This window comes from Myodes glareolus, chromosome 14 (assembly GCF_982192425.1).
Source record: "Myodes glareolus chromosome 14, mMyoGla1.1, whole genome shotgun sequence".
In the NCBI taxonomy this organism is placed as follows: domain Eukaryota; kingdom Metazoa; phylum Chordata; class Mammalia; order Rodentia; family Cricetidae; genus Myodes; species Myodes glareolus.
In genome coordinates, this window is record NC_142039.1 from 67,216,350 (window position 1) to 67,360,528 (window position 144,179).

At 49.9% G+C, this 144,179-nt stretch overlaps 1 protein-coding gene and 1 long non-coding RNA gene across 9 annotated transcripts; one reads left to right on the forward strand and one right to left on the reverse strand.

Moving 5' to 3' along the window:
• Positions 1–327: 327 nt before the first annotated feature.
• Positions 328–104,101, reverse strand: Sema4d (semaphorin 4D). Of its 8 annotated transcripts, XM_085699519.2 has the most exons (21): positions 103,919–104,101; positions 78,254–78,322; positions 49,782–49,849; positions 40,437–40,756; positions 38,882–39,027; positions 37,413–37,475; positions 35,835–35,933; positions 31,176–31,269; positions 30,153–30,266; positions 29,138–29,289; positions 27,873–28,048; positions 27,634–27,790; positions 26,365–26,587; positions 25,094–25,209; positions 21,652–21,824; positions 21,532–21,575; positions 19,752–20,081; positions 17,405–17,611; positions 5,964–6,173; positions 1,834–1,931; positions 328–1,071 (listed from the first exon to the last, which is right to left on the reverse strand). In XM_085699519.2, exons 4-21 carry the CDS (start codon positions 40,561–40,563, stop codon positions 1,045–1,047), a joined length of 2,556 nt encoding a protein of 851 aa, XP_085555645.2. In that variant the 5' UTR covers positions 40,564–40,756; positions 49,782–49,849; positions 78,254–78,322; positions 103,919–104,101; the 3' UTR covers positions 328–1,044. The 8 variants fall into 8 exon arrangements, with proteins under 8 accessions (XP_085555645.2, XP_085555643.2, XP_085555644.1 ...); XM_085699517.2 differs by lacking the exon at positions 19,752–20,081 and having other exon boundaries at positions 103,919–104,100; XM_085699513.2 differs by lacking the exons at positions 328–1,071; positions 1,834–1,931; positions 5,964–6,173; positions 17,405–17,611 and having other exon boundaries at positions 17,806–20,081; positions 103,919–104,097.
• On the forward strand, positions 92,190–99,791 carry LOC148119906 (uncharacterized). The gene is made up of 3 exons (XR_015734947.1): positions 92,190–92,873; positions 93,099–93,271; positions 99,510–99,791. It is a non-coding gene; the product is annotated as an uncharacterized LOC148119906 (long non-coding RNA).
• Positions 104,102–144,179: the final 40,078 nt, after the last annotated feature.

A 144,179-nucleotide genomic window follows, 5' to 3' on the forward strand; every position in this document is an offset into this window, starting at 1 on the left:
CATCCAGAGTGTCTCTGCCTCAGGATCCCTTTTCACACTGGGCTGCAAAGGGACCAGCTAACCTCACACCTAGATGGTTACCTGACTCATTTGTCCCAGAAAGAAGGGACATTGAGCGGGCTGAGCAAGCCAGCGTCTCCAGGGATCATAGAGAGGCATGGCTTTGTTTGGAAGAGAGATTTAGGTTTTATGATTGACAAGAAGAGACATGTCTACCAAGATTAAAGACTGAGCATCTCTTGGGCCACGCCTACCCAGGTCCCACACACCCACAAGCTTCAAAGACTGTAATATAGAGACTTGGAAGCACCTACAAGACACGCTTACTCAGCACTGGCAAAACAGTTTAATACGGCACCAGAAGGTTTGCATAATTGACCTGTTTGGCTTTTCTACCTCAGAAGCGGAGCGCTGACAGGGTAAACATGGGTGGGAACCACTGTGCTTTGGAAAACAGCCTTGTGTTCTGAGATTAGCAAAGAGCAACTTCCTCATCCTCACTCAAGGTTTAAGGCAAAATATTCTCACATGAAATCTCACCTCTCCTATCCCAGAGTGGATCCTGGAACAAAATCAACAACCTGTTTACTAGGTGGCCACATCAACAGATTTGACTTAGATCCACAAAACCGGAGCAGAGTTTAGCTGTGCTGACCCTGGGGGAGGGGCATGAGTGTGCGGTGAAGTCCTAGGGATAATGCAGGGGTGGCCGCCATCAGGTTAGCTGTCACACGCTGCTCCATCAGCTGCTTGGATGTGGAGCCTCAGACAGGTCAGCTACCTGTTTCTCTCAGCAGCTGACCCTTCTGTTATGTAAACAGCTAATGTAAAAGAGTCCTGGTCTCTGTCTCATGCCCACTGGAGTTCTGACCTAGACATTCCCAGCCTCTAGGAGGGGCCACTCAGGCAGTGGGTATGTGTGGAGCCAACCAAGACCAAAACAGCTTGGTGCGGTAGGTGCTGGTGCCTTCATCAGGTATGTCTGCAGCTGGCAGCTGGCGTCAACAAGGTCAGTTGGGTTCTGTTGAGGGATGCCTCAGGTAGCTAGAAGTTGTCCTTGCTGCAGCTCTCCTATATATAAAAAAAAAAAATGTTGACTTTGTGGCCTAAATAGAATAGATCTTGCCTGGGGCAGAGCCCCCCACCCAGAGTTTAAGGATAAGTACTCAGGTGGTTTCCCCAAGGACTCAGAGGCCTGTGTGCTCAAGTTCCTGATCCTGCTCCAGACAGGTGAGCCAAGCATCCTGCCTTCAGAAAGGGACTGTTGTTCAGTTTAGCAGCATCTCTTAGTGTCACAGAGGACCTTGGAGGGGAGACCTGCATAGGCTCTGATGAGAGACAACACTGTTGACGACTGACAGTCATCTAACCCACATACTCAGGCCTCCTTGAGGACAGAGCTCTCCATTTGTGTATAGTAGCTCATCTCAAGGAAATCCTGGCCAGAGCACAGCACAGGGACTTGAGCCTATCTGAGGGCAGCCTGCCTGGGGATGCCTTCCCTTCTGCAGGCTCGTAGGTAGTAACAATCCCACCAGGGCTGCACCAGGGCACCTCTCTCCATGTCATGCAGCAGCAGCTATTCTGCTCTCGTGAAAGCAGTGTGCTCCAAGAGGCCTGTCCAGGGGCTGGGATAGCTACTGACCTGTGCATGACCTACAAATCATATTTTGGTCTTCTCTACCATCTTGCTTCTTTTAGCCTCAGTGACAGCCCAGAATTTCCCCAGAGCAACAGAGAAGCAGAACTTCTCTAAGGACTGAGAGGAAGCCACAGGAGCCACTGGCAAAATAGGGATCCCTTGCAAAGTCTCCCTGGTGACCAAGTACGTACCCATGCCTTCCTCCAGCCCTGCATCAGCCGATCATGCTCTCCAGCGACAGCACGCCATGCAGCAAGCTCCTGGCTCCACTTTTCTTGCTGGAATGCCTCTGCAAGACAAACAGAGTTGTAACATGAGGGCAGGCTTGTTGGAGTTTCTGTCCCACCCAATACGCCAGAGCCGGCAAGCCTCAAAGAAAATCACACAGAGATCTCCATAAGTTATAAAACTGATTGCCCCATTAGCTCAGGTTTCTTATTAACTCTTGTAGCTTATATTAATCCATTGTTCTTATCTATGTTAGCCACATGGCTCAGTACCATTCTCAGCTGGCAGGTTACATCTTGCTTCTTGGTGGTCTGGGCAGGAATGGCGGAGGGAGCTTCCTGCTTCCCATAATACTCCTGTTTTCTTTACTCCGCCTCTACTTCCTGTCTGGTTTACCCGCCTATACTTCCTGCCTGGCCAATCAGCGTTTATTCAAAATAAACAGACTGACAGAATACAGACAATTCTCCCGCACCACAGAGTCAAGGTCACAGCTTCAAAGACCTCTGGAGTGCTACAGGTGCGTACTGTCCATCAGGACCACACCTAGGCTGAAGTTCTGATCTGCTCTAGTGATCTGTACCAATGGGAGAATCCCCGAGCTGGCCCGAGCTGGTCACAGTAGGGATCTGGGGAGCCAGTGGGGTTTGCATTTCATTACTGGTTGGTTGGTTTTTCAGATAGTTTTGCTTTTTCAACCTAGTTGCCTTGAACTCTCCCTGTAGCCCAGGTTGGATCTAAACTTGAAATCCTCCTGCTTCAGTCTTTCTAGTTATGAGATTCCAAGTGTGTGCCACCTCACAGTTGGTGTCTCCACTTGCCCCCTCTTTCTAGCCACAAATGTTCTCCAAGGCTCCAGTGGACCTGGCCTCTACATCCCATTGTCATTTCCTGAGTGACAGAGGCCCCATATTGCAGGTGAGCCTGTAGACCCCTTTAGTAAGAACAGGTGCTACTGCTCAAAACTTAGCTTAGTTCTCCCCAAAGTTGGTAGAATCTTGGGAAGCCAGCTTAACTGTGGGTTCAGGGGTTAGGGGAGATTTCCCTTGCCTCTCCATGGTCCCCTAAGTGTGCTTTCTGGATTCTGAAAACAAACCCAACAGCATGTAAAAAGGCACACCATGTCCTTGAACTGTTGCTTACACCACCAATGTCAGAAGGAATTTCATGGACATGAGCCCATCCAACGTGAAGAACAACTACTAATGCCCAGCGATCCTTCAGAATGCCATGGGAGCCCTAACTTGAAGCTCAGACCTGCTGGCCACAGTGGGGGAGAGGGAGCTAGTTCTTCCCAGCTATCCTTGGGGCCCTGCAGACAGATTTGAGAGTGCAGTGAGCAGTGTGCCCCCCCCCAACTATTAGAATCACTAATAGTAGCTTGGGTATGGCATTGCCATCCTGCATCTTCATTTAGCTGCTCACCTTGGGCAAATCATTTGCCTTCGTGGGCTTCTGTCTCAGCATCAGTTATTTCTTCATCCTTGTAAATCGGCTTCCCACTGCCTGGCGCCTCTCTGGTGACTGTAGGCGCTTGCTAGTGCTGCCCTAACTCCCCTAACTCCTGGTGAGAATTTGAAAGTCACAGCCCCCCCCCGCCCCCGCTGATTCTGCTTCATCCTGATGACCAGGAATCGGGCCATTGCTCAGATGTGGACAGTGAGTTATTGGAGTTTTCTCTAGACCCCACTGAAGGACAGCAAAGAACTTTTTCTTTCAGAAGCTGCAGGAGACTGGAAAGTGGGTAGCTGCTGTCCCAGGACAGCTTCACAGAAGAGCTATGGGGCAATCAGTCTGGATAAGGGAGGGGTAGCATGCTATGGCTTAAAAGACTGCCCAACCAGGGGCCACCCTCCCTCTGCCCTAGCACACAAAAGGTCTCTGGGTTGGGTACATAACAAGCAGATTCAGGGGACATTCAACACTGAAGGAGGAAGCCCTGCCCTTTTCCCAATTAAGTCTCTAGATCTCCAACCCAGCTAAGCCTTGCTGTGCCCGTTATTTGTTCTAGGTCTGGGCTGCTGCTGGGTTTTAATGCTGAGCCCCACTTTGGCTGGAACAGAAGACTCATTCTGTAAGAGCCAGGGGAGGAGGAGATTGTATTGTGCTCAGTGGGAGGAGAGCCTGTTCCTCAGCACCGTGCACAGCATCACCTGCAGGGGGCTTCTGAACTCCTCACCCTGCAGTCCTGACCACTGGCTTCCCGGTGAGCCCCAGGCCATGCAGATGCTACTTGGTCCAGATCACATGCTTTGAAAAAGACAACATGGAAAGAAGAAAATTGGGGAGAATGAAGTCTGTCCATATTGTGGAAGGCAGAAGATCGCCAGCTGTGAACCAGCAGAATGCAATAAAGCCAAAGCCTTCATTTCCAAAAGACCCCTTAGGCTTTAGAAGGTGAAGCTGAGACAACGTATGAGGAAGTAGAAAAGTTAGGAGCTGGCAGGAAAGAGCAAAGTAGCTCCCTAGAGGAGCGGTCCAGCTCTCACATCTTGGAAAAATTCAGAACAGTAGATGGAAAATAGTAAACACAGTCAAGAAAAGGTCCCAGAACTGGGGGGCAAGGGCTCCCTAACTAATGGGCCCTAAAAAAGTGTGAAAAGATCAAGTTTAAATTAACTGTAATTTAAAAAGTTACAGTTTTAAATTGTAACTATTTGAGAAAATAAGCTTCCAGAGATTAAAGAGGTCTCAGGTGACAGATATACAGTGAGACTGTCTCCAAAAAGGGGAGAGAAAACAGGTGAAATGCCCAGCACCACCAAACAGTGACCTCAGATGCCAGGATGGTGTGTCTGGACTGCCTGGATACCCAGCTAAACTAGCACACAGGGATCAAGCTTTGAAGGTGTTTACCTCCACATCTGTTGTGAGGTGTGCCACAAGACAATGCATAAAACAGCTCAGTAGACGAACACATGGAATTCACGGAAATCAGACCCTTGATCCAATATGAAGACACTGGCTTCAAAGTGATGTGATCCCAAACCAGGTGTGGTGCAAGCCTGTAATTCCAGCACTCAGGAAGCTGAGGCAGGAAGATCACAGGAAAGCTTATTTGGGCTACAGAGTGAGGGATTGTCTCAAAAAGTGACACCTTGGCTCTTCTGGGAAGCATATGATGGAAGGTTGTAGGTTAGAAACAAGCCAGTGTGTTTAATGCTCAAATGAGCGCCTGGTTTTGAGTTTATGGTCACTAAGTAACCTGCAAATGGCAATCAGCAGACCACATGAGAAATGGAACAGGAAAGAGAGGCTCTGTGTGTATGAGAGACTGAGACAGAGTGTGGTGTGTGTGTGTGAGAGAGAGAGAGACAGAGAGAAATAGATCAACCCTAGGCTCCCCTGGTCTTGGGGCTTACTGACTTGGCTAGGCTGATAGGCCAATGAGCCCCAAGGATCTACCTGCCTGTGCCTCCCCAGCAATGGGGTAACAAGTGCGTACCATCACACCCAGACTTTCTGTTACATTCTTCTGTTGAGAGAAGGAGGGAGCACACACACATGTTCACCTGTGTGTGCAAGTCAGAGAACACCTTGGAGTCATTTCTCTGTTCGCACAACCCGGGTCCCAGGGATCAAACTAGGTCATCCACCAAGCACTTGTACTTTTAGCCTCACAAACCCCACACTCAGTTTTTTACTTGGGTCCTGGGGGTCAAACCCGGGTGGGTCCTGATGTTTGCATGCCAGGCACTTTATCAAGAGCCTCATCTCCCCAGCCTCTACCGTCTTAGTCACATGAACTCAACTTCCCTTATGGGAAAGTGAGCAACAGGAAGTGTATAGTGTGTGTGTTATGTAAGTGGCTCTGCACGTGTAGCTGTCTGTGTGGCATGTGCATTTGTATCTGGTATACATGCATGTATGTGCAGGCATACATGTATATGGCATATGTACACGTGTGTGGGTGTATTTGTAGTGCTTATATGTATCAGTTCACTATAAAGCAGTGAAAAGCTAAATCTTCCTCTTCCCCAGCAGAAGGCAAGAAGGTTAGCCTTCAGACTGAAGCTCCGCGAGTGTCTTTAGACGGACCACACAGTGACAGAGGCCCTAGAAGTGTTGCTGCCTGAGCAGGCCCGAAACTTACCATGTCTCATCACAGTAATTTGAACCTTTGAGGTCTGGTTCCCTGCTGAGGAGAGGACAGAGCAGCTGTATTCGGTGGTTTCTCGGACAGCGTCACGAAGCCAGCTGAGCGCATGGGCCCTGCCGTCAGGCAGCATGTGAGTCTGCACAGGTACACACGTCTCCAGGGCGTGTCTGTTCTTCTCCCAGATGAAGCGGACGTCTGCCGGACCTGTGGGCACATAGGTTCTCTCTGCATCTCCACCCAAGATTCAAGGGAGCTGCCCAAATGAAAGGCCATCATCTTAGTGGGGCAGCTTCCAGCTCTGTACCAGTCTGTCCTGGAGGAGCTGAGCCACAAAGCTCCACACCTACCCTTAGGTTTCTGTGGTTTTTCCGCAGGCTTCCTTTTCTGACTTCAGGTGTCTTTATTCAGGGCACACTTGCATGGCCTGCACCTTCCATAATACATGGCCCCAACCTCCCGCTTCTGGTTGCTCTGCACCCCACCCCACCCCAGTGAAGTACCCAGTGACAGTGTCTGGAGGTGTGGTACCTGTTCTGCAGGTGTTTGAACCCTAATTCCACATGACCTTGAACTCCTGATAGACCAGGCTCTGCCCTGCAGGTGTCAGGATTATATGTGTGCATCACCTCACATGCCTAGTCCTTTGGGTTTTTATACTAACTATTGAAAAGACGAGCCAAGGGGCTAGAAAGATGGCTCAGTGGTTAAGAACACTGGCTGCTCTTCCAGAGGTCCTGAGTTCAATTCCCAACAACCACATTGGTGGCTCACAACCATCTGTAATGAGACTTGGTGCTCTCTTTTGCCAGAACACTGTATACATAATAAATAAATAAATCTTAAAAAATAAAAAGAAAGAAAGAAAAAGGAAGGAAAGACTAGCGGCGAGCATGGTGGCGCACTCTGCACTCGCAGCACGGGAGCCGGCTGTAGCAGGAGGACCGGCATGAGCTTGAGGCCAGCCTGGTTTACACAGTGAGCTTCAAGCCACCTAGGGCTATATGGTGAGACCATCTCAAACACAAAAATGAAGTCTAAGGTTGGGTGTGGTGGCACTCATATTTAATCCCAGCACTCAAGAGGCAAAGAAAGGCAGGAGAATTTCTGTGAGTTCAAGGGCAGCCTGGTTACATAGTGAGACCCTGTCTCAAAAAGAAAAAAAAATCAAATCTAAGGAAGGTCACCTCTTTCCACCACACTCGCCCATTCAAGGGGGCCCTGTGGGTGGCTTCAACCCAGCATCCTGGAAAGTGGGCAAGACAGGGACATCCAGTAAAGCAGGAGCGGGGAGAGGCTCTGTGAACCCAAACAGAAGACCCCCCCAAGCAGGCAGAAGCTTGACTTCCCTCAAACCCTGAATTATGTTATAGGGTGACTGGGGGTTGTCATGGCTGAGGAATCATGAACAGGGGCTGAACTCTGGCCCCAGGGCCAAAACAGTTGTGATGGCAACAGGTACCCTTTCTGTTGGTCCTGACTTGCGGGTGTTTCTATCTGGGTCTCAGACTGTGTCCTAGAACACCAAAGCTCCAGCTGTGCTGGAACAGGTTCCATTCCATCCACCATGGAGGAGAAGGCACTCATACATGGTTCACTCGCTGGCCCTGCCCTGGACTGAAGATGGCCTGGCAGTTCAAACCAGCCTAGTGATATTGCACTTTGTCTGCTCCTGTTGCTGGGTATGTGCTGTGTCACATTGAGCTGGGCAGACCAGGACCCTTCAGCCAGGCCCTGCCACTTTTGTGTCATCTCCTGACACATGCACACACCCCACAGGCAGGCCTGCCTAGACTGGGCTATGGACCCCACCAGCACGAAAGAGGGCACCTTTTGCTGGGGACCCTGATTCTCGACAATGCCTACACTTCCTTCAGCCTCCCTGCTCCAGATGGGCTGATGTCCCCTGGACTGATGTGGCAATAGCACATTCCCGTCCCCAAGGGCAGCTCCTGCTTGGCCAGAATACCTTCTGAGGTTGGCTCTTCAGGTTCCTTAGAAGCTAGTCCAGCCAGGAATGGAAGACTGGCTTAGGGAGGAAGGGCATAGCAATCCCTCGCTGGGACTCAAAACACTAAGCCGGAAAAACAAAAACAAAACAAAACAAAAAACAAAAACAAACAAACAAACAAAAAAAACAAGGCAGAGCCATGGGATTCTTAAGAAACACCTGGCATCGTCCTTAGCTGTGAGGCAAAGGGGTGGGTATCCAAGGGTGGGAGAACTTACCCTGCCCTGGGAAGGAATAATGCTAGGCAGAGAGTTTAATACTTCTTGATCACAGGTTAAATATGTTTTTTTTTCTTCCTAAGACAGGATCTCAATATAGCCTAAGCTAGCCTTGAACTTTATGTAGCCAAGGATGCCCCTGAGCCTGTGATCCTCCTGCCTTTACTCCCCCCAAGAGCTATAGGCATGCACCCCTAAACACAGTTGATGAAGTGTTGAGGATCTAATCTCAGGCTTCATGCGTGCTAGGCAACCATTCTACCAACCGAGATCCAGTCGGGCTCCACAGATTGAAGAGATTTTTAGTTTATTACTTTGGGCGTGGATTCTCCTCACTTCATCAACCTTGGCATCTAGTCACCTATATCTGGTGCCTCCATCAGTTACTCCTGTGTTGATGTCAGAGGCTTTCCTCTCAAGTGTGTGTGTGTATTGTTTGTTTATATATGTTGTTTGTCTATATATATAGACACACATAGAGAGGGGGGGAGAGAGACAGATAGACAGAGTTTGGTTTTGAGACAGGGTTTCTCTGTGCAGTGCTGGCTGTCCTGGAACTCACTCTGTAGACCAGGCTGGCCTTGAACTCACAGAGCCACCTGCCTCTGCCTCCCAAGTGCTGGGATTGAAGGCATGGACCACCACTGCCTGGGTTGTCACTGTATATATTGAAGCAGGCAGGGTCTCAACTAAACCCCGAGCTCATTGAATCAGCTAGTCTAGCTTTCCGCTCACCTGGATCTCCTTTTCCTACCCCTGGAGTGCTGGGATTACAGGTGGGCTACTGGACATACCTGTCAGGCATTATGTAGGTGCTGGGATCAAAGCTCTGGTCTTCGTGCCTGCACAGCAGGGGCTTTGTCCACTGAGATGCCTCCCCTGCCCTGGGATTCACTTTATTTTATTTTTTATTTATTTTATGTGTATGACTATTTTGCTCGCATGTGTCTGTGTACCGCATGCATGCAGCACCTAAGGAGGCCAGAAGAGGGCCTTGGGTCCACTGGAACTAGAGTCGCAGGTAGTATGTGCCACCATGTGGGTGCTGGAAATCATACTCAGGTGATTTCCAAGAACAAGTACTTTTAATTGCTGATCCATCTCTCCAGCCCCTTGAATTTTTAAAATATATTTTCTAAGTGCAAATAAATAAATAAATAAATAAAATGTTGCTTTCATGTTTAAAAAGTCACTATCTGAAAAAGAATTGAGCTGAATGTGATGACCCATACCTGTAATCCCAGTACTTAGGAGGCAGAGGGTCAACCATAAATTCAAGGCCAAACTGAGCTATATAGCAAGTCCCAGAGGTTAGTATCCAGACACCTCTTGGGAACCTGGCACAGTTACCCCTCTGCTCATGGCAAGCAGGTCTCTGATTGTACAAAGGTGCAAAGGTCCTTTTAATAGACAAGCTCTATCCACCCCCAATCTGTCCCTCCCTGCTGAGGTAAGGTCTCTGCCTCTCTTTCTCTCCCTCCTCCCTCTCCCATCTCTCTCGTTCCAGTCCCCTCTCCCTTTGTCGCAATAAATTCCACACCCAAACTCTGTCTCCATGGAGTATTTTGTCACCCACCATGGTTTGGACCTCACCCGCCATGTTGGGACCTGCAACAAAGATCCCTCTTGTGCCAATGACTTGGATTTAAACCAAGGTCCTATATAGTCATTTCACTCTTTAAAAAATCAACTTCTCTTAGTACCTGCAGGACACCAGTTTCAGATCCCTGAGGACTTCAAAAGATGTTTGCAGACCTACACATACCTCATCCTGAAGACTGAGTTGTCTCTAGCTTTCTTACGGTGCCTGCTACTATGCAGACACCACTTAAATAGCTTTGGACCAGTCTGTTTAGGGGACGGTGGCATGATAGAGCCTGTGCATGTCCAGGACAGGCACAGCTCTGAGGATCTGGATCCATGTGCACCTGCAGATCTCAGGGTCAAGGTCTCCCTTCTATGTAGCTACTCAATGCCTTTTATGAAACCATGTTGTGTTAGCCATTCCTCTGTAGATGAGCATCAACCTGAAATCCAACTTGAACTAATTCTTGTTATAACCAAGGGATGACCATGAGACACTATGTTGTGTGTGTGTGTGTGTGTGTGTGTGTGTGTGTGTATGTTTAAAGCCCAGCCTCCCCTCATCCACCAGCTCTGCCCTAATGTGAGCACAGAAGACACAGGAGGATTCTCACACCAAACCCCCAGGCAAAGCCCGAGTTGGAACTAATCACCAAACCCCAAGAACAGGAACCTCCAACTGCAAGGCTCCTCAAAGGCCAAGTTCTTGTAGTGAGATGAGAGCATGCAGGATGTACTGGCCACAGACCCCATGAGGGCAGACTTAAGGAGCTATAAACTTAAATCTTGCATAACTGTCAGACATGGAAGATGACGAAGTGGTACTTACTCTCTGTTCGTTCTTTAACTATCCAATTCCTTTTGAGTGCAGAAATTAAAGAGAGGAAGAAGGAGCGTTAAAGGTGGGCAGTACATCCCCATCAGTGCTGTGCCATCTGGCACTGAGTGGTGCCAACCCCATCAGCACTGTGCCATCTGGCACTGGGCAGTGAACCCAGAACTGAGCCTATGTGTGACAGGTTGTCCAGGCACATCCCACATACAGGGCACGCAGAGTGTTTGGTTTCGGTTGGTTTTTCAAGGTAGGGTTTCTTTATGTAGCCTTGGCTGACCTGAAACTAGCTCTGTAGACCAGGCTGGCCTCGAACGCACAGAGATCCACCTGCCTCTGCCTCCCGAGTTCTGGGATGAAAGGTGTGCGTCACCACCGCCCAGCTCACACGTTCTTTTACTCATGTCCCAGCTAGGGGCTGGCAGAAGAGTTGTTTCTGCTCTGGGCTACCTGCCTCAAATCCCTTTATGTGGTGGTAGATATTATCAACTTGACAGGGTCTAAAATCACCTAGGAGAGAGGCCTCTAGGCATCCCTGTGAAGGTTTCATCTAGACTGGGAGCCTAGAAAAAATAAAAAAAAAAGAGAAAGACTGGGTATGATGGCACATGTATTTAATCCCAGCATTCAGGAGGCAGATGCAGGCGGATTTCTGTGAGTTCCAGGCCGGCCGCGGCTACACAGTGAGTTCCAGGTCAGCCATGGCTACACAGTGATACCCTGGAAGGTAGGTGAAGGTGGAGAGGAGAGGAAGAGAGGCAGGGAGAAGTGCGCGGGCGGGTGGGGGGGGAGCTTGAGAGTACAAACTGAACGCTGACATTCATCACTGCTTCCTGACTACAGATGCAGTGTGACCAGTGGCCCCGTGCTCCTGCGACCATGCCTTCTGCAGGGATTCATACTGTGAACCAAAATAAAACCCTCTCCCCTTCAGTTGCTATCGTCAGATAATTTGCCATAGCACCACCTTGGACATACATTCATGGTCTATTCCTGGCTTCAAGTCAGTGGATACTAGGCCTCCTGGGTGGGAGGAAATCTGGCAGAGAATCACTGACCCGCCTGTCCCCACGGACTGGTCACTCCCCCAAAGCCTGCGCTCCAGCTACAGAGGCTCTTTCAAAGCTCCCCTCAGCACGAGTCCCCACCTCACCCAGGACAGATTAGCAGCACAAGGCTTTAAGCGTAATTTTTTTCTAGAAATTTCTCTCACACTGTAGCCTTCATGAGTTCCCCAGCAGCCATATCCATTAGTACAGACTTCTCTGAACTGTGTGTACTGCTAGCTCAGACAGCACCTTGTTTGGTCCTTGCCAGCCTGGAATTTAGATCAAGTATGTCTGTTACCTGTAAGGGAAGCTTAGACTCGGAAGTGTGTCAGTCTCTCTCCCTGGCCCTGAGTCAAGTCCCCAGATACCTCCTCATGTAGGTGATCAGGGCTGCACCTGGTGGTCTTGAGAGGTGACGATTTAGCCACCAATGGCTTCTTAGGACTATGGAGCTGAAACACGCCCCTGGAATGAGCATGCAGGGTTTGGGACTCTGGGGGACCAAAGTCTACTGCTCAAAGACAGTTGATGCTCTCTGCTTTCATCGTCTGCCTTTAGGATGAACAAGCAAACTGAAGCAGCAGGCAGTCTGGACCCTGAGCGAACTCTGGGAAGTAGTAAAAGGCACCCAACCCTGAAGAACCAGAACCAGAAGAGGTCCAATGACTGAGTCATGGATACTGGATTAGGGGAGATCACTTTCTGGTGTGCCCATATCCTCCTTGAGAAAGGAAGACACCAAGGACCCGATTTCCTCCACCCACCTGGCTGCCCATAGTGTTCTTCAGGAAGAGACAGGGAGGGACCCAAAGAGTCTCTGTGAGCCCAGAACCTGAGCTGCCCAGACAGCAGGAGGCCCAGAGAGGAAGCTTTGGTAGTCCCTACCACCCAATTCCTTAGCTCTTTTAGAAGGCCCCACTCATTCCATAGCTTCCAGTGAAGCTAACGGGCTAGCTGAAAGGATCCCAGACATGCTGGTGCTCGGCCTGGAGCCTTGCTTGGTAAAAGGTTTTGTTTATGCCATTAGTAAAAGACCTAAAATTAATATCTTAGATTACCAGGGTGGGCAAAGGTATGTGCCCTGTGGTATGCTGTGAGTGCCTATAGTGGTTGCCATTTGTATGGTGGGTAAGCTGTTTATGTCTATTTTCGTGGCTGTGTAGGGGTGTACACATGGCATTGACTTGATGTGGGATTTCCCTCTGTATGCTGTGATTACCATTAATGAATAAAGAAACTGCTTTGGACTTATAGCAAGGCAGATCTTAGCTAGGCAGGAAAAACTAAACTGAATGCTGGGAGAAAGAAGGCGGAGTCAGGAGACGCCATGTAGCCCCACAGGAGACAGATGCTAGGAACTTTAGCCAGTAAGCCACAGCCATGTGGTGATACACAGATTACTAAAAATGGGTTAAATTAAGATATAAAGTTAGCCAGTAAGAAGAAGCTAGAGATAAGGGTCCAAGCAGTGATTTCTGTATTATTTTGGGTCTGAGCTGCCAGGCAGTCAGGAAACGAACAAGTAACCCTCCTTCAACATTGACTGGTACTTTCCAGTGTGGGTGATTTGTGGTGTTGGTGTTTTATGTTGCTGTATGCTATGTGGTGTGTCTGTGTGTATGTGGTATTTGTGTGATGGATGTGGTGTTTATTTGACTGAGTAAATACTATGTACATGTATGTGTAGCATGGTATGTAGTTTGGGGTATGTGTATTGTATGCATGGCGTGGTGTAAGTAGGATGTATGGCATATGTGATGTGGTATTTGTGGTGTGGTTTGGTACTTGTAGTGTGGTGTGGTTTATGTGGTATGTGTGGTGTGGTGTAGTAGATGGGATGTGGTCTACATGGTGTGGTATATGTGGTGTGTATTCTATATATGGTTTATATGAGTATATATGATGTGATGCAGTATTGGTGATGTGTATGGAGTGTGGTGTATGTGGGATGTGGAGTGTGTTGTGGCATGGCATATGTGGTGTGTGTGGTATGGTAAATGGTGTGCCTGTGCCAACCCACGGCAGCCGGCAGCAGGACAGAATAAACATGAACCTACCAGTTACATCAAGACACCTGGGAAGCAATAGAAGTGCAACGTGGGGCAATACAGTAGCTCCAGTCCCTCAGGAACCCGGCTGTGTCTACACAGGGTTGTGTCAGTGCTGTGCTGGCCCACACAGACTCAGACTATAAAGGCACCAGGAAGGCAGTGCCAGGTCCTACGAGCTCTAGGCTGTGGGCAGCCTGACCTTCCCAGCACCCATGCTTGGCAGCTCTGGTGTCTTCTGATGCAACCTGCCCTGGTCATCTCACTTATGGCAGCAGGGGGTGTCTCAAAGCATCTCAGACCCTGTGACATACTCACCCAATCCAGATGACCAGGAAGCCCTGGGAGGGAGCAGGGGCAGAAGACTAGCCCTGAGTGCAAGTCTAACTATCTGACCCCGATCAACCCTCTGGAGGGGAGAGACTCCCCAAGATAGCTCAGGGTAATCAGCAGAGTCAGTGTGAGCACCAGGACACAAGCCAAGGACCTGAAGATTCCCTATCCACCCTCTCTTTAAGTCTCGTGTTCTAAAAACAGCTTGCCAGGCCTTTAATCAGCCAGCCCCAAAGCCACTTAGAGCAACCATCAGACAAACAGCTGCTTTAGGAAGGAGAAAAACCCAGGTCACGGCTCCTGACCTGCCCTGCTCTGCCCTGGGCTGTAGGATGAGGCTGTGGTTGGGCTGGGAGAGGCAACCGCAGTCTCACCTGGCACAGCTGCCTTTGCCTCCTCAGCAGCCACCAGAAACAGAACCCAAACACACACTGCTTCTTGTAGAAAAGTTGCAGCAAGTTCAGTTCGAAGCCCCCATGAGCCTCTGCTTTAGACAGAGCTGTGTGCAGACCCAGGCCCAACCCTGCCCGCTGCTCAGGGACAGCAGAGGCCCGTGCGCGTTCACACCACCAAAGCCCACCTGGCCATAACCAGCCAAGCACAGCACCAAAGCTTGCAGTGCCTTCCCGTGAGCTGCCTTGCCTCGGTAGAGGACAGGGCAGGAAAGAAAGGCCCCAGAGGTGGTCAGTTTATGCAAAGAACAAGAGAAAGAGGGCAAGGGAGGGAATTTGGTCCTGTATCTGCTCAAGTCACATACACATACACACACACACACACATGTTGTATGGATATGTATGAGTGCATGTGTGTGTTATGTGCACCTGGAGGCCTGAGTTATCAGGAATCATCCTCACTTCTCCACCTGAATCACAGACAGGGTCTCTCAATCAAACCCAGAGCACAGCTGCTTGGCTAGTGTTGCCAGGCAGGAAGGATGCTCTGGGGATCCCGTCTCCACTTTCTGAGGTTGGAATCACAGATGGGTTCTGGGGATGAGAACCCTGGTCCTTATGATTTCACTACAAGTACTTTAACCACTGAGCCATCTCCCCAGCACATGCTCAGTCCATTCTGAGGAGATGGAAAAGGAGAGTGCTCCTTCCCAATTCAGTTCTCAGGTACACTCTGCACTCTTCTGGTCCCTGCGGTCCCCAGCTATGGTTGCCCAGTCCCTGGTCTCTAGTGTTCCCTGAAGTCTGGCCACAAGGAGCTGATGAAAGTGTATAAAGAACACATCTCCAGCCCCTCACGGTAGCTCTGAGGTGGTGAGGGCAGCTCTGAGGTGGTGGCTGGCAGGAGCAGATGTAGGTCATGCAGGCCCAGCCTCAGAGGTACTGTGTAATGATCCTTCTGGACACTGTAAAGATCTGCTGCTCTCAGAGCTGGAGAGATGGTTTGGAGGTCAAGGGCACTGGCTGCTCTTCCAAAGGTCCTGAGTTCAATTCCCAGCAACCACATGGTGGCTCACAACCATCTCTAATGAGATCTGGCCTGTTCTGGCCTGCAGGGATACATGCATATATTCTGTATTACATATATAGAATACTGTATATATAATAAATAAACCTTTAAAAAAAGATATACTGCTCTCATTGTTAATAAAAAGCTGATTGGCCGATGGCTAAGCAGAATTTTGGGGGCAGAGAGAATGTTGGGAAGAAGAGAAGCAGAGTCTTGGGGATTGAAAAGAGAGGCCATGATGTAAACGAGCCTCGGGCAGCACAAAGATGAAAAGAAATGGGTTAATTTAAGTCGTAAGAGCTAGCTAAAATCAGTTAAGTCTCTATGTGGTTACTAGGGAGCAGCTAGTAGGCTGGCAGGACGGAGCTGATCGGCAGTCTAATGAAAAACTCCGCCAACACAGAGTTGGCCACGTGGGTTAACACAGTTCCATTGCCCTACTGCCAACTTGGTGGCTTCCGACAGCTCTGTCTCTGGAGAAGTCAAACCTTCCTGTCTCACTCCTATCTTTCCCATGACCTGAGTAAGCAGCTCCCTGCTTAGATTCCTCGTGTTCAGATGCCTGGTATAGTTTCTGTACATTTAACAGTGAAGTCTATCTTCCTCAAGGCCCCAGCCATTCACTCTCTCCCAAGCCTGAGGACCAGTGGCACATCTCCACTGATGAAGTCACAGCACTCAGGTCCACAGCAAACTCTACCCTCTTTGTCAACTACAGCCTCGATGGGGCCACCAGCCAATGGCATGTTATATTCGCAGCACAGGACCCAGGCTACAGGATCCTAGAGCTAATTTAACAACACAAGTGGCACTTTCAAGTTTCTCATAGCTTTGATAACTAAAAAACAATTTTAAGACAAACCAGACTTGCTCTTCCTTGCAACTAACTCCATTCCTCACCTCTGTACAAAGGCCAAAGCCCACAGGTAGAGACAGGGGCACTGCGTGTTCCTGAGCTAAAGCATGGTTTGGGTAAACTACCATCTGCCGAGAGTACACATCCCTGGGCAGTATTACCCAGTATAGGGAGAAACGCTCACCTTATGGTTTTTATGCCGTATATATGTATTTACTTGTTTTGCCACTCCTGAGACCTTCTACATGCCAGTCACATTCTACCATTCTATCCCTATCCCTATTTCAAAATTCCCAAGACAGGGTCCCACTAAGCTGCCCAGGCTGACCTTGAATTCCCTCCATAACCCAGATTAGCAAAGTGCGGCCTGTAGGCTACATCTGGCTCTTGGTTGTCCCACAGGTCCAGTTTTCTGATATAAAACAGTGCCTACGCCATACCTACGGCCGTGACTACGTAATAGCAGCCTACAAGCCCAAAAGATCTAATCCTGTATCTTTATGGCAAAAAGCTGGATGACCCCCGCTGTAGCCTAGCAACAGCTTCATATTGTAGACAGTTCATCGGAGAATCAACTGCTGTGGGATAATGCTTTTGTACACAGTAAAGATTTGTCACTTGTATTGGTTTAATAAAATGCTGATTGGCCAGCAGCCAGGTAGGAAGTATAGATTGAAAGTACAGACTAGGAAAATTCTGGGAAGAGGAAAGACCAGACACAGTTGTCACCCAGATGCAGAGGAAGCAAGATGAGAATGCTGCACTGAGAAAAGGAACCAAGTCATGTGGCTAAACACAGATAAGAATTATGCGTTAATTTAAGTTGTTAAGAGATAGTTAATAAGAAGCCTAAGCTAATATGTCAAACAGTTTATAATTAATATAAGCCTCTGTGTGTTTCTCTGGGACTGAACAGGACCAGGCAGGACAGAAACTTCCATCTACAAATATCAACAGGGCTGAAAGTATAGACGCTGAACCAAGCCAAGGTAAGGCTAAGTGGTAAGCAGTAAGGGACAGTATGGACACTTGGGCCCTCAACTTACCTGTGGCCTGGCAGAAGAGGTAGAAGGTCCCCAGCGCCTGCACCTGCTGTGCCTGGTCACTCAGGAAGGGTGGCAGCAAGGTAACCCGCTTACGGCTGCTGGGCCCTGAGGCCAAGGCTGGCCAAGGACTTCTGGGAGAAGACGAGTCAGGGCCCAGACAGGATAGAGAGGAGGAGCCGGGAAGAGGAAAGGACTTAGGAGATGAGGCTGTGAGGACAGAAAAGAAGGCACTGAGGAATGAGGAAGAAGTCATCAGAACAAGTCCCATGCCGGAGAAGGTAAAGCAAGAAACAGACACTTAGGGATGAGAAAAGAAAAGCACCCGGGGCCGAACCCCACCCAGAGCCATCACCCGGGGACAGGAGGCCCGCACAGCCTCCACCAAGGAGAGGCTGGCCCAGTCAACGATAAAGCTTCTGGTTTATTTGGGTACTTTTCAAATGTATACAGTTCAAAGTAGAAAAATAAAAACAAAGTAAATCTTATAAACACAAATGTTTACACCGAACAATGAGACCACCGCATGCTGAAGATGAGCGTCTACCCGGCACAGGCAATCCAGGGTTCACCACTCTCCTCATGGAATGAGTGTTCCACACACACTGAGTGAGAAACAAATGCTAGGCTCATACCGCCCAGTAACATCCCGAAAGACACTGGCAGAAGTCACGCTGCAGCAGCGGCCGCCACACGGGATGCTGTGGTCACTGTCCCAGGGCTGGGGGCCCAACTACCAGATCCATTTCTGTCTTGTCTTGCGTGGACAGTCAAGGCGGAAGTCCAAGGGCAGGGATGTGAGATGTAATGGAGGAGAGACAGGAAGTGATCAAGAACCAAGGTTGTCCTCATGAAGGTGCCATCCACTAGGGCAGCAGCGGGGCCATCGGGGTACTAACCCTCCTCCCCTCACAGGACCAGCTCAATTGCCACTCAGAGCCACTGGGCCACCTGCCCTTACTCAAAACCCACCTTGTAGATGTATGGCAGGGAAAAAAAAAGCACAGAAAGACAATCTTGGAAAATGGTACTTCCTTCAAAATGTGTAAGATTAAAAGACAAAACAAAACAAAACAAAACAAAACAAAAACCCACCAAAATAAAAGGGTGAGTGAGTCCGAGAGACAGTTTCAGGCCTACATTCCTAACAGCAGGAAAGAATGCATTTAGCAAAAATAAGTCTATCCCTGAGAATCTTAAGCGACATAAGCCATATTTTATCTCCATATATAACAAAAATCTAGAAAATGCTCATCTTCTCACGAATATTAAAACATCTCCTTCAGTAATTAAAAAAAAATGACCTAAGACATCAACAAAATCAGAACAAAAATCCTAAAAAATAATTAAGTGAAAGAAAGAGTCCGTGCCAATCTGGACAGCAGGTAATACGTTACCAATCTGATAAACTAAAAGGTCATTTCCAATCTGGAATTAAATTATCTTTTAGAGGCTGCTACGAGTAGGGGAAGAGGAAGGTTTACTCTGCTCGGCCCACAGAGGTGGCCATCGCTCCCCCAGTACACAAAGGGCTCAGGTTCATCTTAAATAAGCGCTCCGACGACTGCAGGACTTGAGGCTGGAATAGATACTTGTTTCCCGAAAGGACAAAGAGGGACAAGTCACAGACTCAACCCAAGAGAAAAGAGACAAAGGACTGAGGCTGGCACACGATGACAAGACTCGGCTACTGAATGGGCTCAACACGACACTCTCCACGAAGACTGCGGGACGCGGCCAGGGGCACACCGGCGTCAGTCCCCATCAGCATCCGAGTCTGCAAACTTTAGTTCACATTTGACATCGAACGGTTTGTCCCTGGCGGAGAGGTCATCGATCCGCTGGGAGTCCTCACGGTCTGTGGGCACTTTGCTGGTGATGGTGTCCTGTTCGGTTTCATAGCCAGTGTCCAGGGCTGGCTTGGGCTGGTCGCCATTCTGCTGTGAGAAGCTCGCAGGCTCCACCAGCGTCTCCTTCACACTCTGCTCCAGGTCAGAGAAATCTGACTTGGGCTTCTTCTTCCCAAGAAGCATGGCTGAGCGGAATTTTAAGCACTGTCCGGGCAGGTAGCCCTTGTAACAGTTGTAGAAAAAGAGACAGAGGAAGAGGACAAAGATGAACAGCAGGAGAGACATGAGCAGGCGGTTGTCACTGGACTTAAGATACACTGTCTTCTCCGAGTGAAGCTGGGGGACCGTGTTGATGACCATTTTTGGTTCACAGGATGTGCCGGTGTTGGAGGACTTGGGAGGTAGGGTAGCGGCCCTGGGGGAGGTTGACCACAGAGCTGGGGTAGAGGGAGAGGACCCCTGGGTAGATGCCACCGGCATTTTGGAAGTGATCCTACTACCTTCTGTCTGAACAGCCTGGGAGGCAGGCGACGTGGGGGTCTGAGAAACCACCTTTACTTCCAGGACGTGCTTGGCAAGCAGCCGGGAGACTGTGTTATTCTTCACCCTTTCCTCCGACAGGCACTGGTACACGCCGCTGTCCCCCTCTGACAGGTTGAAGATGAGCAGGTGTTTCCTGCCCACAAAGCCATACTTGGGACTCACAGCCTGCAGCTCGCCGTTCTGGAACTTCCACACGACCCGAGCCAGGTTGGACTTTTGGAAGCATTTGAGTTCGGCTATGCCGCCGTGCTTGAAAAAATGCTGATGGGAACTTTCTTTACTCTTATCTGGAACATCAAAATAAACGTGCTCAGCATCAACAACTCCGTCTGACGACTCAACTGCTCTCAAAAACAGGTTAATACCCACAGGACGACAGAGAGATTCACCCACTGGAGCCAGATGGAATCTTCAGGACCAAGACAAAGATATCCGAGACCCGGCAGCAGCCCCCAGAAATGAAGTATTCGGTGACAGCTCTGAGAAGTCCCTATTCTCACTCTGTCCCTGGAGAAAGCACAGCAGGCTAGAGGGCTGTGCACTGGTCAGCTCCTCCACCTGCAATAGTACTTAGGGTCAGCTGCCAAATGGTCTTCTAATGGCTGAGGTAGGCCAGCCAGCAACCAGGGACCCTCTTCTTACATGTCTGTGACATGGCTGGTGAGGGAAAGGGGGCACAGGGCTTGGGACCATCTGACCTCATGTGCTAGGAAGGCAGATTAGAATCCCTGTGAGATACTGTGTCTACCTCTGGTCACGGCTATTCCCCAATGGCCAGCCATCAGTAGTGGAACCCCCAAGAGGACAGGAACTAATTATAGGTGTGTCTTTTGTTGGAAATACCAGAGACGGGAAAAAGTGTGGGGTTGGGAATATTTGCATATATAAAATGAGTCAGATATTTTTGGAAGGGAACCAAAATCTAAATATGAAATTTCATTTGTACTACAGTGACAACACCTTATACATATAGCCTGAAGGGAATTTTGTACAATTTTCTGTGTGCGAGTGTGTGTTCATATATAGAGGCCAGAAGTCTACCAAGTATCATTCATCCCTCAGGTAACAGTTATCTTCCTTTTTCTTTTCTTTTCTTTTTCTTTTTGAGTCTATCATTTGTCTGATACTTGCTAAGCCAGCTAGGCTGTCTGGGGCCAGCAAGTTTCAGGGATCCACCTGTCCTGCCCTCCTTAGGTTTGGGCTCACAGGCACAAACCACCATGGCCAGCTGTTTTACAATGGGTTCTGGGATCGAAGTCAGGTTCTACAAATAGCCATCTCCCTAGCCTTAAAATACTTTAAATGACATTTTACACATGAAACTACCATTCTAGTGTAAGATTTTCTCCTTGAAGTATGACCCTGCACCAAATGTTCTCGAATCACTGTTGTTCAATTCGGGCTGTTTGGCCATACCCAAGGGGTCCTTCTTCTCATTCTTAACAATCTCAGGTTTTGTTTAAAGAGCCCAGCTAAGCAGAAGAGCTGGGTGTGGGGCAGGACATGCTTTCCAGTGACCCGATACACCTCCTTGTGTGGCTTCAAACACTCTTGCTGGAATCACAGGGACAGAGACAGACCACAGGTGCACCACAAGGAGAGGTCACAGGCCTGCTGCAAGCCGCCTGACCTCTGTTCAGGGAGGAGAATGGAAAACAAAACGCACACGAGCGGCGTGGAATGGAAACACCAGGAACTTTGGCATCCTGAGCAGGAAGGCAAAGGAGGGCCACTCACCCAGGCACAAGGACGTGTCACCATTCATCTCCTGAATCCAGGCCCTGGAAGACAACAGGCACCCATTACTCTCCAGCCCGTCCTCGGGGCACATACACACAGTCCCGTCTGTACTCATACCTGCTGGAGCCCACGGCCTGGTGCAAGGTAACACAGGCCTTGGCATCCGAGTTCCAGGCACAGTAGGGGTCCCGCGCCAGCACACAATCCTCACAGCTACCGTGCTTTCCGCAGAAGGCCAGGGGAGCCTGGACCACTCCCGAGTTGGAGCCAGCATAGACAAACCTCTTCCCCTGTGTGTGGGAGACAAACAGCAGGTGTAAGGAGGACTAGACACTGGTGGGCTTGCCAGGTTCTCTACCAACCCCGGGGAAGGCACGGTGCACTCAAACACTGCAGGGAGGGAAGGGCTCCCTGGCTCAGAACAAGCCACAAGGCCTGACCACCAAGACCTAAAGGAGAGTTTCCTGATTAGTTTATTGTCAACTTGGCACACCTGGGAAGAGGGAACTGGAATTGAGAAACTGCTATATCAGATTGGCCTGTGGATACACCTACGGGCCATTTTCTTATTTGCTAATTAATATAGGCGGGTTCAGCCTGCTGTGGGTGATGCCACCCTTGGGCAGGTAGTGCTGGGCTTTATAAGACAGTAGCGAAGCAGAAGCCAGAGGGCAAGCCCATAAGCAGCTTCCTCCATGGTGTTTGCCTCAGTTCCTGTCCCGGCTTCCCTTCCTGATGGACCTGGAAGGGAAGCTGAAACAAGCCTTGTCCTCCCCAGGCTGTTTCTGGTCAGGGTCGATTATTACAGCAACAGAAAAGCAAACTGAGAGAGAAATCTTGTATAAAAACATATAGGCAGGTGCACTGTGTCCCGAGAGGACTCAAACAGCACCCGAGGATCCATAGGGCCTAGGATCTGACATTACCCTTCGACATCGGGGCTGGACCTCAGGCTGAGGGCACTGGATTTTTGCATCAGCCTCTCTTCCGAGAAAGGACAACTTCTATCCCTATTTCCCCCGACTGAAAACACTCCCTCCTAGAGGGCAGAGGGAGGTTCACAAGACTCAGAAACTAAGGGAAACTTCAGAAGCTGGAAAGCTGTAAGATTCACAAGTCCCTCTTCCCCAAGGTTACGTAAGCACTAAGCAAACGCTGGCCTGGCGAGGGGAGAGACCTGTGGAGCTGCCGGCTAGCTGTGTAGAGAGCTCGACAGGTGCAGCTTCTGGGAACGCCACTTGTGCTAGAGTAGGTTGTTTGTGGACGCAGCTGCTGCCTCTGAGTCACCCACGCTCTTGTAAATAATCCCTCATTCATACCCTGTAGGTAACTCCCCCAAACTCACTGGTTCACTAAGCTAGATTAGTCCATCCGTGGTGCCCTCCCTGGGGTAAACAGACTTCCGTGTCTTGAGAAGCTCACAAAGCCCTCTGCAGCTGCCTCCCACTCCCAATCTGATACCATCATTGTTCTCCTGGACTTATGGTAGAGGATGCTGCACTACAGCTAGAAGCCAAAGGGCCCAGCCTTCAGAGGCCAGTCCTGTCTCCTGGCAGAAAGTACGCACCTGCACCTGTGATAAGGATGTCCTTATCACTCATCTCTGAATCCAGAATGTCAGTGTGATCACACCCATCGACATCGTGCAAAGAACAAACAGAAAGCCAGCAAATTTCACCCAGCAAGAGACACTGTCATGTGCTCTCTGTTTGCCTGTATTTGTGAGGGAGGAGTCACCAAAATCAGTTATGGTGCTGTAGTGTAGCCACACAGAGCTCAGTCCCTGCCAGGCACTGACTTCCAGGACAGGGACATGTCACGGCACTGGCTGCAGGCCACCTGGTGCTGGCAGAAGTCCAGCACACAGGTAAGTGGCTGATGGCCTCTTGGTATCTGTGGTGCTATCTCTCTAAAGGGAACTAAATCACAAACATGGGGCCCACAAATATGCAGTCCATAGGGAAAGGCAATGCCAGGCCACAGGGTTCAGAGCCAGCCAGGCATCAAAGACGAGGGTACGGGCAAGAAGATAGCACTGGCACCTAAAGCAAAAAGGGTGACCCAGGACCTATCTCACAGTGGATCACATCAGAGTCCCGGCAAGGACAGGGAGTACCTTTGGCAGGTAGGCATGAAGCAAGGCAGGTGGCAACTGTCAGCAGGAAGGTGCTGGCCCTGCTCCTGGTTTTCCCTGGGTCTTGTGCTGCTCAAACCCAGTCGTCCGCACCTATGAGGCTCATGTCCTCTTAACAGTCACATTCATGGAAAGCTTACAAACACAGAGATCACCTTATGAGGACCATACAGTGAGGCCCAGGAACACGTGGCAACACACAGCACAGCCGAGATCTGGGAGAGCCCACATTCTGTACCTTATTGCCCTGTCCTAGCTGAAATATGTGGTGGCCACCTCCTCCCACGGCCAGTGGACAAGGAACAGCAAGTTCCCAGGCCATTTCTATACAATCCACCAGCTAAAGGACTTTATACCTTTTTTATTTTTACAGTGGGGTCTCACTTGGCTCAGGCCAGCCTTGACTCCTGATACTCCTGCCTCCACCTGCCAAGGCCTGGGACTACAGGTGAGAAGCACCATGTCCCATTCAGGGGCTCTAAATAAATAAATAACTTATATGTAATTTATTTCTATATTATTTATATATCTATTATTTATTTATGTCTCTTCACAGCCCCCTCCCCCCAGCTCTGGCTGTCTTGGAAAACACTACGCATGCCAGACTGGCCTTGAACTCATAGAAATCCACCTGCCTCTCTGCCTCCAGAGTGCTGGGATTAAAGGCATGCACTACCATAACTGGCAGAGGTTTACATTCTTTTTTTTTTAAATTATTTATTTTATTATTGTGTATACAACATTCTGTCTGTATGTATGTCTGCAGGCCAGAAGAGGGCACCAGACCTCATTACAGATGATTGTGAGCCACCATGTGGTTGCTGGGAATTGAACTCAGGACCTTTGGAAGAGCAGGCAATGCTCTTAACCACTGAGCCATCTCTCCAGCCCCAGAGGTTTACATTCTTAATTGCTTGAGAATACATTTTAAAAATTAGTATTTTATGATATATGAAAACTTTAGGCGACACATAGTGTGGCGTCCACAGGCTGATTTGGCCATTGATGTGTTTCCATGGCTCGTGGGAGCCAGAGTACAAAGCTGAGCACCTGGGACTGAAGCTCTGGCCTGCCAAGCCTGTCAGAGACGTGCTGGGAGCTCCACAGGGTGAGCTGTTACCAATCAGCACACGTACCATGTCCCACAGCACAGCCCACATTCTCTCGGGCTCGAGGCACAAGGACGTGTTTCCCCAGGTTAGAGACAACCCAAAAGTGCCAGCTACCGGCTCTCGTGGCTTAGTATATTCAACCTCCTTGGCTCTGCCATGCCTCTTTCCCCAGCTATAGATCCTGTGGAAGAATGCTGTAAGAGTCCAAAGGCCAGCTCATCTAGGCCAGAGGCTGCCAAACCTTGAGACACCATCCCAGCCAGTCCTCACCGTGGAGAAGACAAGCACCCGGGCCCGCCCCAGACCACATTACCTTCTTTGACGACAGCAGCAGAGTCTGGACCGGCTCATAGTCTTGGAAGAGCTGGGTCTCCTCGACAACGTGCACCTCTTTCCCAAGGATGACTGCTTTATGTAGAGCTCCCCGGTCTGCAAGGTCGAAACCCAGGTCAGCAAGGAGGGAAATGCTTGTTTTAAGGGTCAACTTACTGCAACCTAAAATCACCTGGAAAGAGCCTCGGCAGAGGAACTGTCTAGATCAGGTTGGCCTGTAGCAATGTTTGTGGAGGGCTGTCTTGATTGTTGACTGACATGGGGAGACCTCACCCACTCTGACGGCACTGCCCCCACAACAGGTAGTCCTGGGCTATGTAAGTGAGGGAAGCTAGCTAGGTAAGCATAGGCAACCCGGCAAGCAGGCCGCATGGGTGCATTCATTTCTCTGTGCTCTTGACTGTAAGTGCGCTGTGACGAGCTGCTGAAGTTACCAGCTGACTTCCCGAAATGACGGACTATCACGAAACACACACACTTCTTTTAAGTTGCTTTCGGCCAGAGCGACACGAGAGGAGACGCCAACCTTGACGGCGACCACTCACACTTCTGTATACTCAAGTCATTCCCTCACCAAGGCGCTCAGAAGAGGGTGCCTTGCTTTAGAAGGGGAGAGCGGCACTTGGTAAAATAATCAGGAGCTCAAGTTACAAGAACTCCAGTTTTCCCACAAAGCATCACCCCCACCCCAGGGTGGATGCCACTGACCTTCACCAGTAAGGTCACATCCTGACACGGGAGTCTGTTAGCTGCAAGGTGGCTGTTGCACTCCACCCACCGGCCCTTGGGGCGAGGTTAGGGGCCCAGACAGGCAGGTGGAAGCAAAATGCTCAAGTCATCTGGGAAGTGGGCCCTGGGGTGCTGCCAGCTGCTAAGCTCCAACTCTTCACCCCCATCACCAAAGACTTGTCTGGAGTTGTGCCGCCTCCTAAGGCTAATCAGGGCAGAATGGAGCCTGGCTCCTCCTAGACGGGGGCAGGGTCTCCCACTACCAATGAGGAAATACCAGGCCAATCCCACTGGTTCCATGACAACGGGGGACTACTTTGTCCCACTCCAGCCCAGGTTCAGGCCAGGACTTGCATACACAACAAGTGCCCCAGGTGCTTGCTGATAGTCACAGAAACTCAGAATCCCAGGTGCAGGGATGTCTTAGAAATCCCTTCATGCTGTCCCAAACCTCTCAGGCGCCTGGAGATACCAGATCTGCCCACAAATGACCAAGTGAATTTCCCAGTCCCAGGAACCCACCTGTGCTGATAAACATGACGTCGTAGAAGGTCCCATCCAAGGCCTGGGTCCTGTCTACCACTATCTGGGTGTAGTTTACATCTGTCTTTATTAGCTTGGGCCTGTTGTCTATCGGGGTCACCGAGTCGTCCATCAGAGGGTGGTCTTTTACAAATTGCAGCGTCTTGTCTGGAAGATTCAGAGAGCTGGTGTAGTTGGCGGCCCGAGCCTCACTGTCGATGCACTGTGGGCAAAAGCACCGTGAAGACATGCCCCCCTTAGCTCCAAGGAACACAGAAGAGAGGCCGCATCAGCAGTCCTGAGGGCCACAGTCACACCTCCAAAGAGGAAGAGGGGCTGAGGTGACCTCCCTGGGGACAGGAGCAGTGGTTTTAAGGCACGGTCACATGACATAATTGTCTTAGATCAGCAGAGGAATTAGGTGTCAATGAAAACACTCAGCAAACCTCCCCAATTAAAAACACTCGTCTCATAGTTTCCCTGTGAGAAGAGAGCATGCTAAATATTGTTTAACACGCACACATGCGCGCGTGTGCACACAAAAACACACACACGAGAGAGAGAGAGAGAGAGAGAGAGAGAGAGAGAGAGAGAGAGATAGGGAGGAGAGAGAGAACTAAATTCTAAGTAGCACAAAAGGAAAAAGGGCTAGAATTTTTTTTTTTTTTGGTCCCTGCTCCTTAGCCACGTTTCAGTGAACACTGTACGCACACCAGAATAACCGGAGTGGGAGGGGGGCACCCACAGAGAAGCTGGTCCTGGGGAGAGCTTCAAGAGCCAGATAGGGCACTATCTAAAAGCCACCCCCACACACCCATTCACCACATGGCGACAATGTGCAGGCAACCCTAGAATTTTCTTTGCTTTTAATTTACTATATTTAGGAGGCCAGAATGTGACGCCTGTTGTCTAACGGACAGGCTGCCTCAGGAGACAGCCTAGGCTCTGCTGACAAACGAGGTTTCTTTGTAGAAATCGGGTAATCGAGTGAGCCTGCCATTGCGCAATGTCAATTTCTCAAAAGAACCCAGGCCGGTGGTACTCTCTCATTTGGGCAGCATGTGGTGAGCCCTGCTCGCGTGGAAGAGATCAGAAAAGGAATACGCTTCACTCTTCACCCCCAGGCCCGGCAGCCACTTGGCCCCAGTGCAGAGACTCCTGTTGCCATGCAACCGGCTGCAAGGAAGCTCGGGAATCTGCGGTCTCATGCTTGGGGCCAGAGACCCAAAGGGAAGATAAGCCCTCCCTGGAGCCTGGGACCCTGCTTACCGCTCCAGGCCGGGGAGTGGGCACCGGGCCATTGTAGCGCACCCACTTGGTGTGAGATTGCTCCACCGTGGCACTCTGCATGTATTTTCCACGGGAGAAGACTGCCTCCACCGTGGCCAGCGAATAGGCACAAACTGCTGACAGACCCACATTGTTCCTGTGACGGGAAACCATGAGTGTCAGGAGGGTAGCAGGTCATCCGGGCGGGCAGGCCCCAGCTGCCAGGGGAACTAACTTACAACTGTGGGGTGAAGACCGCATAGAACACAGGCTCCTTGAGGCCTGGGGCCCGCAGCACAAAGACATCCTGCAGGACATTGAAGACCAGGCCACTGTCCGGCCTGGAGCAGATCAGCCTGGCCTTTAGGAAGGAGGTCCACTTCTTTTGCAAAGTCCGAAGGCCGCCCTGGTCCCCCTGGAAGGCCAGAGACAGTGCGTGGTAGGGGCAGCACAGATGGCCAGCCACGCAAACGGCCAGTTCATATGTCCCCACCCACCAGGCTAGCCCAAGTCTGCTGCAGTCGTGAGCGCAGTACTACTGCCACGTGGGCTGGGATCACAGAACACAAAAAGAGACACGTTCAATGACAACCAAAACAGCCACATCTGTCACCCCACGTGTCACACAAGTGCTACTGGACTTGGCTCCTGCAGCTTTCTGAGCTGTGACCCACAAAGGAGCACATAAGAGCTGGGGCAAGTGATGGGTGGCCTCCTTCCCATCACAGACCCCGACCCTGCAGACCAGCTCGGGGGAACATGTGAGCGCACCACTGAGAGACCCTTTCACGTCCCCTCCGCCTGCCTGATTCTAGATAAAGTTCTAGATGTTTTTCATTTTCAGTGAGCCAATGGCTGAGAGGCAGTTATGAACTACAGACAACTCAGGGCTGGAGAGAACTACAGCTTGCTCCCTTTCTGGCCTTGTCTCCTGGATTTCAATCACCCGTGATTAGTCACACACATGGAAAGGATTAATGCTTTCTTCTCCCCCTTCAGTTTTTTTTTCCTTCCATGTATATGCACATGTGGTGCGCCTCCATATGGATTCATGTGTGGGTGCATTTGGAGGCCTGAAATTGATAACAGAAATCTTCCACCTTATTCGTTGAGACAAGGCCTCTCAATCAAACTCAGAGCTTGCTGATGAGGGTAGTCCCTCTAGCAGACTTGCTCCAGGCTGGCATTACAGGGGTCCACCCAGCATTTACATGGATTCTGGAGATCAGAACTCTGGTCCTTTTGCTTTTGTGGCAAGAATTTTAGCCACTACCCCACCTTCCCAATCCTCCTTGGAGTCTTGAGAGAGAAAGCATCCATATGGCTCTGCTACTTTAATCACCGGTCATTGTTCCGTCTCCTACTGCGCCTCGTTTGTACATTAAACCTTATCGCAAGGGGTTTCCATCCAAAGGACATCGCTGCAATCCCAGAGACAGGAATCTCGAAATCTGTCTGGGACTATGGGTGGGAACTGGGCCTGGGGAGAGGGCGAAGCACTCACCTTGCACACCCTGGCGACTCGCGGGATCATCAACTTGAAAACGAACTCGTACTCCACAGACACCTCCGTGAAGAAGAAGTAGACCTTGGCATCGTCACCCTCCGCACCATCTGGGCTTTTCTGGATCACATCCGCAAAGACGAAGCTCGGCTCTGCAGAGCAATACCACAGGATGTCCCAGGCTGGCCAGTGCAGCCTTAAGGGCTGGAGGCGTCTTAGGATATCTATACAGTGCACATGTCACACTAGTAAACTCCAGATCTGGATGCTGCCCGCCTCCCTCCTCCACTTCAGCGAGGTACACGGATGGTGCTACAGAGGAAGCCAGGGGGCTCCCTACTGACAGCTGGGCTGGAGAGCCAGAGAGCATCTGCTGACTTAAACAAGGGCCAAATCAGCCAATGTCAGTCATGGGAGGGATACCAAGACTCTGAGTCCTGGGGAGGTCCTACTCCAAGGAGGAACTGGCTGTCCCCTACATATCTCAGACCCCAGGGTCTGACTCCGGATCAAAGGGCTTCAAAAAGACCATGATCTCACTGGTCAGCATCCCCAAGAAAAGACCCACAAGTAGCCCCCCATCATCTACACCCTAAAGTCAGACAGCAGACATGCTTGTCTCTCAGTAATACAACATCTAAATACACCTGCCCTGACTCCAGAGGCTCCCCCTTTCACATCACACTGGAAACTGACCACACCCTGAACCCTATGTCTGCTTTCTTCCCATTAGAGCTTCATTAAAGATTCCCAAATTGATTTTGGCTGGGGGGGGGGGGGGTGGGAGGGGTAGAGGGTAGGGGTGCGACAGAAGCAAATTTAAAACGATGTTGCTAGCATAGAGCAAGACAGCTTCTCCGGTGTGGGTCCTGAGCAGTCCAAAGAGTTTCTACTGCCTAGGATCCGACATGAGGCACAGTCCCCACCCCCACCCACCCCGCTCCCCATGGTTTGGCGACAGGTGGAGGAAAAATGAAATGGCATACCCATGAGGCTAGCAGCACACACTTCTTACCATTGAGCCACGGGATGGCATACTCTGTCCTCAGGGGACTATGGGAGGAGTTTCTAGAGATGATGGGTTCGCTGCCCAAGAAATTATACGATGTCCCAGAGTAGAGCTCTCCCCCTGCAGTGGTGAAAAGGGGGTTGAGAGGGGAAACCCAATCAGTCCTTCTGCCTGTGGTGGAGGCTGGGGACGATTGTTTAACACAAGATCTCGACATTAGCCCAGGCTGGCCTATAAGCAAGACTCATGCTCCCACCTCCTCCAGGTATCATACCTCACCAGGCTACCATAATCTATTTACACCCTCACTAATCCCTCGGAGAAGGACTAGTGACCCCTGTGAGATGCCTTTCTGCTTCCCACATCATCCTTTTTTTTCTTTTACCAGGACAACCATAGTCGTCAAATTTAATTAAGTTTTTCTAGGTTAAAGGGTAATAGGATAGCTAATCATCAATGAGAATTCCCACAGCTGAACCAGACATGCCTCAGCGTTTGACGCCTTGGAAAGCCTTCCTAAGTAGGAAGCACTTTAAGTCCAAAGAGATGCTGAGGCACCTACACCACCAGGCAGCACGGGCCAGCCTCCCCTACTTTAAACACACTCCGAACATGGCTGCGTGCCACTGTGCAGAGGCGCCACCTCACACGATGCCTGTTTTATAATACGGTATTGAACGTCTCACAAAGTTCCCTGGCTATTGTACACTGATGGTGAAGATTGAAGCTGGCTGTCAGATCCCAGGGGAACTGTCCCATACACCAGCGTGCACCCACTCGCCTCTGACGTGCAAGACCACAGCACGCCGCAGCCCTAGGAGCATCTAGGTGGTGTGCACGTGACTGAGGGAAGCATGGGATACTGCAGTGGGGCCTGAATGATGAGCTCCAAAGCTCTTACTGAGGGGCCTGTGCAGTAGGACGCTCACCTTCTGTGAAAGGAGCCAGTGTCAGAATGAAACCAAGGGAGACAGGACTGGGGAAAAGCTGAGTGTCAGAGAGTGCAGGAGCCCCACAGGCAGGACTCACCAACCATGACTGATGTGTAGCTGTGGGCAGGGTCAAAAGGGCATCTTCCTTTGCCGTCTTCATTTTTCCCCAGAAACTTGAAGGACGTCAAGTTCTACAATGGAAGAAAAAGGAAACATCTGACCTTTGGATGCTGAGGACATGCGCTTGCACCGTGAAGACCCAAAGTGTGGAGCAAACGCGCCCTGACCCATGTGAGTCCGGCCCTGGGAGCAGTGACGCCTGAAGTACATCTCAAGCTTATGACAGAACCCGGGACATGCAGGATCAGAGTCTCAGCTTGCTCAACCACACTACTAAATGGGCAACACAAACCAAAGAAAAACCATGGAATCCTCACCTCTGCTCATCCACTACCAGCAGCACCAGTCATTCTGATGACTAAAGGCAAAAACCAAGCTCGCTACAACAACATAGGCCACGCTGTGCTCTAAGCTGCCTCATCATATCATACGAAACAATGGCTTCCAGGCTGCGCCTTGCCCCAGGAGATTCCATTTACAAGGATGGACCTGCAAACCACACCATTCACCCAAAACAAACTGATAAGCAACTTATTCCTGGGAAGAGAAAAGGGAGCCACCCTGTGAAGTCATCAGGAGGAAGTTGAGAGTGTCAGGGCACATATTTGCATTAAGAATGCCTGGGAAAGCAGACCCCAGGAGAAGGTGTAACTTCCTCATCTGGCGTCAGGAAGCAATGGGCATCTAGCACTGTGATGGATGGCCCTCCACACCAAACTATCACCTGGTATGTACTTGGAGCCGGTCTCGCTGGCTTTGCTCTCAAACACTTGACTGCAGCTCCTTCCCAGCACTGGCCTCATTTGAAAGTCAACAAAGACTCTCCAAGCCCAGTTCTCAAAGCTCAGCCTCTTTAACCTGTATTTATTCTACAGCCATACACTTATAGTTGTCATATGCTGTGTGATATGCATTACTAGTTAAGATTCAAATAAAAGCAGGGAGTGGGTGGACACAGCTTCAATCCCAGCACTCGGGAGGCAGAGGCAAGTGGATCCCTTGAGTTGGAGGTCAGCCTGGTCTACAAAGAAAGTTCCAGGGTAGCCAGGGCTACATAGAGAAACCCTGTATCAAACAAACAAAAGACAGGAATAAAAGAGTCTGTGTTTGCCTCGGCCAGCTCACCAAGGCAGGTGGGATTATACAGCAAACTGATGTTACTAAAAGCATGAACCCTTGAGAATTTGTTATTGAATAAATTCTGGCTGGAGGAAAGACACGGCAGAGGCCATGGAGGAACACTGCTTGCCCCTGGTGACCTGCTCAGCCTGTTTTCCCATACACCACAGTGGTCTGGGCCTCCCATATCAACCACTAATAAGAAAATACTCTGGAGGCTTGCCTACAGGCCAACCTGAGGGAAGCAATTTCTCAACCTTGGTTCCCTCTTCTCAGATAACTCTAGCTTCTGACAAGGTGGCAAACATCAAACAAGAAACAGGACACATACAAGGAAAAAACAGATACATCCAAACATTAATACAAAATGAATCAGAATGTTCTCATCCAGGGAAAAATGAGACCCAATGAAATGCCCAGTGACAAACGGGGGGGACATGCCCACAAATGATGATGAGCTATTTCCACTTCTGAATATACAAGAGGCTTACAGACCGATTACAGAAGAGTGCAGCACATGAAAAATAGAAGAGACACGAGCCACCTCACAGGGCAACCTGCCAGAATGTCAGGAGTGTTAGGAGACTCAAAGGGGGCAGGCACTGTACACCTAATAGACTGGAGAGGTTGAGGAGCAGTGCTGTCCACCACTCAGGAGCTACCAGCCCTGCAGAAACAGCTGGCTGGAAGCCACAGGCCAGCAAGCACACAGGGCCTCACAGGGTAAGAATGGCTGCAATGACCAATGGTCCAGTTAAAGTAATAAAGGTCACCAGTCAGGTTAGGAAGTATGCGCTGGGGTGACAGCGTGGCCCAGATAATAATACACATCTGTCATCAAACCTCAAAGGGATTCCTGGAGGCTACTGGGCTATGTCCTGCTCTGAGCTATTACACAGGGGAGAAAGATGGAGGGGATTGATAAACACTGTGCTTTCTTAGCTGCAATGATGAATTCAGTTGTGCAGGAAAATGTCCCCCAATTTTTGTTGGTTTTTTGTTTTGTTTTTTTTTTTTCCCAAGACAGGGTTTCTCTGTGTAGCCCTGCCTGTCCTGGAACTCTGTGTAGTCCAGGTTGGCTTCAAACTCAGAGATTCTCCTGCCTCTGCCTCCCCAGTGCTGGGATTAAAGGTGTGCACCAGTACCATCTGGCCAGATGTCCCCATTCTTAAGAGATTCTTGCAAAGGCCTATGGGAACCACGGGTCATGCTTTATCATGTGTACACACGCTCACACAATTACAAATATGAACAGCTACACACATGTAAAAAACATGGTACAGTGTGGTCCAGGCACACAAATGCGCCAGAGGGGTGGGCTCTGCTGGAGGTTGGAGATTTTCTCTTTTTCTTTTCTTTCTTTCTTTTTTTTTAATTAGAATTTCCTAGTCTAGTTTTAAAAAAAGCACTCTATTCCCTTACCCCATACCCAGGTATTGCTTTGGAGTGTAAACAATAGTGCTGACACTTTCAACTAGACCAATCAGGGTTTAGTCAGGAGGTGCCAGTGTGAAAATGTCTCTACTACACCAGTCTCTTCTTTTCCTCCTTTCTTTTCTGTCTGCTTTCCTTGTTTTCTACTTAAGACGTCTATCTTTGAGGACCAGGGGCCTTTACATCCCAGAACGCCCACCACATGCACATACACCATACATACAGAACACACACACACACACACACACACACACACAGTGCTAATCTTTTTTGCATCAGAGAATACAGTCAGTCGGGTAGACCTGTGCAGTGGCTCTCTCCCCCAGACAGCTATACAGCATGCGGTTTCTTAATTCTCTATTGATATTTTTTTTTCTTTGGAGAGAATCTTTTGAGCTTTATCTTATAACCCAGGCTGACCTCACACTCAGGAGTCTCCCAAAAGCGCTGGGGATTTCTGGTTTGCCTCACCACCCCTAGCTGCCTAAGTGAATGTCTAATGAGTCTGTGTTTTGTCTGGTTATATGTCTGACTCTGTGTCTCTGTGTGTGTGTATTCTGTATGTATGGTGGCTATCCATATGGTCTATGTTAATATAAGTATATGTGTGGTGCTGGGGATCAAAATCCAACATCTCTTGCATGGTAGCATGCCTAGCCTCTAGCTGAACTATAACTGGGAACAGGTTTTAAATTTCAGCTAATTGAGGGTTTAGGTGAATGAAGCTTTTCATTTTGGATTCTTTCCCCATTTGTGGTTCCAGTCATCTGTAGCCAACTGCAGCAGAGCAATGAACTAAGTCTCCTGCCTCCTTGCCTTGCCCTGTCCTGCCAGAATGTCACTCCCCCATGTTCAGCAGGCCCACACGGTACGAGCTACCGTTCCTCAAATGCTGAGCCTCACGGTCATCAGAATAGAGACTAAAGTTTAGTAAGAGCCAAGGTTTTGTCATCTAATGGAGATTTTTGGAGCTATGCTCAGCAAAGAGAGGAAAACCATATAGTATGTTTCTTTCGTATTTGTTATGATTTATTTGTAAATTGTCTCCCATGGGCTCGTGGGTTTGTTTCCAGGTGGCACTATGGTGGGGGAGATTGTAGAAGTGATACCTCCCAGAGGAAGTCAGTTTCTGGGGGGGGGCACCCCTACTTCTTATCCCTGTCTGCCTTCTGTTTTTCTGAGATGCTTTCTATTCCATTAAAATGTGAGCCAAGGTAAGACCTTCCTCCCTTAAGTTGCTTTTTGCCAAATATTTGGTCATGGCAAGGGCAAAGGTGAGGGATTTGTAATATACAGTGTATTTGTAAACTTCCACAGGCTGCTTCAGCGCACAGAGCAGCTGTCTCTGGAAGCAGGGCTGCACCTCCCCCTTGCAGACCCAAGCAGGCTTTTCGCTCTTGTCTGGGGATGGGCTGTCCCTTTAGCCTGTGACAGAGGGGAGAGAACATCAAAGAACCCAAGAGTAAGAACACTATGAAGAACACCCAAGAACACTAAGCCCTTGAGAGCAGCTAGAAGGTGAATCGTTTGCAAAAGAGGTTACTATTACTTATCTCATGATATAAAAGTGTCTACATTGCGGGGGGGCGGGCAGAAGTGACTGCCAACTCCCTCGGTTTGTAAGCTCCTTATCTGATGACATAGTCCCTCCGCTGCTATTTGTTCTTTTACTTAGAAGCCTCGCCCAAGCGAACCTTTGCTGTGACCAGGGCTCTGTCTATTGGGAGCTCCAACAGCTGCCTTAATGAGGCCTCCTTGATTTCTGAGGGGCATTTTAAACACCCAACTTGATGTTTTGATATTCTATCTCTTGGTAATTATTTTTTTTTTTACATTGTCTTGCCATGTACTTAATAAATTCATTTATCCCACACTGCAAGTATGGCTACTGCAGATTATCCTCTGGAGCACACAGACACTGGTCAGGAGGAACAGGGCTGAGGGCTGCTTGCTGTAAGAAGTCTGGCTGTGTAGTTCTTGGTCCATACGGCTTGCAGAGAGAACGGGAGAGTGTGGCTCTCCTTTCATCAGTGGCCAGGCTGGCGTGTGAGCACATGATAAGAGGGACGTGTTGGGGCCTTACCAGGTGGTCACAGGTGGGTTGGAACGCATTGGTCCCACACACATAGAGGGAGGTGGTGCTGAGTGGCTGCAACACCCGGATGTAGTTGAGGCATTCTGTCTGCAAGGGAAACACATACACAATCAACAGGCAGTCACCAAAGAACCTGCATGTCCCCATGGCGAAGGCCAGTCACCCACTGCCCTGTCCCCTTCTCTACCCAGGCTGATCTGTCTATGCCCATAGAGGGGGCACACTGCCAGGCTCTTTATTGCGAACTTTATCTCTGCGGTCCACAGGCAGTTCAAGTGCCAGGCATGACTTTAGCTCTGTCCCTAACAAGATGCTCAGTCAGTATCTGTTGACCAAACAAAGCCAAGACCAAACAAGGGCTGGCCTCAAATTGTACCGGGGTACCCACAACAGAGGGGCAATGTATTTACCCATGCTAAGCACACCATTCATTTTGGTGCCCATATCACCGAAGCAGACACTCTATAGATTCCTTCTGCTTTCTTGGGGGCCCCACCCTACACTCCCGCCAGCACAGAACTAGAAATAGCGACTAGTAGGAGTCAGAAAAAAAAGGCTAAACCCGGAGGTACAGCCAGCTGCTCATCCCTGAAGGCCCGGCGGGAAAACAAAGACGACGGTTTGCAACCCATGTGCTATTTTAGCCTAACAGTACTCAGATTATACGGGCTATAGCCTGAAATTATCTCAAAGTGGGAAAGCTGGTCTTTCTTTTTTCCAATAACTGTTTTCAAATGGATGGGGAATCATTCAGAGGAGGGCTCCCTACCAAGTTCACTGTGGGTCCCCACGTGTGGCGGTACAAGGCAACAGCTCAACCGGCTACACGGATTGCCTGCATGACAGTGAGCCCATCACTGCCCGCCTCTTAGTTCCTGAGTTAACACTGCAGTTAGAGACCAGTACGGCAGTGTAAGTGTTCAGTTCACATTTAACCAAGGAAGTTTAATTTTTTAAAAAAAAATAGTGGGTTATTTTTTTCTTTTAATCTTTGTTTTGAAATCAGTCCACAACTGATGAACTCTGCCATCACTCAGCCGTCATGACCACCATCAGGGACAACCTGGCTCTTGTGGTCTAAGAACATCTGAGGCATCTGCAGGGCACCAGGGTGGGCCCAGGTGGGTACCCAGAGCACCTGAGAAAAGGGGTACAAGGCCCAATCTCCCTGAATGGATACCACACTGATGTATAAAACAAAAAACCCCAAACCAACCAAACAAAACAGCCAACCAAACCCCTGTAATTTCTCAGACCTCAGTGGGTGCAGGGGAACCCAGAAACATGGGGGGTGGGAAGGGATAGCCAATTTTACATTAGGTACTAGCGGCCAGGTACTCACAAGGCCAGGCCATTTGAAAAAGCTTCTCCAGTGCCTGCCCGGAGAGCACTAATCCTGACATGGAGTGGGGGCAGAGGGGGCAGATGTGTTGAGAGAACAGGATTGAGTCCAGCAGAATCACATGCTACCCGCGCAGGCATGTAGAGAGAAGCCCTGGTCCTTGAGAGGATCCAAATCCAAATCCTAAGAAATGTGTATGCGGGTTCTTTGTGACCCACAATTACCTGCTTTGATTTCCCCTTCTCTGCGCACTTTGCTTTTTTGTCTTCAGAGACTTTCCAATACGCCTGTGAGGGAGGAACACATGAATGCATGAGAGCCCAGTTCACTGCAGCCTCCCCCGAGAAGGAACTGCTGGGACAGAACAGACACCGACAGAAAACACACAACACAACTCAGCACAGAGGTTCGCAGCCAGAATAAAGTCAGACCGAGAAGAGAGTCAAGGATCAGGCAGATGCTGAGGCCAGAGTCATCCCCAAGGCTTCCTGATGTTCTGTGACCATCACCCCCAAACTAGCAGGATGACACAGCCTCCAGACTTGCTCTGGAGGAACAGCAGAGTGCTGAGGAGACGGCTCCATGCAGCAAGTGTTTGCAGTGATGCATAAGGACACAAACTTGATGCCTAGAATCCATGTGAAAAGGCCAGGTGGGAATGCAGGGATAGGAGTGTCCCTGTGGCTTGATGGCTGCCAGTCTACTTGACAAGCTCCAGACCAGTCGCAGGACCATGTCTCAACATACCAAAATTTGAAAAGTGGACAGCACCTGAGAAAAGACACCTAAGGATGTCCTATGGCTTACCACCGACACACACTCAGAACAAAACAGTAACCAATTCAATTACACCCCAAAGCGGGGCTTTCATTTGTTCTTTTGTGCTTTGTTTTGGAGTCAGGGTTTCTCTGTATAACAGCCCTGACTGTCCTGGAATTTGCTTTGTAGACCAGGCTGGCCTCAAACTCACAGAGATCCACCTGCCTCTGCCTCCTAAGTGCTGGGATTAAAGGTGTGCGCCACCACTGTCTAGCTTCTTTTTTTAAAAAAACTTTTATTTGCCTTGGTGTTTTGCCTGCATGTGTGTCTATGTGAGGGTGGCAGACCTTGGAGTCACGAACAGTTGTTAGTTGAGAGCTGGGAATTGAGCCTGGGTCCTCTGGAAGAGCATTGAGTGCTCTTAATGACCGAGTCCTCTTTCCAGCATGCATGCACGCGCGTGCACACACACACACACACCAGTTCTTTTTTAACCTTAAACATGCTTATTACATTTTAATTACATGTAGGTATGGCTGTGCATGTGCCATAGCACATACGTGGAGGTCAGAAGACTGCTTGTGTGCATTGGTTCTCTCTACCACACACGTCCAGGGGGTTAAACTCAAATCATCAAGCTTGGCAGCATATGTCTTACCTGCTAAGTTATCCCTTCGGTCCCTTCTCAACCTGACTTTTTCCTTCAGCAGTTTTATACGCGTATATAATGAATTTCAGTCATTTTCAGCCCCCATTACTCTCTCATCTTTTTAAGGGTGACCATGTATATACATGTATATACAATACAAATCAGACACAGAAACAGCCTAGATTTTTCCTGGGTGACCTCGCTGGTGGAGTCCTAAGCCAGATCTGTATAGAGATATGGGCAGAAGGGAGCCCTTAGGGCGGGCGGCGAGGGTGCTGGACCTACCTCATGTCGCTTCTCAGAGATGTCCAGCGCGTTCAGTGCGAAGACAGCTTCCCGGGCGCCCACATACAGAGTGTCTTTGTCCTCACTCATCAGCAAGGCGGAGTAGTTAAAGATGTCTGGCTCATGAAACTGCACCAGGCCTACCTCTGTGGGCAGCAGAGGAGGGAAGGAAAACAAGAGCCAAGGAATCATTGCTTGGCCTGCACGCACCCTGGTCTCACCCCTTGGGATCCACGGCAGCCTGGTCACAAGGGTCATCTGGTCACACTGCTCCACCATGGAGTAGTCCTCAGGACCCCAGATAAGCTCAATGAGTCCCCCAAATGTGAGAGGGGCTGGCCCATGGCTGGAGCCGAGGCTGGCATGCATCCCTAGGCTATACCCTTGACCTTCCTCTCTGTACCCTAGTCCTGCTGAGTTCCAAACCCCTCATATCAGAGGTTTTCAACATACCACATACCAGATACTTGGTCTACCCTCTACCTCTTTAGTGTGTCTTTAACCATCCACTTTGGGTTTAGAGAAAAAAAAAAACAAAACAAAAAAAACCGTAATGGTTCAGGATTTTCCCACTCAAGAAATAAATGCCTTACTTGAAATCCTCAACAACAAAAATTCAGTACTAGTGCTGAGGACATAGCTCAATGATAGAGCATTTGCCTAGTGTGTGCAGGACCCATATTCTTTCTTCACCATCCCCTCAAAAAAACAAAAACAAAAACAAAACATCAAGATGGGTGGACACATGTCCCTGCTCAATAATGTCCAGTCATGCCCATAACTTCCAGAGACAGGGGACATTCTTTTTGCTCCTGCAGCAGTTTTAAAAACATAGTAACACAGGAAGGACACAAGCAGTCCTGGTTTTCTTAGGGTCTCACTGAGTGGCCCAGGCTGGCCTAGAACTCACAATCCTCCTGTTTCTGCCTCCTGAGTGTGGGGGTTCTCAGTATGTACTGTGGTCCTTAGCTTATGAGCTGGCATTTACTTGCCTATAAGTAAGTATTCCCACATGTCCAGGTGGCTTCAGAGTTGAGCATTCTTTTTTTTTGGGGGGGGGGTGTCGAGACAGAGTTTCTCTGTGTAGCCTTTGGAACCTATCCTGGAACTCGCTCTGCTGGCTCCTAACTCACAGAGATCCACCTGCCTCTGCCTCCTGAGTGCTGGGATTAAAGGCGTGTGCCATCACCACCCGGCAAGTTGGGCATTCTCATTGCACTTTGCTTCCCAGCCCTCTGATCCCTCCCTGGAATGCTGGGCAGCCTGTGTGCCCCATCCTGGAAGTCTGACCTGAAGACCTCTGAGATTGAGCAGCTCAGGTGCTTCTAATCAGCAGGCATTAAACTGTGAGCTGCTGAGGTCACACGTGAACTCTGACTAAAACTTGGCACCTGCTGTGGGGCCTGAAGCAGCCAGCAGGGCCTCCTGCTCGTGCGCGCAGCATCCTTCAGACATCCCAGCGACTTAAACCCGCCCTGACTGAATCCACCAAGCATCCAAAGCATGCATCTCCATGCCCTCCAGAGCCACTAGCCCTCACCGCTTCAGAACTCACCTCCATGCTCCCAGGTGATCCGAGGCACAGGTGCATATGCCACCACTGTCCCCAATACTACCATTAGGGCCAGGAATAGCCCCCTAATGGGGGCACACATCCTCATTGGCAGGGGCCACCGAGTCATTCAGCAGCGGACACACAGAGATGGCAGCAGGCAGCTGTGGTGTGGCAGCAGGGACTTCTCAGAGCCCCAGGGCTGGGGCCAGCAGCACAGACTGGAGTCCATGAGTGGTAGGGTTCCTGAGTCCCCACATGCCAGGTTAGCGGTGGCCACCGTCACCACCTCATGCCAAAGGTTACTGGTGGTCCCTTCCAACCTGCAAAAGAAGGAAAGAAAGGCTACAGGTCACAGCAGCTCCAAATGGTTCTCGGTCATCTCCAGTCCCATCCCTTCCCACTGCCTATCCTGTCTGAATCTGTCTGCTGAGGGACATGAGGGCACTCAGGATCTGTGGTGCCACCAGACAGGCAGACCTTGCAGAGACACAAGGTCAAACACACCAAGATGGACCTACCAAGGTGGGTTGTGAGCTGAGATAAACAGCTAGAGGGAAAACCAGTCATGTGGTGATAAGCCACAAATGAAAGGAACAAGTTGGGTTTCAGTTCCCTGGGAGGCGCACTTCCCAATTTCTGACATGCTAACCCAGGAAAATTATCAGACATCAGAAGTCTGCGGTGACAAGGTGTATGCCTGAGAACACATGCAAGAGTGCATATGTGTGGGCAGATGCACAAAAGTGCATGTAGCCATAAATATATACAAACATACGTGCACACATACATACAGTATGTGAGCACACATACTAGTCTTTATACCTATGAAAACATGCCCTCAGGGCCTTATTTTGCAGGAGTAGCTGGCTTCCACAGAGGACACACAGCCAGCCCAGGAGGCTACCGGGAGCTTCTTCCTGTCTCACTGGGAAGAAGTTAATTACCATGGAAACAGCAGCAATTAACTCTGATTTGTCCAAACAAGGAACAGAAAAACAGGCTTTGGTGTTTGGTGGAATCGTGGCCATGAGGCTCTTGAGCCTGACTCTGTCCTCACCTACCCCAGCCAGGCCTGAGGCCCAGCACACATCAGGACCCGTTCCTGAGCCTACTGGCCCTGCCCACCAGAGCCCAACACACCAAACTGTGCCACACTGGCTGCCCTGCTACACAGGTAGGCCGCACCTTTGAGTGCAGCCAGTAGGAGATGACAGGGCACAACAGTTCCCAGATGTGGACCCAAGGCTGGCACAGCATCTACCTACCTGCCAGGCCTCCCCTGCCTCCCACAGGAGAGGGCCAGCTGCTCCTACATCTCTATCCAGCCCTCTGTCCTGTCCTCAAGTGCAGCCCCGACAGGCTGTCTGGCTTCCACCCCAAGACATTTATAAGCGTTCTCAAGCCAGAATAGCCTGAACCCCTCCTTCCTCCGAGGAGTGGAATATTCTAGGCCACTGCAGCTGATCTTTTCCTCAAGTGACTGGTTGCTATAGCTCAAAAGCAATTATAGGAGACATACAAAAGAAAGACTGCAGTTATAGGGTGTGGTGTCACAGAACAGGGGTCAGCCCAGACCTAGCCCTACCCTACAGATTCACAGCAGCTCAGCACCAAGTGGGTAAGTCCTATCCTCATCCAACCAGAGGAGCAGAAAGCCAAGAACTGAGGCAGCGGCTGGGAAACACAATTATGAAATCTAGGTTCTGCTGAGCAAGTCCACAGTGCACCCTGCCTAGCAAGAGCCCATTTTCCTGCAAGAATAAGGAATGGAGATGTGAACTGCTGGGGTACAAGTCATGGGCATTCTAAAGCCAGGGCCAATTTCCTCCAACGCTGAGCGCCCACACTGCTGATGAAAGGGCTGAAAGGCAGGATAGCCATGCACCCTGATCTTGAACACCCTCTGGGTCCAGAGCTTCTGCAGCATGCCCAATAAGGGTCTAAGCACAGAAGGCCCTGTGCTTTGCAGAAACTAAAGATGGCCAGGGCAAGGGAGCTGTGACAGGCAGGAGGTCCTCTGATTTGTGTGCACACGGTTCCAGTTGTGAGGGTCCCAGGTGACATCCTATGAGGTTGAACAGCAGCCAATGTCATGAAGGTAGGGGTCACATGCCACTCTGCGGCCTGCTTCAAAAATTTTTTTTAATCAGAAAGCCTTCCTTCAAGGGCTAAGGTGTGTATTTCCATTGTTAGAGTGCTTGCCTATCATGCGCAAACTCCTGAATTCAATCCCCAGCACTTCATAAACCCAGGCACGGTGATGCAGCAGCAGGTGGAGGCAGAAGAAAGGAAAGTTCAGGGCCATCCTTGGCTACATAGCTTGAGGTCAGCCTGTGCTACATAAGACCTGGACTGAAATAAAATTAAAAAATACAAACAGAAAGAAGAAAGGGAGGAAGGCAGTTCTTCCGAAAGTAAAAGTTGTACACAAAAGTAAAAAAGTATGCAGGCCTTAAATCGTAATGCAGAGGCAGGGGTTGCTCGGTGAGTTCACGGCCAGTTCGGTCTACATAGCGAGTTCCAGGTCAGCCAGGGCTACAAGTAAAACCCTGTCTCAAATAGACAAATGAAAAGGAGTATTGGATGTGGCAGTACACACCTTGAATCCCAGCACTCTGGGGGAAGAGGCAGGCAGGTCTCTGTCTACACGGTGAGTTCCAGGTCTGCCAAGATTGCACAGGGAGACCCTGGCTCAGAATTTAATTAATTAACTAGTAAATCAAATGTTTAGTGGCAGAGTACTTGCTTAAGTTTATATAAAACCCTGAGGGAAGGAGTGGGGTGCAGGGGACCAGACACAGAGAAAGAATTTGCCCACCTGTGAACTGTGAAGCACAGACCCTGTGCAGAGCCCAGAACAAGGGGCAGATAGGAGCGCTTGGGCCCAGACCAGACACAGCACAGTGCCCTCAGCCTGGGAGCGAGCTGATGAACATGCATGCTGCTTGTAAGGGCGCTCCACTATGACACAAAGGACAGGAGACAATTCAGACACTACAAAGAGACAGACCCCCCTAGCTGGGAGACACATAGATGTGCATGTTGTATAGGGTGGTGAAGAGCCCCCCCCCCTAAAGTTTACCTTCAGCAGCAGCACAGGACTTCAAAAACCCCAACTTCCCCTTCCCAGAGCTGTGAGTGTAACAGGACACACATATCCCTGAGCTTCAAGATGAAACCCTCACCTAGGTAAGACACAAGGGATGGGAGACCCAGGAAGGCACTGGCCACTACAGCATGCTCACCCACCTCCAGCCCCATCCACTGTCTGGATCGATGGTAATGATGGCCACCCAACCTGTAAGCCTGTCTTGGGTGCACCTCCTTCCCAGTCCATCTGCCCTCCCCAAGCTCAGCAGCTTTCCCCTTCCCTTCCTCCCAGCTTGCTCACCCCCCTGCCTCTGATGCTTCCTGCTTCATTCTAGGTAACAGGATCCTAAATGTTCTTAGGTGGGCAGAACGCCCAGTTCAACATATTTCTAAGTGGCCCCGGTTCTAAGTGGAAATTACTAGAAACAATTCCACAGATTTGACTGACAATAGCATTCTGACCCTAAGCTCATCCTCATGCTCCTACCTGGAACTCAGAGTTGATGTCTGGAGCTCTAACAGCCATTCTATGAACATAAAAATAAGGATCTCAGAGCTGGGTGGTGGTAGCGTATACTTTTAATCCCACCACTCGGGAGGCAGAGACAGGAGGACCTCTGTGAGTTCAAGGCCAGCCTGGTCTACAAGAGCTAGTTCCAGGACAGCTAAGGCTATTACACAGAAAAATCCCGTATACAGAAGTTTCTTTCAAACCTGATGCCACAGCCCAAAGAAACATACATAGGCTTATATTAATTATAAACTGTTTGGTCTATTAGCTCAGGCTTATTATTAACTAGCTCTTACAACTTAAATCAATCCATAATTTTCATCTATGTTGAGCCACGTGGCTTGGTACCTTTTCTCAGTGCAGTATTCTCATCTTGCTTTCTCTGTGTGTGGCTGGTGACGGTGTCTCTGCCTTTCTTCTTTCCAGAATTCTTCTAGTCTGATTGCCCCACCTATACTTCCTGCCTGCTACTGATCAATCAGTGTTTTTTGTTTGTACAGGGTTTCTCTGTAGCTTTGGAGGTGTCCTGGAACTAGCTCTTATAGCCCAGGCTGACCCTGAACTCACAGAGATCACCCTGCCTCCGCCTCCTGGGAGCCGAGCTAATCAGAATTTTATTGAACTAATACAAGTGATAAATCTTTACAGTGTACAAGAGCATTATCCCACAGCAAAACTCTGTCTCAACACCCCCTAAAATAAATGAATAAATGAACAAATGAATGAACAAATAAATAAACAAATAAGGGTTGCACTCTATGACCTGCAGAGTGACGTCAAGGAGGCTGGTCCCTGACACCCCAGCTAAGGCTCTGCGCCTGCATCTTCCTGCAGTCTAAGAATGAATTATTACCAAACACATTTGAAATGGAGCAATTAGAGCTCCAGGGGAAGAGAGACTGGTCTATAGTGGAAGTGTAATCAATATACACTACCATGGCCTCACGTGCAGTCTCGGTCCCTAAAGGAGGGTGTTGGGGCAGGGGAGGAACTCATGGGAGCACTGGGGAGGGGCAGAGGTGCAAGACAAGGGGCCGAGAGCAGGAGCTTCAGCTTGGGCTCAGTACAGTCCCTGGAATGGGAAAGACAGGACACAAGCTAATGCAAATTTTAAGGAAAATACCAAGTGGCTGAAATAACAGAAGCTCCTCACTGCTCCAGGGTAGTCAGCCTGACCAGGGCTGCCCTTGGATACAAGCTTTACAAAATGTATCAGCTAGGACTGGAGAGGCGGTTCGGCAGCGAAGAGCAGTTGCTGCTCTTAGATAGAGAACCTGGGTTTCAATCCCAGGACCTACGTGGCATCTCACAACCATCTGAAACTCCAGTTCCAGGGATCTGACGCTACCTTTCTGGCCTTCGATGGCAGCCGGAAGCAGCTCCTCTGGCAAGCCTGACTAACTGTAAAGACAGTAGGAAGTGTGGGGCTCACCGTGGTCCTCAAACATCCCCACCCTGGGCTGACCCTGACGCTGCTTACAGAAGCACAGGACTGCCCAGTCAAGCCGCGCCCACGGCGGCAGCATCTCCTGCCCAGTAGACCCAACCCCACAATGCGGAGCACAGTTATTTCATGGGCAGACACTAGAGGGCCACAGCCTTGCCGAGACCCTGATGCTCTTAAAAAACACACCCCAGGGACCAGTCAGAGCCTAGAGGGATGGGGGACAGAGAAGTGGAAAAGGAGGGGGAGGAGGAGGAGGGCTGTTGGGTCTGACCCCCCCCCCCACTCTTCTTTTCCTTTTTTTTTCCCCTCTACACTACTGTTTGGTGTAATTTAAAACTCACTTTAAACAAAGAGACTGCCACTCCCACACAGACAGGCCGCCACAGTGCCTTCCAGGAAAGCTCCACAGTCATCCTTGAATGCCAAGTTCAGGACCTTGCTCTCTGTGTTTAAATTTAAACAAACGGATGTAACACCTTTCCCTCAGGGGAAGTTGAGGTCTCCCACTGACAGCTGAGGCCCTCTTGCTTTCTGCGGTGACAGTGAATCGTCACTATAGTGCTCTCAGAAGAGGGCCTGACATCCCATGAAAGACAGGGTCACAGAGGAGCCCATGTACCACACCGAGAAGGAAGACCTGCCTGCTGGAAATCCAGGAGAAAGAGCTGCAGACAGTCCCTCCCCGCAGTCCGCCTGGGCTGTCAGAAGGCAGCTCTCCACCTCCAGGGAACCCTGAAAAATCTCAGCAGGGGCTGCAAGTGAAAAACAGGAACAACCCCCAGCCAGAGCAAGGTCAAAGAGTGGTGAGCACCCAGCTCAGGTCTGGGACCATTAATAACCTGAGAGCACTGTGTGTGTACGTGTTTGTGCCTGAGTGCATACACTGTGCATGCAAATCTGTGTGCATCGTGTACACACTCATGTACATGGCCACACCTGCAAATGCCAAGTTAAATGTGAATCTGTATGTAACACACACACAGGTGCATGCATACACATGTGCACACATATCTATATCTGCAGATGTGTGCAAACATGCATGACTATATGCTTGTGTGTGCATGCATCTGCAGTTATGCCCCTAGGGGTGTGTGTGTGTGTATAAACATTGCATCTTAGAGGAGATACCATTAGGTGCTCCGATTGCGACAAGATGGCACAAAGACTTTTAAGCATCCTTCCTGGGCACCTCAGCAAACACAACAGCGGATCTTGAATGGCTATGGTAGACTGTCCCCTGAACTCCAACCCCATGAAGACACTGGCCACAGGAGCCTGCTCTGTCTACTTCCTACCTGCTCATTTGCTTAGACAAGAAGGTGAAACTGGCTGCTACAGGACAGAGGAGAACCTAGTCACACCTTCCCCCCAGCTGGGTGTGGCCCTCCAACCACTCCCTGCCAGCCACTCGCCAGGCACTCCACCCCCACAATGCTGATGCCACTAGTCCGAACCCTGAATTACAGAGGACCTGTCCCTTGAGAGTTCCAGGAGGGGCCCAGGAGCTCCTGAATAGCTGCCTAACACAAAGCTGTTGTCCCAGCTTTGGTGTTCCCAGGCCCAGGGGCATATCCCCAGAGCCAAGGTCTCCAGCTGGCAGGGATGTGTTCTACTGTAGGAACCTGGCAAGGCACAGCTCGTGGGAGCAGCTGGGCCTCACCATCTAGGTCAACATTCAGTCTCAAGCCACGTGAGCAGGCAAGGCTCAGATGATGCCTCAAATGGGCTCTTACCCCACCCAGCTCACGCCCCAAACCTGAGTACTAGGTGGGTGGGTGCTGTGCCAGATGGGAAGTCAGCATGCAAAGCAGGACGTGGGGCGTGATGGCCACGGTGCCTACAGAACAGCAGTGGTGATGGGGTGTGCACTAAGGAGGAGGTAGAGCCAGGAGTGAAGTGGAGTTCCATGGGGGACTAGCGGTCACCTGCAGAGACCTGGGCAATGGCATGCTTAAACTTCAGACAGATCTTGACACCATCTCTTCCTACGGGTTTTGTGGCATGAGGGTGGCATTCTGTCACCTCCTTGGGCCCAAGAAGTACAAGCCTGGCCTCACAATTTCCAGGACTCCAGGTATTGGTCCTGGATCCCAGAGACAGTACAGGCCTGTGCAGTGGCTGGTCAGTCCCAGCCAGAGGGTAATCTTCAGCTGCCACCGTGAATGTTCTTGTGACATCCTAAACTCCTGTGTGGAGTCCCAACTCTCAGAGTGATGGTGATCGAGGTGGGTGAGGTCTTTTCGAGGTTATGAGGTCACAAGGATGCCCCTCCTAAGGATGCTCCACAGAACTATCTCCTTCTCCCTTTCCACCAGGCATAATGGACAGTCAGGAACAAGCCCTCGCCAGACATTGAATTGACAGTGGTTCAATCCTGGGCAGCAGCCCACAGAACTGAGACCGCTGTACTGCTTACAATGGAGAACCAATTAATAGCAAAACCCAGTCCGGAGAGGCCAGTACCAGATATACTAGCAGAGAGTACTTACTCAGGAGGTCAAAGACAGTGGTGCTTTGGTCCCCCAAAGAGAGAAAGGAAACTTCCGTCAAAGATGCTACAGAGCACCTCGTTTGTCTTTTTAAGGCTCCTTTCTTATAGAATGTTTTCTAGCTGCATGGATGGCACCACGGTGTCTGACTCCTCTAAAGAAATGTAAACTGAAATGCCACAATGTGTCCCTGAGTCTCCCCTAGTCAGTGCTGCTGGTGTTGGAGGACAAAGGATTTTTTGGAGGGAAGGGGCAATAGAAATTAAGCCATGGCAACATTCCACCCCCCTGGGGGCTTCAGGATGCATCACTATGAACAGTGAGGACAAGAACCTACTATATTATTTGGACTGCAGAAACCGTCTCTGGTTCCTTGACTGGAACAGGCCAGCAGGTGCACCTAAGAAGACAGTGCACAGTCAGAGACCAGAGTGGGTGTGCCTGGGTCATACTGTGCCTGCTGCACACCTTCACAGCATTCCGAGGAAGGTGTAAGTCGGCATGGGACTGATGGCCCATACTGTTAAGAGGAAGCATTGTTCTGCACAGAGACAGACACTTTCCTCTGAGGCTGGTACTCATGGGGACCGGGACTCTTACTATTTAATGTGGCACTCGGTGCATGAAATTGCCCATACTTTCAAATTCCTCATAGCTAAGGAACCTTAGAAACATTTCAGAGACCAATGAAATTCAAAGACAAATGGTCAGTCAAAAGGAGGAAGAGAAGGAGAAGAAGGAGGAGAAGAAAAGGAGAAGCAGCAAGACAAAACTTGGAGGCCGGTGCACACTTAGACTTCCTGAGGAATAATGAGGTCTCGCGCCAGTGAGGCGGCTCCGTGAGTAAAGACGCTTGCCATGTGAGCCTGACGACCCGAGTACAATCCCTGGTACCCATGGTGTGGAGAGAACCAATTTTGAAAGTTATCCTCTGACCTCCACTGGCAAGTCATGGCATGCATGCACGTGCCTGGGCTCCCGTAAGTAGTCTCTGCCCCAACACACCCAGATATCCGTGCTATACATGTGTATAACTAACCAGCATCCACACCCCCAGTGAGGGCTTCCCTCCTCACCACAGCCCGGCCAGGCTGTCTCTGAGGAAGAAGCAAAGTTGTTACTTATGTCACCGTGCACTGACTGAGGAAGAGGAGAAGGATGAGGGACGATGGGTTTTTAAACACTTTCTGATTATTTCTTAGTGTTGTCCAGTGAAACTGTATCACAAATCCTGGATCGAGTGCCCTCAGGAGCCCTCTTCTGGTACTATGCCTTCCCACGGCAGGAAGGCGAAGGCCAGTGTGGGTGCTGTAACCCACACCATGTTGGAAGGAAGTGCTGGTCAACATACAGAGACAACTGACACTGGACCCACACTCACAAATACACAGGCAAGCACAGCCATATGGAAGATACAGGCACATACATAAAGTCAAACACACAAATGCAGAGCCGTAAACACACAGGGTCATGGACACAGGGGCATGGCCATGTGTCTTTTCTATGCCCCAGGAAAGAAGAGAAAGCACACATGGGGTGCACACAAGGGCATCATGTCATCAGCAGTCACAACCCAGAAGGGATGGGAGTTGGAGGAGAACATGAGAAAGGGAAGGTAAGGTCATCAGGGGCATCAGTGGCCAGCATCAAAGCCCCATGCTGCCCTGAGGGACGGCAGCAGTGTCTCAGTCTTGGCTCCAATGTACACACAGCAACAAGGTACCTAACTGTCCATTAGAGACAATGGAGGTTTCTAGAAGGTATCAGTTGCTTACCTGGGCATACAAATCAAACACAAAATTATTTACCTGTACTGTGCGTGGGTCTCTGAGGTCAGTCTTGGCACTCACAGAATGGAATCTTCAGGAAGATTGCACTGAAAGTATTGAGAAACCAAGAGTCAAGGCCCCAGGTCCTCCACCCTCAGCTCAGCTTGGCTTCCAGATACTCATACAAATTTCTATTTAAACTTAGGCCCCAGGCAGATGACCTTTCTCCCCAGGACCTATGCGGCTTGTACACTTCAAAGGAAGTGAGGTGCTGGGTAGCCAGCAAAGGGGAAGTACAGTTTGGGTCGGCTGGCGCTGGCCTCACCACACGCTACCACTTCTCCTTTCTTTCTTTTTCCTTCTCTAAAAAAAAAACAATCAGAGAGATGGCTCAGAGGTTTAGAGCATTGGCTGCTCTTCCAGAGGACCGGGGTTCAATTCCCAGCACTCATATGGCAGCTCACAACTTTCTGTGGCTCAAGTTCCAGGGGACCTGACACCCTCACACAGACGTATATGCAGGCAAAACACCAATGCACATAAAATAAGAATAAGTAAATTTTAAAAAATTGATTTCGCCAGGTTGCTGCTCGATTGCCCAGACTAGCTTCAAATTCAGTATTTTCTTGCCTCAGCCTCCCCACTGCAGAGACTTCAGGTGTATGTCACTACACCCTGACGCCTCAAACATTTTTGAGTAACATAAGCCATGTATGTGCGTGCACACTGCCTGCCACAGAGAGCAGAGTTCGTTCACTGGAAAAAGAATCACCAGGCTCAGTTAGAAAGCTTACCTAGCATGCAAATGACCCTGGGCTCTGTCCCTAACACTGTATAAACTGGGCCTGGTGGTACAAGTCCGCAATCACCCGCAAGGCAGAAACGGGATGATCAGGAATTCAAAGTCATCTTTGGCTGCAGAGGAAATTCAAGGTCATCCTGGGCTGTGTGAGACCCCGACTCAAAAACAAAGACAAGTATAATCTAATCGCCTTATTCCTCTCAGATTCTTAAAAACTCCAATTACACTTTATTTACTTATTGAGTGTGTGTATATGTGGGGGCACACTCGCCCACAGCACGTGTGGAAGTTCAAGGACAACTTGTAAGAGTTGGTTCTCTCCGTCTACCATGTGGGACCCAGGGATCTAATTACGGTAACTGAGGTAGGCGGCAAGCCACTTTACCGGCAACATCTCATCGATCCTTATTTCAGATTTGTATCGTTTTCATCGTCCCAAGGAAACAACAATAACAACAAAAAGAAACTACAGACGACAGAGTCACAGGAACTAAATGGGTGCTCGCCCCCTGTCTCGTTTGTTTGGTTTTAGGGGATGCTGGGACAGAACCCAGAGGCCGGTTCACACTAGGTCAACAGTCCACCTCTGAGCCGTACCTCAGCCCCTCTCTTTTCTTCCATGGTAGTTTTAAAGCCAACCAGAAATAAGCAGCCTCCGTAGAGTGAGGCCAGGCTTCTGTAGTGCATCCACAAGCAGCAGGGACAGAGCCATCCAAACAGGTTGCCTGAACCTAGTGACTCCGTGCCATCCATCGCAGAGGGACAACATCCACGCTGTGGACAGCTGGAGGCCAAGTGTTGGAGGAGCCTGCAGGGCCAGGAGTGGGCCAGACTGAGCCCAGTCCCAGTGGCTTCCCTAGCCTGCTGAATCCTAGGCCACTCTGGATTGGACTTTGCAAATGATACAAGGTGATCCACTCAAATGGTCCTCTCCCGTCACAGGGGTAGCAAGAGGGGGCAGTCTCCTGGGGTCAGGACAGAGAACAATTTAGGGGGACAAAGGAAGTGATTTACGCAGGAGAGGAAGGCTTAGAGAGCAACGTGAAGGCCTAGAATGACGAAAAAGTCCCTTAGGGAAGGCTTTCTATATATTTGCCACTTCATGAATGGAGGAACCTTGTCATTTTGTGAATGAGGGAACAGCCAGGGCTGCTCCATACAGCCTGATCAGAGCTCATCACCTCTGTTGCAGGGCAGGGATGGCAGCATTGACCCTTTGTCCCTAGAGGTTTCTGTGTCCCTCTAATACATGGCCTCTGATAGATGGACTCACTGTTTGTGCCCATTTCCTGCCCACCAAGGTTCCCAAGTCCCTATCCAGTCTCTGACCCCAACCAGACCCCAAATTCAAGTCACGCCTGCTTCTGGCTGCAGCAGCAGCAGCTCAGACGCCAGGCCTCCAGCGTGTTCACCGTTTACTCAGACCGTTTTCTTCTGCTTCCTCAACACAAACCACACAAGATATAATTAGTTCTCTCACTCCAGTCAGCCAGCCATGGACTCCCCCTGCATGGGTATACGATGGCACCTTAGCCTCCTCAACACAGCACCTACTGGCGGCTTGCAGGATGAAGGACGAGGAGAGAAAGACTTCCCATTTTCAGAAGCCAGAGAAACCTGCCTTTCTCTCGCCTCTAGGACAGAAGCTAGGGTGGCCCCACATTCCCAGCAGAAGTAATTGGATCAACAGGCCCTAAAGTCGAAACTACCAAAGTCTGGCTCCTTCAAGCTGGCCTTAAGGAAGTTGCTGGGGCTCTCTGGGTCTGTTTTTCCCTTCAGAAGACAAGCTGACAAACAGTGGTGACCCAAACAGCAGCTGCCGCGGACGGTCACTGCCTCACCTGGAGGTCTGAGGATCTGAGGTTGATCTCTGTGAGGGGCTTCATTCTGAGCATGGCACCCACTGAAGATGGAGCTGCTGAGTGTTAACTGGGTAGCAGTCTTGTTACCGGTGGCATGCAGCCTGTCACAAAGGCCTCCCTGAGATGGCCCAGCCACACACAAAAAGAGCAGAGTGCAGCTGCATCTGCTTTAAGTGTACCAGAAGCATTTTAAGAGTCTGGGCAGAGGTTGAACTCAGCTCAGGTGGTGGAATGCTTGCCTGGCACGTGTGAAGTCTAAGGTGTGACACCCAGCACCGTTCAAAACCGGGTTTGGTGGTGGGTGCCTGGCTATAATCCTAGCTGTGGAGGCAAAGGCAAGCAGACAAGGATATCCTCAGCGACATAGCAAGTTCAAGGCCAACCTGGGCTACAGGAGACCCTGCCTCAGTCCTCTTTCCCATATACAACAAGGGTTTTGAAGCACTATGCCCTGCAATGACCACAGGCCTGGATGGCGTATCTTGAACTCCAGAACCCCCACCAGTCTCAGTGGCAAGCACAGATTGGCGGGGAGCGCAATGAGACGCGGTATGTAGCAGGATCCCCAGACCCCTGGCCTTGTCCAGGGCTGTGGACTGTGGGGCTCCCCCTGGTCCCTGTCGCTCTCAGCCCCATTCCATGCAGAGGTGATGGATGAGCACACGGCATGAGACGGCCAACTGGGATTTGTCTTCTAAGTCCCCAGCCACTAAATGCTACCCTAGCAAACTGCTTTCATCTCCAGCAATTCCTCGGAAACACACAACAAAAGATCAGGCCATATTAAAAGGGTCATAATCAAGATTCGCAAGACAGGGAGGCCTAGGTCAGTGGGCAGTTATCTCCTGACTCCTTTCTAGGGATGTGGCACACCCATGGGAGGGGCTGCCTGCTCTTTATAGCCCCCCCCCCCGCCAGCACGTTCAAGCTCCCCTAGTTTGCCTGATCAGGGTTTCCAGCCTAACTGCCAACTGTCATACTACCTCCCCCTGGAGATCCCAAACCATACCTCAGCAATTTCACCACATCTTAAGGTTCTGTTAACTTTTGTTTTTTTTTTTTTTTTTTTTTTTAAGATAGTTTTTACTGTGTCATCAGACCTGGCCTCAAACTCCTAAACACAAGTTGTCTTCCTTCCTGCTGAGCCTCAGAACAGCATACCTTTGCTTCTTCTTCACCTTTTTTTTTTTTTTTTAATTTGTTTTTCTTTTTTGAGATAGGCTTTCTCTGTATAGCCCTGGCTGTCTTGGAACTCACTCTGTAGACCAGGCTAACCTCAAACTCAGAGATCCACCTGCCTCTGCCTCTCTAATGTTAGATTTAAGGCTTGTGCCACTACGCCCAGCTGAATGTCCCTGCTTCTTAACCACAGTGGAACCAAAGCTGCCAACGTTTTTATTGACGCTCAGCATGTGGTCACTGTGGACATCTTGTGAGACAAGACAACAACTTTACACACCGCATGCCTGTGACAGGAAGAGGCAAGTGTTGCGAAGTCTTGCTGTGCTTTTCTCAAGCTGAGGGTGCCAGGGTTCCCCGTGCTCCCAAGACAGTTATGGTGCAACTGTCGCCATGTTTATAGCCTGATTCTCTAGTCTCTAAATACCAAATGGCCCTCAGGCAAGATGTAAAAGGCTAGCAGAAGACTGAGCAAGGAAGGGTGCCTCAGTCAAGTCTTTTGACACATGTGCTCTGGTGCATTAGCATAGTCCACACACACACACACACACACACACACACACACACACACACACACACGAACACTCCAGAGGTTGATTCGATGTGATCCATAGATTACAAATGATCCTTAAACTCATACTACGCATTCTCTCAAGCCACTCACAGGAGCTATTTCTTTTTGACTTCCGTTAAGAACAGTGGCTGTCAGGAATCACCAGCACTGGGGTAGAAACTGATCCAGAAAGAAAGACGGACTCATCAGAACTGCACTCACGGTGTCCCTGAGGCAGCTAGCAGGGCCCAGAAGGGACTCACTATCATTAGACCCAGAAATCAGAAATCGTTCTGCACACTCCGAGTAGGAAAAGGAGAACCCGAGCAACCTCACTGTTCCTCTAACGAGAGCCCCTCGGCTCCCGGCAGCCTAGATCCCTATATAGGGCACCAGGGCCTGGAACTCTGGGGTGAATTTGAGACCCTGGCCCTAAGTGTCTCTGATCTGGTGAGCCTTACAACAGCAACAGGCCAGGGATGTCAGAGCAGGTCTCCTGTTCTGTGCTGTGCCAGTTCCTAGATGAATCAGATTGTGAAGCCCGGTGGGTCACTCACAGGGAGTATGAAAAAGCCAGTGAGTCACTGGCACCAGACACCAATGTACCATCATCTTCCACCAACATAGCTGCATCTCTTTGGGGGCACAGGAAGGAAATGGACTCATCCCTAAGTACAGGGAAAAGAATACTCGGTGGATATGCAGAACTGCCTCACGTTAAGACTGGAGCATCAAACCTTAGAAATCCCAGAAGCTTCTTAGAAAAGCCAATTCCAGAACATTCTTTCACCAAGATAAGCTAGGCTGCATATACAAACAACAGGTGGTCCTGGAGCCTTATCCCTGCCTCAAGACAATAATTTGTCCTTAACTAAGCTCACTGCCCACTCCGCAGACCCAGAACATTCCAGGCCTTTCCACGCCAATGAATGTGAAGAGATCCCCTAGTGAAAGGAAGACCCTTCACATGCATCCACCAGGTCCATTCCATCTTCCCCGTGTGTCCGCAGGCAGAAGAATGCAGGTGGCAGTGACCTTAGGGTCCCAGATGCAGAGCAGAGGCAGCTGTGCAAGGGGGAGAGGCTCTACTCTTGAAGCCACCAGGGGCTGCCCTTGTTCCAGGGCTGCCAGGCATCCATGCATTTAGAGGCACAGAAAGTCGGGGCTCAGGGAGACAGCTGGGTGGGTAAAGTAAACCTGAGGACTTCAGTTCAATCCATAGAGCACACGTGAAAAAACCACATGTGGTGGTCCAACATGAGTAGACTCGGGGCACGGGCCTCAGGCTTCTATACTTGCACACCGTACTTGCTTATGTAAGAGTGCCCACACATATGTGAACATGCACTCATACAAATACACATGCAAAAACCATTGGGTCTGGGCTGGAAGTGCACACACTTGTCCTTATTCCTTACACTACTTGTAGTGTGTACCTGTATTCACATTAGCAACCCCAAGAAGATAAAGGCTGTGTGTGTGGGGGGGTGCAAGATCCACACAGACACCGAATGTTCCATAAGTAGCTCGATCATGGTGGATTTATCTGTCTCGAGGTGAAATAGAACTGATGTCCACAACAAAAGGTGAGAAAATCACAAGCTGTGAGTCAGACAACCTTTGGGGAGGGGACAGGGGGTAAACACAGTGTTCAGGGAACAATTCAGTCATGGGCAGGGGATTTCAGCACAGGGAGTGAATGTATCACAAAATTTCACAAGGAGAGGAAGTTCTTAGCAACATTGCCCCAATCAGCAAGGCCTGTCCAGCTCTACCCAACGCACCCATTAGACACACCCAGCCTCATCTTACCTCCACCAACAAGCAGAGGGTCTGCAAACCCTCTGGACCCAGCTCTACAGTCCCCTGTGCAGAGGGCCTCAGATGAGGGCAGTGAGCTGGGACCTGACAGTTCTGTCACGTTTACGTCCTTGGCTATGCCATCCCACAGGCTCAAGGGGATGCCAGCTTGGAGATATTTATCTCCAAGGTGGTTTCTGAACAAAATTATCCTCCTAACATATGCTCACCCATTAGGAAGGGTTAAGTAAATAATAACAGCAGGGTGTACAACACAGGCAGCGCAAGCCAGGCGTGTCAGCGGTTCTCAGCAAGCACAAACACAATACAGTACTGCATGCAAAACACGTAAGTCAGGGCTACTCACTAAAATCACAGTCCCAAGGATGGCGTCTGGAGGCTGGGCCAGGCAACTCCACCCGGACCCACACCTGGAGGGGCAGCAGCTCCGGCTTTTGAGGTGCACGTGGGTCTCACATAGGCAGCACCTAGGCTGACCTGGAAGTTGTCACCTGCACACAAACGGAACTACCTGCATTCGGTTCAGTGGGATTCTAGAGGCATTGTAGACATCCTCTTTGAACTCTTCCGGGTCTTCTACGTACGTGGCTGGGGTCTTCAGTCCGTATTAGCCATAGTAGCACATGCACTGCTTTCAACCACAGCTGTTCCCACCTCGGCATCCTCTCTTCCAACGCATCTTGCCTTGGTATCGCCACCAGGCGTTCCTGACATCTAAAGCCTCATCCACACTGAGATCTGCATCCTCAAAACACCAAAGCCTGGTGCACACTCAGGGTTACCTCTCAGGTACTTATCACCTCAGGCCTGTGCCTCTGTGGTCTTCACAGCTGTGCTCTGTGGTCCACCCTCTCCCTGCCACCCCCACACTCTGAGCCAGAGCCACAGTGAGACTACCGGCACCAGCTGTAACCTGGGCCCAGTTTAGCGTCTATTAGAGCTGACCTCCAAAGGTGCCTGGGCTGCGGTGAGGTTACTGAAATAGACCACTGGTTGTGGTTTGATTCCTCTCCTGAGCCACAGGAGATGGAGTTCAATAAAAATCCATAAGCTCCCTAGTGCTTGAGAGGCAGAGACAGGCAAATCTCTCTGAGTTCAAGATCCGCCTCATCTATAAAGTGATTTCTAGACCAGCTAAGGCTGAGACCCTGTTTCAAAACAAACAAAAAAACTTGTAATTTCACTTAAAGCATGGTGTGATTTTACTTAGTTTACTAGGTCATATGGTTCTTGGGTGCAAATTCTACATATGACAACATTGTATATGATGTCAGAAATCTAGACATGCCTGAAGGAGAAATCAACCTAAAAACCAACTCTCCATCTAGAAAAGATGGCTCAGTAGCTCAAAGCACCTGCTCCTCTTGCAGGCGACCCAGTTCCAAGCATCCATGTTGTGCAAATCAATTGCCTATAACTGCAGCACTGAGGGGAGCCAACAAGTTCCAGTCTCCATAGGCACCCGCATGCACACAGCCCACAGTCACACACACATGCACACACACACATATACACACACACATACACACATGGGGTGGGGGGACGGAGGAAGGACAGAGGGAGAGAGAGAGGGGGAAGGAGGGAAGGAAGGAGGGGGAGAGAGAGGGAGAGAGAGAGAGAGAGAGAGAGAGAGAGAGCACATGTGGAACTGAAAGCCCACATTAGTGCGTGGGCCACAGTGCTCAGTCTCCTCAAGCATGCAAACTGAAAAGAGGCTCCAAGCCCCAGTAGCAGCCAAGCTATGGTGGTTTGAATGAGAATGGCCCCCATAGGCTCACATATTTAAATGCTTGATCCCTAACTGGTGGCACTGGTGGGAAGGATTGTGAAGTATGGCCTTGGAGGAGGTGTGTCACTGGGGTGGGCTCTGAGGTTTCAAAAGCCCACTCGAGGCCCAGGCTTACTCTCTCAGCCTCGAACTTTTGGATAAGGCGTGAGCTCTCAGCTAACTGTCCCAGTGCCATGTCTGCCTACCTGCTGCCATGCTCCCTGCCATGACAGCCACAGACTCTGACCCTCTGTAATTGCAAGTGTCCCATTAAATGCTCTTTTATCACTGGCCTTGGTCACAGTGTCTCTCCACAGCAATAAAAAAGTAGCTAAGACAAAACCTTCTCCAAGCACTAGAGAGAGGTTTCCAGAGCCAGCCTGGAGGTAGAGAACAGACACAGAAGTGGCCTGGAGAGGCTGGGGGGACACAGAGATAGGTGCTTAAGTGCAAAGTGGCCAGCAATGGCAGTAGTGGTGCCACTTAGGGCTTGGGTCCCGTCCACAGGATCCATGCTCACCAGCCCGGCATGTGCAGCCACGACACTATGTGAAGAGAAGCAGGGAATCACATTCCTCCTGCCTGTGCTGGGTGTCCATGGCACCTTAAGCACCCTGCACCCGAAACTACTGCCACCCAGAGAACACAGAAGGGCAGCCAGGCCTCTAAGCCTCTACAGGTTCACCTTGCTGGCTGGCTCCGCTTCCTGGGCACACCCAACAGAAGCACTGGGAATTGTTTTTAGCTCTGTCCTTTCTCTCTGCTCTGCCGGCCCAGAGCCTGTGGCTGCCTGTCTAGTTCTAAACATATAGTAGACTCACTAAGGGCACACCCCGGCAGGTCCCTGGGGCTGAGGCCACGCTGAACAAAGAAGGGTCTATTCCGTGGCCCTTCCTCCACTGATCAATATGGTCTAACTTTTTGGTTTGTTTTGTCTAGTATGAAATGGAGAGGAGGTGAAGGTTTTGCTGTTGCCCAAGATGGCCCTGAACTACTAAGTTCAAATGATTCCCCTGCCTTAGCTTTCTGAGTAGCTGAGACTCCTGATACACACAGCAGTGCTGGGTTCTGTCACATTTTGCTGTGCCCATCCCTCGAAAGAACTCCCTTTGGGGATACTGAGGCCTGGTGATGCCTACTATACTCCCCACCTTGCTGACCCTTCCCAGGAGTAAGGACACATAAGCCACCTTCACTGGTCCTTAAATCTCACCTATTCTCCACCAGCTGGCATCTATCCAGCACCTCTGTGCTGCCTCCATCTAAGGACTGCAGCACCTGTGGTCCACGGTGCCACTGCAAGCTCCTGCTGGGCCAATGGCAGTGGCAGCAGGTGGGCACGCTCATGGCCTCTGAACACCAACATCAGCACTGACAGAGTTCCTGCATCCCTGCTCAGCGTGCTCCATCATCACTGACCTCACCTGCCACTCAAAGGCGAAGATGCTCCTCCCCCGAGCATGCATCTTAGGGGGTATGGATGCCTCCCTGGGACCACTGTTGAAACAGACTCCAAACTCACTGCTTTGAAACAACATAGATACATCACAGAACAGTTCTAGAGGGCAGGCATGCAGAGGGCTGGCTCCAATCTCAGGGTTGCCTGGGCTCCTGGATGTACCACTGGGCTTCTCCCAGCTCTGTAGGCTGCCCGCACCAGGGACTTTCCTCCATTGCCACAACCATCAAATGGGATCCCAGTGTCCCAGGCCAACTAGGACTCGGTCACCAGCACTGCTGAGATGTGAAAGCAGGTGAGGACTCTGTGCAGTCCTGGCAGGAACGAAGATATTCTAAAGATACCCCCCCGTACCCCTCCCTTTGGCTATCAGGCTACTGAAGAAAATGGACCCCAGGAAACTGGAATTTCTCCAGGAATCTCATGCTGGGAGAAGGGCATGCCTGAAGCCTGGACCAGCCAGCGGCATTCATCTCCCAGGAAGAGAGTTCATACAGGCAACTTGTCAGAACACCTTGCAAGAGGAACTAGAGTTGAAACAACAGCTGTTCTCTAACGGCCGGGACCACACACGACCAGGACTGCTTAGCAATGCACACCTCTCAGGACCCCAAAGACGGTCCTGATATATGTGGCGAGGGTGTTCCCTCTGGACTGCTTTGCTCCTCTTTCCAATGCGATCACACTGAATAAATCTCCCTTTTCTGCTATTTGCCATTAATTATTTTTTAATTGGCTTACTGAGGACAGGTAGCCTGGCTTGTTGGGGCTGCCAGGCCCCAAGCTCTAATTCCTCCAGTAACAAAAGCTGGGCCAAGCGACATGACATCAATTTTCATTTGTGAAGGTATACTGTCTATCACACACCGGAAGGAAGGAAATGAGGCAGGTAGAAACGGATCCTTCTCTACTGCATTTCTAGGTCACTGTGGCACAACTCTCACCCTAACCCTCTTGTCTAATCCCTTCTCTGGGATTTATCACCATTTATTTAAATGGCTCTGAAGCACGAGTCTGCTTCTTTGGAGTCTGAGTTCTTTTGTGAGAGGCACCAATAGACACGGGATATTAGTCAGCTGACCTGTCTCCTCTTGGTCTGTCTTTTACTACTTTACTTCACAGGTACCAGAGCAGGGCCTGGAAAATGCGATCCCCTCCCCTCTGAAGCAGGGGAGCCCCCCCAGGCAGTACCCTGATGATTACATTCTGGGCCATCTGAATTATCAAGGGAAGTCTCCCCACCTCAAGGCCCCACACCAGATTAACATAGCTTCCACAAGGCCACCTCGCCATGTCTTGAGGGGCATTTATTCAGCCCCCTACAGATCTCCAGATTAGCACATCTGTCACTAAAATCCAAAACTGAGAAGCTCTGGCAAAAGACACTTGTGCCCCACAAAGATGGTTTCTTTTCAATAGCAAAGTTAGTATGTTTGGTAGTCCAGCACAAGCTAGCTGAAGTTGACCTCCGAAGAAAAAACCTTTACCCAACATCCAACAAAGGAATGGACTCAGAAAGGAACTCCGCTGGGCCCAGAACAGGTAGGAATTTTCCACTTGTCATCCCATAAGACGCACAACCGAGACGCTTTTCTTTCATAAATGGAAACCACTGAGATTAATGTCTACCCCTTTTCTCTGGGCCAGACTTAAAGACAAGCAAAAAACAACAACAAACAAACAAACAAACAAAAACCCCTCTCCGTACTTCTCTCGCATGCAGAAGTTAATTAACAATTAACTTCTAATTGTTAAATATTTAACTGAAGTGGGTGTGGGGAGAGACCAGGAAAGTAGAAAGGGCCCCTGAGATGGGAGAAAGGCTTCAAGGAGAATGGAGAGGAGGGGAATGGGAATGGGACAATGTCATTTGGAAGCAGAAAGGGGAATATTGGGGAGGGGGAGAATAAGACGGGGGGGGGGGGAAATCGACCAAAACTAAGGACATATCGTATGCCAATGCCATAAGGGAATGTGTTACTTTATAAACTCATTAACAAGACAAATAAGTAAACAAAAGTGTCTGTCAGCAGCCCAACTTGTAAAAAGAATATATAAATAGCAGCCCCACCAGCTGAGACACAGGCAGCGGTTTGCTCAGTGGAAGGAGCCTGTGCAAACTGCCCCGGACCCCACTGTAGGAAAGCCCCGCTAAGCTCACTCACGGCTCAGTCTGCAGATCTCCTGGGCCTTTGTCTCGTGGTTTCTAGAAGCTATAAGATGGCTATAGCCTCCTTCTCTCTCCAATTAAGCCAAACTGTAATTAATCCTTTGTCCTTTACCTATGTCTGGTTCCTGATTTCTTTAGGAATTCAGGGAAACCGAGGTTGTTGGTTGATTAAGGCCCTGAGTGTCCTTCCATACAAACATGGAATTCCTGGGAGCCAGTGAGGGAGGATGGAAAAGTGAGGGCTAGCTAAGGTAGGGCTGAGGACACAGCTGAGATCCCGTCTAGCAGGCAGCTGCCAGCCCTCAGGAAGATGCCCACAGTGGGCACAACTTGTTTGCTGCTGTTTCAGGTAAAGCCTGTTTCTGCCGGGAAGCAACAGGCTGGTATTTTAACAAGGGGAAGTCCATAGTGCCTGAGTCAGCTGCTTGAGCAAGCTGTGTTCACCAGGGTCACTGCAGGGCACTTCCCAGCATACCTGTCATAGCACGTGCTCCCCAGGAACGCCACCAGAGAGTCAGGTAGAGAAGGGGCCGGTCCCGGGGATGAGCAACGACTGTGGAGGGAGGAAGAGTCTCAGGATCCTGGAGAACACGGGAGACTACACAGACTTTCGAAGTCACTACACCACCGGAAGCCCCCAATCTCTGGGCTCTGGTTCCAAGCTTTCAGCCCCAGGAACTCCAGGGCAGGCACTGCCATTTGGTCCTGGCCTGTAATGTTTTGGCCGCTCCCTGTCCCCATCCTTAGGTCAACACACACCCTGGTCCTCTGACTTCCACACACATGGGTTATCAAAACCGTTGATTTACAGACCCCAGTGGCATGAGAGGAGGGCACTCCGGTTGTACCACTGTCCCACACAGCAGCCACGTCTGGGCTCTGCTGAAGCTAGTATAGAGGGCTTCCTTCCCTGGGCTCTGGGGCCAGGCAAGTTCCTGCCAAGGCCACGCCCACAGGCAACAAGCCAGTGGCCCTAGGCCACCACTCCTTCCCCCACAGAGTCTAAAAGACAGAAACCTGAGATAAATAAATTCAAACAACAAAAGGAGTGTGGCCCAAGACAGCACCAGCAAATGTGGGTGACAACTAGCTACTTCCAAGAAGGACCCAGGGGTAGCTCCGGGCTAGGTAGCACCAAGCAACCATTGAACGATAGACTGGCTCTGCAGCCAGGCCATGCCCACTGCCTTCAAGGTTTAGGACAGTCACATGCTCAGAATAAGCATCCACCCTCTGCCTAAGTACCCTTTTTCCTCCATTCCCGGGCACCAGCTATCTGGGCCCCTGGAAGGTAGGTACACTCTCAGGATAGGATACTCCACTTAGATCCAAGCCATTTGCAAAGCCAGAGGGAACTCCAAGCCCCATTACTAACCATGCATACCTTTCTGCAGCTGGGCTCCCAGCCCTGCTCTGGCCACTGTGTCCCTGACTGCAGGATCGGCACTCAGGACTCCTCTGGACCACTCAGGACCCTCGTGTGGGATGTCTGCCTGCCTGAGACGTCTATCTTGAGAGTCGGGGTGAGGGGACGCGATGCCGGCAGCTGGGCCCACTCTTGTTACAACAAGGCACCCTTCAGCAGAAGGACAAGGCTCCGTGGTGAGCTCTCTCTGTAGGTCGTGGGACAAGCCTGTCCCCATTCTCTGCCCTGTAAATGGCAGGGCTGTTCTACAATGTGGGCCTGATTGTTTTCTTCCACGGGCTGATTCGGGACATGGGACAAGCTAAGGAAGGAGAAAGGCTGCCTTACAGACTGGGGGTGAGACCTGAGGAGAGGGGACTAACCCTGCCCAGCACCCTCACTATGTCGGCCACTGCCTACCAGGCACAGCCAAGGGCCACCTTCTTGACCTAAAGAAAACACTTTTTTTAAAAAAAACAATCACCCACATCTTCAAGGTTTTTCCTACCCCTAGCCATTAGAGTATGGGGATAAGACCTTCCAGAGGAACAGACATGCTGGATTCCTTAGACACATGGCCCTTACCTGGTTCTGTAAGACCCTGGGCCAGACCTGAATGCAAGGGTGACCCAGTCCCCTCGGCAGTAATGTTCAGAGAATAGCTCATCCACAGAGTCAAATATTCCTTCTGCCCTTAGTGACAACATAAAAACGCTTTTAATTAGCACGTGCTTCTCAACACCTGCAAGCACCGCCCACGTCCCTGAAAATGCAGGACTCAGTTTGACTTGTCTCAGAGACACTAGCTCACAAACAGCGAAGGCCTCTGCAGCCAACCCAGACCCCACAATACAACGCCTCAATCTGTTTATGATAGAAAGCAAGAGTGGGTATCTATTTTCAAAATCGTGTGTTTTCCTTAGAACAAAACAAAACCTAAAAAAAAAAAGAAGAAAGGAACCAGCCAGCGAAGAATTTACTGTGCATGCTGCAGCCAAATGAAAACCGGCTGGCCCGTGACCAAGCTCAACCACATTTCGGCGCCACTCACAGGCATTAACTCATCCTGTTTGGTTCAAGAGCATGCCACATAATACGTCTACATCAGTGTGGGGCTCCGTGGGTCACCCTCACCAGGATGCCAGGGGCTGCGTGGAGGAACTGCAGACCTGGGACATCTGAGGCCAGCCTGACCTGGCTCTCCCGGATTGGGCCAACACAACTAACAAGCACGTCAGTCAGTGTCCTCCCTCTGAACCCACCACGTCCTGGGAGCAACCAGGCCGTGGCACCTCCATCCCCACACAAGCCCATTGTTATGCTGGCTTCTCAACCCCAGACCCAGGTCTCTCTCCCTGATGAACTAAGAAAGAAAAGTTAAGCGGATTATGTATAATTGAATATGCAATTAAGTACTGCTAAACACTACTAGAGTTTTGAGTTCTGGGTTGGGCTTTCCCTAAAATTTTACTGTAAATATACCTCCAACGCTGTCTGTAAGCGATTAAAATTGCCACGCGTAAGCACGTGAGAGGCCCTGAACAGGGAGCCACGAGCCCCAAGAAACAGCTTGGGTGTCCTCACGTCAGCCAGGTCATTCTGGACACTCCTTGGACACCCTGAGGATACTCCAGCAGTTACAGAAGATCGCTACAACCATGGCTGAAGTCATGCTCCAACAGTAACCACTCAGATAGAGCTTGGTGGGAATGTAGCACTCCAGAACCACACAAGTCTGATCTATCTCCATCTTATCCAACAGATATTCTCACTTGGACCAGAGAGGACACACCTTCCCAGAAGGCCCGGCAGAGGGCCTGTGGCTGGAGCAAACACGATCTTTTTATTTGTATGAAGGGTTGCGCCAAAGTTGGCACAGACACCCTTGCCACACACTGCTCCTGGCCATGTAACCAGACTGTTCGGTTCACTTTTCAAGTTCGTCAGGAGACGCTTCCCTGTGTTGTCCTCTGGTGTCGCAATGAAAGGCTTAGGCCCAACGAGAGGCTTCTTCCAATGGTCTTTGCCTACTTCAGATTTTTATCGTAAGTTAAGTGGGCTGAGCTGGCAGCACCAAGAGACAATGGGACAGCAACAGCTGTGGCGGTGGCGGTGCTAGCGAGCAGCAGAAGTCAGCAGCAAGACAGTGGCTGAAGGGGCTGGGGAGATGGTCCCATGTATAAAAGATGAACACTTGCATTTAGATTTTCAGAACCCACATCTATCTGGACACAGCGGTGTGTGGCTGGAATCCCAGCACTCCTACAGTGAGGGGGAGGCAGAGACAGGCTGATCCCTAGAAGTCACTGGCCAGCTAGCTCAGTGTACACAGAAGCAAACAATACAGAGACCCTGTCTCAAACAAGGCGGAAAGTGAAGAACAACACATCAGGCTACGTTTTGGCCTCTGTGTGCATGACATGCATACATGCTGCTGTGGAACAGAGTTTAAGATATGTTAAGTCCTTTTGTGTGGAATATTTGTTTAATGGTGCAAAGATGTGTCGCATTCTTTTATGTTGCATTTGTTTAACTCTGTGAAGCTGTTCTACTTTTCCTGTCTAAAACACCTGATTGGGTCTAATAAAGAGCAGAATGGCCAAGAGCTAGGCAGGAGAGCGAAACAGGTGAGGTTGGTAGGTAGAGAGAATAAATGAGACCGAGAGAGAGGGGGGGAGAGAAAGAGAGAGAGAGAGAGAGAGAGAGAGAGAGAGAGAGAGAGAGAGGAGTGAGAGGAGGAGAAGGAGAGGACACCAGGGCCCAGTCACAGAGTAAGAAGGAAAGTAAGATATATAGAATAAAGGTAAAAATCCCAGAGGCAAAACATAGTTAAAGAGACACGGAATAATTTAAGAAAAGCTGGCAAGAAACAAGCCAAGATAAGGCTGGGTATTCAAAAAAATAAGTCTCTGTGTATTTATTTGGGAGCTGGGTGGTGGGTCCCCTAAGAGCAAAGAGTTAAAAAAAACCAACTACACATGCACCTCCATTTGTAGGCAACACACACACACACACACACACACACACACACGCTGAAGAATCGAGTGGCCATCATCAGAGAAGACCAAAGATAGTACAGTACAGAAAGGGTTTTTGTTGTTTTGAGACAAGATATTACTGTTTAGTTCTGCCTGACATGGAACTCAGGATAGATCAGGCTGGCCTCAAACTCAGAGTTCTGTCTGCCTCAGCCTCCTGCGTGTGCGCTGGGATAACGGTATGTGCCACCACACCCAGCCCAGAGACAGTTGCAAAGAGCCAAAGATGAGGGACTGCAGGCCTCGGTCACAAGGTTTCAAGAGCTACCATGTCTTAGATTCACTGAAGGTTTCAGAGTTACGACAGGAGCTGCTGGTAGGAGCCACAGATCCCAACAGCCAAGGCATAGGAGCTGTAGCACTAGATTGCAATAACTGCTGCAGCCAACCCTGCTAAGAGCCAAGGGTCACACTACTGGTCCAGTGCCAGCCACTGCCAGCTAAAGCCCAGAGAAAGAAGCTTCCAACCTGAGCGCCTGCAACCAAACACCTCTGGACTCAAGTGTCAGGAGCAAACTGCCCCTAGCTCTCAGAACTGAGGGATCCACACCAGAGTCTGCCCATATGTACACCTTCATGCTGGAGGACTCGGGCTGTCAATCCAACAGCTGCTAAGCATTTCGGAAAAGAGCACAAAGCCCCCAGGTGGCTGACTGGAAGCCACTCTCTGCAGCTGTCTCTCCGGTCCTCCACGGTATAGCTGCACAACTATTTCTAAACTCCAGCTCTGACTAATGGTTATTTAAAAAGAGGAGGAGGAGAAGAAAAAGAAAAAAGGGGAGGGGGTACCTCCAGGGACTCGGGGGGTGTCTCAGTGCTTGCTACACAAGCAAGAGGTCCCAAGTTGGGGTCCCAAGCTCCCATGTAAAAGAGTCAAGCAGGTGGCAATGCATCCCCCAGAAGTTGGGGGATGGAGATAGGTGGATCTCGGGAATTCACTGGCCAGCCAGTCTAGCCCAAAGCAGCCTCTAGCCTCCACACACATGCACGCACACCCACACAGGCATGCACACACTGTGCACAAATGCAATAAAAAGAATAAACAGAATACCAAGAGCTCTCTGCTTCCTTCAGATTAAAATCTCAGCTCTGTACCTCAAAATAGTAGTTGGCTGCCTGATCCGCTTCTTACCAGCACCCTATCTACTGGCTGCTTCTCTCTACTTCATCTTCTGCCTGAACAGCAGCCGGGCCTTCTGGAAATATATCCCCTGATCTGAAAAGAAGGAGTCTTCCTCCCCAGTACCATGTACACCTACCTCCTCACACCCACCTGCACACACTCCCTCCTCCTCACACACACTCCCTCCTCCTCACACCCACCTGCACACACTCCCTCCTCCTCACACCCACCTGCACACACTCCCTCCTCCTCACACACACTCCCTCCTCCTCACACCCACCTGCACACACTCCGTCCTCTTCACACACACTCCCTCCTCCTCACACCCACCTGCACACACTCCGTCCTCCTCACACATACTCCCTCCTCCTCACACCCACCTGCACACACTGCCTCCTCCTCACACCCCCTAGCACCAACTGTCAACAGGGGACCACTGTTACTCACAGGGAATCAAGCAGGGGGAGAAACACGGGAACATGCCTCGGGGTGTATGTAAGATGTGTACCTGGCTTGCCACGTGGTTGTCAGTCCTACTTGAGTGCTGAAGATGAGCTAGCTTGGCCAGTCAACTGGAGTGGAGACCTGGGCCAGCAGGGGTCAGCCCAGTCCACAATTACCCTACCTATGACTTCTCTACTCCGGTAGTGTTTCCCCAAAATGACAAAGTAAAGTGGAGATTTGCCAGGTGCAGCTCCCAAACTGGCCTGATCAGCAGCCTGCTTTCCTAACCACTCACAAGAGCAAGGCCTTCTAAGAACAACAACCTCCTCCCATGACAAACTGCTTCCTCAGCACCCAGTCAGCGCGAGTCAAGCCTCAACCTGTCCTGGGATATTTTGATCGCCTCTGACACTCCCAAGACTGTCAATAAAGTTCATACTGAGCCAGAGGGCGGAGCTAGCTACTAGCTGACCATCATTAGCCACAGAGATTCTGGAGGACCCAGGATACATAGAGAGTCACAGGAAGTAGTAAGGAGGAACTTAGAGAGATTCTCAGCCCTTTAGGATTGAGGAAGGAGAGAGAGGAGGTCGCTGGTCACTTCTCCGTCACTTCTCTGATCAATCAGGTTTTTAACTCCAATATCTGATTTTTGTATTTAATAATAGAACAATACAAGTAATTGCCTCCTCAACTCTTACCTCATGCATGTGGCCCAACCAACCCCACCTGCCACCATACTGAAAGAAATGCCTTGGGCTGGAGAGATGGTTCAGTGGTTAAGAGCATTGCCTGCTCTTTCAAAGGTCCTGAGTTAAATTCCCAGCAACCACATGGTGGCTCACAATCATCTGAAATGAGATCTGATTCCCTCTTCTGGCCTGCAAGCAGACACACAGACAGAATATTGTACACATAATAAATAAATAAAATATTTTTTAAAAATGCCTTAATCCAAATCAGCCTCACCAACAGGCCCCTCTTCCTACACACACACACACACACACACACACACACACTCACGCAGGATGAGTTGTGCGTGTTCTTCTTCATGTCAGCGGGCAAGTTGCACTTCTGACAGCAAACAACGTTGGTGGTGGTTCTGCAGGGCTTGGCCTCTGGGCATGATGGAGACTGTGAAAGCCAGGCCTCAGCTAAGGCATGTGGCAGTGCACGTCCGAATGTCAGGATGATCTCAAGAACAGGAAAGAGAAGGAGGGCAGAGGACCGATCCCCTGCCCTACAGCTCCTCCTCAGGGCTCGGGGGCTCCAAGCTGAGTGCTGGCTAACACTGCCTTCCTCTCCGAGGGAAGCTGTCTGGCTGCTCAGCCCCTCCCCTCTTCCATCTCCTCCCAACAGCTCAGGGGCTTTGCTTCTGATCTATTACATGTCAGCCTCAGACGAAAGCAAGAGGGAGCAGTCACTGTGGATGAGGGACTGTGTCCACCCTCCTCTAGAGTGACTTTGGCGAGTCACAGCCTAGGAAGAGCAATGTCTGTGACAAAGCTCTCAACCCTCTCAGCCCCGCCCCCAGCAACCTTTAAAAGGCTTCTCCAGATGCCATTACTATTTACCACACCAGGATCCCACACAGAACATGGTGTGTGGATTAACACCCAGCAAGTCTATGAAGGAGGCTGTGTCTCCCTCCGAGCCATGATACCCAATGACCTGTGGCTGCGCTCCTCCCTTCCCAGGGTCCAAGCCACACTCTCACATCCAAGAAACATGGCTGTTCAGATGCTAGATTCAAAACCAGTAGGTAGAAAAAACCTACTGAAGGCCAAGAAAGGGACTGCAGCATCCTCCACCTGGCCTTCCTGCCTGATCTCAACCCAAGCACCTCTGCGAGGTCAGAGTGGAGCTGGCCCCTTGTGTCACCAGAGTACAAAAAGAACGAGGAAACCAGGAGACGGCCAAGTGTGCCAGAGCTGAGATGCTGAGGAGAGAGGGAGGGGATCAGAAAGCTCCAGACAGAAATAAAACATGTCCGGCTGGGGCCAGCTTCCCCTGCTGCTGTTCATGGGAGGCTTTGGAAAGACAACCTTCCAATAGAGGAGGTTCAATCCCACAAGCACCCAGGACACAGAAGAGCAGACAGGCGGCCCATACATCTCCTGCCTCCACCCCCAGGAAGCTGCTTCTCCCTAGACCATGACTCAGTCTAGAAGGCCCACCTGGACCCCACTGGGCTCCCCCTGGGAAACTCCAAAACCACTTCCTGGTGAGACTTGCAAGGCGACAGCTGGAGCATGACCCCTCTCCTGCCCCAGGGCAGAGCCCATAAAATGAGAAGCCCCGGAAAGAGATGAGTGTTTACATTCCAGGCTGTGGAGGGGCAGAAAGAAACCTGTAAGGAGGGATGCCCTGATACCCACGCGACCCACAGGGTCTTGTTAGCACATCTAGACACTCCGGCCATTTGCCCCCTCCTCCAAGGCCTATCACTCCACCCACCTGCCCCCAAGCCCTGCCCCTCTGTCCACCTTTAACTTAGACCTAGCTGTCACCTACTTATCTCACTGACCTTGAAGAAATATCATGGCTGCTGTTCCTGCAGCAAGTTGGACGTCGGGAACGTAGCATTCAACCCTACACAGCAGAGCCACGCTCCAGCAACATCACTGCTACCACGAAGCAGCCACAGACAGAAGGGCTTGCCTGCCCAGGACCAGCAAATAGTTAGGCAGACCTGGCCCAGTGACACCTGGGCCAACCTCATCCCACGCCTACCTTGGAGCTGGGGGCCCAGGCTGTCAGTCCTGTGTGGGGTCAAGCACCTGCAATCCTCCACACCTCCACCCCCAGCTCGGGTGCGGCTGGGTCACACACAGGCAAACGCAGGCCTGACCTCATCATGCTCCCAGCAAGGGTGGGACTGAGCCAGCTCAGCAACACAGAGAGTTTTCAGAAGCCGTGGAGCACCAGCCACCAGAGGGGCAGGCAGTGTCTAGGGACAATACTCAGAAGACCCAGGTCTGGCAGTTCAAGGTCAGGCACACAAACCTGGAACAGGGATGTGACATACACCACACACACACACACACACACACACACACACTAACAGGTGGATGTGGGCACAGAACAACCCTCACATACCCGCCGACTGTTGGTGCACATACTTTACCCCACATATCCACTCACCCATCCTGGACAGCGTCAGACCACAGACACCTAAAGGAGACCTAGGAGGAAGGCAGTCCCCAACACAGAGGCCACCTTCTATTGCCAGGCCCGCCACAGGCTGTTTTCCAGTTGGTGCTCATTGCCTTACACTCTGGCTTCACTAATTTCATATCTGGGTTTTTGTTGTCTGCATCTGACTTTGAAACAGGATCTCATTGAGCCCAGCCTGGCCTCAAACCAATGTGTAGTCCAAAGATGGTCTGAACTACCAACTCTCCTGAGATTACAGAGGTGCACCATCACACCTGTAGTGCAGGAGAGCAAAGCTACCGAGGGCTTCACACACGCCAGGCAAGCATTCGGACAACTGAGTTACATCCTCCATTCTAGCTTTACCGGCTTCTAGACGTTACTGCAAGCACACAGAGGGTGCTGGAAATGTGTGCTTGCCTTTCTCCCTGATTTTCCCTGCTCCACAGCCCCTTCAGCACAGCGACTGTGCACCCTGGCTGTCCTCTGCAGAGGGAGCATGTGTCAGCCATGTATTGTGGAATCTTCTCTTATCACGGTGCTAACATAGCATGTGCAGGACACAGAGATGAAACGCCTTTACTGTTGTCAGCATACTCCATAGAACTGTCACCAAAGTGACTCGGATGTAAAAAGGCAAGCAGGTCACTGGGGAGCGGTGGCATGTCCTCTTATGAAGAACATTAAGAAACCACTGAGCTGAAGTTCAACTCATGAATCAAAGGGAAAAAAAAAAAAGAATGGTTGTTGCCTAGTGCCAGTATATTGCAAGAACCCAAAACTGGGCCCCTGATTCCCCAGAAACACCATCACCAACCCTGACAACCTGAGTTTAATCCCACACAATAGAAGCAGTGAACTGAGTCCAGCAAGTGGCCTCTGACTTCCACCCAAGCTATGGTACACTCATGTATACACACACACACACACACACACACACACACACACACTTCCCCGAAGCCTTCCCTCAAACATCTGAATTCATACTAAACAATTCAAACTCACAGAATAAAGTTTCTGCATAGCCATTCTATCTTAACACCAACACTACAAACCTTAAGAATAAAGAAAAAGACCTGAGCATTATGGGCTTCACCTGACTGGCAAATGAGACACTCATAAAAGCAGCCAGCAAAAGACAGAATTGGGAATAAGCAAGATGGCTCGGCTGGTAAAAAATGTGCTTGTTGGCAAGCCTAACAGGAGTTCCATCTCCAGAAGCCCCACGGTGGGAGAGATCTGAGTCTCTCAAGTTATCCTCTGCTCTCCACAAATACGCCTTGGTAAGCGTGTCCCCCTACTCCCTGCTTCTATACACACAGAGAATGAATGAGATTTAAAAAAAAAATTAGGAATTAGTGTTTCAAATTTTTTTTAAGAACCGGGAGTCAGTGTTTCAAAGCAGAAGCATCTAGAACACCCAGCCCCTGCTGAGGAGCAAGGCGAGCAGGCGACCCAGCAGAAGTGGAAGCAGGACCCGAGGCTGGAACCACTCACCGGGGTTCAGGGACAGGCAGTGTGACCACAACATCGCTCTCCAGCAGACACTTGCCACGGCAGAGGGAGGGAACTGGGAACTGGGAACAGGGTCCACCACTAAGCAACAGTCAGATCCTTTCACAGAGTAGGCCGGCGAGTTCTACCAAAGCCAAGAGCCACACACCCAGCAGACCCAGCAGAGCCCCGCCCGGAGGTCACAGCCTCAGAATGACAGCTCTGCCACAGCTAAGGGTATCTGTGGAGGTACTGTTTATCCTGACTTCCTGTTTCCCCGTGCCTGCCCTTACCAATTACTAAAGCCCAGAAGCTTAAAACATCAGGTACTAACCCTCCCTTGTCTCTGGAGGCTGGAAGTCTTAAGTCAGTGGCACTGGGCCAAAGTCAAGGACCATGTTAGACTCCCAAGAATTACATCAAGGTTCTTCCTGTGTCTGGTGGCTGCAAAGGGTCCTTGCTTGTGGAGTTCTTGGCACCCCCAGGTTCTTCCAAGAGCAGAACTGATGGGAAAGACATTCATGGGGACGGTTTGACCGGCGACTAAAGAGGATGGGATGGCTAATCTGCAAATGGAGACCCCTTAGCTCCCAGGCAATCTGCGGGCATTTGCTCCTTCCTAAGGACCACACACATGGGGAAGGCCTTCTGATTTACTGAGTCCTTGGATTAACACAGTAATCTCATCAGAGCCCCATCTAGGGTTGGGGAGGTGGGGGAGAAAGTGCTTTCTGCACCAGCATGAGGACCTGGGTGGGTCTGGGTCTCCAGAACCCACATAAAGCTAAGTAAAGTAGCATCTATCCACAACCCCATGTCACCTAATGCAGGGGTTCTCAACCTTACCAATGTTGCAATGCTTTAATAGAGCTCCTCATGCTGCATTGACCCCCAACCACAAAATTATTTCATTGCTACTTCCTAACTATAATTTTATTACTGTTAAGAATCATAATGTAAACATCTGATGTGCTGACCCTGTGAAAAGGTCATTCAACCTCCAAAGGGGTCACGGCCCACAGGTTGAGAACCACTGTCCTACAGGAAGATGAAAAGTGATACAGGAGAAGCCCTGGACCATGGATCAATGAGTCTGGCACACACAAAGGCAAAGATAACAACAACAACAACAACAATAATAATAGAGCCTGTTTCAAATAAAGTGGAAGGCAAAAACACCCACACGTGAGGTCGTCCCCTGAACTCCAACTCCACAAGCATGTATGGCACAATGTCCTGGCATATATGTGCTCACATTTACACACACACACACACACACACACACACACACAAACACACACACTTACTTAAGAAAAAACATCAGAATGCCCTCCAGACACCCAGAGTGATGTCTGACAGAACATTAGGCACCATGGGGCCCAGGCAGTTCGGGGTAAAACCCATCTTGGCAATCCACTGCTCCAGGGTCCACCTCTTCTCCACAGAGTCAGTTCTGCACAGCATCTTGACTCCTCCACCCTCCTCCTATGAGGGCACCTGTGACTGCATCCAAGTTCTCCCAGATAAGCTCAAATAAACTCGCCATGAGAAAGACCTTCAATCTGCCCACATCCACAGGAGCTATTCACACAAGACCACATGAACGAGGCACTAGGGTCAGAGTCTGACAGTCTTAAGGGAGTTATACAATCTGTAGAAAGCCGTAAGGGCAGAGAACACAACGCTCAGTGTGGGTCTCTGAGTGGGGTGTGCTGCCATAGGGACCAGGGCCTGCACACCCAGGCCTGGCCGGTTCTCAGGGGAGGAGAGCAAGCCACTCTACAGTGTTCTCAGGGCTCTGCATTTCCTGCACCAGTGTCTCCCTGGTTCCGTCAAACACGCACCCTCTAGGACCATGGTGGCTGTGACTTCTCAACACAAGGCTGCAGGAGGAAGAAGACGACAGACACGGCTGTCTGTATCCAATTCCAAACCTCTATGTCCAGTTCAGAGGACCAGAAGGGCTCGGCTAGGGGGTATCCCGGTGGGACCAGCTCCGCACATGAAAGGATGAGACACATGGCCTGTGTCCTGGCAGCTCCTTTTCAACATGCCAGATCTCTCCATGGACCCAGGCACCATCTCCTCTCCCACTTGACCTTAGTGATCCCACCTGGGGTCTGTCTTCCTTGGCAACTTACTGGTTGCCTGGTCACAGTTGGCTATAGGAACTCTTCCAACACGGTGTGAATAGAAACAGCTGAGAAGGACCAGCCTCTCTGCAGCAGGCCACCTGGGGCTGACAGTTCCACCTGCCCTCTGGCAACCAGCATCCACACACTGCAGAATGGCAGGCAGAAAGCTACGAGGCCCAGGCTTGTCAACGAGAACTCCATGAGGCATCCAGAAAGCCACTCACTGCAAGGCTCGTGGCTTGGGCTCTGGTCATGTGCACGACAGCATCACCACATGCGGGCTCTCCACAGGGGGAGAAAAAGAGTCCTTTGTGGGATATTAATAGCCTGGCCAGATGTGGGAGTGCCTGGGGTATTTTCCTAGGACTGTGCTGGCTCCCCACAGCTGCACAAGCAGGCACCAGCCCCTCCACTCAGGCTGCCAAAGCGAGTCACATGGTACTGGGGGGGGGATGGCAGGTATTTACAAGGTAGCTCTCCTCATCATAAACATGACATGCAGACTGAGCAGGCCACCAATGCATTCAGGACATGGCCATGATGTGGAAAAATCAGCTATAAACATGTACACTGCATCTTTGCCCTCAACAGAAAACAAGGGCAAAGGAAGCAGACAAGGCAGGGCTGGTGCCTCAAGAGAAATACGGTCAGTTTGGGAACCCTCTTGAGCCCCCCAGGAGGCTGCTTAGGAGCTTTTCTTAGAAACCCAGAAACTGCAGCACTTACCAGTGGCCCAGCCCCAGGGGATTAGAACAAAGTCAAAGCCAGGGCAGTCACAGCACACTCTAGATCCGCACTACTAAGGGCACACGGCTGATGGCACATGCCACTGCAATTGCATGGATGGCCACATGAGAAGAGTACATACCTTTCTAATAATCTAGTTTATGTAATCCAGTACACAAACGTGCACAATACAGTCTTCTAAGATGCACTTAACATACTTCAGAAAGAGGCATACATAATCCCTTCTGGGCACTGAATCTTCAAAGCAGGCTTTGGCTTTGAACAGTCACGCTCCAGCACCTGGGCCAGGCATAGCGCTCACTTATGGGACTGGGCCTTGTGGATCTAAGGCACAGGAGAGCAATATGGCCCACACACGGCTGCTAATATAAATGTTTGGTTCCAAGGGCACTAGGGGTGTCCATGTATCCAGTCACTATAAATGGACACTTCGCTGTGCCAATGGCAGAGTCCCAGGCCAGGGCTGGCCCCCTTGGGTTTGAAGTGGCTGGACAGTACCACACTACCACATCTCCTGTCACATTGGAGAACCTGCCATCTTGTACACACAATGGGCCTGGTAAGACCTCATGGCTGGGGCTGGAGAGATTATGGATGGCTCAGGATTACAAATCCTTTTTGCTCTTGCAGAGAACTATAATCTAGTTCCCAATACCCATAGCAGGGTGCTCACAGCCACCTGTAAATCTAGGTCCAGGGGATCCATGGCCTCTTCTGGCCTCCTTGCAAGCATGTGGGATACACCCATACAAACACAAACACATAACTAAAATTAAAAAAAACACACACAAGAAAGATGAAGCCAGTCCCTGCACACAAGTGGCATACACCCAAACAAACAAAAATACATAAATATAATAATTAAACACATCCTAAAAACCAAGAAATATGAAGCAGAGTACAGTGGCACACACACCTTCAATCCCAGAATTTAGGAAACAGAGGTTGCCAGAGCTCCACGAGTTCAAGGCCAGCCTGGTCTCCAGAGTGACTTCTAGGACAGCCAGGGCTACATAGTGAGACCCTGTCTCAAACAACAAAACAAAACCAACTAAGAATACACAGAAAACACAAGAAAGACTACAAAATTGTGGGAAAACAGAACTTTGAAAGCTCAGGCAGCCTCAAAAGTGTAACAAAACTTAAAGCACTTTCCTTCCCGTACTATGTGTCTCCTAACACATTCCAGTAGAGTATGGATCTAAGACCAGAACTGCAGGTGAGCATAGAGCCTTGTAACTTGTCACTAAGCAAGGCCTGTCCCTAATCCTGACACCTGCCCTGTCATAGGCTCGGTATTCCCAACAGATCCGAGGGGCACTCAAGCACCCCCAAACCATGCTTGTTAGCCAGACCTCATAGAACCTCTTGGCTGCTGCCTTCCCTGCCTGGACACACCAGTTTCTCCAGAGGCCACTCTTGGATTCTTGGCTAGATTTCCACCATGGCGTCATAGAGACGGCCCCCAGGGGCAACAGTAAGGACAATGCCTGCTTTGTCCCCACTCTGAGGACCCACCAAAGGCAAAGCTGCTTGTATGGGCCACTTCACACTGGGAAAGATCCTGAAAAGTTATTATAGTTTCCACCTCAATGCAAATTCTACAATATACAGCTTAATATTCCTAAGTATTTCCTTTCTAGGCAGCCTTTTATATGCAAACTACTGCATTCCCCTTATTCTGGGGTGGGGGAGAGACGCCACCCTCCAAGACTGGTGACTTGTTACTCGCTGGGTGACTGACACTGTGGAGCATGCACCAGACTTTTTCAGGGACACAGAAACCTCGGACAGAGTTTCTTTCTAAAAATTAGACACAGCGAGGTATCAAGAGCAGCTAGCTAGAGGACTGAAGAGCAGAGAGCTGAACAGTGTGAGCCCGCTCCTCTTGCTCTCCGAATGCTTCCCGGCACTGCTCTCTCTCCTTGTTGGTTTCAGGGGACAAAACATGCACACAGTGAAACCGCAGATAAGGGGACTACTGTATCCGTGATGTGAAAGCCGAGGCTTGGAAAACCTCTGAGCCGCCAGCTAGAGTGCTGTGCTCACAGCTGGCCAACCAACTGGGCTTCCAGCGAAGACTTCGACACTCGAGCTGGGAAGGCTAGGATGGCAAAAGTCGTGTCTGGGAAGTCTACTAAATGCAGGTGCGTTCACACACACCTTGAGTCGGAACCTCTGGCCCAGCCATAGAAGGTATGGGGTCTTTGTGGCTGCCTCTCCCTTCAGTTCTGGAAGTGGCAAGCACTTGGGGGCTTGGGATAGGGTTGGCACAATAAGGCCAAGCAGCACTGGGAGGTGAGTGCCGTAACAGTGGTTGGAGGTCACAGATAAGGCTGGAGATGACCCTGAGAAAATGGCTAGGCACTTTATCTTCACCACACTGTGTCTCACCATCACCTGTGACGTAAAGGTACCAACTCCCTGCTGAAGCTGCTGAGACAGTTGGCATCGCTACCACATAAGTACGTGCAGCAGGGTCCATGCATACCAGGCCCTCTGAGTCCTAGGCAAACCCAGAAAGCCTCCACTGTCCACCACCTTGAGCACACAGGTGAGCTCCCACCTCCACAGACTTCCCTACCCCAGGGTCAAGCAGTGGTTGGGAGGGCAGAAAAGAGGCAGGGCCAACAGCTCTTGAAGCTCCTGAGGGAGGGAGACAGGCCACCTTCAAAGACCCAGAGCACACTCCTGAACACAAAATCCCCAGGGGATTTTTTTAGAGGGAGGAGTAAGAGTAAGCCATGCCAGGACTCAACCCCAGCTCCCTCCGGTCTTGTTTGAAAGTCGGAAGTTGGTGCTAACCCAGGTGAATCTTCATTGTCAACTGACTGGATTTGGAGTCACACGGAAACACACATGATTGTGAGGGTGTTTCCAGAGAGCTTTAACTGAGGTCGGAAGGCCTGCCCTAAATGTGGGCTGTTCTATCCCAGGGCTAGGGCTCAGACTGAACAAAAAGAAGGAAAGCTGAGCACCAGCCTATGATTCCCGCTGCTTCCAGACTACGGGTGAAACCCAGCTGCCTCAAGCGCCCACGCCACTCCTTACCTGTCATAATGGTCCATCCTTAAACTGAGCCGAAATGAACCCTTCCTTCCTTACGCTTAATTTTGTTCAGTATTATGTCACAACAGGAAAAGTGAGAAATCCATCCTCCAAACAGGTTTCACCCAGAGTCCCTTGCTGGCAGTCTGTCCCCCTCCATCCACATGGGGCCTTCAATGCCTCATCCAGACAGTGACCCCTTTGGGAGGAATGCCTCAGTTTTCATGTATGTAACAGAACCAACTGCTGACTCATGGGGTCACCTCCCAAGGGGACACTTCCTTGGCGGGTGGGTTTTGTTACTCACCTAGGGACCAGGGTTGTCAGACATGGCGGCATTCACAACCTGGCTGTGTTCCAGTGGTGTTAACAGAGTCTGAAACAAGAATTGGAAAAGGAGGTATCTTAGTAAAACCAAAGTGAGTCAGCCAGTCAGACAGACAGACATATACAAGAGAGAGAGAGAAAGGGGGGCGGGGAGAGACAATCACATACATACATGAGACTCTTCAAGAGCACTGCCCAAGAGAGAAGTCTGTCATGGAGCACAGCACTTCCCCCAGGTGAGCACTCAGGACAAGCCCCACAGGAGTAGGGAGGGTGGAGGCGGTGTCTGCCTCTCCCTGACTTATTCCCTCTTTGCTAGTCAGGAACCAGAGCCACAGTCTCCACAGCACAAAGGAAGAACTGGTGTGTGGAGGAGGGCAGGAGATCATGGGCGGGGAAAGATAATCCAGTCATCATAAAACATGACATTTCAGAGCAAATGAGATGGCTTGGTAGATAAAGCGCTTGCCCCGACACACGACAATCTGAGTTTGATTCCGGGTACCCACAGAACAGAAAGAGAGAACTGACCCTCACAAGCTGTCCTCTGACTTCCACACGTGCGCTGCAGTGCATGCAGAACACACACAAACATCTTCAAAGCTTTTAAAAAGAATGTCATTTTGGCACAACCCTTCCAATCCGGCCCCTCAACTAGAACTAAACACTAAGAAATATCGGTGTTAGCACACAGCCAAACATTTTAAGGAGAAGATAGAGAAGAAACAAGAATCGATGGGTTTTTTGTTTTGTTTTGTTTTTTTAAAAATAAGCAAAGCAGAAAGGGTTGGACTATGTAACACACAAAAAGGGGGCATAAAAACAGCAGGCAGAAAATGCCAAGGCCACCTTCCCTAGGGGCTCCTGAGAGCCCCAGTGTCCTCAACCAGAGCAGGAAACTGCAGAGGACAAATCAGAGATGGTGGGGGTTCAGTACCATTAACTACACAAAGGGTAAACAAGATGTCATAGCCTCTTCCAGGTGGGAGCTGAGTGACCCAGTCAGTGATGGGGATGGCACAGGGAACTCCCAACCCAGCAGGGACAAGGAACGGCAGCCGCCCGGCCTGACATTGGGAATTTCCTGACATAATCCGGCTGCTGTTGGAAGAAGACCTCCCAAATCCATGTGTTGAAATCTGGCTGCCACTGTGCCATTAGGAAGAGGGCGAAATTTCATCTCCATACTCCTACATCGCTGGTGTTTGGAGATGTGGCTTGGGCAAGATATTAAGATGAGGTCACGAGGATATGGGCCTCCACAGTGACACTAGTGGCTTTAAAGAAGAGGAAGAGACCCACGCTGACATGCGGTCCGTCTCACTGTGTAATGCCCTTACCATGGTCCCCTGCATCAGAAGGTGCCAGACGGACACTAGCACCCCGGCCTTGGACATCGTAACTTCAACCTGAAAGCTGGATAGAGTTCCCTGCTTTATAAAGGACCCAATCAGAGCAACAAAAAAGGAACCAAGAGACCTGTTCCCGCTCAGACACAAAGATGTGCCAAAGGACATTCTCGGCAGTGCAGCAAAGCCATGGAAACAGCCTCAGGGACCACCAGCAGGTGACCAGAGAGTGAGTTACAGTTTGTCCAAATATCCGAATGCTAGGCAGCTGTAAGGAAGAAGGCCGTCACCCTGTGTGGACGTGGAATGGCCCGAGGCAGAAGAGGGCTGGACAGAGATGGCCAGAGCGGGACTGTGGCTCGGCTTTCAGGCGTGCCTCACTCGAATGTGTGAACGAGTGTCAGGAGACAGTCAAGGTTCTCACACTATGGGTTAGATCTGGGAGTCAAGACAACTTGGTCCTTCTCTGCTAGTGACCTTGCGTACTCCAGTAGACGCATGCCACAGTCCTCTAAAAGAGAACACATGCATCTATCTATCTATCTATCTATCTATCTATCTATCTATCTATCTATCTGTGTATATGTATACCACATGCACTCATGTCTAGACATATAAACATATGCTCCAAATGCACACACCCACACATACTGTAAGAGGCCTTTCTCCCTCTCCCAGAAGCCCTACCCACTCACCCATCAACTCTGAGATATGCATTCTTAGTCACTGCCTCTTCTAGGAGCCTCAGTCAATGGTTTTGACAAAGGGATACTGACACGAATGAATGAAAACCAGACCCTTGGACCCCAGTGAGAACCCTGGTCCTGCAGCGCAGAGGGGAGCACAGGACAAGGGCATTCCTAATGGATTCCAGGCCTGTGCTGCTGAAGGCCTCTGGGGCCACAGCTGGAAGCTGCTCTTCCAGGGACCAGCATGGGAAAGGTTCAGCGACTCCGCTGTTTCTTACAGGGGCCAGTTTATTTTCATTTCTGCCGATCTAGATTCTCTTTAGGGATGACAAAACAACTCTAAAGGCCTGGGGTGGGGAAACAGATCAGGGCCACCCAGGGCCTTCCCTTCCCAGAGCTACCACAGGGCTGCAGGAAGTCCCAGGCTGATGCCCTGGCATCACACCTATAACAGCTTCTGCTAGAGATGTGCGAATGTTCAGACACACTAACACTCGAAAGATCACACGAGCACACGCACAGTAGGCCTCCCAGGTATGCAAGTACCCGTGAGCCCACTCAGTACCTCAGTGAGGGTCACCACTGCCCAGAGCATGTGCTAGTAAGGTGGGACCCAACCTGGCAGCACCAGCTGTGCTTGAGAGGATGTCTTGTCAGCATGGACATCCCCAAGGCCCCTCCCACTGCCCTCTTTTCCTGCCGACGGTACCCAGCATGCAATGCCCGTAAACTTGGTGAGAATGAGGGCCAGGCATCCACATGTGCGGTCACATCCTGAGCACAAATGTGAAGTAGACATGAGTTACAGAACCTTCTAGGAGGATGCAGCTCCCTTCCAAGCACTCCTGTTACTGTATAACCAGAGGTTTTGAAGTCCAGATCTCCGGGGGACAGGCCCTAGAAGGGCTTTGTTACTCTTTCACAAGCCATCAAAGCAGACTATAAAAAGGTCACCAGACCCGTGGATGGAAAGTGAATTAATCTTCCCAGCTCTTAGCCTGCACATGAAGGTTAGCTGGGGTTCCCCGGGTTGCGGGGGCTGAAGTTTCCATAAATGGAACCCCGGCAGCATTTGGAACAGCACCACCTCTGCCTCCTTCCTGGCCACCATGTGCGGACCTGAGTACATGTCCCCAGTACCACACCCCGCTCTAGCATCATCATACCCTAACTGCCCAACTCTGCAGATCAAGGTGACTCAGTGATAGACAGAGCCCAGAAAGACAAGATGCAGTGTGCTAGCTACTAGATGGCTCAGCCTACAGTTCAGACTCACGTAGATCTCTTAGCACATGGGTTCCACAAACATTCCTGCACACACAGCCTTTGCCCCTTGTCATTTCCCCCTTCCATACACCCACTGACATGGTACACAGATTATCTCGGAAGGGTGAGGAATTTAGGGAACTGATTTATGGGCGGATGCTGACTGTTGTGTGTAAGCACCACACGCACCACCTTACGAAAAGATCTGGGCATCTTTGAGTTCTGTGGATGGTTCTAGGACCCATTTCATCCCCTCAGACACAGATGAATAACTGCACACTGGTGCAAGTCACCCGGTGGAGATACTGACTTTCATGTCCTTTCCTCCTTTGTTTTGCGTGTGTGTGTGTGTGTGTGTGTGTGTGCGCGCGCGCGTGTGCTTTGCAAGTGTGTGCATATGAATGTGGAAGCCAAAGGTTTAGGTTGGAAATCATCCTCAATCACTCTCAAGGAGGCAAGGCCTCTCAATCAAACCCAGAACTCATCAATATAGCACTCCCTAGGCAGCTTGCTGTATGGATCCCATCTCCATCTTCCATGGGTAGAACAGTGAGGCCACTAGCTCAATGGGTATTTACTTGGGTCCTGGGGATCCAAACCCAGGTTCTCACATTTACACAGCAAGATCTTTAACCAGTGACTCAGACATCTCTTCAGAGTCTGGGCCACTGCTATTTTAACATAGAATGTCCGTACACGATGTATCTGTATACATGGCTACATTTTGGGACTAGTCTGGATTCTGTTTCCACAAACAAAAACCATGGGTTCCTTATGAAAGGAGGGAAGGCACGGTCCTTAGAGATCCTACTCTGGACGAGATCACAGCGGAGGTTGGTCTTCCAGCAGCCATGAGCTGTCAGCAGGCTGACACCATGTCACACACCTGCAAAGCCACAATTCGAAGGGGCAGCAGACAGCGGCAGAAGGCTGATGACAGCCTGAGGCTGAACAGCAAAGCGCAGCAGCTACAGAGACCATTCTTGGCACAACACAGGCCAGGACAGTCATTGTGTTTGGCCTACTTGTCTCATAGCCCAGCATTACTTCCATTTGGTGCCCTGTCACAGCCCGGGGTCCTCACAGTCCCATGTGTCCTTTTGTGGTGGGGATTTCTAAACCCTCTCCATTTTCTTTCTTTTTTTGTTAATATTTTTTATGGTTTATTTAACTTTATTCTATGTGCATTGGTGTAAAGGTGTCAGATCCCCTGCGATTGGATCTTCAGATAGTTGTGAGCTGCCATGTGGATGCTGGGAATTGAATCCGGGTCCTCTGCAAGAGCAGTCAGTGCTCTTAACCACTGAGCCATCTCTCCAGCCCCAACCCTCTCCATTTTCAAAAACTTCCTCTCTCTCTCTCTCTTTTGAAGATGCTTATTTTATGTGCATGTCTGTGCACTATGTACATGCAAGAGCCCTTAGTGGTCATGAGGAATCGGATCCCTGGGGACTGGAGTTAGAGGCTGTCAGGAACTGCCATGTGGGTGCTGGAGACCTAACCCTAGCCCTCTGCAAGAGCAGCCAGTGCACTTAATCATGGAGCCGTCTTTCTAGCCCCAACCTTCTCTCTTTTTATTCCTTAAAAGTCATTTTCCCGTTTGAAAGCCCAGCATGACACAGATTTTTTTAATTAAATGAAGCAAAATTACTTGCCTGAGGAATTACTAAAAAGGGGGTAGGGAGGAACCTTTTCCCTCACCTAAGATGCTCCAATGTATCGGGACAGGGTAAGAACCACAATCTACAGCTTCCATCATCCAAACAAGGCAAATGGGAACAACGTGCCCTTCAGAAGGAAAGGACAGAGTTCATCATCTTCACTCAGCAGAAACAAAAGGCAGAGGTGCTGTGGAGACACAGGCTGGGCTGCCTGAGGAGCCCGAGGAGGCTCATCCTCAGGGCCTCCTGGACTAACACTGCAAAAAAGAATCTCAGGGTGAGCCATACGTTAAGAGAGTCCACAAATGTATTAACTAGAGGTAAGGCATAGCATATGAGCCAGAGTTGAGAGCTGGTACTTAGAGCCACACAGGTATCTTATATGTATTTATACATAATATATATGTATACATGGTGCACATACGCATATAACATATATACACAAATTTCGTAGCTAAGTTGCACTGCTAAATAATAAAATTTACAACAAGATTTGAAGTCTAAGCTAAATTTTTAAAAATTATTTTATTACTTTGTGTGTGTGTGTGTCTGTATGCCATGTGCAAGCCTAGTACCTGAGGAGACCAGAAGAGGGCACTGGATCCCCTGGAACTGGAGCTACAGAAAGTTGTGAGCCACCATGTGGGTGTTGGGAACAGAACCTGGGTCCTCTGAAAGAACAGCCAGTGCTCTTAACTGCTGAGCCATCGCTCCAGTTCCTACGCTAAGTTCCAAACTTAAAGTGTATGAGCTAGTTTCCTTATTTCAGAAACTTCAAGGATTTTCTTTTGTGAATGGAACCGTCAGGTGTGCTGCTTATGTGCAGAGTGACAGAAGTCGGCTGACACAGGCAAACGCAAGGCTGCGTGCGAGCTTTCGGGTCTGAGGAAGGAAGCACAGCTGCTTGTTTTGTTGTCGTTGTTTAGGACAGAATGGTCTCACGCTCACTACACAGTGGAAGGTGACCGTGAACTTCAGTCTTCAGGCCTTCACCTCCAGAGTACCGGGGTTACAGACAGGTGTGCACCACCACACCCATTCCACACAGTGCTGGGGGTTAACCCCCGCCCCGTGCCTTGTCCTCCTGAGTCAAGCACTACCGCCTGAGCCACACCTCCAGCCCCTCTTGCTGGCCGTTTTCAATATCCTTGTTTGAGACGTCCATAGGACGGCAAGCACTATTTCTGTAAGCAGTTTCGATTTTTCTTTTTCAGTTTTGACCCAGAGTCTAACTCCCAGCCCTACGATTCTCCGACTTTCTCTCCTGCCTCACTCTGCTTGGCAGGTTTGTCTGGGCTTCTGAGCAGGCTAACAAGCAGCCTTTGTGGAACAGACAAAGCATAAGTGAGTCTGTATGTTGGAACAGTCACCTGGAGAGTGCTCACAGAGGAGGGACAATCTCATCCTCATTCTCGCCTACAAGTTTCCTCTTGCTGTATATGAGTCCCCCGGGGACTGCTTCCAGGTAGCAGGCTGGCCCTTCTGGAGACAATGAAGATGCACAGGTCACTGGGGTACTGTGCATTAATTGGCTAGTCCTGGCACCACCTGCCACCAGGGCTGCAGAGCCTTGGTGTTCGTCCTAACACACACCACTCACTAGTCCCTTGGGCCCCTGGGCATGAGGCAAGTGATAACTGTACTAGAGTCTACAGCGTGCGAACAGCTGCCCAGTGCTCACCGTCAGCCAAGGAGTCACCGCCACAGACCCCATAGACACCTAAGCTATAAACAAGAAATGCCCGGCTTGGAAGAAAACACCCAATTCTTTAATAACTACAAGTAACCCAAACTCACCCAAGATACAGTCTCATCAGTACTATAAACATGAAGGAAATTGAAAACATAATTAAAACCCTCAGAAACAGACACTGATTGAAAACGTCTATCTAACATAAAAGAAAAAAGGAACTAACAACAGTCTATGTCACCTCTTCTAGAAATAGGGAGAAAAACGACAAGGCTGGCACTGCCTTGAGAGCAAAACAATCAATTCCTGCTTATTCATCTCAAAACGAAAGGAAAACAACGAAAAAGAATAAAATGACTGCACTTATTTGATTGACATGTCTTAAAATTTTGTCTATTTTTGGTGCTGTGAATGTCACAAGGACAAAACAATTTGGTGCCCTTGGAAATAAATTTATATGAACAAACTAATAAAATCTTACATTGCAAACGGATCTTTTCCAACGAAAAAGTTGTGTGTGTGTGTGTGTGTGTGTGTGTGTGTGTGTGTGTGTGGTACACGCACCTGTATATGTGTGTACTCATGCCCATATGCACATGTGTGGAGACACAGGTCAGCATCAGCTCTCCCCCTCTATGGCTCCACAGTTATTAGCTTATTCATTATTGGGGGGACACACACCTACCACAGCTCCCACGAGGAGGTCTCCCCCTTTTCCTCTTGGGGCAGAGCCTCCTCAGTTGTTTCTCTCCCACTATGTAACTCCAAGCAGCTTGCCAGCAATTCCCTGGTCTCCATGGGCCATCTTGTCATAGAGGTGTTGGGATTACAGATGTGTGGGTTCTGAGACTTGAACTCAGATTCCCAGACTTGCACGGTAAGTCCTTCTCCCACTGAGTCATCGCACCAACAGCCGTATTTATTCATTCATTTATTTTTGTTTCACTGAGGTTTGTTTTTAGACAGGGTCTCTCACCCAGTGGCTAGACACATTGGCCAGGGAGCCCTCCAAGTCTTCCCATCTCCACACCAGACTAGGACTGTAGGTGCATGCTGCCACACCTGGCTTTTCCCACGGGTGCTGAAGAGCCAAACTCAGGCCCACATGCTTATGGAGCAAGCATTTTACCCACTGAACCATTTTCCCTAGGCCCTGAAATTCTGTTGTTAATGCTACATGTCCCAGGGACGGACAAACAGCTCAGCAGGCAGTGATGCTGGCCTTCAGTCTGATGACGTGAATTCAGTCTTCAGAAGACACGTAGGAGAAGGCGAGAAGTGGTGGTAGTGACGGCCATTTGTGATGTGCTGCGCCATCTACTTACACACAAGGAAACTGGGAGAGTTTACTATACGTATTTACCACGGTGAGAAAATGACGACTTCAGGGCTAGGGAGATGGATGACTCAGCAAGTAAAGTGGCTGCACTGAAGGCACAAGGCTAGGACTTCAGATCCCTGCACCCACATATAAGTGACACATGTGGAGGGAGCCAAAACGGCAAGCTCCAGGTTCCGTGAGAGACTGGGTTTCAATACGTAACAAAAACATCCTTAGTATATGCGCTAAGTACATGTACCTCCACACACATACAAGCCTACACACATGTGAACATACACATACACAAACACACTATACCAAGAAACAAATTTACAAAATGATAGATTAAAAAATAAAGCATAAAACTAAAAAGTATTATATACATGTATGAAACTGTCAAATAATAATAACAACAATGATAATAATAATGAAGAACAAGTGATGTAGGAGGTCCTTCTGTATTTCTGTTGCTTTCATTGGTTAAATAAAGAGACTGCCTTGGCCTTTTAATAGGACAGAAAATTAGGTGGGCGGAGTAGACAGAACAGAATGCTGGGAGGAAGAAGGCAATCAGGCAGACGCCATGAAGCTCCGGCTGGAGATGGACGCTGGTTAAACTCATGCCAGTAAGCCACAGTCAAGTGGGGATACAGATTATTAGAAATGGGTTAAAGAATATGTAAGAGTTAGCCAAGAGGCTAGATATAATGGGCCAGGCAGTGTTTTTAAATGAATACAGTTTCTGTGTAATTATTTCAGGTAAAACTAGCCGGGAGCCGGCGGCAGGAAACAGTCCGCTCGCTCCTTTTACAAACAAGCAATAAAAGAAGGTCAGAAAAGAAGAAAATTGGAGCAGTTCCTGACACCCCTCTGCAGATACCATGTGCTTCAGACTAGAAGGGTTTACATACCATTCAGGGTCTATGTTTGCTTCATATATGACTGATGTCCAAAGGCAATGCAGATCTTGAATCCTGTAATTACTGATAAAATGGAGATCTCAGGACAACCCATCCACTCCTTTAGAATTTCAAGAAATCACATCCTTTACTTTCCAGAGCAAAAGAAAACCTGAGTGTAATAGAACACATTCTGGGCCTGGGTGTGCAGCTCACATTCTTGGCCACACAACAGCCGTCACCCAAAGCTTAATCTTCCACAGTTTCAGTTACCTATCATCAATCATGGTCCAAAAATATTCACAGGACTTGTTCTAAGTTTGTGACTGCATGCTGTTCTTTATAGCATGAGCGAAGTCTTTCGTGACCTTGCCCCATCCTGATGGGCTAAGCCATCCTCTTGCCCAGTGTATCCACCGTGCGGATGCTACCCACACATGCGTCACTCAGCAGCTGTTTCGGTCATCAAACTGGCTGCCTCAGCAGCACAGGGCTTGAGTTCCAGTAACCCCTATCTTATTTACTAACGACTCTAGCGCACAAGAGGAGGGGGCTGTGGCGATTGGGATCTGCAAAGAGAAGCCCCTTCTTTTAAGAGTGCTTCTCTTAAAGCTTCTTTTAAGGAAGTGCTTCTTTTAAGAGAAAGGCTGCGTGCTTTCAACCTAAGGAAAGAAATAAGACAGACTAAGGTTGCTCAGATTTATGGTATAATGAGATTTTTCCGTGAGAGAGAGAGTGAGTGTGTGTGTGTGTATGTGTCAGAGTAAGAGAGATTGTGAGCTAGTGTAGCACATGTGCACTCGTATCAGAGCCCTTTTACATGGTTTCGAGAGAGTCATCAAGTTGCCTAGGCAGGCCCCGGAATTGCAATCTCCCATCTCATCCTCCATGGTAGCTGGTACTGTAGATGTGCACCCCAGACAAGCTTGCTGTTAAACTCTTACTGTGCCTACCTTATACTTAAACTCTGCTGTAGGTCTGTATGTATACAGTTCAGTACTGCCACGGGTTCGGACATCCACCAGTGGACTCTTCCCCAGGATGAGATGCCCTGCAGGAAGCGGAGCCGATGGTCAGCCACCTTGAGCTGACCGTGATCTTATAGAGAAATGAACGCAGAGAGCATAAGCCCACCTTTTGGTCACACAAGGCAGACCCAAGGGCCAACAGAGAGACTAAAGCTTGCTGTACATGTGTGAGGCCTGGAGTTTGGATCCCCAGAAACAAGAGTCTGGTTGAGACCTTGCCTCAACAAGAAAGGTGGAAGAGCAATCCAGAATGATTCCTCATTCAACCTCAGGCTTCCACACGCATGTGTGCACACACACACACATACACGCACATGAACACACATACACATATGCACAACATACACAGATATACACACAGAAGAGGAGGAGGAGGAAGAGGAGGAGGAGGAAGAAAAAGCCGAATTCGGATCCTCTTACTCAGGTCCTTCTGGGAACCGCCCAGAGAAGAGAGACAAAAAGACAGGTCCTCACACCCACAGTAATTACTTATGACTTCACAGGGATGGGAAGATGGCCTCTGTCCCAATGGCTCCAGCCACACTGCTGATACATGGGCACCAGGTCAAGCACACAAGTTGCTTCCTCCCCGCCCCTCACATTGCCAAGAAAACTCACTTCAACGAAGTCCAGCTGCACAGTGCAGCTTTAGACGCCTGGAACCATAAACCCTGGGGATAAACTCGGCCTTAAGCATCGCCACTCTTCACTCGCAGGCACGGCAGCCTGAGGATCCTTCACTTCAAATGAGGTTGGGTTAGGAAATCACAATCCAAACAAGAGCATCTGCAAGATTACACACAGGACACACAAACATAAACAGACCTGTTCTTCCACGGCCCTGGTCATCAGCCATCTTCCTCCATAGACAGGAATGGAACGGTCTAGTGAATGAGCTCCATAAACCACATTTCAAGCAGCTTTTCTTTTTTTCAAGATCAGACACACTCAAGCTGTCCACGGAAGCCAAGGAGCTTCAGAAGCCCTGTACGGCTTTCTTAAGTCGCTACACTTGGCATCTTCAAGTTGGACGAGTCCCAGAGCAAAGGCTCAGGCATGTATATGGTCAAGTCATAGCTCTCAGACCTCTCCTGACCCTTGAACAATGGTGGGATGGGATTGTCCCCTAACTGCCACATGCTTGTGGGCAAATTAATCTTCCTTCAGTGAGAAGCTAAGCCTGGGTTAAAGCTGGGAATTCTGGTTGTGAGTCAAAAGTGGGGTCCTGCAGTTCAAAGGACCAGTCAGCAGGTCCAAAAGAGTGGCCCTTGCCCAGGACCTGAGGGTAGGGCACTGTGGACGGTGACTGATTCTGTCACACTAACACCCCACTGTCACTAGGTGCACCCACAGACACCCTTGGGTCAAGATGCAAGATGACCCAAATGGTCCTGCCAGCTTCTCAGAACTTCAGGCTAGCCACAAACCTCAACCCCAGGCTACCCGGAAAGACCTGGCTTCCTAGAAACAGCTAAATTGAGGCTTGGCAGGAAACCCCAGAGACTGAGAAGCAGGCAGTCCTGAGGTCTGTACCCTAAGATGCCTGTGGAAGACAGGCCTTCTAGACCCCAAGGTTCTTGTGACACTGTCTGTGAGCCTGGCTGGTAAAGGACACAGGGACACACACTGACTTCAATCTATGAGCAAAAGATTGGTGTTGTGAGCCACCTGTTCACAGCCCTGCTACTGAGGCCCAGGTGCCCCCTCTCCACTCTGATAACACAGGGCCCTCCACCGCCAGCCCTCATGGCTGGCTCCACCCACTCGTTGGCTCATTCATTATCATCTAACTACTCTTCCCCTGAGCCAGGCCTGCTGGGAAAGGAGGCAGAAGCCCCTCCCCCAACAGTCAGCCCTGGCACCCTCCACGCACCACTCTGCTCCCAGCCCGCTGTTCTCCTGGCAGCTCCTCTCTAAGCCTCTGCAGATGCCAGCACACCAGGCTCTCTCTGTTTAGAAGGGATTACTTATGGTTGGATGAACCATCCAGTACAAAGGTCAGATACCAGCATGCCAGGGAGCAGGGAGGCCAACTTCAGCAGCTCCCAACAGGGAGGAAGAACTGCAACCTACATAAACATTTTCCCCAGAAAAAAGAAACAAAATAGCCAAGTTTAGTGGCTCTCTGCTAAACGCTCCTGGGGCAATGAGGCCCTAGCACGCTGGACAGGAAAACAAAGCTGCATCTGGGGAAGGACCAAATGTCCCTTAAAGTGGCACAGAAGGAGTTACTCATTACTAGAAGCAGTTGTGGGCCCCTAAACGTGAGGCTAAAGTGACAGCAATGAAGAGACTATCCCAGTGAAGCAAACAGTCAAAGTGTGAGGCTCAGCCTTCAGGAGCCCAGAAGGTGACCCCACCAGCAGACAGCAACCTTCGTCCATGACTTAGTGGTCTGGTGGTCTGATGAATGTGGAGCTCTGTCTGTTCCTGGGACAGGCCAATTCCCTCTTCTTGTTCACTGTGAGCAAGCTCCCTACATGAACTAGGCAGGACATTCACCTGTCCCCTAAGGCCTACCCAGGTCCAGGGCCCAGGCCCCCTAGACTGTGGCCTTCTTTAAAGCAGAACCTGACTATGTAGGGAAGTTCCCATGAGCAGAGAGGACAGTCCCGCAGGAGAGGAAATGGTTGGGAGCAATCTACATCCACAGCATCTGGCCGGACACTCAGCCAATGTGACCAGGGACCAGAGAGCTGAATAGCTGATCCAAGAGAAATTCACATCAGTCTGTGGTATCCTGCTGAATGCTCCTGCATCCTCTGTCACTCTAGATAGGCCAGTGGCCCCAGAGAACAGGGAGGGTGGATTTTAGCTCCAGGCCAACAACAGACTTCTAGAGAATGACTTTGGTGAGCCTCCCAACGAACAGTCTGTTAAATATTGGAAAGCTTCCAGAATGCAGGCTTCAGTTTTCTGTGCACCCACATGCATTCACATACAAGGGTGTATATGTGCAAATAGGTGTTGACAAGGATGCACACATACTCGCATGCACATGCACACACTGGTCCATAAACATGTGCACATGTGCACACACATGGAAGCAGGTACCCACATGCATACACATGCATGCATACATACTCATGCTCACAAACAGGCAGGCCCAGCAATGCCCACCACACCACAGAAGCCACATTAGGGGGCTCTACCACTCTGGAACCACTCCACATCATACGGGCAGCCACCCAAGCTGAGCAATGCCTAAAAAGCAAAACGCACCAAGAAAAAGTCAAGGAGGTAGCAGATTGGACAGACACCCCCACCAAGAGCCAACAGATACGGGGTGCATGCAACACAGGAACCCACGGCTCTCCGAGGACTGGATGCAGCTGCCCAGCATGACACAGAACACACACATCTACAGCAGAGCAGTGAGCAAAGACAGCAGAAACTGCTACAGTTTGACCAGAGGGTCGGTCGGGGGATGTGTGTGCGCGTGTGCATCCGGAGCACACGCTCATGCCTGAGAACGGTAGCAAAAGGGGAAAAATGTCAGAAAAGCAAGCTGTTAATGGCAAGGACCCAGATCGGGGAGGAAACTCTTTGCTTTCTTTCTCCCTTTTTGAAACAATAAAAAGGCCATTAAAATAAAGGAAAAGTGAGTCAGCACCCCTGGCTTCCTGTTCACACTGGCGATTCCACGAGGACCTCTGCGGAGACCCCCTCGACAGCGAGAGGACCCACAGCAGACAGAAGACTCCCTTCCTGTTTCCCCCAACTTCGAGGCTCCGCCATTCTTTCGTTTCCACAGTTTCCCACTCGAGCAGGAGGAGCTGTGGTTTCCATTTTCCTGCAGATAAAGCTCCACTGGAAGGAATCCCAGGGTGGGTGACTGCCCACCAGCGCCTGTGCCAAGCCCCTGTCCCCACCTCCCGGGTCACCCGCCTTACGTCCAGTCCCAGCGAGTGAGCCTCTTGCCTTTTCTCCTGCTGCAGGAGGCTGACAGGCTCACCATCACACATGGGCGTGACTTGACTTGCCCAAAGGGTCTTTGCAGATGTTCCTCAGATCGCAAAGATCTTAAAATGGTCTCTTAGGGCCAGACAAGTATCCTTATTACACACAAAAAAAGAGACACAGAAGAGGTGGCCACGTGACAAGGAACAGACTGCAGTGACTTACTCATCAGTCAGTGCTGTCTGAGGCCACATGACAATGGCAGACAGGACAGCTGGCTGCCCTGCTCACACCTTGCCCTTGCCTGCTGAACTAGGAAAAGCAAGGACCACTATTACAACCCTTCAGCTGGGATATCCTGTCACCGTGGTCACAAGGGACTCTTAAAGGAAAGAGCACACGGCCTTTGAGGTCAGTGTCCAGAGAGGTCCCAATACACAGGCCAAAACAATATGCAGCACGATGCAAAATTAGTCACTTTCCCCGCATCCTGTGGAGGGTCTTCTGTGTGTTCACACCCCACGCTCCCACCCAGCCTTGGCATCGCAGCACCTGCCACCCACCGTGACACCGTTTCCTCTCCCTGGGGAGCCACCGCCTCTACTTTGGTCTCAGTCACGAAGGCTCCTCTTGCACCTCCATCCCACGCCACCACACTGGCCACCGTGTGAAAGAGCACAAACTGCTCCAGAATCAAGAACCCTGGAGGGAGATGGTCAGTGCTGTCCACTCGACCAGACAGAGAAGACAGACCTCCGGGCATGATGGTGGGGGCTATCTGGATTACATTAACTGAGGTAGGAAAGACCACCTCCATGGGGACGGCGGGGGGGGGGGGGCGTTCCCTGGACTGTATAAGAGGGAGGCAGTGAGTGAAGCCACGGTCAAGCAGCCGTCATTCCCTGTTCTGACTGGGGATACGGTATGACCAGCTGCCTGAAGCTCTTCTGCCTTGACTTTCAAATCGCCATAATGAACTATACCTTGATCGGTGAGCTAAAATAAACCCATTCTCTTTTAAGTTGCTTTTGCTGGAGCACTTTAACCCAACAGGAAGAGACTAAGATACCGGGCAAGGCCAGGACAGAGACGGACGTAAGCGGCAGCAGCTGTGCCGTGTGGTCACCCTCACAGATCGACAAGGTCTTTCCCTAGGGAAGAGGACTACAAAGACTCATGAAGCTCAAGACTCAAGGTGGGTGAGGAGAGGAAACTGAGGCTCACTCGGGCTTACACACACACACACACACACAAATACACACACACATGCATGCATACACGCACACGTTTGGGGCTTCCTTCAAGTTTGAGATAGTCTTTCTACTGTAAAACACTGCATGTCCTTAATGATATTATCTTGTGGATGGAACCGAGATGAAACCAAAACGTCTGAACACAAAACCGCACTCTAAGCACACAGCCTGAGGGTGACTTCCACATCGCAGCTGAACCCCATGCACATATTTGGGTTTTACGCTCGGTGGAATGTTCTGCCTGTGCTGTCATGCTGACACTAAGTTTCAGAAGTTAGGGTACTTTAGATTTTTGGGTTAGGGATCCCAACTTATATGAGACAGCAAGGTGAGAGAAAGCTCTCTGTGTACTTAGCTAAACAACAGAGACAGATGTCCTGTGGGCACATCTGGGAGCACGCCACAGGATCTGAAATACACAGCAAGGCACGGAGACACGCACTGGTGATCCCAGCTCTCTGGAGGCAGAAGCAGGAGACTGTGCATTCAAGGCTAGTTTGGGTTACACAGGAAGACCTAACCCCCAAAACTGGATATAGTGGTGCTAGCCCAAACGAACCCAGCTAGTAGAAGGGACCAGGGGCTGGCAGTACTCACCTGGGATCCGATTACCTCACATCAGGCTGTGTTTGTGCGTAGCAATATTGGCCCAGGGATACTGGCTGCACTCTGGGAGTAAATCTACAAACATCTGGGTGGAGAGGAGGAGATGGGCGATGAACGGAGGGTGACGCAGACATCAGCAACAGAGTTGCCACGTCCTACTGTGTCCTGTTCCTTTTTTCCCTAAGATTTTATTTTTAGTTTCTAATTAATTATGTGTATTGTGTGGGTATGTGCACATCGAGTGTGGGTGTCTTCCAAGGTCAGAAGAGGGTGTCAGACACCCTGGAGCTGGAGCTACAGGTGGGTGTGGGCCACCCAGTGTGGAGTGTAAGGAACAGAACTCTGGTCCTTGGCAAGAGCAGCAAGGGCTCTCTCTTGCCTGCTGAGATGGGACAGGAAGTAGGACAGGCATCACTTTGATACAGATTCAGGGACTCACTGTAAACGACAAGAACCTAAGGGTTCAGTGGCAGCTTCATCATGCTTGAGGAATCGGCAAGAATCACGTGACCCCTCCCAGGTCAGGGACCACGTCTCCCATGAGTTTGACAGTCACAGTGATCAGCAAGCATCACTGCTTGCAGGCGATACGTGCCTGGTGCTTGCCATTCCCCTGGGACAAGTATACAAAGGAGAGCTGAGGACCGGCCACACCCAGTGACTCTGCAGGCAGAGGACAACCACAGGGCCAAGGTCTTGACCATGAAATCTGCCCTGTATGGCAGCTCTGAACAAGCAGTTTATGTGGCAAACTGCAAAGGGGCTGGAGAGATGGCTCGTTTGGTAAAGGGCTTGAAGCTCAAGCATGAGGACCTAGTTCAGCGCCCCAGCACCCATGTGCAAAGCCAGACACAAGAGCAAATGTCTGTCACCCCTCTGCCCCTGGAAGACCTGATTCCCAGCATCACCGCTCACCTCTGTGAGGCGGTCCCCTTTCCACTCAGGACCCACAGTAAAAGCCACTATGAAATGCCTTGTGTGACAGCAGTCATGCTCTGTGTCCTGGAGCAACAAAGAGGCCCTCAGCCCACTGCAGGGGTGAGGGTGACACCAGGGGGCACAGCCCCCAGGCTGGAGAACGGAAAGCCTCTCTCCATCTTTAGCAGCTATAACGTAAGTGTGACAAAATGCTTCAGAAGAGTCCAGACACAAGACCGAGGCAGAAATACCCCGGTGATATCAGCGTTTACTCTAGGCAGAAATAACCTGGTGATATCAGCATTTACTCTGGAGACGGAAAGAGAATTTCTGCAGGCTCCCCCTGAAACAGGGGAGCGCATACACCCAAGTCCTCTGTGCCCCATTTTCCTATGTTTGTGTGTGTGTGTGTGTGTGTGTGTGTGCGCGCGCGCGCGCACACGCGCTGGGGCAGAGAGGGGGTTTAAAGGTCAACCTTGGGTGTCATTCCTCAGCCTCCATCCATCTTTTAATTAAAAATTTATACTACAACTTATTTATGTTTCACCGTGTAGAAGTAAGAGGATATCTTTTGGAAGTTGGTTCTCTCCTTCCATCATGTGGATCGTAGGGCTGGAATTCGGTGATCGGGCTTGGTAGTAAGTACTTTACCTGCTGAGCCATTTCAATGACCAGACTGTTCAGACTGTTTCTTGAAACAAAGTATCTCACTGGGACCAGGGACTTTTTCTATTAGGCTAAGTGGGCTGGCTAGCAAGCCCCAGGGCCACCTGCAGCCACACCTCCTCCAGGGAAATTTTTTTCTTTTTAATGTAGGTTCTGGGGATCAAACTCAAGTCTTTCTGCTAACTGAGCGATCTCCCCAGCCTGAGTCCCTATCATTTTCACAGTGAGATGTCTGTGCCGCGCCTCCCAAGCTCTCGGCAGAAATGACTCTCCTCATTTTACGTGACAGTTTCTTCCGGCTGAAATCAAATCCATGCCCGCCAGCTCACAGAGTCACGAGCGGTTACTTGTATATAAATGGGAATCTGTGACTCCCCACGGGCTCTTCCGAGATGGGTATCTACTTTAAAGATTGGCTCTGACCACCTCCCTGGTTGGGTCCAGCTGGAGGAAAGCAAGCCAGCCTCACAGCACCCTGGGGATGGATGATCTTTTCCTTGCCAGGCACGACAGACAAAGCTAGGGGCTCACAGGGGCAGCAGGGGGGAGTTGGTGATTTCTCCAGATTCCACACTTGAAACCCAAGCCGCTGGCTGCCCTGGGTTTTCAAACACAAGCAGAGATCCAATTCCGCCTGCTTAGCTGTGACCCAGTTTCTGGATTGTGGTCCAAGCCCAAGTCTGCAAAGCTCAGACACTGCTGGAGGCCCCGAGTGTCTGAGGCACCTGAGAGTCCAAGGATGAGTCAGACAAGGAGAAAACGAGGATGAAGGAGCTTGATTGGTCACAGTCACTGGAGAAATCAGAGAACTGTACCCAACGTGTGCATGCTCAGAGAACTGTACCCAGTGTACGCGTGCTGAGAGCAGTGTACCCAGTGTGGATGCTGACTCTATGCAGAACCTGCCCACAAGTCACGTGAAGGCAATGTTTTTCAACACTGGGTGAAAATATTTTTTTAAATAAAATGCAACAGAAAGGGCTGGGGAGATGGTTGGGAAAATGTTTACCTTGTGAACACAAACACGGAGTTCAGTCCCCAGAATCCATGTAAAAAGCCGGGCATGGCATGTGCTTGTAAATCCAGCCCTGGGGAGGTGGAACCAGATGGATCCCTCAGGCTTGCTGGCCGTCAACCTGGTCTAAACTGGCATGGCCCATAGTCAGCAAGAGACCCTGTCTCAAAACAAAGGTGTCTGGCAACAACACATGGATGCTGGCACATAGGGCCTCAAGTCACACGTCCCAGCCAAAATCTCAGTTTCTCTACTTCCTGGCTGAGAGACACCCCCCCACACACAAGAGTAAGTTTCCTATGTGTCTGTTTCCAATGCCTTCAGCTGTAAAGGGTGCAGGAGCTGGACCAGGGTTACAGGTGAGTTGGGGACCCCATATAATGGGCAAAAAAGCACAGGATGCGTTATTTACAAAAGTCACCATAAACACAGGATTATTCTTGCATTGATCCCACCTTTACAAGTCAATGCAGGGAAGCGAAAAAAAATCCTATTTGTTTATTTCTATGTGTCTGTGTGTGTCTGTATATCTCTATGTGTATGTGTCCGTGTGTGTCTCTGTATCTCTGTGTGTGTGTCTGCATGTCTGTACGTCTGTATATCTCTATGTGTATGTGTCTGTGTGTGTCTCTATATCTCTCTGTGTGTCTCCATGTCTGTATATCTCTGTGTGTATGTGTCTATGTGTGTGTCTGCGTGTGTATGTGTGTCTATGTGTTTCTGTGTCTGTGTGCACACGCTATGGTGAACATGTGGAGGTCAAGGGAGAGCAGGGGTCAATTCTCCTTCCCTTGGGTTCCAGGGATGGAACTCAGGTCATGGAGCGTGTGTGGCAAGTGCTTCTACCCAGTGAGCCGTCCCGCTGGTCCTCTTCACACAGGGACCTGATCCCCTAGTCAGTGCTAAGGTCAGTGCAGGAGTGACGACAGACAGACCGCACACCACAAACTATCAGTTATGCTCACCTGACACCCTGGAAAACAAACCCTGGCGGCCAACACTCGTGTGACCTGACGTCAAAGATGCCCAAGACAGCTTAAGGAATTCTGGAACTCAGGCAATGACTCCATGACAGGCTGTCTTAGGGTTTCTACTGCTGTGATGAGACACCGTGACCACACAGTTCTTTATGAAGGAAAACATTCAACTGGGGTGGCTTACAGTTTCAGAAGTTTAGTCTGTTCTCATCACGGTAGGCCACGGCAGCGTGCAGGCAGACATGGTGCTGGAGGAGCTAGAGTCCTATATCTGATCCACAGGCAACAGGAAGTGAACTGTATGCCACACTCCGTGTAGCTTGAGCAAAGGAAACCTCAAGTCCGCATCCACAGTGACACACTTCCTTCAACCTTCTAATAGTGCCACTCCCTTCAGGGGCCATTTTCTTTCCAACCACACAGGGGCATTTATGGAAATTCCCAGGATGGAACATTTTACAGGGTAGACTGTACTGTACTTGTGTTTACCATAATATATCATTCAAACTATCAGAACCCAACCTAGCAGAAACAATTTTAAAAGTCTTAGTAAGAAATCAATTTCATAATGAAAAGCCTCACCAAGAAGGAAACCTCAGGCTCTGATGGCCTCACTAATAAATCCAAACTTTGAAGAAAAAAATTGATACTGTAGTCCACAAAAACATTTGCCCCGTGAAGAGTGCTACAAATCTTAAACCAAGCAATATAGAACTCTCTTTTTAACTGTGGCTTACCACAATTTCAGTTACCCACCTTCAACCAAAGTCTAGAAATACTAAATGGAAAATTCCAGAACAAATGACTCATCAAGGTTATACTGTTGTGGCTGATCAGGGCAGGGTCACATCCCTTTGTCCAGTATATCCACACTGTATACACTACCCTCCTGATAGATGCTTTGTAGTCGCCTGAGCTGTCAATCAACTATTCCAATTCCCAGTGCTCTCACTCAGGAAAGGGCCTCAGCAGCAGTGATAAATCAAAGCTCACAGCAATCTCCCTGCTTCCATTTCTTTCTTTGGTTTGGTTTTTTTTTGTTGTTGTTTTTTTTTTTGTTTTTTTTTTTTTGAGACAGGGTTTCCTTGTGCAGTCCTAGAACTCACTTCTGTAGATTAGGCTGGCCTAGAACTCACAGAGATCTTCCTGACTCTGCCTCTTGGGTGCTGGGATTAAGGCATGCACCACCTCCAGGTTTAAGAGGATCTTGAAATACATTCACAATATCACACAACTATCATCAACTATTATGTGTTTATTACCTCCAAAGGAAAGCTTAAGACAGGATGTAGTCAAAGTGCTTGCCTAGCATGAAAAAAGGGGAGTGGAGGGGAGTCAATCCACAGCACTTAAAAAGACAAAAGAAAACTAGAAGCCCCAAACACCAGGCAGTTACTTCCACTCCACCTCCCCAGCTCGGGCGACTGATGCTGTTTCTGATCCTAGGACTCGGCCTGTACTGACATTTTATAAACAAGAATCGTGACTCACACTGCCTTTACTATGGCTACTTTCACTTAGAGTGCTTCGGGTTCAACTCAATTACAACACACAGAGGTGGTCCAATCTCTCCATGTGTGCACACACCACATCTGGCTTACCCACTTCATCCACATTGCTTAGTCCCTATTTCCAATTCATTTAGGGGCGGGCGTGGACGTGGAAGTGCTGGATCACAGGGAGTTTGGTTCTGTGCTTAGCTTTCCAAAGGGCCTCCACACTGCTTTCTCAGACAGCAGCACCATCTTACCCCCGACCAACCATGTCCCAGGGGCTCACTTTTTCCCCTAACCCCTTTGATCAAAGCCATCCCAGGGCAGTGGGAGGTGGGTCCCACTGTGGTCTTGGCTGGTATCTTCCTCTGACTAATGACGCCAGGAGTCTTTCCATGTGCTTCTGCCATCTGTGAACGGGACCACGCAATGCCATCTCGGGGCTTGTGCTTTGCTGGTTATCTGCTCTTCCACTGTGAAGTCTTAGCCCCGAACCTTTCCACAGGAGACAAGCGAAACATCCACCAAGAGACAAGCAGACCAACCACAGTACAACTGGCCAGCGAAGCGCTCTTCAGCACAAAAAGCCCCGAGCACTGACCTGCAAGAATCATGCATGAATCTCAGAGCCACAGTGCAGAGTTAAAGCGAAGACACAGCGAGTACAACAGGGCAGCTCTTCCTGCACCTCTTTCTTTCTGAAGGTTCGGTTATCCAGTCAATCACAGTCCAGAAATACTGAATGGAAAGTTCCAGAAATAAATAATTCATAAGGCTTAAATTACAATTCCAAGCATCCCAAAGAACTGTCACTACCAATTCCACCCCACTGGTGCAGCCTGCCTCCCTTCTCTCCAGAGCATCCACACAGCTATCCTCCATGCCTCCTGGCTACTTAATGGCATCAGTTACCAGATCGACTCCACACCACAGGCCTGCTCAGCTCCCTCTCACTTCAGTTAAAAACTGGCCCCAAGCAGCAGAAGAACGATGCTGGCAATGCAAAGGGGCCAAAGAAAGGATGGAAGAAGCCTTCCACCTGACAAGTGTTGGTTCACGGTTGCACTACAAGCTTGCACACATGCTCACACTTCCACTGCGCACACCCACACGCATACTCTTACACCTCACATTTCACATGCTCATCCACACAGTACACCCACTTACCCTCCACACACACCGTTCACAGGCTTCCACTTTTACCCTATCAATCTGCTATCCTTACACGCACATCACAGACTTCCACGCTGGCTCTGCCACTCACTCACACATGTGTACATTCATGCATGCGGGCAGGCCTCACCCTCACACTCCCACTTTCCACAGCTTCCCGTTTGCACTTAGGACTGTGTCCCCTAGTTGAGGGCAGTGGTCCATGAGATACAGCATCATTACAGATGCGACATATGGGGAGCATCCTCACAGACACACATGTGCTATTTGTATACACATAGGAGAAAACTTCCGTGCGTAAGTGCCTACTTATGTAAACAGGACTGAAGGCTGAAGTTTCAAGTAAACCCTTGAGCAGCTTCTTCATACAAGCAATCAACACGGCCCTCAGCGACTATTAACTTCTAATTATGGAGGCCAGGAAAGGGTAGTGAGCCCAGGACCCTCACCCAGACCCTAATCTGTTCCCAGCAGACACCGTAACTCCTCCCCTGCTCTGAGGCAAATCCCAAGCACCCTTTAGTGTCCTGTGCTCTCACGGTAACAACCACACTGTGGTCATAAAGACGGCCCCCATACCACTGTCACTCAGAAAATGTCTGTCTCACTGCCTAGCTCTGACAAGGACTCCTATGAGAGGCTTTGAGAAGCCTGAAATCTCCAAGTGCCCCCTAGACGCCATTCAGAGGAGAGGTGCGATCAGGGCTCGCGTGGACAGTATACGAGAGTTTAGACCAAATGACAGGACCCTACAGTAAGTAGGGTGGGGCTGCTGACCAAACCAGGGTCAGCAACAGATGTGCAATGGTGCAGCACAGGTCAGTGACTCAGGGAGGGGTACAGCTGCAAAGGAAGCTCCCAAGAGCAAGCCAGCCATGGGCTCTTCCCAAGAAGCTCCGTCCTTGGTGTCTGCTCTGGGGAGGACCAGCAGCTCACCCCGTAACAGACCAGGTTAACCGTATCTTCTAACAGAATGCCACTTCTTTCTACATCTCCTGGCAAGAGAGTTGCACTGAGGCCTAACAAACCTCTCTCCCTTGCCTGACCTGCCTAGCTTTGGGCCACACCCTGAGTCACCCAGGGACAGCCACATCTTCAACTAGGATGGCAGAGACAGGCTGCCCAGACTGCAGCTGCCAAGCTCAGGATGGCTCTTAGCCAAGGGAACAAAAGGGACCCTCCCCTCAGACTCAGCCTCAGCAAATCTCACCAGTACCTCCACCATCTAGCGGTCCTTCTGGAATTGTCACCATCAGAGAGAAATAGACTGGGTGTGGTGGCCCACACCTGTAACCCCAGCACTCAGGAGGCTGAAAAGGGAGACCAGGTCATAGACCAACCTGGGATACACAGTGAGACCCTGTAGTAAGACCCGTCCTAAGTAGGAGGGAGGGAGGAAGGGAGGAAGCAAGGGAGGGGGAACTGCCCCCTGCTGGCAACTTCCAGCAGCTGCTTTTTCCCAAGACCACCTTGGGCAATCAGCATGTTCATGCTAAGGCTCCCTGGGAGCTGGGAGACAAGGGGACAGGAAGCCTGAGGGAAGCAGAGGGTGCACCTTTTCCAGGAGTCCTCAGAACCCGGCAAATTCTAAACACGAGGGAGCCGTTTGCTCTAAAGGACAACAATCAAGAAGCAAATTCCAAATTCCCCTCTAAGACATTGCACAGTTAACTCAGGTATAACAGGGATGCCCTGGAGGTAACGAAGGTCCCAGCCCAGGAGCTCTGGCTCCAGGTTCACCCTGTATAACAAAAGAATCAAGATAAAGGAAACTGGGTCCCCCACCCTCCCTGGGCAGGCTCCTTAAAGAAGCACCTCAAATGGCTTGAGAAAACCATTGATCTTCGAGATGCATTATTGATTGGGCCGTCCATTAGCACACATTCCCACAGCACTGAACTGTGCCACACACCAACCATGCCTGGGGTGCGGTAGGCCTCTTTGGACACCATCCATCAAGAGCAACCTATAGAGGAGCAACTGTCCACAAGTGGATGATGTCACCCGAAACACTGCCCTGGTCCCAGACCCACTGGACCCTGGAGGCAACATGGTCCATGTACCATGCACCTCAACCCGCAGTCCAGGACAGGCTACCACTTGACTCCAGCCACCAGGGAGGAGGAGTCTGTAAAGCAGACTATGTGACAGTCAGGAGTCATAGGAGTCCACGGACAGAGAGACGTCGTGGCTCCATTTCAGAGGACAGACAGACTGAAACAAGCCCATTACAGAAAGACAGCCTCTGACTCTTGCCCTGGATCCGGATCTCACAACATCATGCGAGAAAGGGATCCTGGGCAGAGTTGCAATTGGTACAGGCAGCAGGCTTTGTTTCTTTGTTTTTACTTGCCGTGTGGACCAATCAGACACCTGAGTCTTAAGGTCTGGAAGGGCAGTCCTTGCCCATACAAGCATCGCTCATCATTCTAAACTTCCTACTTATCTATGGATGATCGTTCTGACATGATGTGCACAGACAGCAACGGTCAAAGTGACAATCAGGCCATTATAGTCGCTACGGGGATCTTCCCCCACCACTGCCCAAGGCTGCCTGCTTCTGGGACGTTGTAAACATTCCCAGATAGGCAGCCAGGAGACAAGTTGGACGCCAGGGGCACAGATGATGTGACAGGCCGCTGGTGTCACTTCACCCCCCTGGGAAAGAAACTTCCGTTTGGTAGCGCCTGGTAGACCTACAGCAGGGTCAGATGGCTGGCTACAGGCCCCGGTCCAGTGAGAGGCTGGCCACCCACGGTCCTGGGCTGTGCTCAAAACAGTGAGGTTTTCAAAACAAAAGCAGCGCAAGTTCATGTGGCAAACGCCCCAGAACGTAGGGGCAGGCCTTCCACCACATGCTTCATTTGAAGCAAGACTCCCCGTTCGCCCACAGAGAGACGAAACCGAATAAATATAAAGGACAGCTACGTGCTCGGCTCTGTTTTTCACGCCATGACTGGCAGAGCCCCAACCGAACCAGCCCCCTGCAAATCACCGGGCGCCAGCAACAGGTGCAGCCCGAGCTAAAGCTTTTGGTGCCGGGCGGTTCTAGAATTAACGCAGCCCGAATCTTCCAGGAAGCCAGAGCCTTGCAGCGCCCACTGCCCGGTGGTGGCGACCCTACAGCGGCAGCTCTGTGAGCCGCACCTGTCTGAGTGCACCGCGCCACATCCGGTGCACCCGAGCCAAGGCCTGGGAGACCGAAATAGAAGCCGGTTAGGCCGGGGCTGGCAGCCCGGCTAGGGGTACCGGGCCTGAGCTGGCAGGCGCGGCCCAAAGAGGCAAGCACCCGGGGGTCCCAGCGCGCAGGGCCTGGCCAGGCCAAGTCGCGATTGGCTGAGCGTCCAGCGTCCCTGCTCCAGAGCAGCCACCTGCCTGCCAGGGCCAGGCGGGAGCCAGGGAGAGGAGGCCGGGGAGGGATCCGGGCTGGGATGAGACTGCGTCTGGGGGACGCGGCGGAAATGGAGAGGGGCTCTGAGGGATCCGGGTGGAAAACAGAGGGGATCCGGAGGATCCGGGTGCGAATGCAGAGGGAGTCCGAGGGCATCCAGGTGGGAATGCAGACCGGGTCGGTGCGGTGTGGGAGGACCTGAGGAGGAAACTCAGAGGGTTCCTGGGGGACCCGCGAGGTCACAGGAGGGGTTCTAACTGGGTTCCCTCGGTTTCCCGCGGGGGCTCCCAGCGCCCCGCGCACCTGCCCAGCCCCGTGCGCGCTCCTCCCGCGCCGGCCCAGTGGCTTACCTGAAGCGCGCGTCCGACCCGCGGCGGCTCTCGGCGGGGCTCGGCCGGGCCAGCTCCGCGCCAAGAATGGCGGCAGCGATGGTGGCAGCAACGACAGAGGCGAACGGCAACGGGAGGTTGCAGCGGGGAGGCCGGGCAGCGCGGAGATGCTGCAGCACGCGAGGGCGCGGAAGCCGGCGTGGGGATCGAGGGCGCGGGGTGAGCGCGCAGGCCCCACCCCCTCTCCCTCCCTTCCCGCCTCCTCCCCTCCCCCTCCCGTCTCTTCCCTCCCCTCGCCCCTCCCCCTTCCTCCTCCTCCCTCCTCTCACCCCAAACCTCTCTCCCTCCCTCCTTGCCCTCTCGCGCTCCGCCCCTGTCTTCACCTTCCCCACTCTCTCCTGCCCCCCCCTTCTCCCCTCCCTCCCTCCCTTCCTTTCCTCTCCCATCCACCTTCCACCACCTCTTCTTTCCCCCAACACCCTCTCCTCCTTTTCCTCTCTATCTCTTTACCTTCCACCCCCTCACCTCGCCCCACTCCCGGTCCTGGAGGTCCTGGCCCAGAGGCTTTTTCTTACCCTAGTCTGGTGTCTTGATAAAAAAAAAAAAAAAAAAAAAAAGAGGAGATTCCCAGGAAAGGAGACTTTTCCTTCCTTTCAGTCTCTTAATGATCCAGTTTGTCCCTCTAGGTCGCCAAAGTCTCCTGCACCTCAGACTCTGGGTTCACCAGGGCTGACACCAGAGATCTTGGGCTCTTGACTCTGTGATCTATGGTAGACCCTTTGGGGTTCTCAGTGCAAGGTACCATTCCTCCTGTGGTACCTTGACTTCGCTAAAGGTTTCTCAGCTTCCTGTGGATCAAAGGGTTCCTATATGTAGCTCCCAGTGAGATGCATTTCTAACTAATTCTGGGCCTCCTGTAGTTGGTACAGAGGCTAGGGTCATAACTAGATCCTTAACCTGTTTGCTGAGATTGATGACCCAGAACCTACATTAAAAAGCTCCAAACGGTGGTACTCTCTTGTGATCCCAGTGCTGAGGCAGAGAACACTGGGGGACCTCTGGATGGAGCTTGCTGCCTAGCGTGCATGTCTCACCTACTTCAGCCCATCCCAGATTCCAGTAAGAGATCCTGTCCCCTAAAACAAAGTGGACAACACCTGAGGAGCAACAGCAAGTTTTGACCCCATGACACGTGCACACACACACGGTATACACACTATGTCCTTTCCTACCTGTGAAAGTTGTTCAAACAGTAACTGGCCAGTTTGGAAGTGCTGCCCAGAGACACAGTCCCCCCAAAAGGAAACCCAGTTCCTAAATGAACCTGTCCTAGGTACTCCAGAAAGGAGTCAGGACCAGTCTCCAGGTTGGAGTCGTGGCTTCCTGAATTACAACGTGGGATTGGGACTGTTGGGATGGTGGGAGCTGCCGGCAACCAAACTCAATACCTCTAAAGGCTAGGTCTGAGTGAGGGTCAGGAAGCTCCTCTGGGATCAGTCTACCTGTCTGTGCCCTGCCTAGAACAGAACAGGCCTTCTGAAGGTGAAGTCAGTAGAACCAACCAGGGCAGTGTGGGTTGTCTTTGCTGTAGGGGTCATGACCTGGAATTGGACCTGGAATCCGGCAAAACTCAACTTGATTCTTGGTTCCTTTGCTTCCAAGTTGACCTTGGGCCCCCATTCTCTATTGCTCCTTGAGAGAAACAGGCAAGCAGTCTTGGGGGTGCTGCAGTAACATGGCCAGAGAGCAGTGGGCAAGGCTTATAGAGCTCTGTGCCCCAGTTCAGTGTGACCATGACAGGGAAGAAGAGAGAAGGAGGCTTCTCCAGTCTCTTCCTAACCTGAGTGTTGGTGCATCCTTGTCTTTTGTTCTGGCTGAATCACAGCACAGCAGGAACAGCTTAGTCCGAGGCCTATTAACAGCATCCTGTATCCCAGAAAGGAAGATGCTCCTAGGATGTCAATGCATGCATAAATGCAAGGCTATAGAGATGGAAGGCCTTTGTTCTTCACAGGGGAGGTGCAGCTAGAATATGGCTCCCTTGCTTGGGTAGCCAGCAGCATCTTAGAGGTAGAGGTGAGGGCAGGTGACACACTAGAAACCTCCGGCTTGGAAAATTCCCGTGTACAGCCCAAGCAGTGGGATCCACAAAGCTGCAAATTGCCTAGAGAAGAGGGACCCTGCGGAATCACAAACAGAAGATCCGGACACCGGGGTGCAAATTACATGAGACAGTGGCTTTGTGCCCACGGAGAGAGGTTCTGAGTGATCTCTGAGTTGACTGCCCCCATGGGAACCTGCCCTCAGACACACTGTCTGGGCAGGAGGGGACCTGCTAGAGGGCACTGCAGCTGGAGGAGAGAGGGCGACGTGTTGCTCAGCAGAGACCATGCTGTAGCTGTCCTGGAGTCCACAGCTCTAGCCTCATGGAACTGCCAGTTATTTCTTAGCAAGTCCAGGGAAAATGGATAAGAAAAAAGACCCCTCCAATTGCTCTCCAGCAAGTTCAGCCTGCAGTTAGAGCTGCATTCTCTGGTCCATTTGAGGCCTAGGACCCTGCCCCCAGTTCTACTCTGTCTTTTTATTGCTGTTAGCATTTTGTCTTTTTTTTTAAGGTTTGCTTTTATGTTATGATGCGTATGCATGTTTTGCCTGCATGTATTTATGTCCATCAGATTCATGCAGTGCCTGCAGAGACCCTAAGACACTATCAGACTCCCCGAAGCTAGAGTGACAGGTGCTTATGAACTGCCCCACATGGGTAGGGCTGAGAACCAAACCCTGCGCAAGGCCAGCAAGTCATCTTCTCTGCTGAGTGAACTCTCTAACCAAATATTTTATCTTTGCATCATTTGAATAGATGTGTAAGATCAGAAAACTAACCCAAGCCTGCATCTGCTCTAATCAGCTTCCCCTCCCTCTAACTAACGTCAAGCACATTGCTTACCCAGAAACACTGAGCACTTAGACACTTACCTGGGTTACAAGATATTCTTCTGTATCTTTCTGTGAGAATATTGATATCCTCTATATCCAGAAGAGCAAGTTAACTCCGGGGATAAGATTCAAACCTCACACGAGAAAGACTCTCAAGTGTGGTAGCTTCAGTGGCGCAAACAGACTTGGCTTGGACCATCCTCAGGGCAGCTGGGCAGAGCCCTGGGCTTCCAGGCTTCTGCCTCACAGTGGGAAGCAGGAGGTACCCAAGGCTGGCTAGAGGCTTTGTCCAGCCATCCAAGTGGGGGATTTCCACCCCAGGAGAGCAGGTCAGCACGGTTATCAAGGTTCTCACACTGAACAGAGAAATGCTTCCCCACTCCCGCCCACCCCACACACACAGTGGTTGACATCTGCCTCGGGAAATATAAGGAGCTGTCTATGTGGGGGTGGAGGGGGGGTCACATGGATGTGGGAGGATGTGGGTATGCCTGTGGATGGAGGACAGGACAATCCTCAGACACCATCCGTGTTTATTTTGTTGTTGTTTGAGACAGGATCTCTTACAGGCTTGCAGCTTTCAGAGTTGTCCAGGCTGGCTGGCTGGCTGATGAGTCCCAAAGAGCCCCAAGGGATCCATTTATCTCTGCTTCCCCAGCATGGGATTACGAGCACATACAACCACACCAGATTTATTATTAGTTTTAGCAAGGGTTCTGGGGATGAAGCCCCAATTTCTCTTCTGCTAAGGCAAGCATTGTGTCTCCCCAGGTCTTTTGAATGTGATCTGCAATATGGGACAGCACCTCAATTCTTTTACCCTCCAAGGTGACTGCCACCCCCATCCTGTCCCTGTCTCTTTCCCCACACACCCCCAGAATCAGCCTTTCCAGGACGGCCTCTCCAAACAAAGTGTCCATCACCCCCGAGCAGCCTCTGAGGCCTTCAGATGCCCCCTGGTGCTTTCCGGTGCCCCTCCCCCTCCCCTTTCCCTAAAGTGTGCGCTGGGAATCTTAGAGCCAACCCTGCGGCAGGGTATAAATGGGGACCTGCTGAGCTACTGTTGCTAGTACTGTTCTTTTCTGCTCCCTGCATCTCAGCTGTCAGGCCAAGCACTAACTAAACGGGCTCCAGGGCTGTAATCTAGCCCTCAGCACTCCCCGCAGTACTTCCCACCTCCCTGCGCACACAGCGCAGTTACAGAGCTGTCCTTTGTCGTCTTCCGAAGGGGCTGCGCTTTGCCCCAGAGCTAACACAGAACTGAGTGAGTGGCTGTGAAGGAGGGGGCAAGACAGGAGACTACTTCAGCCTTACCATCACCTCTTTTGACCTTCAGGGCAACCTACCTGCAGCCATGGGGCCTGGGGGCCTCTGGGCACCTGTGTTTTTTGTTGTTTGTTTTTAGCTTTTGCCTATTGTCTGATGTCACTTCCAACACATCCCAGCAGAATTAAGCTCCCCCCCCCCCCCCCCCGCTCTACCCAGCAGCTAGGATGTCACCCCAACATCTCTCACCACAAGTTGGAGTTTATGTCAGCTTCGACTAAAATTGTTTCTGGGAGTTTTTCTTTCTTCTCTGAGCTATGTTTGGCGATCTCTAGTCTGGTAAAGCCTGCAGACTTCTCAAGGCTCATGGGAAACCAGCTATCCAAATGTTGCAAAGTGTGGTCTTTTCACTTCCTCAGAAGCCATGGGACCAGAAAGACACTGTTCTGAGGTCACAATAAACTACCCACTATTCTATGCTTGGTGGCAACTGATGTATGGAAACAACTATGATTTCCATTGTTTAGCATTAAACATTAAACATATGACAGATGTGACTTTCTATGATTTTGTGTCTGCACGGATCCTAGGAAGAAACCCTTCCTCTCAGATAAAAGCTAGAGGGAAGATATTCAACTCATAAAAATATGTGTTTATTCTTTGACAATTTCATGTACAATCTTAATCGTACACTGCCTCCTCCTGCCTCCCACTCCTCCTAGATAGTTCCCACCTTCCCATCTTCTCTCTCTCTCTCTCTCTCTCTCTCTCTCTCTCTCTCTCTCTGTGTGTGTGTGTGTGTGTGTGTGTTTGAGACAGGGTTTCTCTGTGTAGCCCCGGCTGTCCTGGAACTCACCTTGTAGACCAGGCTGGCCTCAAGCTCACAGAGATCTGCCTGTCTTTGCCTCCTGAGTGCTGGGATTAAAGGCATATGCCACCGCCGGCTCTCTCTCTCTCTCTCTCTCTCTCTCTCTCTCTCTCTCTCTCTCTCTCTCTCTAGAACCCACCAAGTCCAATTATTGCTACCAGCCGGAATGTTGACTGAGCTTGCTAGCTTAGTTTGTGCAGGTCACATGCAGACAACTATGGCTACAGTGACGTCATGAGTGCAATGGCCATGTCATGGCCAGGGGACCTTTTCACAGCTGCCTTCCCTATCCTCCATCTTCTACGTTCTTTCAGCACACTCTCCTGCCAAGTTCCTCCGCCTTGGGGGAGGGTGTTTGCTTTCTGTAACTTTCTCACACAACCATTCATTGTGGATGAATCCTGCCAAGATGACCTGATCAAGGATAACATTGGCTTTCTGGGGTGGACCCTGTTGGGGGCGGATCTGAGGGCCCTATGCACTCCAGACAAGGGCAGACACAGAGCCATACCCAACTCCTTGTTACTTTTTGCTATAGTCACACATAATACTTGTGTGACTTTCCCCTCTAGCAGGAATCCTGGCCATAGGCAATGGTCACGATGCCCAGTCTACTGGTTCACTGACACCCAACGGTTCCCCAGGTGCTGTCAGGTCACACAGTTAGGGATTCTTCCCTACTTGCTGACTCTGTCCCCTCTTCCTCTAATTGGCTCTGGTTCTGTTTAGAGCTAGCTTCCATTCTGCCCTGCTCAAGACCCAAAGTGTTGCCCACTCAGGCTCTCTCTGTGTTGCAAGACTCTGGGTGTGAGCAAACTCTGGCGACTCCATCACTAGCTGAGTAAGCAGATAAAAGACATTTCTATTGAGGATGGGAAAATAGATGTCAGTAAATGATCAGAAAACTTCTAACTACACTGTAGCATCACCCTTGCTGTTACAGAAGAAGCAGAAATATACTCACAGATCAGAATATCTGCAACTAAGCAGCTCGTGCCTGTAATCCCAGCACTTGGGAGGCTGAGGAAGGAGAAGAATCACAAGTTCAAGGCTGGCCTGGGCTACAGATTGAGACCAGACCTCAAAAGCGATATTAAATTAAAATTTAAACCCCCATCATTGACAAGGATATGGAGCAACTGAGACCCATCTTTGCGTGAGTGTGAAAGGGTGCTAGCACTCTGGGAAGCCGACAGTCGTGCTTCTAGGGTTTGCTGCACATCTGCCGTCTAACATAACCAGAAAAGCTATGGTGGAGAGGGTCCAGGAAAGCAGATTTACTAAAATAACTGACATAAAGTAGAAGGAATGGCATGTATGACTCTCAGTATCTCAATAGAGGACATGCCCCTTACTTCAGATTATGATTACTATAGACAATAACAAAAGTCTGGGGAGGGGGAGAGACGTCTTGACAGTTGAGAGCCCTCCCTGCTCTTCAGAGGACCTCAGTTCAGTTCCCAGCACCTATGTCCAGTGGTCACCATGTAGCATCAGCTCTAGGGATAGGACAGCCTCTTCTGAACTCCAAGAACATGTGCAAGACTTCCCCACTCCCACACGATAAAATGATGAAATAAATCTTTGAAAAAATATCCTGCTGAGAGTTGAGTGATAGTTCAGTCAGAAAAGTGGGAGCTCAATCCTCCAAAACCCATGTTAAAAAAATAAAAGGAAAATAGGCTTGTAATCCCAGGACGATGGATGTATTTGAGGCTTTGATGGCCGGTCAGCCTAGTCTACTTGGCAACTTCCAGGCCTGTAAAAGACTCTGTCTCAAAAAATGAGGCAGCTGGTACCTGATGAATGAAACTAAAAGTTGTCCTCCTGGCTTCAACAGGCTATGTGTACATACACACACACACACACACGCACACGCACAAACACACTCATTTCTGGTGGGAAGATGCTGCCCCCAGGCTGACCTCTGCCCCCAGCAATACAAAGGCTGCAGTTGTCCAGTAAAAACACCACGTGCACGGTTGTGTTGCCCTCATTTTTTTTTTTTTTAAGAAGGGGGCCTATGACAGTTAATCTTCTCCTGCACTGTGTGGCTACTTCGAGAAAGGGTTTGGACCTAACCATTTGAGCTTCTATACAGGCTTTCAACAAGCATGTTGATATTTTTTTCTAAATTCCCAGCATGCAGCGGGCAGTACCCACCAGTGTGGTATATTTGCTTTGGAAACTTCTGGGCAAATGCAACCAATGAGGCTGAGTAGTTATGTGCTAAATCCCTCTCTAGGAGCACAAGCTGATTTCCGTGAATGTATTCAGCAGCCTTTGGAAGGGTGTGTGTGTGTGCTGTGATTCTGAATCCCGTGGTTTCGGTACCTTTTAAAGAAGACAAATAATATCTTATGGTTTCTTTTCTTTCTGAGACTCACAAGGGGACCTGGTAATCTGTCGTGCCAGGATTTGCAAACTCTTCCTGCCCTCTGTGCTGGAGAGTCTCTGAGCCAGCCTCTCTTCAATCAAGACATTTCACGCATGTGACCAGAGGCATTTGAGCAAAGCCAGGTTTTATCTCCCTTGGTACAGTATAGAAAATGGTATGTTTCAATGAAAACCCCACTTACCAGGCTAGGGAAATGGCTCAGTCAGTAAAATACTTGCCTTGCAAACATAAGGGACCAAGTTCAAGTCTCAGAACACATATAAAACCCAAGAGTAGTGATGCACACTATATTAGAGGAACAGAACAGAACTGATGGAATGAACATATGTGTGTATGTGCATGTATGTATGGATAGACAGATTACTAGAATGACTTAAAGGCTATGATCCAGCTAGTCTAACAATGGCTGTCTACTAACATAAAGTCCAAGAACCCAGTAATTGTTCAGTGAATGAGTCTGGATGTCTTATCTAGTCTTCAGTATACACCAGAATCCCAAAGAAGTAGGCTCTAATGCGGGTGAAGGAATGGGTTTGCCAACAAGGACAAGCAGGAAAAGAGCAAAAGCTTCCTTCTTCCATCTCCTTTATATAGGCTTCACAAGAAGTTGTGGCCCAGATTAAAGGTGGCCCTTCCTACTTCAAAAGATCCTGATTAAAGGTGGGTCTTCCCACTTCAAATGAGCTCGTTAAGAAAATCCCGCATAGGTTTTAGTGAATTCCAGATGTAGTCAGGTTGACAATAATCATAGTTTATAATCTCAGTCCTGGGATATCAGAGACAGGCAGATCCCTGGGGCACATCTAGCCTGTCAAGTTATAGGTCAGCAAGAGACCCTGTCTCAAAAGAATGGTGGATGATTCTGGGTTCTGATGGAACCAACTGGAGCAGCTGGACCTACAGGAAGCTTCAAAGCTAAGGATAAATCGGGTGTGTGTCTGCATGTTCTGAAGACAAGAGGTCAACCCAGGGCCTTGATTCTCAGGCACCTTCGTTTTTTGAATCAGGGTCTCCCAGTGGCCTGGAGCTCACTGAGTAGCTGAGTCTGGCTGGCTAGCGAGCCCTAGGGATCTGCCTTTCTCCACTGTTCTGGGAATTGAAGTGCACTACTGTCCCGGATATTTTTTTTCACATGGCTTCTGGGGACTGAAGTCAGGTCCTCATGCTTGTACTGCAAGGCTCTCTCCAAGTTCAGAGATTTTAAAATAGGAATTCCTTAGTTTGTTTGCTTGGTTTCTGTATGTTCCTTAGACATGACATAGATGACCTTGTTCCTGTGTTTATAATTATATTAATTAAACACTCCTAATATTACTTAATGACTCAAGGTGTGTACCTGCCAGGTGAAACTGGAGGTCTGTTTATTTGATTGTAAACCTCAATCATACTGTAGCAAGCTGTGTCTCAGGTTCCAAGCTCCAACAAGCCAAGAAAGGCACCCTCTGTCTGTCCCTTGTGTTCCCATGTCACAGCCCTGAGTGGGTGAGCTCAGTCACTCCCTCCTCCCTAGCTCACTCTTAGGGTCACAAGAACTTCAACCAAGGACCCTCCTGCTCGTCTCTGAGAGCTTAGAAAGTGTTTGTCAGCATTCCGTGGCTGTGATAAAACACTTGAGATGGTCAGTCTCTGAGGATGGAAGGTTTCGCTTTTGGTTCATAGTTTCAGAGATCTTACTTTCCAGTTGTTCAGCACTGTGGTAGCAGAGTACCTCATAGTGGCAGCAAGGTGGAGGAGGCCTGCTTGTCACAGAAGCCAGATGCAGAGAAAGGCAGGAAGTGGTTTTCAGGCCACACCCCCATGTCTTAGTGACTTTTTTGTTGCTGCTGTGATGAGACAACATGACCAAGGCAACTTATAAAAGAAGGAGTTTCTTTGGGGTTTACAGTTCAGAGAATGACCCCACATCAGTTACGTGGGGAGCAAGGTGGCAAGTAGATAGACGTGGTACTGGAGCAGTAACTGAGAGCTTGTATCTTCACCAACAAGTAGGGGCAGAGAGAAAGAGAGAGAGGGAGGAAGGGAAGGAGGGAGGGAGGGAGGAGAGAGAGAGAGAGAGAAAGAGAGAGAGAGATAACTAGGAATGGTGTGGGCTTTTTGAAACCTCAAAGCCCACCCCCAGTGACACACTGACACACCTCTTCCTATGAGGCCGCACGTTCCAATCCTTCCCAAACAACTCCACCAACTGAGGACCAGATAGTAAACTGTCTGAGCCTCTAGAGTCCATTCTCATTCAAACCACCACACCTAACGACCTAACTCCCTCCTACTAGGCCCCCTCTCCTAAGGATCCCACCGCCACCAGAAGCATCATAGGAGCCAAGTCTTCAAAACTGGGCCCTTCAGGGAACAGTTAAAACCCAAACTATAAGGAGTCGTGTATAGGTCACCAGGACAGTCACCTCACTTCAGCCTCCTCATGGTGACCACAGATACCGTTTCCCAAGCGAGCCCTTACCAGGGGCTGTGCAGGTTAAATACTGTATTTCGTGATTTAAAGGTCACCACACTGACTGGACAGGAAATAGAGCAAACAACCTGAGGGTCAGAGGTTTCCAGCACAGACAGACTCCCCTGGTGCCCCTGCTGCTGCCTGACCCCCGTCATGGCAGCAAAGCCAGGCATTTTTCATCTGCTCGTTTCTGTCTCTGTGACTGTGTGTGTGTCTGTGTTTTCTCTGTGTGGGTACTTGTACTGGATAGTTTTATGTCAACGTGACACAAGCTAAAGTCATCTGAGAGGAGGGAACCTCAATTAAGAAAAAAAAACCTGTATAAGATAGGGCTGTAGGCAAGCCTGTGGGGAATTTTCTTAATTAGTAATTAATGGGGGAGGGCCCAGGCCATTGTGGGTGGTGCCATTCCTGGGCTGTTGGTCCTGGGTTCTATAAGAAAGCAGTCTGAGCAAGCCATGATGAGCAAGCCAGTAAGCAGCAACCCTCGCCACGGCCTCTGCGTCAGCTCCCGCCTCTAGATTCCTGCCCTGTTTGAGTTCTTGTCCTGACTTCCTTCGGTGATGGACTATGATACAGAAGGGTAAGCCAAATAAACCCTCTTCTCCCTAGCTTGCTTTTGGTCATGGTGGATCATCACAGCAATAGAAACTCTAAGCCAGTACCCATGTAGGCACATGTAGAGGTCAGAGGTCAATGTTGAGTGTCTTTCTCACCTTATTTTTTGAGGCTGGTCAGCAAGCCTCTAGGTTCCCCCCCCCCCCCCGTTCCTGCCTCTGATCCCCCAGGGCACGTGCCACCATGTCCAGGTTTTACACAGGTGCTGGCAGTTCACATTCAGGCCTTACACTTGTCCAGCAAGCACCTTACCCATCTCTCAAACCTAGTAGTTTTTTTTTTATATAGACCCTCACACTGGACCTGGAACTCGGTGATTTAGCTGACTGGCCGCTCACCAAGCTCCAGGGATTCTCCTGCCTTGGCATCCCCTGCCCCCAGTGCTGGGAACCTGAGCGCCTATCCTCAAACTTACATAGCAAGCTCTACGCTGAGCCCTCTCCCCAGCCCCCAGGCTTGCTGCTTTGGTATTGTCTGCTCTGGCTGAGTATGGCTTCTTCTAATTATTGTTCATCGGGTCTATTTCTTGGCATTGTGTCACAATCAGATGGTTATTTTTTCCCCATCTGTTGCCACAATCTGTTCAATCCATCACTTGAAAGAGCTTGGAGGAAATTGTCTCATCGAAAGAGAGGATGAAAGTGCTGTAGCCACGCTCAGTGTGGCCAGGGTTTGGCTCTGCAGGATTCTGCAGGGGAATCTTCTTATATAATAATGGATTCAGAAGAAAAACGTTTGCTTGTTTTTCTCCAGCGCCCGTGCTCAGTAACAGAAACAACGGTGAGACATGGGTGTGGGGGGTGGGCACTAAATTCTGACACCCTCAAAACGTTCCTTTCCCACAGCATAGAAATATTTAATAAAGGCCCTCCAGCCCCAGCCCTTTCTTTTCAACCGCAAACACTCTTAGCTCAGATGGAAAGGCTGCAAATGCCACTCTCCAGCAGTGGAAGGAAAAGGCTCTGTTCTCGAAGGCATTTGATGTGGGCAGAGTGACTCCCATTAGGAGCCAGTACTGAGTGCAGAAAGCTGCTGTTCCTTCTTCATTAAAGAAAGAGGTCTGAAGAGCCCGCAGCCAGGTGCTAATGCATTGGAGCCGAGCGGCTGCCACGCAGGCAGCTCCTTGGCACATAACCAGGAGACTGAAGCAGAGTCAGTGGGTAAGCGACCCTGGTAAAACTTCAAGTGTGTGTGTGTGTGTGTGTGCGTGCATGTAGGCCAGAAACCAACCCTTGGGTGCTGTGCACCTGTTTTTTTGAGACAGTGTTTTTCTCATTGGCCTGGAGTTCGTCTGTTTGGCTAGGCTGCTAAGCAAAGCCCAGGAAGTCTATCTCTACCTGCCCAGGGCTGATATTACAAGTGTGTGTCATGACCACTAGCTTTCTATGAGGGGTCTGGTCACCAAAATCAGGTATTCATGTCTGTGAGGTGAGCCCGTCACTGGGCGAGCTATCTCCCCAGCCCCCATACGTTAATGTAATGTAATATAATATGGTATTAGCTCTCTTAGTTTTGTTTGTTTGGTTTTGTGGAGGAGTGATTGACACACAATTGTACCTAATTATAGGGTATTATGTGATATATTGATTCGTGACATACACTGCACAATAGTCAAACCAGGGTCCACAGAATATTTATTACCTTAAGCATTTATATTTCTTTGTGACAGAAACATTAAAATATCTTCTGCTTGGAGGGAGGGAAAATGTCTCAGGAGTTAAGAGCATGTACTGCCCTTGTGGATATTTCTAGTTTAGTTCCCAACACCCTCATCGTGTGGCCATGTGGTTTACAACTGCCGGAAAATCTGACTTTGGAGAGGTCTGACACCTTTGCCCTCCTAGGGCACCTACACACACACACACACACACACACACACACACACACACGTAAAGCAATACAATAATTATTTTAAAATTCTCTTTTGTTTAGAAATATTAAATTCATCACTGATGATAGTGACCCTACCTTATAATATATCTATGGGAGGGGGGCGGGCAGAGAGTTTTTTGAGACGGGGTCTTGCTCTACAGTCTGAACAGGGCTCCAGTTTAATTCTTCTGCTGAGCCTCCTGAGTGCTTAGATTGCAAGCGTGAGCCACCACACTTGGCCTAAACTGTTTTTGTTTTTGTTTTTACAGACATAGCTCCATCCACCAAATATAGAAGGCAGCAAAAAGCTGCAATGGAATGAAGCCATATGAGAAGGAGGGCAGAGGCCCTTGCTTAAAAGTATTTCCAAGGAAAGACACAGTGGGCCTTCATCATGGGCTAAGTTACGTACTGCCCCATCTGGGAGTCCCATCCACATGCCAAGCCCTATGTTGGCTTCTGTCCTCAAGGCCCAGAGGGTCTCATTGATGCTATGCATGGGGCACAGGGGTACAGGTCCCCCTCACAAGTGCACTGCAAGTAAGCACTGTTTTAACTCTCAGTAGGAGACTGTGAACCATCATGTTAGTTTCTTTAATTTTTAAGTTACATTTATTTGTGTAGTGTGGATGTGTACACATGCATGCTCTCACATGCATGCCACAGCACACATGTGTAACTTAGAACTTGAGGGCATGGGACTCCACCCTGTGAGGCCTGGGGCTTGAACTCAGGTCGTCGGCACTGGCAGCAGGCAGCTGTGGTCCCTGAGCCATCTCGCTGGCCCTGTTTTGGGGCTACCTCAGGTGTGTCACAGTTTCATTTTTACTCTGTTGTCTGAATTTCCTTCTTGCTTTCCTTGGGTGTGAGACTGTTGTCAGTCTGTGGAAGGCTGTGTTCTTTTCTTTTTCCTGTCTCTGACCCCTTAGGGATCACTACGGGAACAGCCTGAGATGTTCATAAAATAACTGAGCGAGTGAAGAACCCTGTTTGGTTTGGGTTTTTTGTCCTCAAAGACCTTTCAGGGCCCTGAATACCTAAAATGCTGACTCCTTGAGGCCTTGGGAGGAACTGCACCTCCCTGAAGGCCCTGCTTGCACACATGCTTTTTTTCCTTGGGACCTTATCTTCGACTCTTTTAGCCAGTATTTTCTTCCTACACATACAAGAGCATCTGTGTATCCCTCAATGCAGACCTATCACCATGGTGACAGGCACTCCTCAAGATGTCGAAGATTTGCTGAGGTCCATAAAAGACGATCAGTCTTACTGCTTATGGGAAGATGCCAGGAGGGAAGCCTGGGAAAGGAAGGACTAGCGTGAGAGGGTAGGCACTTTGTCCATGCCACCAAAGAAATGACAGGTACTCATTTCTTTGCAAAATGCAGCCCTCCCCCACCCCCACCTCCCGCCAGAGAACAGAGGGTAGGAGCGGTCCAACCCACTCAGTCCTCAGGAGAAAGAGGCTCTGCTTTGTTTCCCAAGAGTCCTCCTTGGCAATTTGAGAAGCAGCGGTATCTTAAGAGGTGGAGCCTGGCAGGTTACTGGGTCTCACCAGGTTGCTCCCCCTGGAGATCTTTGTTAATCTCTTGGAACCCCAGAGAGTTCCTCTGAAAATCAGTAGCTACATAAGTAGCAAGTCTGTGGCCTCATCACTCCACTACACCATCCACCACAGTGTGTTGAAGCTAGAAGATTCACAGCAGGCTGAGCAGCTGGGACTGCTAATATCAGACTCCGAACATTCAAAATCAGGGGCAAAGTGACTGGAAAGATGCCCCAGCCATTAGATGCTGGGCTCACAGCCAAACGTGCAAAAGCAGAAAAACTTCTTTCTTTATGTGCAACCTAGCCTCAGGCATTTTCTTTCCTTTTTAGATTTATTAATCTACATTATATGTGGATGAGTATTTTCCTGCATATGTGTAAGTGTACTGCAAGTGTTACCTGGTACTCACAGGGCCCAGAAGAGGGGCCTGAATTCCCCAGGACCAGAGTTTCCATGTGGGTACTGAGAACTGAACTGGGTAGGATTCTTTGCAAGAGCAGCCAATGCTCTTAACCTCTGAGCTATCTTTCCAGCCCCAGGTATTTTCTTATAATGACGGAACAGGCATTGATGCCTGATGATTGTTGTTGATGATGATGATGTGTGTATATATGTGTGTGCATGTTCATGTATGCAGAAGTATGTGTGCATAGGTATATATTCATGTATGTGTTTGCATATATTCATGTTCATGTCAAAGCCAGCCATCTATCTCACATGTCATACCGATGGTCACAAAGATGTTAACACATACAGAACAGGGCAATACGGCTATCAGGGGAGCTAAAGATGGCTCCAGATAATTTGGCTTGGGCTCGTCATACTCCAAACTCTCCATAATCACTGAAGTTCCCATCTGCTACTCATCCTTGTGGAAGACTCAGTAGAAGATGCTGTTCTTCCCAGGAATGTTCTTTCACACCAGCATGCTTAAGGTTCTTAATCTACAGCACCACATTAAAGAAAGAAGCTGGATGTGGTGGCGCATGCCTTTAGTCCCAGCCCTCAGGAGGCAGAAGCAGTGAGTTCAAAGCCAGCCTTGGTCTACAGAGTGAGTTCCAGGACAGCCAAGGATACACGGAGAATCCCTGTCTCAACAAGTAAATAAAACAAAACAAAATTAATCCCCCCTCCAAAAAAAAAAAAAAAAAAAGAGAGAGAGAGAGAGAGAAGAGAGAAGAAAGAAGGCGGTGATACCCAGTAGGACAGGGGTAGAAACTTCATTTTAAACATATAATGCTTTTGTGCAGAGTTTACTAGGACACAACCACGGGGAGTAAAGAAGCATATGTAAATATATTCATGCTAATGTATGGACTTTAAAAGCTTTTCATAATGGCATGTCTAGGAAGCAAGCTGCCCCAACTGGGGCAATTATTCTGTTTCTAAGCAACCAGGTGGGTCATTGTGTAGCTTCCTATTACTCCTCAGAAGCAAGTCTCTTAGTGGCTACCTTCAGATCGCATGTTAAGGGCAGCTGGGGCACCATAGGTCCTGAAATACAGCCAACGAGGCTATGAGGGGAGCCCGGGAGCCTGCTTTGCTGTCGAGGTTGACCCAGAGAGCTTGGCTGGATCTGTTCATCTCTTTGGTTGGGTTCCCCATGGAATGGAAGTCCTTCCCTGTCAAGAAACATAGTCAAATTGTCTAGGGGGGAAAGGGGCAATTAACAGGAGGGGTAGGGAAAGAAGGGAGGGAGGCAGGGCTGTGGATTTCATATCTATATATCTATATCTATAGATATATTCTAACTTTCCTTCTGTTGCTATGGTAAAACACTGTCCAAAAGCACCATGGAGGAAGAAAGGTTTTAATTGGCTTACAGTTCCAGGCCATAGTTAAGCATCGAAAGAACTCAAACAGGATCTTGAAGGCAGGCTAGCTTTCTATTTCTCTTAGCACGATCTCTGACCAGGAACTCACATCATGGCCAAGGAACACAGCACTATGGAACTGGCTCTTACTTGCTGGCTCATCGATTGAGTTATACTCAGTTAGCTTTCTTACAACTTCAGAATTATCAGCCTAAAGAATGATACCACATTCCTAAAGAAGGAGATTCACAGTGGGCTGAATCTCCTGTATCAACTAACAATCAAGATAATTTCCCCAGACACGCCCACAGATCAATCTGACTTGTTCAAGCCCTCAGTAGAGACAGCTTTCTTGAACAACTCTAGGCTGTGTCAAGTTGACAGTTAAAGCTAACTAGGACATATACACATATGAAAAAAATTAGACCAACCCAACAATACTTCCTGTAAGATGGGCACAATGTATGCCTGTAACCTGATACTTGGGAGGCCAAGACAAGAGGATCGCCTCAAATTTCAGTCTTGTCTGATTTACACAGTGAGTTCCGAGCCAGACAAAGCTAAACAGTAGGAGTCTGTCTCAAAAAGACAAGCAGCAACAAAAGAATTGCCTCGTGGCAAATGACTCTCAACAAATTTCTTCTGCAGAGAACAGAATTGAGCCAGGAGTCCCTGGGACAAAGAATAGTACTGGGAGCCCCTGGGCCATCTCAGACCATAGCTGGGAGCCATCTTCACCCTGGGAATCCAGGCTGCTTCTACTGCCAGAGCCAGAAAGGTCACGGTGGATAGACAGGTGGCATTTTCCAGATTCAACCAGTAAATGGCTTTGTCTTACGTGGTCTGTCCTTACTCTTTCTAGATGTCTACACTGAACACGTGCAAACTCTTCCCCTGACTCCGTAAACAATGCAGTTAAAGAACTATGCACATAGCGATGCTCATTGGTATTATACGTAACGGAGAGCTGTTTTAAAGTACACAGGAGGGCATGTGTAAGTTCTGTGCAAACTTCATGCTATTTTATTTAAGGAACTTGAGCGTGTGCAGAGGGAAGCCCCTCCCACCGCTGGGGATACAAAGGATGACTTTGCAGAGCCAAGTTTAACCCAGTTCATCTCCGGGCCATGTTTATCCCCCCTGAGAGTGCCACTTAGTGTCTGGTCAGGCCAGAGAGGCTTCCCCCCTGAGAGTGCCACTTAGTGTCTGGTCAGGCCAGAGAGGCTTTATCATCCACAGGAGGTGACTCTGTCTCTCCTCGTGTGCATGCGGGTAGAATGGAGTTACACTGTGCTGGGCTAATTGCCCCTTTATGCCTAGTATTCTACCAACGTAGCACCGACATTTGCCAGAGTCATCCATGCGTGTCCCGAGCACCATCCTCGCTCATTACTTAGGGGACATCAGCTGACCTTCATTTCCAGGACCCCCACAGAGCCAGACAACTCTGCCCTTTCTCTCGTGGCAAAGGCCGCAGAGCCTGCCATCAGCATCCTGGAGTCTGTCCCCAACTACCCAGCCTGACAGGTTGGTAGGAAGCATTGCTGCTGCTCTGAACGTGGACATACACTTTAATTTCTCAGTTACCATGGCAGTTGTCAAAGCAGTAACGACAGGATGCTGTCCAAGGCAGGGCAAGCCCCTGGGCTCATTTCTTTCTAATTGGTGGGTTTGTGGTTGTGGCATAATACTCAGAGCGTGGATTTGAGAAGGCCATTGCTATTATTTGGGTGTCTCTCAAAGGCTCACATGTTAAAGGCTTGCATTTCAGGGTGGTAGAAATGCCCCCATGGTAGAACATATAAGACGAGAGGCTTAGTGGGAAGTCTTCGGGCCTCTGGAAGTATGCCCTTATGAAGGACTGAGGGATTCAGTCTCTCGCATCCTTATTGCTTCCAGACCATGAGGTGGGTAGCTTTTCTGTATCACAGGTATACCACTGTGACCTGCTGCCTACCTCAGGCCCAAAGCTGTGGTGTCTACTGATCCTAGGATAGATCGTCCAAAACTGTGGGGTCAAGCGCATCTTTATACGAAAATTTTCTCAGGTGTGTTTGGTCATAATGAAAGACTGCGGATCTTACCCCAGGGATGGGAAAGGGTCTCAATGCCCCCTGCACTGGAGTGGTGTCACCCAGCAGACCGCGAGACTGCCATGTGGCAGGTTGCTAGGTGAGAGATGGGGCTGGTGTTATCAGGGCTTATAATACGCCATCCATGAAAGGCAGCCTAACTTAATGAGAAATCCTGCAGCCTACAAAGAAGAGGAAATTGAGAAATTGCATCAGAGGGCAGAGTCGGCCTTGGAAATGACTCAATGGGAAGGTCCTAACAGCTTCCTGTACCCACCCTTGCTTTATCATTTTGGATCTACCTATAAAATATGCAGCCTCTAAGCCGACTGGATCTGGACTTCCTCCTTGCATTCCCTCTGTGTGCATGGGTATGGAGGAGCAAGGTGAGGTCAGCAATCATCCATCACTCTTTTCATCTTATTCTTTGAGGCAGGGTTTCCCATTCAAGCTTGCCGGTGTGTGGCTTGTCTTAATGGCTAGCTAATTCTGGGCTCTCCTGTCTCCACCTGTTGAGGTCAGGACTGAAGGTGGGTTACCGTGCCCATTTGACATTTATGAGAATTCTGGACATCTGAACCCTGATTTTCATACTTAAGCAGCAAGCTCCTTAACAACTGAACCACCTCCCTAGCCTCTCTTTTAAAAAAGACTTTATATATGTGTGTGTGTGTGTGTGTGTCTGTCTGTCTGTGTGTGCCACTTGTGTGTGTGTGTGCCACACAGCTGACAGAAGGGCACTGAAGCCCTGGAGCTTGTGTTACAAGAGGCTGTGGGCCACCCCATACAGATGTTGGGATCTGACCTCAGGTCCTCTGGAAGAGCAAGCAAGGGCCTTGACTGCTGTGTTGTCTCCCTATCCTCTTTCTTTTCATTATTATTATTTTTTTTGAGACAGGTGTCTTATTGTGTTGCTGAGTCTAGTCTTAAACACCCTGGCTCAAGAGATCCTCCTGTCTCAGCCTCCAAGGTAGCTGGGACTACAGGGTACATGCTCACTGTCTTCAATTTCCTTTTTTAATTTTTTTTGATCTCACAGCTGTATCTGTTTTGGTTTTAGCTCTGTTATTTAATAATTCCCAGCTTTCTAGTTCCTTTCCTTGCCTTATTCTCAGTAGGCGCTTGTCTTCCATCAGCTAGAAAATAAACTTCCAGAAAATGATCACAGCCTCCTAGGAGCTCCATCTAGCTTTAGTGGGAGGCCCCGACACAGCAGTGCCTCCTGTTCTCATGGGATGGGAGGGGAGTCCTCAGTCCTATGTCAAGAGATGTCTGATATGGCAGTGATAGGAGGATGGTACCCAGATGGAGAACTCGAGGCAAGGAGTCAAGGAATATAAGGGCTAACTGATAGGTCTTTCTGGAAACAGGCTCCCAGAAGAATAGGTCAAGGAGAAGTCTTCTCAGGTCCACTGGCGGTTCTGAGCCTGGGCCTACAGGCATCAAGGAAAGGCCCAGATGTCTGAAGAGATGCCGGCCATCACAGGCAGGTTGCTGGTCAGGAGGCGACGCAGGCCTGGTGGGGACAGCCACCTTACACAGCAGAGAGGGCCACCTCCTGGTCTTGCTGGGCTCAGTGCAACATGTCTGGGGACTGTGATTTGTGACACCACCTCCCAGGGACATGCTGTTGGGAGATCCTGCTCTGCACACAGTGGGACAGAGCTGGGATTCAGATCCACCCCTTTGTCTCCTGTCTTCAGGGCAAGAGCGCAGTCCAGGGGCTCCTGCCATAAACACATACCACGTGTGCTCACACCCAGGAAAACACGCATGCGGTTGGGCCATGCATAGTAATAAGCCTTTGCAGATGGCTGCTCTGGGCTAGATTTCCCCAAGATGGTATTCATCATGCTGAGGGGGTGGGCATACAATTCCTGCTCTTTCTAAATGAACACAAGTTTCTGTGCATGATGTTATTTACACGACTAGAGGAAAGCTAATTCAGGCGCACATTCCTACCTGGTCCTTGAAGTAGCAGCAAGCCAAGCGTGAGATGAAAACAGGCTCTCAAGCCAACTGCTAAGAGCATGCTGCAGGCTGCCTATTTTTGCACTTGAACTTCAAGGTCCTTGATTGACAGGAAAGCCTCAGAATACTCTGGCTATGGAAACCATGGGAGTATGTGGAGGGCCGGACCACATTCTCCATTGCTTCTAGGAACAAAGGTAGAGATTGACCTCTGTGACCTAAAGGTGTGGCGGTACACGCCTTTAGTCCTGATGCCTGGGCGGCAGAGGCAGATTGACCTCTGCAACCTCAAGGCGTGGTAGTACACACCTTTGGTCCCGATGCCTGGGAGGCAGAGACAGGCAGACCTCTGTGAGTTCAAGTTGATGTAGCACACGCCTTTAATCCCAGCGCACGTGCTTGGTAACTCTCTACCGCTGCGTCCCTGCCTACTTCTGAGGCATCACCTGGGATAATGGGCAGCGGACCAATCCAAGAGTGACACGTCAGAAGCGAGGACTGTTTCCTTTATAAGGGCTGGGTTCCCCTCATTCTGGGTCTCCGCTCTGGAAGCTGATGCTCTCCCTCTCAAGACGCATTAAAGCTTTACTGCAGAAGTATCCTAAGTGCCCCGCGTCGTTCTTGCTGGCGAGAAGGTAGCGCGGGACAGGAGTAATTTTGGGAACACCACGGGGCTTGCTTGGTGAATTTCAGCCCAGTGTGAGCACAGGGCCTCTCACAGACAGCCACAGGGACTTGACGGGAACAACCACTTGCCTGCACTGGACTCTGTCTGCAGAAAGCCATGGACTGTGCAAGACGCTGCATGTGCTGTCGTCTCGGGGCTCACCAATTCTGGACTTGACAGTCCACGGCAGCAGAGTCTCAGGCCTCCCCATTTCTCCTCTCCTCTCCTCTCCTCTCCTCTCCTCTCCTCTCCTCTCTTCTCCTTTCCATCTTTGAGACTATATACTGGTATGTGTGTCTGTGTGTGTTGGAGAACATCTCGGGAGCCCTCTACTTCATTCAGTGAGACAGATTTCTGATTAGATTAGGGCAGTTTAGCAAGCAGTTCCAGCCCCCCCCCCCCTTTGAAGCTTCTGGCGCTGAACTCAGGTCCTCATGTTTGCAAGGCAAGTACTTTACTGAGTGAGTGAGTGGTCTCCCAAGCCCCATTTGGTACCATTTTCTGAACACAGGACCTGTTTCCTTTGAAAGGAATTAAGTCGTTAGCAAAAATCACCTGTGCAGCGTTTACTTGACCGTGAGGCCGTATGGAGAACACCCCAGATCTGAATTTTGGTACCCTTCCTTCAGATTATAGCTCTGTATGGCCATTGCTGCCCCAGTGTCTGTAGGACCTGTAGACATGTGCACCGTTGTATAAAACAGAAACAATTCATCTCCCTAAAGCTGAGATCAGGCGGAAGATGTGGCTGGGCCAGAAGGATGGATGAGCTCCTTTTAGTTCCATGAGGAGGAGGGATGACTCCTCCCCAGGAATCCCTGTATTACCCTCTCTACTGCTAGGGTAAGCCTCACAGGCAGTAGTTGCAAGACTGTGCCCACCAAGCCCCAAGATCCATGTGACAACTGTTGAGCCAGGTGATGGGTTGGCCACACTGCCCAGATGGGAACTTTCTGCCAGCCTCTGAGGCGGCAGTCTATACGGATCAAAATGGGGACAGGCAAGAGACTAAAAGCAGAGGCCATAGAAGGCTGACACTGCCCTTGGCAACATGTCCAGAGAAGCAGCTCTGGCTTGTGTCCAGATGCTCTGTAGAACTCTTCTTCCTGAAGAATGCCTCTGCCTGGTTCAGGCGAGCACGGAGGCTGTGAGCCATCAGTCCACTCCCCTTTGCACTCAGTCCTACAAATGCTGCATGTCTGCCTGCCTTCCAGACTGTCATGGGAAGGGGACCATAGGCTCTAGTGTGGATCAGACTGTCACTCTTCTCTCCATCAAGCAATAACTGATCCTAGACAAGTGGGCTTTGTGACAGGTCCAAGCTCTCAGGGACTGGGGACCAGGAAGCACACAGCACACTTCAGCAGGAGACTGGCAGTCTTCAGTCCTCGGGGACATGATGGTCGGAGTTCTAACAGGGAGTTGTAGGGAGCTCAGGCCTCTCACGGTGTGGAGGAGTTGCTGCTGAAGCATAATGTACCAGGCTTGTGTGTGCAGCCGGGCTCTGAAAGCCTGCACCGCAGCCATTACTTGGACAAAGTATGTGCTTGAGGGAATGATTCATTGTTTATCATTTGTACTATATTTAAAACAAATAGCTTCTGGGGCTGGTGGTAGAGTGCTTGCCTAGCATGCACAACCCCTGGGTTTAATCCCCAGCACTATAGAAACTGGGCATAATGGATGCAGGAGGATCAGGAGTTCAAACTACATAGCTAGTTTGAAGCTAACCTGGGTTACGTGAGACCTTGTCTCAAAAAAAATAAAATAAAAATAAAAATAAAAGGCTCTGATTCTAATGGTGGAGGGTAGGGTACTGATATGACCTGTCTGGACAGGAAAATTGGCAGAGCTGAAAAATTAAAAATATAATTATCAAGAACATCATAAAGCTGACAGATGAAGACCCAACTGGCCAAGGTCAGAAAATGTCAGAGCCCAGTGGGCCTGGGAAGTCTTGACAGCTACTGATCTTCTAGGGATCTAGCGACCCCCTCAATCAGGATAGTACAACCAAGGACCCTGCAAGATCCACCCCAAGGAGTCAAGTAACTCCTCCACAGCTGCAGCCCCTTCCTGTCCCTGTGAGGTGTTCCGAGTTCCAGGCCTGTGATTTGCACTGCGAGCTAGCAGTTTGCCAGGATGCATGACATGCAGGAAACTCCATGGCGGGCTCCATTAGCCTCCTGTTCATCTTTAGATGGATTTGGTAGAGGGCTATTGTTTGTGATTTTCGCAGAGATTGGCTGTGTTTTTTGGTTGCTTTTGTTTTTGTTTTTGTTTTTTTAGACAGGGCCTCTCTGGGTAGTCTTAGTTGTCCTGGAACTTGCTATGTAGACCAGGTTGGCCTCAAACTTACAAAGGTCAGTAGAGGGCTTATTTAGTTTTTTCTACTTTCTCTTTGATTACTGTGTGAGACTTTCCTTTTCTTTGTCTTGTTTTTCTCCTCCCTTTCTTCTTCTTCCTATTTTCTTTGGTCTGCTTTCTCTCCTGTCTTAGGGTTTCTGTTACTGTGAAGAGACACCATGACCACAACAACTCTTATAAAGAAAACATTTCATTGTGCTGGCTTGCTTACAGTTTCAGAGGTTCAGTCTATTATCACCATGGCGGGGAGCATAGTACCATGCAGGCAGACATAGTGCTGGCTGTATCTTGATCAGAGGCAACAGAAGTGGACTGGGACAGTTGTCTTGAGCACATATGAGACCTCAGAGTCCACCTCCACAGTGTCACACTTCCTCCAGCAAGGCCACACTTCCTAATAGTGTCACTCCCTATGGGCTTATGGGGGCCAATTACGTTCAAACTCACCTCTCCTTTCTTCCTTTCTTACCTTCCCTCCTATCCTCTCCTTTTCTCCCTTCCCTTCTTCTCTCCCCTCCCTCCTCTCTCTTCCTTCCTTTTCCTCCTCTTCTCTCCCTCTCCATTCTCTCTCTCTCTCTCTTTTTCTCCTCCTCCTCTGTCGTTCCCTCCCTCCTGGTCTGTAACCAGAGACTGTTCTTTTGTTCCTGGCTGCCCAGACCTAAATAATCACACAGAAACCTCTTTCCAAAGCAACATATCCTTAGACACACATTTTGAAGTCAAGATACCTTTATGTTGGTTTAACTTACCAGACCCCAGAATCAAATGTCTCTCTGCAGTTAAAAAAGTCAACAAAACACAATAATATACATAATCCAAACTTTCTGTGTATATTCCATGTTTATGTGGCTTATTTTTCTTTACTCCTTTAATCTATGACTGTCTGTACTCTTTTAAATGCTAAGCGATGAGGCTAGGACTAAGGTTGCTTTGCCGTTTGGCCCTGCCCAGCCCAACATGATGGAGGTACGTTCACCACCAGCTCTGTAAGCCATAAGCCATGCACACCGCTCCAGCTCTAGAGATGCAGCTGGCCTATGTCGCCATTAAGTAATTTGTAGCACACTACTCACAGACCCCACTTAAGTGCAGGACCTGCTGAAAGAGTCAGAACTGTTCGTGCAACTAGCATGAACCAGGAAGCCTTCTTAAAGGAGATGCACAGTTTTGTTGCTACTGCTGAGTAAACGTACACATGAACAAACACACACATCACATGCACACACACACACCTACGTGCACACATGCACAGAGTTGTCTAGCTGGACAGTATACCTCATCGATCCTCGTCTGGGAAGGCACGGGTAAGCAGGGTCGCCTGAGTTACCGAGCTCCAGGCATGAATGGCAACCTCTGTCTCTTCTGGTCTCAGAAACTGCATCAGTTTCTCTGGGTAGGGGAGGAAAGGAAAACAGAGCGGATTAAAACAGAAATCAGAATTGGGGTAGAGATCCAGAAAAAAAAACAATTATGATCCGGCATCACCGCATGTGTAAACATTTACTTGGCACACGGGGAAGCCGCTGTGGTCTGGTGACAGCTGTTTGGGAGGTAGCAACTCGCCTGCTGCTTAAGGTGCTTAAAACCAAGGAGCTGACAGCTTTGTTTTACGATTTTAATGAGATGTTTAGGGGAGTTTGAGACTTTAGGGAAATCCTATTGCACCTGGAGCATTTTTGGTTCACCAGCTGGAAAAGTGGGCATCCTTAGAGAGTAGGGTCTTCTGTAGGTTCCCAGACCAGAAAGAATGACATCCTCCGTGCCACTTCCCTAGGGAGACATGACACACACTCACCTGAAAAGGGAACCCAGGACAGACCAACATCCAAGTTGGTGAAGCGGTTAGTCTCACTGGGGTTAATAAGAGCAGTGTGTGTCAGGGGTTGCTTACAGGGACAGGAAGGACTCAAAAGCACTGCGTCTCTGAAGACCTCACCTCAGCATGGTTGTGATGATTCATGGGACCTGCAGCCCTGAAGCTCTCCGTGGGACAGGAGGAATTCTGAGCCCAGGCAGAGTCTCCAACCCTCCCTCCACCCCCAGCCAACTGCTTACTGCTTCTATGACTGCAGTGAAGGGCTCTCCTGACTCTCGGGGGAGGGAGGGGCAGATGTTTGAAATCTGTTTATTTTCTGGATCTCATGAGCTCCCTGCTTCACCCTTGAGGGGACTTTCAGCTGGGAGGAAGTTTACATGCTCCTCCCCACTCTGGGAGAAATGCACCTTTCTGGTTTCCCCCTGTGTTGGGAGTTGGGAACAGGGCAAGGCAAAGATGGAAAAATTCCGAGGAAACTTCAGTTTGGGAACCGTTATTTCTTGGGGAGATGTGAGTTGTTTAGAGAAAAACAAATAAACAACTATTAGATAAAGTTCCCAATAAAGACATTGCTCTCGGTGTGCAAAGCAAGTGAACCTCAGGGAAACACTCACTTTGGGGAAGCTTTTCCCAGGAAACTTGGTTCTCCTTTGGCCATTATGACCTTTGACCTTTGCTTCTATTGTTCTCGAGGAGGAAAGTGTATTCCAAGAATCATTAGCACTGTGTCAGACAACAGCATGGGGGGTGGATGGCTCTGAGGAGAGTCCAAGTCCCAGCCTCAGAAGCACACAGCAAGGCGGAGGATCTGAAGGGAGGACTCAAGGCCCACACGGCAGAGGTGGGTTATGGTCTTCTGGCTTTCTGAGGGTGGGGGTGGTTTCACAGTACAAGCCTGCATCCAGCCTCTTTGATTCCCAGGCAGAAGGCAGGGAAGGGGTGGGGAGCAGGCCCCAAACACCCGCTTTGATGTCTCCCAGGAGCGAGACCCTGATACTTAGAAGTCTGTCAGTTAGAGACTCAATGTTTTTAGCAGGGTGCCTGTGGAGGTTGGAGGTCTGTGAGAAGGGAAGGGCTGCCGGAGGTATCGCTCGCTGCCTGAGCAATCGCAGGGCATTCTTAGGGCTGGGAGGCTCATGCTTGCCTGGAACTCCAGCTCCAGGAGATCAGATGCCCTTTTCTGGCTTCTGTGGTGCCTGCACTCATATGCACATATCTCACTGCCCCTTCCCCACTGCGCGCGCGCGCGCGCGCACACACACACACACACACACACACACATGCTACAAGCCCATATAACCTAGATAACCCTAGGAATATATCACATACACAAGCCCTACTAAGTACAAAACCCTCACTGGGATTTCAAATAGAGGAGGACCCCTAACACTGCAATGGAAACGGCCCCCACTGACTCATGTGCTTCAAGGGTAACCCCCCCACCCGACTGTCTGGGCTTTTAGCATAGCGTGATCTGTACTTGCGGTATGGTATTTTCAAATCCTGCCTGCCTGTTTATTCACCTAGACCTGCTCCCATACCTCGCCACTGTGATCCTACAGTCCTGCAGATGGCCTCCATGGCCTTCACGGTCCCATTACCCACATCTGCAGAGCCACTTGAGGCTGGAACCCATCAGATGCTCAACTCTACAGCCAGGCTGTGTCTCCAGCTACTCTCCATTACGGTCCGGTCTGTTATCTAACCAGAGTCAATCAACTCTCGGCCTCCGCCTCCAGCTAGGCTTCTCTGAAATCCTTAAACTCTGTTGTGGCCTCTTTAGCCCCTTTGAAGCCTTTCTAAACTACACGTATGCATATAGATATATATGCACATATAAATATATTTATGGTATGATGTGTAATGTGTGATCTGGGAGTTCATGTTAGTAATTAAGAGCACAATGAAAGAACCTGGTCTGGAGAGGTGGTTCAGTAGTTATGAGAGCTGGCTGCCCAGTCACTGAGACCTGAGTTCGGATCCCAGCTCCCATATCAGGTGACGCACAAACTCCTGCAACTCCAAAACCGTTTTCTGGCCTCCACAGACTCCAGATGTAAATAAACACGTGGATGTAAATCATACATGTGGATGTACACTTATATGAACATAGACACCCCCCCGTACATGCATACATGAAAAACATTTTAAATTAGTTTGTAGAATGGAAGAAGCTGTGTTTTTCAACATCAGCTAACCTACTGGACAAGAGCCGAACCAGGCTTCTCTCCCTGTCAGTCACTCAAGGCGTTTTCTGTCAATGCTTTACTCTGTGACCATGACCTTAGCTTTAGAGTTTAATTGGGGGCTGGAGTTTGTCGGTGGGGCATCTGTTGGCTCCAGAGGCAGCTCCAGATGCTGAGGGGCAGTGTCTGAAGGTGCACAGCCAGCCCTTCCCCTTCTGCCTTAGGCTCCTTTGTCCCCAGTGTCCTTGAACACACAGGCTTTTGCCTTTGTGCAGAATGGAATTTTTCCTTCTGCTCCTGTGTTGTTCCTCTGTCCCAGACGATTCTCCACCTGACTGGAAGACTCTGATGCGAGACTCCGGAGCTCCCAGGGTCAGGCGAGTGTCCTTGGGGTTTTAGCTCAGTATGGTCTCTGGTCATTACTCCTCAGGACACTCCACTGTCTCACTGTAGGCTGCAGACTGTGGGAGGGGCGGTCACAAGGCGCTGTGATTCAGCAAAGAAGGTGTGCTGGCTGATGATCCTGCAGAACCCAGACAGACAGGCATATGGGCTGTTGACGACAGGCATCCCATTGACTTGGCCCGGTGCAGTAGGCCAGCTGAGAGAGGGATGCTTTCTTCTGGGCCCTCCTGTGGGTGAGAATGGGGATCTGAAGGAAAATTTTCATTAATTAAGTAGAACCTCTCCTTTTTTTTTTTCCTTAGAACAAAACAAAATAAACTTGTGGTTTGAAGGTGACCCCTCCCCCCAGCTCGTGTGTTTATCACTTACTCTGTCCTCAGCTGATGGTGCTATTTCGAAAGGTTGTGGTTCTCAGCCTTCCTCACACTGTGACCCTTTAACACAGTTCCTCATGTGTGGTGACCCCCCCCCACCATCAAATTATTTTGTTACCACTTCATAGCTGTAATTTTGCTTCTGTTATGATTCATGATGTGAATATGTGATATGCAGATGCTCTTAGGCGACCCCTGTGAAAGGGGTTGAGACCCACAGTTTGAAAACCCCTGCTTTAGAGGGTTGGAGCCTCACTGGAGGAAATGGGTCCCTGGGGGCTGGCCTTGAGATTTTCTATCCTGGTCCCAGTTCCTGTCTGCTCTCTGCTTCCTGACGAGGGTCCTAAGATGGACCCCATCCTCACGGTCCCGCTGCCACTCCTCCGCCATGATGGACCGCATCCCTCCCTTCAAAAGAAACCTTGGTGACAGACAGCAAGGGGGAAGCGACCCGCAGAGAGCCATTTTCTAGGCTCTGTGGATGTTAGTTTGCTTCTGAAACAAACAGCTGAGACAAGCTCGCCATGATGGCACACCCCTGCAATCCCAGCACTTGAAAGGCTAAGGCAGGAGGATCCCTATGAGTTTGAGGCCAGCCTGGCCCACGGAGTGAGACCCTGTCTTGGGAAAAAACAAACCTTAGTTTTTGAGGCAGAGTCTCTTACTAGGATCTGGGACTTACCCACTGAGCTAGACTGGCTGACCATGGAGCCCCAGGACCCTCCTCTCCATCTCCTTAGTATTAGGGTGAGCCGCAACGTCTGGGTTCTACACGCATCCCGGGGATCAAATGAACAAACCAGGCTGTATCATCACTGCCGAATCCAACACACGGTCACATGATTGTGCCTCAGAATGGAAATTTTGTGCACGAGAAGGCGAGTAGCAAAGCAATGTGCACTGTAAGGTGCAGAGCGCAGAAAACCACACAGCACCGTGAGGTGCCGTGGTTATGCACAGGAACACAGCTATAGGGAATTCGAAAGGCAACCCTGAGTGGTTGTGACCGGGCAAACCACGCAAGACCGGCTGCAGAAGCGCAGTGTCTGGGAGCCGCTCTGCTTTGCCCCTCCCCATACTTTCTTCTGGACCTCACTCAGAACCTTTTGCTGATTTTCCTCCTGCTTTTAGGCAGGGCTTGAGTGTGAGTGCGTTCTTGTTGCTGCTGTTCGGAGTAGGATTTTTCCTATCACACTTTCATGTTTTCAAAAATGTTGCATTTTATTTATTAGCCTCTGTATGGGAGCACCTGTGTCATGCTGAAGTCAGAGGACAGTTTGCTGGAGTCACTTCCCTTTTTCCATCACGTGGGTCCCAGGGACGGAACTTGGGCTGTCAGCCTCAACAGCAGGTGACTTACCCACCAAACCATCTCACCCGCCCTATTAGAAGAATTTTAAGGCGACTCTTCAGTACCTTTAAAAAATATTATGATTTTTAAAATTTTATGTATATTGGTGTTTTGCCTGCTTGTATGTCTATGTGAGGGTGTCTGATCCCCAGAACAGGAGTTACAGACAGTTGTGAGCTGCCATGTGGGTGCTGGGAATTGAACCTGGCTCCTCTGGAAGAGCAACCAGTGCTCTTAACTTCTGAGCCATCTCTCCATCCCCCTCTTCAGTACTTTTAAAAACATATTACACCACTATATTCTCTATTTGTGTTTAATTGAGATGAGGACACGGCGCTGTGAGACGGTTGAGCTGGTAGAACACTTGTGTGTAGGCCTGACAGCCTGAGTTTCATTCCCTGAACCAGCAAGACAACAGGAAAGAACTGACCCCTGAGAATTCTCCTCTGTGCTCTGTGGTGTGTGAACACCTGCGTGTGCATGCTCATGCGCACACCCACATCCCATGTCAACACATATGCTCACATGTACACTAAAGAACTTATGAGAATATCTTTACATATGGATGTTGCTCAAAGGCAGACAATGCTCTCCTTGCAGTCTCAGCTTTTTGTTAACAATAGAACAATAGATAGTAAATGTTACAAAAGTTACTTTGGGGCCTCAGGTGATTTTGTGTGTGTGTGTGTGTGTGTGTGTGTGTGTGTGTGTGTGTAGGGTTTCTCAATAGCCCAGGCTGGCTTCAGACTCACATCAATTCTCCTGTCTCAGCCTCCAGAGTACTGAAATTGCAAGTGTAATCACACCAAGCTTGAAATTTTGGTGAAAGTTTATTGAACTGGTTTGTGTTAAGGTACGCCTTTAACATCTTGACGTAGCTAGGAGCGTCCTCTGAGTGAGTCTTGCTTGGCTGTGACGAGACAGAATGAAGCTGTAAATGTTTAATGCAACCACTAGAGGGTACTGTGGCCCCACATTTGTTCCATTTTGACAGCATTAAGTAGGTAGGCTTCCGCCTTCAAACCCAAAGTGTTTTTCAAAGCATCACCCCCCATTCAACTGTCAGTGAGAAGCCCTAACCTATGTCTAAAATGTTATTTTCTTCATTTAGTTTGGGGAAAAAGCGTTTTTTGACAATTTTATACAAAAGAGTCACTGAAGTCCAGGTACTATCACATCACATCCACACCACCCCCTTGTCTGTCTCTCCGGAACCCCTGTCTTCCTCCCTCTTCTTCACCCCCACCTACTGTGCTTACCTATGCTTGTAAGCAGAGGCCATTGAAGCCGTCTTCTCTCACTGAACCTGGTGCTTGCTGCTTTAGCTAAGCTGGTCAGAAAACTGTCAGGAGCCTTCTGTGTCTTCCCCCAACACACGCCACCACGCCTGACCTTTTACATGGGTGTTTGAGGTCAAAGCCTCTGTCCTCATGCTTTGGTGACAAGCAATTCACCCACTGGACCAACTCAACGGTTTCAGCAACACACCCACGGGATTCTGCTCGACTCTGCAGCCAGATTGTCAGGATCCACGGACCAGTTCCTAACTGTGTGAGACTCGGTTTCTCCACGAGTCAAAAACGGAACCAGCTGAGGGGCCACATAACCAGTCTTTATGAGAATTGAATGAGCTCACCCCAGAGAAGCCCTGCACAGGCTCCTGCTCCAGAGATGTCCCCTGATATCCCTCTTCCAGCTTTGGCTGGACTTTCTCCGAAGGCGTGCAGGCGTGGACTCTTTAGCCACTAAAGAAACAGAGTATGGCGTGGCACACTGGGAGTATGGGCCACGCCCCAGCAGTTGGGCCAGTCCTGTGCAGCCGGCCATGTGAGTCAGGCTTCATACTCGGCCTCACGCTGGGTTTCACTCCTGGGTTCACTGATAAACTCGAGGTGCAGGAATCACCCCCAGAGGGATGGGTCTGACCCACTGTGTGGCTTAAATCCCTCCTGGCCAAGCAGGAGGCAGCGCCCCTAGCTAGTGGCTGTGGCCAGCCTCTGTCAGGAGAATCGGGTGGGATCGGGTGGGAATCGAGACAAAAGGAGGGGACGAGGAGCTGGCTCAGGTGGTGCGGTCCTCGCTGTGAAAGAGTGACGAGAGATCTTGTCTTCCAAAGTAAGGTAGAGCGCAAGTGAGGAGATGCTGGAACCCAGCCTCTGGCCCCCACGAGCACCTGCCCTAGTGTACGCACACACCTCACACGCTCACACACAAACACGCTTACACACACAAGGGGAGACTGAGGTGGGGCTTCAGCTGCTTACACAGGGCTAACACTGTGCTGTGGTTTTCATCAGTTGTTCCTGTCGCGCTGATAAAATGTTCTGACCAAAAGCGATGCAGGGAGCAAAGGGTTTACCTTAGCTCACCACTCCAGGTTATGGTCCATCGTTAGAGGACCATCACAGCAGCCGGAGCTTAAAACAGCGGGTCAGTTCCACCCACAGCCCAGAACAGAAAAAGAAATGAACGCAGCTCCCCTTGTTTGCTCCTCTCCCTGCTGGCTCTCAGTTTAGAGCCTCCATTCTCACACGGCCTAGGGGAATGGTGCCACCCACGGTCGACTGGGTATTCCTATGCTAATTAGTAAATTCCCTCAGACACGCCCACAGGCCCACTCACTGGTCCGGGACCTTCCTCCCAGGTGACTCTAGGTTGTATCAAGTTGTCAATTAAAGTTAAGCATTATGGTAGCATTTACAAGCTACTGTATTTGGATAGGGAATGCAGACGCTAATATCTGTTTCTTGTTTCTTCTGTAGATCTTGAAAGAACAGGTGGCTACGTCCGAGTGTTCCAAATCCCGTTCTGGTGCGTATTCTATCACCTCACGGCCCCATTTGCTAACCTGGACTGGATCCTGGAGCAACCCTCATTAAACTGCTGACTGAGCAGAAAGTGGAGGCCATGGAGATTTGGACAGGTGGAGTCTGGTCCCCCTTAACCCCTCATTTTGTTCTTGCCTTGACAGACAGGCAGGTGTGGCTAGCCTCCATGCATCTGCCTTGATTGGCAGGTAGGTGTGGCTAGCCTCCAGGTGTCTGTGCGCTTCAGGTCCATATTTGCATTTCCTGAAACAGCCTTGGAATTCAGAGCTTGTGCGCTTGGGAGGAACTGTGTCCATGCATATTCAGACCAAACTCACGGAGGACCCCCAAATCCCACATCTCCAAAAGGAGCTCTCTGCTTCTAAGGGGCAGGAACCCCTTCCTCTTATCGAAACCTTGTAGATTTAAGAAACTACCAAGGACGTACAAGAAGGCCTTTGTCTTTAGCACATGTGGTCCCTATGATACCCACCCCCAACAAGTAGATCTGGGCGGGGTGGGGTGGGGTGTTCCTTAGCCAGCCCCAGGGTGAGTTTAGGCAACCGTGAAGCTGCCAGCTGGCCCCAGCCTTAGATGGTTGCCTCCGTGTGACCCCAGTGGCTGCCACAAAAGCAGCTGGCCAGGGGTCACCACATTACTCGTGCATAGTTCAGCCCACTTCCAGCAAGAAAAGTTGCGTGAGAGCATGCGTCCTAGGAAGGGCGTGTGGCTGGGGCCATCTGCGTGCCCTGCAGGCTTGCTCCTCCCCCTGGCCCCACACAAGCCTGTGCCTCACATCCATTCAGGCCCGGCTGTGTGCTGGCTGCTTGCCTGGCTGGCCAGGCCCATCTGCTCATACTGATTTTGTGACCCTGACCCCAACACAGTCCCTGCATGCCTCACACTGTGTTTGGGGCCCTCCTGAGGGTGACAGACAGGCACAATGGAAGAAGCAAGCAGAAATGAGCCCAGCATGGGAGACATTCAGTTACTTGCCACCCAAGCTTGTCTATGACCCTCCCTGGGTACCCACCTGAATCTGGTTGGGTCAGAACACAGGCAGTCACTTCTGAATCCTGTCTACTTTATGTGGTTGTGAGAGAATGTCACCAACAGGTAGTCATGGTACTTGCCCATGAGTGAGTGACCTTGTGTCTTTGCCTTGGAAGTAACCTGCCATCTTTCAACTATGCCTGTCTGTTCCCTCCAAGGTTAGACACAGCCTATGACATGGACAGCGTGCTCTAAGCTTGCATTCTCTCTCTCTCTCTCTCTCTTATCTCTCTCTCTCTCTCTCTTTCTCTCTCTCTCTCTCTCTCTCTCTCTCTCTCTCTCTCTCTCTCTGTGTTTCTGTGTGTATGGGTGCATGTGTGTGTGCATGCCTCCGGAATCCAGAGGACAAATTTAGTGTATGTTCTTCAGGTGTGCTGTGCTTTCTCCTCCTCCTCCCAGGGATCCTTCTGGTTCTAGTGCCTGCAGAATTGGTATTGTAAGAGGCCACTCTTGTGGCCAGCTTTTATGTGCATTCTGGGGATTTGGAGACCAGGATTCATGCTTGGAAGGCCAGTGCCCAGATGGGTCACCTTCCCGGTCCCTTGAACTTGAAGCTCCTTACACACTCCCTTCTCCTCCAGTATATCTCTTTTAGCTTGTCTCCAGGTTTCTCCCTTGGAGGGAGCATCATACATCTCTGGGATCTCACCCCTGCCCTTGGTAGCTATGCACACCATGGGCCCAGGCAGAAGACTGGAAAATAGAAATAGCCTCTCTGCTGATGGCTCAGCTGCATTGATGTGCCTGGAGTCAGGGACTGAGGACTTCACCCTACTCTATCAGAGATGCAGGCCAGTGCCAGCTGAGGGTGATGTTCGGCAAAGAGTGCCGGAAGGTAAGGTGGGGCATCATGGACAGAAGCTTCCCTAGCCAGGACAGAGGTGAGCTGGCAGCGAACAGCAATATTCTCACTGGATGAGAAGGGGAAAGAGGGTAGGATGCTGGAGAACACGGCTGTGTCGCTGCTCCCCAAAAACTCAAGCCCGTGCAGGGATCAGGACCTAGGTTTGTTATTAGTAGCTGGTGGCCCTGCCCAGGGATGAGGCAAAGCCTAGAGTATCATGAGGATTGCCGTCTGCTCCACAGAATCTTCGTGTACAGTGCAGTCTGCGGCCAAGGCTTACAGGGAGGCAGGTTCATTGTGGCGGCACACAGACTCACCATGCAGACTCTAGCTAGATTCTGTTGTAGTATAAGCCCAAGTGAATCCATGAGAGGAGACATCTAGCTAGCTCCCGTCTGGGTGAAGAGCTGCACCCATCCTCTGCCGTGCAGAATGTCGCGCCACAATGGGCAGAGAGCAGCTTGACATCAGAGAGCCTGGCAGACCACCCCGACCAGAGCGTTCCAGTTGGAGGGTGTGTCTATGAGATGGGGAGGCACGAAAGACATCAGAGTGTGGCGGTCCCAGCTGATTTGGCTGCTGAGTTTACGTGTGTGTGTGTGGGGGGGGGAAGGGAACCCAGAAACACCCACACCCAACGTGTGCCCGAGTCGAATGGAAAGGGTACAGGACGTCCCCTAGAGGGACAGAGTTATTACTCAGCTTTCTGTCAGTGACAAGATTCCTGGAAAAAACAAACAAACAAACAAACAAACAAAAAAAACAAAAAACAAATCCATTGCAAGACCGGAAAGTCTCCTTTCAGCTTCTGGGTTCAGGTTTCAGCTTTACTCCTATGGCGAGGCAGGACTTGATGGCAGTAGCAGCTAGTGGAACAGAGCCACTTAAGGGCTAGAAGTTGGGAAGCAAAGGGACAGACAGGGGAGGTGTAGTCCCTCCCAGGGCATGCACAATGACCTGACGTCCACCCACCAGGTCCTACATCCTATAGTCTACTATTTCCAGATAACACACCAAGCTTGTGATAAAGCCTTCAACTGTGAGCCTTTGGAGGGCATCGAAGGCCCTGTAGAGATATACTCTGCTGCACAGTAGGTCTCGGACCCTGAAAAAGACACTGATTTCAGAAAATGACAGTGTTCCCAGAGGACCCTCAAGAATGATTTCAGATTTGAGGAGAATAAAATGTGTGGTTCCTGAGTGTGCCCTGTGGTTCTGAACCTGGGGGTCCTTGAGATGTTCATAGCCTCTCCAATGTGTGGCAATCAAATAAGATTGGGCACAATGGCCATTCTGATGGGAATTTCCCGAGTGTGCTTATTTCATGGTGGCTTGTAGATTTCACAGGATGGCCTGTGATTGAGAAGCAGAAGTCATGGCTATGTATCTTGGATAGGTAGGCAGGAAAAATGTATTTATATTTGAAGATGTGGTTCAGGATAAAACAAGCATGAAACAGGGGAATCTGGATGAGGGTCCAAGGACCACCTTACTGCTCACAGTCCTATGGGATCCCCTTCTTCCCTGGGTGACATGGTGGCGGGCCATACATGGAACTGCCCGGTGTGTGATGTGTGTTTGAGGTGTTGCTGGGTTTCACACTTACTGTCCAGTATCCTGAGTCACGATTTGTGTTCTGCAGCCATGGCTAGTCACATTAGAGACTATGGATGTTGCATCCTTATGGAGGTCCGGGCCGTGTGAGTTCAGGTGTTGATTCAGCCTGGAATAGACAGTGTGGCCAGCTTGCATGAGGCCTGCATTTGACCCTCAGCACCTCCAAATCTAAAGGACCCCAAACTCTGTTGTCACCATGGGTCAGACAGGGAAGGCACACAGTAGGGCTTGCTAGCAGTCTGCCCCTTGTGTCTTCTTGAATTCAGAGGTGGCCATGGCGTTAATGAGTCTCAAATTTCCCCACAACCACCATTGCCCAGTGGTGACATTCCCTGAGGGACTCACAGCATCCTAAACCTGCCACATTACCAACACGGCTCCTCGTGTCACCGTGTGCCTGCCACCTGTGATTTGTGCTACCCAGTCAGTCCAGCTGGGGCTTCACTCTCAGCCGTAGGTCCTTACTCCCCCGTCTCTATTCTCATGTCTGCCTTTGTATTCACTGCCTTATGGAGATATTTCTGCTTGGTGTATAACATTCCATCCCCCCCAGACTTTATTAGGCCCCCCACCTTAGCAGAACTGATGCCGTGATGGAAGTATCGTTCAGGCCTTAAAACCCAGCGTGTACACAGCACCACCTGCCAACCTACCAAAACCACTTTGCAAGAACAAAGACCTAATCCATCGAAGTCCATAGTTCTGGGAAAGTACTTAGGTTTTTTTTTGTTTTTGTTTTTGTTTTTGTTTTTGTTTTTTTTTTTGGCTTCTGTAGTCAACTTCAGGCTGTTTTTGTTGAAGGAAGTATGTCAAACCCAGGATGTGATTTTGGTTTATAAAAGCCCAACCTGAGAAAGACAGGGGACTGTACTGCACTCAGGTTCAGAACATCCAGTGTGGTCTCTAGCTGGCTAGTATATAATAGAAGCTCCAGTACAGCTTCTACTGGCTTAAACCTGAAGCTTCGCTGGTGGCTACTCCATGACAGCGAGGCAAGGTTGGCTCAACCCTTACTTAATATAATAATTTCCAGATCTTACCTCTTTCCTGAAAATTTTCTTTTTCTTTATGACTTGATAAAATTTCATATCTATATGTGCCACAGTTTTGTTATCTGAGGCAAGGGAGAAGTTTGGGGAGCATCAATAAAAACAGATTATGTTTGAAAATTTCATAAGAAGGGCTGGAGAGATGGCTCAGAGGTTAAGAGCACTGGCTGCTCTTCCAGAGGTCCTGAGTTCAATTCCCAGCCACCACATGGTGACTCGCGACCATCTATAATGAGATCTGGTGCCCTCTTCTGGTGTGCAGGCAGAACACTGTATACATAATAAATAAATCTTTAAAAAAAGAAAATGTCATAAGAAAACCCAATATTTTGTATGCTAATTTAAGGAAGATTATATGGGGGAGGGACCCCCCCATAGGAGAGGTAGGAAGACAAGGCAGGATGTTGGGGGGATGGTGATTGCACATATATGGGAATGTCAGGATGTTAGGAGGAGATTGTGATTGCACACATGTGTGGGAATGTCAGGATGTTAGTGGGAGACTGTGATTGCACATATATGGTAATGTCAGGATGTTAAGAGGAGACTGTGATTGCACACATGTGTGGGAATGTCAGGATGTTAGAGAGAGACTGTGGTGCACACATGTGTGGGGATGTCAGGATGTTAGGGAGAGACTGTGGTTGCACACATGTATGGGAATGTCAGGATGTTAGACAGAGACTGTGGTGCACACATGTGTGGGGATGTCAGGATGTTAGACAGAGACTGTGGCTGCACACATGTGTGGGGATGTCACAGTAACAGTGAGGACTAAAGAGACTGTTCAGTGGGTAAATTCTAGCCATGTAAGTGTAAGAACCTGAGTTTGGATCCCCAGAATCCACAAAGCTGGTCTTGGTAGTGTGTGTGCATGCGTGTGTGTGTGTGTCTAGTCCCAGGATTCACAGTGAGATAGGAGACAGAAACAAGAGAATCTCCAGATACTGAGAGGCCCGCTAGCCTGATGTATGCAGTGGCAAACAAGAGACCCTGTCAAAGTAGAAGGCAAGGATAGCCGCCCAAGGTTGTCTCCTGACCTCTGCTTATCCACTATGGCACGTGACACCTGTACTCATGTACATATGTGCTCACACACATGTCATAGCATGTACACACATAATTAAAAAGAAAACATTACAATGAAACCTATTATTCTGTAAAATTAACATAAACTAATTTTTTCAAAACTGTAGATGTTGATTCCACAGGGTGGGCAGGGCTGAGGTCCTTCTGCTTTTCCGCTGAGCTTCAAAGGGAAACTGAGGTTGCTGAGTTCTGGGTCGCACTAGTAGCTGAGGTTCACAGGCACCACCACAGCGGGAGAAGTCCTTTGTAGGTAAAGAACTACATAGCTAAAGAGCTCTTACCACCATGAACGATGAAAGAAGGAAGATTATATGGGGGAGAGGGACCCACGGGAGAGGTGGGATGAGGAGGGGCGAGGTTGGGTGAGCAGGGACACATCAACCTATAAGTTCCACCAGGATGGATGTCCTGTTCCAACTGGACACCTCCTAGGCCAGGCTATGTATGGGAGGTTTTCCAAGGTTGCAGACTGAGATTGTTTCTGAGGACAGTGCCTTGTAGGAATGTCCTGTGTGAATTTTCTGGGAATTTGTAGGTAATGAGTGTCAGCTAAAGCCCACTGGAGGCCCAGAGCTTTGGTAGTCTTGTCAGGAGAACAGAATGTACAGGCCATCTGGGTTCTCTAGCAGGACTGCTGCGTGAACTGTGCCCAGGGTGGCTGTATGCACTGTACCCAGGGTGGCTGTATGTACTGTGCCCAGGACTGCTGTGTGCACTATGCCCAGGGCTGCTGTGTGCACTATGCCCAGGGCTGCTGTGTGCACTATGCCCAGGGCTGCTGTGTGCACTATGCCCAGGGCTGCTGTGTGAACTGTGCCCAGGGTAGCTGTATGTACTGTGCCCAGGACTCCTATGTACACTATGCCCAGGACTGCTATATGTACTGTGCCCAGGGTAGCTGTATGCACTGTGCCCGGGGTAGCTGGCAGGACAAGCAGCTAGAATCCCATCTCCATCCCGCGGCTCAATCCCCTGTTATCCAAGCAGCTGAGCCTGCCTTCTTTCCTGGTCTCTAATTGAAGAAGAATGGCTCTCTTCCTCCTCCTCACCTCCCTTCTTCCCACCTTTGTCCTCCCCACCCCCTTTTTCCCCACCTCCCTCTTCCTTGCAGCTGCTAGGACTTAGAGCTTGCCTCTCATGGTTTTCTTTCCTCCCCAAATCAAATTCAACAACAACAACAACAATCCCTCACTCCCACCACCCCCACCCCCCAAAAAAAGAAAAGGAAAAGAAAGCAAAAGAAAATCCCCCTGAGGTGCACAAGGACAGAAGTGTGAGGTGCGCGCGATGGGCCAAGTTCAGTTCTGAGATGGGGAGCCTGGGTTTCACAGGTTCCCGTACTTGGTCTAGATGGGAAGACAGAACACCTGTGGCTTGGGGTCAGGGTGTTTCAGCTAGGGTGCACTGTTCTATGGTCCTGATTAGGGCTGTGGCTGACTGCTGTCCCCAAGCTTTTCCCACTATTGAGAGGGAAAGTAGGAATTCAGGACTGATTTGCAAACCTCGTGTGACAGCCAAAGCTCTGCCTGACTCCTGTCACCCCCGTGCTGTACAAGTGTGCAGCTAAGAATAAATGTGCCTTCCAGAAAGCTCTCACCACGGACGTCCGGCTAGCTGTGTAAGGGCTTCCCTCTCTGTTTCCTGTTTCCTGTCTCAGCTGTCTGGTGAAATGCCCCCACCTGTAGATCTGCTTTTCACCCCGGGGAGGGGGTGGGTGTGTGACTCCCAGCATGGGGCAGGGATGGAACAGGCTGATGGACCCTTTAAATGCCAGGATGTTGCTACTGCTGAGGTTTAACCTTGCTTAAAGATTTCATTCCTTTTGAAAAAATAAATCATAGTCATAGGTCATGGACAATCAACTGCCCGTTCCATCATTAGCAGCTCCTGGGACAACATTTTTTTTGGAAATAAAGAAAAAGACTTGGGAGAGGATGGATGAGTGAATGGGAACACTGAGAATAACTCAGACCTTCCTGAAATGGAGCCAGCCTAGACTGCCCCAAGAGACTTTTTTGCTGCTGCCCTAGGAGACCCAGTCCTATAGAATCTGGGCACTAATGATGCCCAGTGTCTTGGGCTTCATCTTTAAGAATTTGTTCCCTTTTGTTTGTGTTTCAAACTTCAATCTCTTTTTTTAAGGACTGCAGACAGAGTTGACTTGCAGTTTTCATCCACTAGCAAGCTGCAAAGCTACGTGTTCTCAGTTGGCCCTGGTGAGTGTGGGGATGAGCCAGGAATGACGACTCAGTCAGGGCACCCCATCACCTCCAGCTCCTGCTCCTTGTTAGCCTAGCGGACACACTACAGGCCTCCCACTAACCAAGAGAAAGCAAGAGTCCATAGTTTTCTGTGAACGCTGTCAACTTTGGAAAAAGGGGCGATGAATGTGGCTTTCCCTAAGAGAGCCAAAGGAACTCTACCTGCATCGGGCTTGAGGCTCCTCAGCTGCAGCCTCTGGGCCAGCTGTCCGGGGCATGGCTGTCCTGAGACGTGTACCTGCTGTTTAAAGTCAGTCTCTGTGCACGGTTCAAATGCGAAGGGGAGCGAAGGCCTTGGGCTCCATTTCCATCTGTCTCCGAATGTGGCACACTTTCACCAGCGACCACCGCAGCAGTCAAAGTCACAGAGAATACGCTAATAAAACAAACGTCTGCCGAGGGTATCGACTTATTTATTTTAGAGACTGGGAGTGGGGATTGACTCCCCGGCTTACCACACGAAACTTTAACTCCGGGACTCAGGAAGTTCTCCTGCCTCAGCCTTCCAAGTAGCTAGGATTCCAGGTGCTCCTAAGCATTTTATTTTGCTTTGATTTTGAGACAGGGCCTCAGGTGTAC

Excerpts from the sequence above, each read along its gene's own strand:
- Sema4d (XM_085699516.2), bottom strand. The coding sequence starts at position 40,563 with ATGACTCGGTGGCCCCTGCCAATGAGGATGTGTGCCCCCATTAGGGGG. Across the intron at positions 29,290-30,152 it reads TGCCATCCCGTGGCTCAATG|AGCCGAGCTTCGTCTTTGCG; the intron begins GTAAGAAGTGTG and ends ATTGCTCTGCAG. Across the intron at positions 21,825-25,093 it reads TGCTGCTGTCGTCAAAGAAG|GGGAAGAGGTTTGTCTATGC; the intron begins GTAATGTGGTCT and ends TCCCACACACAG.